This window comes from Paramormyrops kingsleyae, chromosome 23 (genome assembly GCF_048594095.1).
Source record: "Paramormyrops kingsleyae isolate MSU_618 chromosome 23, PKINGS_0.4, whole genome shotgun sequence".
In the NCBI taxonomy this organism is placed as follows: Eukaryota; Metazoa; Chordata; class Actinopteri; order Osteoglossiformes; family Mormyridae; genus Paramormyrops; species Paramormyrops kingsleyae.
This window is the reverse complement of record NC_132819.1, coordinates 23,407,558-23,522,043: the sequence shown is the minus strand read 5'-3', so window position 1 is coordinate 23,522,043 and position 114,486 is coordinate 23,407,558. Positions and strand designations below refer to the sequence as shown.

At 44.9% G+C, this 114,486-nt stretch overlaps 4 protein-coding genes and 1 long non-coding RNA gene across 19 annotated transcripts; 2 read left to right on the top strand and 3 right to left on the bottom strand.

The window, feature by feature from the left end:
- Positions 1-16,486: 16,486 nt before the first annotated feature.
- sgo1 (shugoshin 1) lies at positions 16,487-23,561 on the top strand. 7 transcript variants are annotated; one of them, XM_023809648.2, is made up of 11 exons: positions 16,487-16,678; positions 17,534-17,700; positions 17,993-18,147; positions 18,275-18,471; positions 18,763-18,818; positions 18,983-19,041; positions 19,703-20,611; positions 20,699-20,836; positions 21,331-21,498; positions 22,156-22,339; positions 22,693-23,561. In XM_023809648.2, exons 3-11 carry the CDS (start codon positions 18,003-18,005, stop codon positions 22,826-22,828), a joined length of 1,992 nt encoding a protein of 663 aa, XP_023665416.1. In that variant the 5' UTR covers positions 16,487-16,678; positions 17,534-17,700; positions 17,993-18,002; the 3' UTR covers positions 22,829-23,561. The 7 variants fall into 7 exon arrangements, with proteins under 7 accessions (XP_023665416.1, XP_072561978.1, XP_072561979.1 ...); XM_072705877.1 differs by lacking the exon at positions 16,487-16,678 and having other exon boundaries at positions 17,514-17,700; XM_072705878.1 differs by lacking the exons at positions 16,487-16,678; positions 17,534-17,700 and adding an exon at positions 17,711-17,780 and having other exon boundaries at positions 19,730-20,611.
- On the bottom strand, positions 23,562-37,815 carry kat2b (K(lysine) acetyltransferase 2B). The gene is made up of 18 exons (XM_023809647.2): positions 37,615-37,815; positions 35,841-35,967; positions 35,592-35,737; positions 34,642-34,731; positions 34,347-34,528; positions 33,168-33,359; positions 32,883-32,986; positions 30,984-31,103; positions 30,688-30,824; positions 30,151-30,359; positions 29,830-29,956; positions 28,452-28,562; positions 27,990-28,133; positions 27,595-27,709; positions 26,759-26,789; positions 26,306-26,369; positions 25,531-25,615; positions 23,562-24,743 (listed from the first exon to the last, which is right to left on the bottom strand). Exons 1-18 carry the CDS (start codon positions 37,813-37,815, stop codon positions 24,550-24,552), a joined length of 2,379 nt encoding a protein of 792 aa, XP_023665415.1. The 3' UTR covers positions 23,562-24,549.
- A 2,383-nt stretch (positions 37,816-40,198) lies between these two features.
- On the bottom strand, positions 40,199-46,683 carry rab5aa (RAB5A, member RAS oncogene family, a). Of its 3 annotated transcripts, none has more exons than XM_023809651.2 (6): positions 46,588-46,683; positions 44,224-44,455; positions 43,756-43,907; positions 43,174-43,296; positions 42,677-42,770; positions 40,199-42,132 (listed from the first exon to the last, which is right to left on the bottom strand). In XM_023809651.2, the coding sequence occupies exons 2-6, from the start codon at positions 44,387-44,389 to the stop codon at positions 42,017-42,019; spliced, it is 651 nt and encodes a 216-aa protein (XP_023665419.1). In that variant the 5' UTR covers positions 44,390-44,455; positions 46,588-46,683; the 3' UTR covers positions 40,199-42,016. The 3 variants fall into 3 exon arrangements, with proteins under 3 accessions (XP_023665419.1, XP_023665420.1, XP_072561984.1); XM_023809652.2 differs by having other exon boundaries at positions 46,486-46,637; XM_072705883.1 differs by lacking the exon at positions 46,588-46,683 and adding an exon at positions 46,481-46,582.
- A 4-nt stretch (positions 46,684-46,687) lies between these two features.
- On the top strand, positions 46,688-50,162 carry LOC111842740 (uncharacterized). 3 transcript variants are annotated; one of them, XR_011985002.1, is made up of 5 exons: positions 46,688-46,763; positions 48,126-48,194; positions 49,171-49,237; positions 49,340-49,451; positions 49,543-50,162. It is a non-coding gene; the product is annotated as an uncharacterized lncRNA (long non-coding RNA). The 3 variants fall into 3 exon arrangements; XR_011985003.1 differs by having other exon boundaries at positions 46,689-46,763; positions 49,386-49,451; XR_002837983.2 differs by lacking the exon at positions 49,340-49,451 and having other exon boundaries at positions 46,693-46,763.
- A 13,242-nt stretch (positions 50,163-63,404) lies between these two features.
- kcnh8 (potassium voltage-gated channel, subfamily H (eag-related), member 8) lies at positions 63,405-110,683 on the bottom strand. Of its 5 annotated transcripts, none has more exons than XM_023809676.2 (16): positions 110,637-110,683; positions 86,514-86,747; positions 83,749-83,880; positions 82,121-82,251; positions 81,098-81,332; positions 80,180-80,337; positions 78,047-78,251; positions 77,042-77,242; positions 75,962-76,161; positions 74,443-74,692; positions 73,441-73,655; positions 72,301-72,339; positions 68,563-68,813; positions 68,234-68,337; positions 67,976-68,067; positions 63,405-64,689 (listed from the first exon to the last, which is right to left on the bottom strand). In XM_023809676.2, the coding sequence occupies exons 2-16, from the start codon at positions 86,641-86,643 to the stop codon at positions 64,261-64,263; spliced, it is 2,772 nt and encodes a 923-aa protein (XP_023665444.1). In that variant the 5' UTR covers positions 86,644-86,747; positions 110,637-110,683; the 3' UTR covers positions 63,405-64,260. The 5 variants fall into 5 exon arrangements, with proteins under 5 accessions (XP_023665444.1, XP_023665443.1, XP_023665441.1 ...); XM_023809675.2 differs by lacking the exon at positions 110,637-110,683 and adding an exon at positions 103,519-103,876; XM_023809673.2 differs by lacking the exon at positions 110,637-110,683 and adding an exon at positions 102,200-102,342.
- Positions 110,684-114,486: the final 3,803 nt, after the last annotated feature.

Here is a 114,486-nt window from a genome sequence, read left to right as displayed (position 1 = left end):
TTCCAGGGTTCTAGGTTCAAATGCTTTCTCTGTGTTCCTGGCTGTTCCCAACCCAGAAACATTCAGCTAGGAAAACTGGTGACTCAGAATTGCCCATAGTGGAATTTCGTCCAGGGTGTCCCCTTCTCACTGGGACCTTGAGCTGGATCACTAGGTATGGAAGAGGGATAGATGCTGAGTTTGAGTTTCTTCTCACGAAAGATACAGGAATGATCCTTTGTGACTTGCCCTTGTGGGTTAATTCTTCTCAGAGCGTTGGGGTTATGCCGGACTAATGTCCCCCCCCAGCACAAGGTGACGAGCCTATCTGGCCTATCTGGCACGTCCTTGTGGCAGCTCCCAGTGGCATAGATTGGCTGATCGCGAAGATACTCATCTACTCTTTAAAGGTCACCTGTAATCACTTTCATCTGGGCCCAGCAGATAAGAGCCTGAAGCTACTGACCACATACCTGAAAGATGAAAGTGTATATTTAGCAGTGTTCAGGTTGGTGTCTAAGACCCTGTATCCAGAGACCCTGGTCTGCTGATTGTCAAGGGGAGAGCTTCTCTCCAATATGAAAATACAGTCTACTTTCAGAGGCCAAAACTATTGATGGTGCACATTCTTCCAGTCTTAAGCTAAGTAGGAGGGCTGTCATTTGTAAATACGCCGAACGCTAAACTTCTTCATCGTTCCTTTTTTTGGCCTTCCACTCAGCAGATGTCTTCCGTTGTCTCATCCCAAAAAAAACACGGCTTTCTCCAGTCATTTCTTACGCTTCCATCACGGCTGGTATGAACTACCCCTTAGAAAATCTATATATTTGTTTTGTACCAGGTTAGTCGCTGACCTGGGGGAAAATTCCGCCGCCTTCCAGAATAATGCAGCCCGGGCTGACATTTGCGAGACCCTTTTAACTGGAATTTATTGCGCTGACAGACGCCGCCATGGCGAGTGAGTCACATCTTATCCGGCCTTCTGTTTTGAGCTGAGCATGACGGCAGATACGCATCTTTTCGGATAAGGCTTATCTAGCTCTCCGGCACGTAAGCTTTCTGGTGAAGTTAACCTCTAGGGTTAGGGTAAATTATTCAGTGATAATAATAATAATAATTATTATTATTATAAGAAGAAGAAGAAAAGATGGTAGAGTAACCGTGGGAAGGCTTGTAGCCAAAAATAAATATTATGGGGTGTCCAGCATAGATCCACATTGGTAGATTTTGCCAACTGCGTGGGGGGTGCCAAACCCTTCATTTGGCTATGTACCGTGGGTAACTTGGATCCTACTCCTTTCACATTTCAGCCGTGGGTAAGACACCTTGGTGTTAGCTAACCTTCACATAAGAGTACGTTTGACATGTATCCCTTTGGAAGAGGGCCCTCTGCCCCCCCCCCCAGCCCTCCCTGTTCTTTGACCTGTCATTGACCCCCCCTTTGCCTGTTTCCGCTCGCTGCATCCGTCCTGGGGCGAATCCTGCTGAGCGGCTCCAAATCCTTACGACACATAAGCAGCTGGCCCAGCCGGGAAGACTTCATTCCCGACTTCGCCCCGGGTCCAAAACCAATAAAGCCAGTGGTCCACGCAGAAATGTGCGTCTCACTGAATGGCATCATCATGGCCATCATCTTGCTCTCATTAAGTTTCTGGAACGATAATCGCCAACATCTGTTCGAGGGATGCTGGATGTAATATTTAATATTCTGGCGTTCTGAGGTTCGGAATACACAGGTAAGCTCTCGGGTCGGGACGTATGTTCATAACCACTACACGTACCTGGGATTTCCCTCCAGAAGTTCTCAGGGCTATTTGGGTTTGTAAGGTTTTGCTGAAAAAGAATCCCAAGCCAATTAGGTGTTGTCAGATATTTGAAATAAGCCGCATGGAATTTCCTCTTGATCTCCACCTTATAGGTTCCTAAAAAAGATCCTCCAGACTTTAAAACCCAGGACTTACTTCCACACGAACGCCTGTGAGGAAGATGGTGCTGGAACGCCTGTGAGGAAGATGGTGCTGGAACGCCTGTGAGGAAGATGGTGCTGGAACGCCTGTGAGGAAGATGGTGCTGGAACGCCTGTGAGGAAGATGGTGCTCGAACGCCTGTGAGGAAGATGGTGCTCGAACGCCTGTGAGGAAGATGGTTCCATCCCCCACTTGAAAGAAGTCAGTTTGATGTCACGAGGTCACAAGTAAATCAAAATAAATTTCCAGTCTTTTATCTCCCCGAAGAGGTAAGAGGTAGATAAAATATATACAAATACAAGTGAGAAATGAAGCCTTCTCTAATTTCATGCTGGAGAATATGTTGGACTTCGCTTTTATGAGGCTTTTCAATGGATCGTATGCCTCTAAGGCAGTAAGCCTCTAAGGCAGTATGCCTCTAAGGCAGCAAGCCTCTAAGGCAGTCCCTGCAAGCTGACAGGATGGTTAAACTCCGCTGGAAACAGTTTTTGACTGACAGGCGAATCCCACCTCTGGCTTGCACACTGGGAAGAACCCTTAAGGTCGTCATTGGCCAGGCTTTCAGGAGTGGGCCTTGTAGGTATGAACATCTGGATGAGTGCATTACGACACCATCGCCAAAGTCGGGGTCAGACTATGAAGCAGGTGTGATATGAGGTGAGACAGAGAAGCAGCTGTCATTTCAGCTGTTGCCTAAACTTCTCCTTTGTCTGTTATGTTCTGTTCGCTGTGGAGTTATTGACTATCTCTCAGGAAAAGCTGGAACATTTGTTTTTCTTTATTGGAACTCTGTATACTTTTTTCCCATCTACATCTGTGTTGGTTTTTCTGTTTTTCTCCTGATGACTTATTTATCATGGTCAGTGTTGGGAAATCTCTCCCCAGAACAGCTGATGTTCCAGTAGCACCGGCAAAGAGTTCTGGGCCCAGTACAGCAACTAACAGGAAGTCGGTTGGAGCGATAAGTGATTGACGGTGTGTGATCCTGCCCATTGTGGGTTTACCCTAACCCAGACTTGGGGAGGGACAAGCTCCTGTGCCCCCTCCCCGTTTCACACCCCGCCCATACTGTGACCCTCACCCCCATCAGTGGGTCCTGAGGGAACAATATTTTGTGCCTGTATACCTGTATATAGATCGTTTGATAATAATGCCCACTGTGGCTGTGGGTCTTTGATGTGGATTGGGGACACCTACTGTAGGGAGAGGTGAGAGGTACTGCAGGCCTTCACCCTGAGAGAGGTGAGAGGTACTGCAGGCCTTCACCCCGAGAGAGGTTGGAGGTGCTGCAGGCCTTCATCCTGGGAGAGGTTGGAGGTATTGCAGGCCTTCATCCTGGGAGAGGTTGGAGGTATTGCAGGCCTTCACCCTGGGAGAGGTTGGAGGTACTGCAGGCCTTCATCCTGGGAGAGGTTGGAGGTATTGCAGGCCTTCATCCTGGGAGAGGTTGGAGGTGCTGCAGGCCTTCACCCTGAGAAAGGTTGGAGGTATTGCAGGCCTTCATCCTGGGAGAGGTTGGAGGTGCTGCAGGCCTTCATCCTGGGAGAGGTTGGAGGTGCTGCAGGCCTTCATCCTGGGAGAGGTTGGAGGTGCTGCAGGCCTTCACCCTGAGAAAGGTTGGAGGTGCTGCAGGCCTTCACCCTGAGAAAGGTTGGAGGTATTGCAGACCTTCACCCTGGGAGAGGTTGGAGGTGCTGCAAGGAGAAATAGCATCTGTCTGGGTGCATCGCTTTTCTCTTCCTCCTGTAAGTCACCGTGGCCCATAAGGTGGGGGGGGATGGACATGTGTATCTACAAAGGGCTGACATGGCCTTTCTGGTTGTCTGTGTGCTGGCATTAGGTGTAGTTGTCAATACTGTGTCCCTCAGTCAGTCACATGTGTAAACAGGCAGTCACATGTGTAAACAGGCAGTCACATGTGTAAACAGGCAGTCACATGTGTAAACAGGCAGTCATCTTCCAGAACCAGAATTTGGAATCCTAGTAGGACCATTAAGGTAATAGGTGTCAATTCAAACAAATGTGTCTCATAGTATTAACATTGCAATTGTTTAAATTCAATAAACCTCCATTTTTAATACATGTAAACCCTAATTATGAATAGACTGCTTTTACTAGTGTGTGGAAATACAATCATCTTGGACATCTTTCCCAGGGGGGGTTGCTGTACTTGCCCAGGGCATTTCCCTGCGGTTTGAAGCAGTGTCAGCCATCACCAGGGTTGAACCAGGCCGGGTCGCTGGGGCCTGTTGCTTATTGGTGGGTGAATCGGCGAGCCGTAAATTCGACAGCCCCTACTGTGAAGCGGGGTCTGCGGGACACGGTTGCCGACAGAAAGGGGGGAGATTGAAACATTGCTTGCTCTCTGCGGAGGCATGACGGGTGAGAGTGATGGAGCTATTTAGAGTATGGGGCAAGATGGGATGGCGAACAGCGAGGTCCTGATAGATCGCCCGCATCCCCTGTAGCCACGTCGTTTCGTCTCCGCACCAGCATGTGGTGTAAACATATCGGACAGATTTACGTGTTTCCAATACTGAGACTGAGGCTCAGAATGGACACCTATGACAAGCATTTTAGCTAATTTAGCTACCAGCTAACTTTTCTGCTATTAGATATATGTTCCAGTGACATATGATGCATTTTGTTTGTTTGTTTAGGAGGCTTGTCCACGAATGTTCTTAGGACAGCTGTGATTAGAGGTATATTTATTTTACATTTATTTTATTTAGACACCTTTATCCAAAGTGATGTGCATTTCTGAAAGAGCAGGGTGAGATAGCTCCCCGAGCACCTGGGGGTTAGGGACCTTGCTCGGGGGCTTGATGGTGACATCACTCTGTCTACTCTGGGATTTTAACCAGAGACCCTCTGACCTCAGGAACACGCTAAGCTGCACACCACTTCCCAAAAAGATGTCTGCAGGTATCTTCTCCTTCCAGTCAAGGACACCGATGGGCTGCAGCGATGCCACACAAGAGTCTACAGCCTCTTAATGGTTGCATTATACATCTCATCTAAATTCAGCCGTTCGCTGTTTTACCTGGTTCTTTTACAAGCTAAATACAATTTGTTGGTCGTTTTATTATAACGACCCAAGTGTTCCGCGTCTCCAAAGCCAGCATGTCTGAAAAACATTAATACTTGCAGTATCTCAGCCAACATTCAGTCCTGGCCCCACCCCCCCCACCCCCAGTCTCACTCATTACCCGCCGTCATCCAGCAGGACTCCAGTCTCTCTCGCACGCAATCCCGCCTGTTTTGGAAACACATGACTGATGGCCCTGGCAAAGATGGTGACAAGCGGTCTTGCGGACCTGATGAACGCTGATACGTGACCACACCGTCTCCTTCAGACAGCCGGTGGTCACCCCTCCAAAGATGTTGGGTTGGGCTGAGGACATTAGCAGCCTTCTTTGTTTGCCTGGTTCAGAACACTGCCGCTCTAGAACGTTGTAGAACTTTTTGAGTTTGGTTGCCGATCGTACGGAATGCTGTAGTGTGGTTGCCCCAGGCAGCTCAGCTGGCTTCTGTTGCTGAGACCTGATCCCAGATCAGCTGCCGTTTGGGCATTTCAATGTTCTTGTACAACACTGCAGATGCCAGCTCAGGAACCTTATAGGTGAGTCACAGCTATTATGCTCTGGAACAACACACAGTTGAACTATCACAGTGACTAGGATGTGAGTGCCTCAGCGGGTTAGGGGACTGCGCCTGTGATTGGACGGTCGTCGGGTTCAAAATCCCACGGTCAGCAGATTGATGTCACTGTCAGGCCCTTGGGTAAGGCCCTTAACCCCCAACCGTTCCAAGGATCGTCAGACCACGCTTTCTCAATTATGTCACTTTTTCGACAGAAGTGTCTGAAAAATGAATAAAATGCAAAATTTACTTTGCAAGATTCAAAAGCTCAACACCAAAAATCATCAGAGACATGTGTTTCCTTAAAAACTGAAGGAGGCTCTGTGGTTATGTTACAGAGCCTAAAAGTGTTTCCTATGCAAGAGAGACTTTGTGTAGCCAAAGTCATGTGACCCAGACATCCAATGAAAAGGAGGCAAGATGAAGTGACACGTGGATACAGGCTGAGATGTTGTGATTGAAGCACTAGCGATTCTAAGCCAGATAATCCCAACCCTCCATGCTTCCTGGTGGGAATGAGGAATCCCAATATAGGGTTTTTTTAAGGGAGTAGTTGCAGCCATTACGTCAATTTGTCCTGGTCACGGCAAAAGAAACAGTTTGCATGCTGTATGTGAACAGACGGTTACACCCGTGACGGCTGAAAACATGCGGTCGTCTGCCTTGGACCCAAATGGGGGCGGGGGGGGGAAACCACATAGCCTGTATTCAAAACCATCCTTTATTTAACGTTTGCTCTTGGGTGATTACACACTCGGGATTATTACTTTATCCTCGTAAAATTGGGCATTCAGTTCACGGTATTTTCCACATTAAAAACTGGCATTTTGCAGTTCCCGGCAGAAGGGGAGCGGAGATTAAATGCGGGAACATGGCGGGCAGTAGTCGGACGGCTAAACTCTGACCCGGGGTCCTGACTGCTCTTACCTACTGCCAGTACATGCTCTGTCCACTCTGTGACCTCAGTATAAAAACACAGAGATGAAAGGAAGCTTCATTGTTTTCAATAAACAATGCAGAGAGTGCGAGCAGCGAAAACAGTTTGGGATTTGTGGGACTTGTGAAATTCCTTATGTAATGTATAGGGCTATTTTAATTAGCGGCTCTGCACATTTTCAGTTTATAAATAAGCATAAAATTGTCTGTCCACCCAGCTTCTCACTGCTTATGCTGGTTGGGAACCCGGGGGACCCTGGAGCTGATCCCAGGTGACCAATGGCTGCAGACTCAGGGCGCAGCCTGGAACGGGTGACATTAAACTGCATTGTCATTTAAGCAACTTTTACATGAAATGTTTCCAATTTAGGAACCCAAGGAGAAAAGCTCCTGGTAATGAGCCATCACCTACCCACAAATACAGTTCATTGTGAAACAGAGTGTTTAGGTTTTTTTTTATAGAAACAAAGAGCTTTGGTCATGGTTGTGAATGAGCCAATCAAACACAGGTGGGTTCCTGTCTAAGTGATCTCAGGAGGTTTCAAGCCTTGATTTGATTCCGAATCGCTCCACTAATAACAACAGGGATTACAATTATTTCTTTGCCATGGAAATCTCCTCATTGACAGCATTAATCATTATAGTGTCACAGTATCATCATTGCTGTATTCTGCCTAATAATAACAAACAGCAGGTCAAGAAAACCCCTGTCCCACCCTGAGGGTTGTTGGGTCAAGGCCCAGAGGGGCCCTGCTTGGCAAAGCACTTGATCCGAATTGCTCCAGTAGAACGTCGAGCAGCGCAAACGTGCGATTAACTGCCTGGGGCTTTTCGGACAGAAGCAGCTAAATGGCTGCAGTTAATAGACGCAAGGTGACGTAGACGACTTCGCTGGGCCGCATCTCGAGGCCTCCTGGGATTAAGGTTATGGCAGTAAAGGGAGCGATTCTCTCCCTCTGGTGGAGTCCAAAGGGGGAGGTTCTCCTCGCTCTGTTGCACCGATCCCGGCTCGTGTCTCCTGACTGTCCTCGGCCCAGACAGCAACCTGCCAGCCTGCTGCCCATAATGACCGAATGTAAACATAATCCTTGGAGGCTAAAATTTTCCAATTTATTTTCCAAAACAACAGCAGCAGGGGCTCAGGAGAAGCTGCCAAAGGGACTGGGGTCATCTTGGCAGCTCCACAGCTCTACGGCCTACAGACCTCAACCGCGTCATTATTTGGTAGAACCGTACCATGCATACTGAGCCTAGAACACAGCTCTCGTCCTGCCCGCGAGCGTGAACACGGTCTCAGGCGAGAAATTCCTACAAACACCCACCTCTCCTGCCACACATCTGCATGTTATCACATCTTTTTAGTAACTGTAGTTTCTTTTTCAGTCTTCAGCATTTTTTTTTTTATTCTGCTGGAAATTATTCCAGGATGAATTGTTTCAGGGTGCGCGTGTGACTAAACGCCCCGCGCTCACACTCCGCGCCGTTTCCGCTCTGGACCGCGCGGTAATGAGGACTGCCGTGAATATAATGATCACACAATTATGTAAGTATTTTGGAAAGCTTTGCTTCCAGAAAATGGTGAGATGAATGGAGGCGGCGCTCTCCGAATCAGCAGGAGGGAAGAATATATAATGAAAGAGGGAATACAGGAGCTTGGTTTTGCGATGATTTGTAGGAATTCCAGGTCCTGTTTGGTCCAAGTCCACAAAGGTTGAGGAGAACAGGGTGTTGATTAGGTAGCATTTGGTTAGCTAGTGTTAATTAGTAAATACGCCATTTTAAAATGAACTGTTGTGACAAGATCAAACTCATAAGACGTTTAACTGGACATTTTTGAGGGTTTTACAGTTGATTAACAGAGATTAAGAACCATTTGTGTTTTGCCGTTTGAGATATCTCATAATATTGACATATTGAGATATTAAGTGAAAAACTGACAAACAGGTATTGGCTCTAAAAGGAAATAAATGTTAATTAATTGTTGACCAGCTTCTGGCTTTGACAGAACCTTTGCTTTCGTCTCATACATTTGAGTAAGCAAGTTGAGCAATAGACTGAACCATTTTTCCTGGAAAATTCACCCAAGCTGCCACCCAATCAGCTCTGCCATTGGTGTAGAAGGCCAGCCAATCAGCTCTGCCAACGACATAGAAGGTTGGCCAATCAGCTCTGTCATCGGCGTAGAAGGCTGGCCAATCAGCTCTGCCATTGGTGTAGAAGGCTGTGCAATCAGCTCTGAAGTTGGCGTGGAAGGCCGGCCTATCAGGTCTGCCATCAGCATAGAAGGCCGACCTATCAGCTGGCTGGGCAGCTATGCATCAGAGCAGAGGCGCATTTCATTAGGTTGGTGACTCCGCTATTCAATCATGGTCACAGAGATAGCATCTAAATCGAACTGTCAGGCCAATGTCATTTTGGGGGGGTGGTGGGTGAAATGGGTGATGCGGACGCCTCTGGCAGATGGGATCGGGGCATGGGAGAAAAGCTCCCCCACCCCCCTCGAGTTTGGCCAAGGGCTGACAGTGACTCTCACCTCTGCAGACGGCCCATCCTTGTCTTGTAGAGAAGCAGGTGCGCTCGCTAACAACCTTGGATGACAGCGAAGGAGGGCAACTCTCAGGACCTGATCATCTGCACCTTCTGAGGCACATGGGGAACATGGGTTCACCCCTGAGAGTCACACGTTAGCTAGTCGTGACATCAAAGGGCATGCGGGAGCGGAGAATGCATATGTTTCCGCTTGACCCTCAGGTAATGAGAGTCTCCGTGGTGACCTTAGGCAGTACCTAGGTGTGATTTGCAGCTTCGGCTCGCTTGGGCAGACCGCTCGAGGCGCTAGGGTGCAGCTGAGCCTTGGGGGGGGGGCCAGGGGAGTGGGGCCGCCGACCGCCATGGGAAGATGAACCATCTCCGTTGCCCCAGGGATAAACAGGTGTTCATGGCTCGTTTTGCTGCTGCTGTTTAACTCCTACACAACAGCAGTATCACAGCCAGGGGCATCGCTAGGATCTGACGACATCCGGGGCTTAGCCAGAGAATGCGGGGGGGGGGGGGTTTGGGGCGCCACAATAAAATTGCTAAGCAGAGGGAGCTCAATAATTTATGTTACTTGCATCAAACTATTTCACGTGATATATTTACAGTGTTTGACACTTGGTAACATTCAGGGCTTAGGCCTCACAACCCGACCCTAGCGACACAAATGACTGTGCCTGTATATTTTCTCCTAATGCCTGCTCAGGAAAATGGCCAGAATGAATGATTGTCTCTGTTTGTCTCGCAAGGTTGGCCCTTCATGCATACAAGGCATGTTCCTCAGAGCCATCGGAACCTCCTTCCTGTATGTATTCCTCCGTTTAAGAAGGAGGTGGTGATACACACTGCCTTAGACGTACAGGGTAGCTTTATGTACCTCTAGTAATGGTGTCTATTTACCCATCCATCCATCCATTTTACATCACTGTTTGTCCAGTTACAGTGAACTTGGAGGCTATTCCAGGAAACACAGGGCACAAGGTAGGGATGAGGAAACCAGAGTGCCCATGTTACCATGGGGAGAACCAGTGACACCAACACAGACCAATTTCTAACCCCAGATGTGTGAGGTTACAGCGCTCCCCCTTATCCAGCATGCCACCCACCCACACACCCGCCGCAGGACAACAGTCACCTTGAAACTCTCCCAAACCATAATGGCGTCCTAACGAGCGAGGAACCCTAGTGACAGAATAAGTGGGGCAAACCCAAGCAGCCAGCATGTTAAAAAAAATGCATAGCCCTGATGTGTAAAATCGCTCATTAGCCACAGTCCGCCATTAGTCTGAAGTGTGGCGTTTACTCATGCGTCATCTCTGAGGAGGTTAAATTGGCTGCCACAGAGATAACTGCATCCATAACGACATAATGGAGTCAGCATCCCTGCCATCTATCTTCATATCAGTCACACCGCAAAATTTGAGTTTGCCGATTAGCGCATTTGTATTTGTTTTCATCATTTTTATCGGTCGGAATCTCTCAGCCCCGACTTACCTGAAAAGGCTGCTTCTATCAAATATCTTCCAGCGTGACTCGGATTTAACTAAACAATAGAGTCATTCATCTTTTGTTTTCTAAACTGGGTGGAGGTTTTACTGCTTTTACTGCTCCGATTCTTTAAAAGGAGCAAACATGGGGAACGACGCTGAAGATTGGGCCCAGTGTTGCTGCGAAAGGTCACTGGTTTTTAGGCGTGGAACAAGTGAGGGTGCAAAATTCACAGTGGGAGGAGCTATTGTATAGCTTCCTTCCCATTGGTCGATGTGTTGGTTCTCATTAATTTAATTCAGAGAACACACACAACAACGCCACCCACTTCAGGAGCCTGCTACGCAACCGTTAATGCAGTAGATACTGCTGCATGTGTGCATGAGAAGAGTATGCATGTACTCACATACCTTGCAGTCGCCATCTTGCATATTGATTTGCATGTGTACCAGTGACGTAGCTTGACTCCTGGAAAGTTAAAAACTGCTAAAAACTATCAATGAAAAAATACACGTTCGAATCAACTTATGTACCTGAGTACCGTTTTCTAATGGAATTTGTGCAATGATGACACTTCCTCTGTCAACTTGACAAAAATATCTGAGCTAGCAACATTCTTTGTGGCTCTAGACTCCGAGGTACATGGCCAACGCCCTTAACTGCCAGATAACGAGTGTGTTTTGCACGCGTGTGCACACGCACACGCACACACACACACACACGTAGGCTGGACAGGAGACATGACCTTCGGCTGCTAGTGTGATGTCTTGCTCTTACGGCCAAGGCAAGTCTTGGAAAATAAGGTCCAGCAGGAAATTCCCAATTACACTTGTTTCTTTGTATCATCTCGAAAGGAGCGTGTGAAGCTGGTGTGACAGCATAGTGTTACTTATGAATATCAGTGATAATCATTATGAACATATCACAGGTTATACAGTCCAATGTAAATTTAAAACAGACTTTTAATAGAATTTAATCTCATCTTTGGGTTTAATTTAATCTTATATAAGTGATTTTCCAGACCTCTGCAGGGGAAAAAAAGAAATAAAATATAATAAATGTCAACTATGTTCTTTTAACCTTTAAAACTGTTGGTATGTGTTAAATCAATCTTTAAACCCCATAACCTCAAACTACTTAACTGAGACAGGTTCTGTGTGTTGGATGAATAGCGGGTGAACACAAGGCCCAGTTGGTTGGCATGCCCCCATTGTCGCCCACCCCCTCCCCCCTCCTCAGGGACATCTCCACCTGGTCCCAGTACCTTTCCTCGTTGCGCTGGGATGAGCTTCAGGGCACATCACAAGGGCACGATCCCGCTCTGTGCTCAGACCCAGCATGGAGATGTGGATATTGCACATTCACAGTCCACGCTCACACTAGCTGCACCCAAGCATTCCTCGTCGCTCTGCTCTGTGTTTAAACATGCCTGAGTGCGTTTCCCTTTTTTACATTATGATTTAATATTTAAAAATTGCAAACAATACTTTAAACATGCAGGACGACATTCTTGGTTGATTAGAGCGTTTCACTGTTTCCATTTTCTAGTCAGTCATCCATCACTGGAGGCCTAAAGCATTTCCAAGCCAGTGAGGGCTCGGGGCGGGGACATACTAGGGGACACATCATAGGCCATTTAGAGATATAGAGATGTTGGGTGAAAATACATTTATGGGAACCACTCGTTCATTTCTATGGGAAAAATGCTAACGTTAACTATGACAACCTTAACCCCTACCCACCCTTAACCATAACCATAAGTAACCAAACAAAATACAAGAGTTTTCGCATTTTTAGTTTTTTCATTGCAGTCACGGATTTTTATTAAATTGAGTTTTCCCTTATGGGGACCAGGAAACTGGGAAAAAAACGGGTATTCATCACGTTGTGGGGACATTGTGTCCCCATAAGGTAAGGTATACCCACGTACACACACACAGAGTGCGTGCAGAATTTAAGGTCTCAATCTGGCAGGTGTGAGGTGATGGTACTACTTATTGGAACAATTAGAACAAAAGACAAATGAGACAAAAAAAATCCTGTTATGAAAAATTTCCTGTGACTTCTATTTTTTTCCGATCAGAACGTGTTTTTTTCTGCATTCCTAGCTATTGTGCGCATTCAGCAGAACACTGTCTCCGCAATTAAACATCTCTCCCTCAGCTATTTGCTAACAAATTTTAAGAAAGGCCTGGCTTTAAACATATCAGGCCCTGAAAATAGTTTCCGCACTCTGTCACAGCGAAACAGAGTCTCCGAAGTGTAGGAGAAGGAACAGAATATTCCAGAACTAAGCCAGATGATCTACGGAGGTTCAGGTGATACGGTTGTGATGTGGAGCGAGGTTCCGGGGAAGCCGAGAACCGCAGTCAAAAACGCAGCAGAAGGCTCTCCAGAACTGGAAGAACCTTTTCTTCAAAGTGTAACCTTCAAGCATCATTAGTGAATGAAAAACAAAAACCAGAACATTTGTTATGAGGGTCAGGGTCTGGATTGATTCACGGAGTGACGCACTCAGGCAAACATAAGGCACATTGCACAGGAAAACAGACAAATATCTGTGAAAAACTCACGATTTTAATGCACAGCGGCAACAAAGTTACTCATTATTACTGGCATCATTATTGTTGTTCTTGTTGTGCATTTTTATTTCTGAGTCAGCCCTGTAGATCCCCTGAAAGCTTTCATCACCGCAGTCGTGGGGCCGCCTACCTCGCCGGTCCGGCGCCACCTTGTGGCAGGCAGGATCCCGGCTGGGTGTCTTGACCAAGCTTCTGCCACGGAGTTAGCTCAGCTTGAGAGGCTCCTGCACGCAGCTGGACCGAAACTAAAGCCAAAAAAAAAAAAAAGCTTTGAGAAAGCAGCGTGTGCAGAGGAGGCCGCAAGCCTGGCTGCTTCTAAGGGGTTTTCCACGAGAACCCAGCGATTCACAGAATTCCTCACTGTATTTTTTGGATAATGGACGTATCACCATCTCCGTTCCCGACCCCTCCTCCACTCCACGTTCCATCCTTGTCCATACAGGTGTCCTTTTCCCAACCTGACCATTCTTTTTTCTCTGTCTGGGCCTTAAATCATCCACAGACACTACGGCTATTTCATCACTCCTCAAAGGGAGCGGACGCTGGCCGTCTGCTCCCCACCACTGTGTTTTCCTGGGCAGAGATGGAGTTCTGCACAGCCCCTTGGGGGCCATTTGAATGCATTATTTTTACATGCTAACATAGGGACTAAACCCAAACAGCTTCAGCAAACATCCAGCGGATTGAATGTGAGGTGCATAATGTATGAGTCGCCAGAAATATGTGATTATAAACCAAATTTGAGAATAATGTCAGTCACGTTAAGACTGTAGTCTGACACCTTCCGTGCTGGGGGTTCGATTTCCACCTCTGACTGGATAGGCTCCAGGATCCATGGGACACTCAACTGGAGAAGCAGTTATGGATGAATGGGTTTTATTTTTGACCTTTTCCTTTGTTTCTGTATCTTTGTGAATAACTGCAGTGTAAATGTAATTAACCTCAGACCACAGGAAAAAAAATTGTCTAATGGCATGCAGGGAAATGTGCTGGAGTCTCTGGATACTGTAAAAATAGATATGATTAATATATAATGCGAGAGCAAATTTGAACAATTCCTGCTGGGCATTAATTGAAAATAAGTTAAAACTTTTGTTGTTTTAACTGGTCTTGGCTACATACCAGCTTGTAATGTGGTTGATTTGATACCGGCTGGACATAATCACAACCCAGCTGATGTCTTTAAACATCATGCCGGTAGAACCGTGTTTTTTTTTTCTCCCAGAAAACATTTCCTTAAAGAACAATCAGACTCAGCACAGCCCCCGCAGACGAACGCCGGGAGCGTCGGGATGCCTCGTTCATGTAACCCGTTTCAACCACTGCTTATCACATGCCCCAAATTTGCTGTGGGGGCACTTGAGTTTGGCACCGCTCTCTGATTTCTCTCTTTTTTTCCTTGCAGTTCCAGTCTGGACAATCCTCAGAGGTTTCATCGCCATTCTCCTTTAAATATGGAACGGTATAAATAGACGACTTTTGGCAAAGGACTTTGGAGGCATGCTGGGGACAGCGGGGGTCTCTGCTCCCGTCCAATTTCAGCACTCTGCGCCTCTGTAGGACATATGGCGTGGAGGTCACCTGAACGGGGCCACCTTCAACCATGCGACTGTGACCATGCGACCATGACCATGTGACTGTGACCGTGTAAACAGTCCCCCGTAAGCTTGTGCAATTCCCATTACTGATTCCACTCCACTTTTGACTTTGTTCATTCTAGAGACAATGTCAAAGCAAAGCCACTCCCCTGGCCTCAAACTTCCTGCGCAGGACAACCAGAAAAGCCACAGTTTTCATATATATATTTGGTCACACGTCATTGATGGGATAAATAGACAATACTGTTATTGTTACAGTGAGGGGTTGGGAACAATTTTGCAGTGAAAACCTCCAGAATGAGTGGTTCCCACAGTTCAACACCCTTTGCTAAATGTCAGTGGGTCACAGGCATCACTGAGCTCCAGTCATTATTGTAAAGACAAGTCACCATGTGTATCCACATAACTAACGATTTAATCAAAAGCAAATCTGTTTCGCACAACTTAGGTCAAATGCCTTGTTCAAGAGGAGTTACAAAAAGACTCCTGGGATTCAAACCAGCAACCTTCAAACTTCATCATGTACTATGCTAGCAACTTAGCGAGATGAATGCCTGTTTGCATCTAGGTCCAAATTACAGCCTGGATATGAAAATACATGCAAAACCCTTTCTATATTGGATTACAATGGGACACAGCATTTTATTCTTTAGTTTGGGATGGGTGGCAGCACAACCCCCAGACACGTTACATACATGAACATTCAACATGCTAACAAACTGCAACGAACTGAACAAGGTGGGAAAATGTCTCACACATTCCTGGCAGAAAATAAAATACTGACAAAAAAACAGAGCTTTTAATATAATTCGTCTGTCCTACTGGAATCCAAAGCCTGCTAGACCATAGGCTCCTTCATGTCTATTTTCTCCCACATCTCCTACAGAATGTGACCACCCCCTCCTACAATAAAAAAAGTCTAAGTGTTCTCTCAAAATCATGTTTAAACCACGAGTAAAAGTGTTATATAACTATGTATATAATACACAGCACCGGACAATGTCAAACAAGATGTGTATAGGCAGCAATTAAGAGAGATGTGTGTGTGTATGTGTGGTCCAGGTATACCCTACCTTGTTGGGACCGAATTTCCCCACAACTTGATGAATACCCGTTTTTTTTTTTTTTTTATACCTTATGGGGAGTTTCCTGGTCCCCATATGGGAAAACTCTATTTTATAAAAATCCCTGACTGCAATGAAAAAAACTAAAAATGCAACTCTCGTATTTTGCTTGGTTACTTATGGTTATGGTTAGGACTGGGTGGGGGTTAAGGTTGTCATAGTTAGTGTTAGCATTGTTCCCATAGAAAGGAATGAGTGGTCCCCATAAAGATATGATTACACGACTGTGTGTGTGTGTGTGTGTGTGTGTGAGAGAGAGAGAGAGTATGATGATTTAAAAAATTAAAATCTCTCGAACATGTCTCTTACAAAGGTCCTTTGAGGGGGTGGTCATTACACAGCGGCAAGGCAATCTGCTGCTTCCAGATACTGCTAATCTCGTTACGATCTGTTATTCAATAAGATTTAAAATTAGACTGTTTCAACTATTGCGGTTTTCTTAGACCATGTCCGGGAATACTTCCCATGAATTAAGATTTATATTTATCAAGATTAGTCCACATTAGGTTTAAATTAGCTTTTAATATAATTCGTTTAGATTTTCACGTTTTTCGAAGGTAGTGTTACATTATGTTCTCTCCCGCAGGCCCTGGCTCCGCTCCCGAAAAATCTCCCGTGCGTCTCCACTTCTGACATTTGCACCCTGCGCTATACGCCGCTACTTTAAAACCACATGCTCCCCGTCCCGAGCATGTCAGCTGGAAAAGTGTAATTTAAAACAATGATTGAGTTTTAACCTCTGTCTTAGGACACTTTTCCCATAATCTTGACACGTTTCCCTCTGCGATCATCGAATGTAGTTTTCTAAGGTGAAATATTTGGATAAGGTAGGTTTGGTGGTAGGTTTGGTGCCAGGTTGGTCTATTATTCTTACCTGAAACAAGAAAATGGGGCATAAATGTGGTGTATTTGTATTTGTATGTAAAACAGTTTGACGACATAAAAATCCTTAAACTCTGTACGTGAAGTCAATGGCAGTGGATTATTGTATTTGTTGTGGCGTTATACTTTGAAAATAAGTTAAACATTTTCCAGTATCTAGGATCCGGGACTAAATGGGTGGATAGATAGATGGATAAATGGATGGATGAAACACCACTTTTTCGTTCGATTATATATAAAATCTAGTTGGAGTGTATTAAAACTGTATATTTACTGCCCCCTACTGGCGTACGATCTTTACTACCAGCGTGGAACCACCATGGAGTGGTTTCATCACAAATTTCGATACATGAAAATGCCATTATTCCATAATTTGGAATAAATGGCTTTAAAGTTACCAATGTTTTATGCCTAACAAATGTCTTTAATTGAAATGCATAACATATTAACTAACATATAATGAAAGGCAATTTGGGACAGATTCCCTGATATTTCATGCTTGATTTTTGGTACTCTTAAAATATCTATTATTTTGACAAGCACGTTAGCATGACTGTTTTGTCACTTTAACTCCGCATAAAAGAATGAACATCATCTTCTTAAAGAAAACTTTCCATTTTATTAATACAGTAACCTTAAACTACAACATTCCACTAACATGTATTGAATATACATATAATTGAATGTTAACACGTATTTCACTACCCAGAAGTACAATGCATGAAATCTGAAGAAACTTGGTGGGACAGCAAACTAACAGACTAAAAATACTCTTTCCCCTCCTGCGCACCGGAATTTAGCGTCATGTAATCTACGGATGTGATGTCATCGTGGACACACGCCAGCCAATCAGCGCTTGCAGTGCAGAATTCGAAAATTAACGTGCGGAAGTGTTGTGTGTGGAGGGGTATGGTTGTCCATGGTTTCTTCACGATTAAACGTCTACGAGATTGCAGATAAACAAAAGGTAATGTAGTGTTTTGAGTGGTGTTTGGACTTGAGGCTGTGAGCTTGTCTTGGAAAATTAAAGTATTGATTTAAGTGAATGTAAGTGGCGTGGTAATAAAACGGAGAGTTCGCACTTTTCTACTTATTTGGATGCAACGTGAAAGATCGCTGTATTTATTGCTCGGTAGAGACAATTCAGAATGGTTCCTTAGGAAAATACTGTCTTTAGGTTTATGGTCGTTAGTTCAAGTTGTAATCTGGTGTGATGGTTTGGTGTTAAGCCCAGTGAAACTGACAGTCGCTGTCTTTAGGTACACCACCATGCCGAGGGAGCGGGTAAACAAGAAGTCCTACCAGGAAAGTCTGCAGAACATCAAGGGAAAGATGAAAGAAAAAAGGAACAAGCGACTGTCCCTCGCTTGTGCAGCCAGCAGGGGCGTGTCCAAAATGAAAAACAAAATCGCCAGTGAGAACAACATTTTAACACCTAAGTTCTGTTTAGATAGTTTTCATTTATATTGGTTTTTGTGTCTATGCTATGGGTTTTACTTAAATTTCATGGATGGGTTAATAGTTGTTCAATATTTTTTCAGGTAACAACCAAACTATACTAAAAAACGTCCAATCCAACAACAAGGCTCTGGCTTTGGCACTCCAGGCAGAGAAGGAGAAGGTGCGACAGGCCCACATCATCATTTTGCAGATGAAGAAGGAACAACAGGCATTAATGCTCCACATCCTGCTAATGAAGAAGAAGCTGAAAGACTATGAAGCTCTAACCAATGCGCGTGTGAGTTTTACCTAAGAGCCCTCATGTAAATTAACAAGCATCACATTTAGAATAGAATCTTCCTCAGGACTGAAATGACATTAAGTCCGATGTTAGCTCTTCATTCTGATTTACAATCAGTGGTGTTTTTATTATAACTTGCATGAGAAACATCATAGATTGTTTGTTTGGTTTAGTACTTCTTCGTTGGACCACAATGAGAATTAATCATGCCTCAGAATATAGTGATTCTGGGCAGGCAGTTCCCGTTTAAACACAAAATGCATTGACGTGCTTCTCTCTCCATTGTAGGGTTTAACCACAGAGGTCTCTCTGGGTCATCCTCTCTCTCTTCACTCCCTAGCCAGGTAAGATGCGCCAGACTATGGAGACCGTCTACACTGTCCCCTTCTCCCACTCGTTTGCAAGCTTTTTTTAAGTATTAGAACATTTTTGATTTCTAAAATAAAGCATGAATTTCCTGTGTCTGTTAGTACAAAGGTTGATAAAACACAATGTGTTTGTTTGTCAGGAGTATTCCGAATTGTGACAGCAAAGACCCAATAGACCCGCGGGAGCCTTTGAAGAAAGGTATGTCCCCCATGAAAATGTAGAAACAGAAGCCCGTTTACATTTATTTTATTTAGCAGATGCTTTTACCTGAAGTGACGTACGTTTTTGAGAATGGATGGTCTTGAGATTGGTGACCTTCTGTTTGTCCTAATCCGCTGAGCCATACACATGAGATCATGCATGCATATACAGCTCAGGTTAAAATTGAGACCACAGCAAAAATTTTCAGTTATATTTCTCAATTTATGCATATGCATCCGTGTAAATTCTATTTTTTTTTTTTTTGCAAACTCTGGCTATTCCTTCCTTCTAATTGATGAAGGGCTTCTTCCTTGCTTTATGGGACTTCAGTCCTGCTTCGAGGAGCCTGTTATGAACTGTCCTAGCAGTGCACTTCACACCACTTAATGTTTCCCATTCTTTTTGAAGGTCACATAAGGTCATCCTCCGATTTATGAGGCACTGCTGGATAAGTTGACGGTCATCTCTGGCATTAGAAAATTCTGTCACCCTCTATCTGGCTGGTTTTTGGTCATTGCCGGTGTCTCCTGCTTCACCTTTGTCTTGTATACTGCTGTCTTAGAAACCTTAAGCAGCATGCAGTGTAGCCTTCTGCCAGCAGAACCAGGATTTAAAAATGTGGATTAAGAAAAAAAGAGGGGTCTAATTTTTTCCCCAGAACTGTGTTTGTATTTTTTTCCTTTAGATGCATCTCCCAATCCAGGCAGTCTCATCAGTACTGCTTGCGGTGACCAGGCCATGTTGCCGAGGACGGTGACATCACGGCGACGGCGGCCCGAGATCAGAAGTTCCGTTCGAAGACAGTCGCTGCATGAGCAAAACATCCCGGTGTTGTCGGATTCTCCTGTGCTGAAAGAGAATGGGAATGCGGATTTGGACAAGAAGCCAGCAGAGGCTGCAGCCCCACAAGTGCCCGTGGAGGATCTGGATGCCTTCTCCATGGAGGTGAGGGCAGCTGAGCAATCTACACCCAAGGCCCCCACCCGGGCTTGCCAGGACCCACAGAAGAAGCAGCAGGCGGGGCCCAAAAGCAGGCCGGAGAGAGGGCGGAAACCAGACCGAGTGCCACTGAAGAAGCCCTGGGAGAGCAGCAAATCCAGGGCCCGGTCCAAGAGCCGGGATCGGTCCAACACGAGGCGGAAGCCAACCCCTGCCGAGAAGCTTAATGTGTCCCTGGGTGGAAACGACACTTTTGACTTTGACTGTGAGGAGAGCGTACACGTGACACCCTTCAGGGCTGCAGGCAAAGCTGCGGATGAGAACGGCCCGGAGACGCCCATCCGGCTGGGACCCACTGTGCCGGAGGAGGATGGGGTGCCTTCCAAGCTCACCAGCCCGGCTCCAGTCCGCCCAGCTTCTTGGGACGCCTCGGACCCGGAGTCTAGCTCATCTGAGGATCAGGACGACAGCTTGTACGTGCCACGCAAGAGGACCAGGCATCCTGCCGGGGCTGGGAGGGACAGAGCCCAGAGTCCGGCGCGGAGAGCCAGGTCCAAGAGGAGGTCTGCTGTGCTGCCGAGGGCACTGGGGAAGGAGAACGTCTCACCAAACCGGCTCCAGGCTCTGGGTAACTTTCCAAATAACGAGAAGGTGCATAAGGACACTTCTTCTCTTTCGAATCTTTCGCCTGACCCTTGCCTTGGTTGTTTTCCAGCTCGTAAAAGTGAAAAACAAAGGATTTTCCAAGCTGTGCCCTGTGATGTATTAGCTGTTCCTGCGTTTGACCCCTCGGAGGTGTCCTTCCAAACTGCAGGTCTTCAGCCTGCGGAGCAGGTGGAGGACAACCTCTCCGGTAAGTCCTGGTGGACGGAACGGCCGGCTCGATGTTCTCCCATGAATGCATCACAGTGTTGCCATACTTAACACAATGAATATTGGCCTGAGAAGATTCAGCGAGAAAGCGCTGTGTTCACAATGCATCCGGTGAGCACACCACAGACTGTCAGGATCTCTGAATAAGACCATTATTCAGGAAACAGTGATGCTGTTTAACAAAATGTCTGTGGAATTCACCTCAATGCAATCACATTGCTCTGATTTACGTACTTGGCTGTCCTGAATGACTTGGCTGTTATTTATTCTTGAGAAAGTGTGTGAGTTTATGCATGACCATGATGAACTCCTAATAGACAGTCTTCAAATCAACAGCCAAATCTCTGTGTTGGTCATTAGAGCTCTTATCTTGCTTCAGCAATTCACCTGAACCTCCCCCTATATAGTTCTGCTTTCCTTTACTAAATCCATATTAAAATTGGCTGTAGCACTGAGTGTTTTTTGGCCTATCAGCATGCAGAGGCGAGGAGAACACGGAGGCTCTGATCCCCGATGTGCCAGCCGTCGGGGAGGCTGTTCTTCATGAAGATGGTCCCCTCTGCGCGTTCACTGACCAGGCTACCGCCTCCCCGGGACTCGAGAACTGTATCCCAGAGACAATGCGGAAGAAGATCAGAAAAAGTAGGGTCACTTTGGGGCTGGATACCGCAGCAGGGGTGGGGAACCTGATCCATGGAGAGCCGGTGTGGGTTTCTGGGATGATCTTTCAATCAGCCAATAAGAAAGCAGTGGTTATCCACTCAAGTCTTGGGGATCCACTCTTACTGGCTGACTGAGCGGCCATCCCAAACACCACAGCGGCTCTTCATGGATCAGCTTCCCCACCCCTGCCTTGCACTCACAATACCCTATAACCAGTATAACTCATTTTTATTTTAGATTGTTGCACTCTTTGTTTGACATCTCTGTACCGAGTGTATTTTTAAATAATCGCATTCGTTTGCTGTGTAGTGCATTGTTATGAAATCATGTATCAGCAAAATGCAATTAGACCTTAACTGCTGTACAAAGACGAAACATGGTAACTGGGTATTTTATCAAGATTGAGATGACTGAACTCTGGTCTCATGCTCTTATCATATGAGAAAATATCGCAATATATGTGCATTTATGGCAAAAACATAACATTATTTACCTACCTGCTACACATACGGGTGGGCAGACTAAAAACTTTGAAGCCCTTTGTTTAGTTTGTGTCTGTGCAGTTACCCGTTTGGACAGTACAGAACATAAACCTTTCATTCCATAACCGTGAGCCCTTCGCCATATCCCACCCAGGCAGGCTGTGGGTCCGAGCCAGCTGCAGGATGAGCCCGTGTGACGTGACAAATCTCTCTTCTGCAGCCTTCCGAAAGACCTCAGCCGGTAGGCCACGCCCCTCCAGCACAGACTCCACCCCTGTGCTGGCCCGTAAGCGTCGCTGCACCATCACCGTGGACTACAAAGAGCCCACGCTCAGTGCGTGAGTACCCCCCCCCCATATATACAGCATTCATTGACTGTGGCTATAGGAATTCCAAGCAATTTCTATTCCAGTTACTCATTGATGGTGACCTCCTTTCATGTTCACAATGGATGGAATGTTTCAAGTTGGCAAATGTCTGCGCTTTATTAAAAATGTAATCATTCAGAATGCTAATCTCAAACACTTGACCCTAACACATAAATACTTCAGCAGTTTTTATACTTCAGCAGTTTTTTCTTGTCGTGCCAGACGTTCATATCTCCCTTTAAATGCCACGCGCCGGCTCGTCTTCCGGCATGATTTCTGCAGCGTCCTGCTCATCCACCCGTCTGCTTCCTGTTCCTTCGCAGGAAGCTTCGCCGAGGAGACCGGTTTACGGACACCAAATTCCTGCGCTCGCCCATATTCAAGCAGAAGTCCAGGAGGTCGCTGAAGAAACAACCGAAGCTGGAGAAGTACAACGAATCCTTTGTTGGTTGTCGCTGAAAGGAAAATGGACTTGGAGTTCTTAGAGTAATCCCACTCTGTGGCTACCATTCGATTCTTCAGTCCACCGTATTTGGCTTACAGTCAGCAGTGGACCTCCTCCTCTTTTCTTTTTAGAACCGTGACCTCAGAAACCCATTAAGATCCCTGTCTGGACTGGAGCAGGTTGAGTGAGAACCTTGTTACAATTACCATTCTTAAACACACCTTTCAGTGTATCTGTTATGCCTGCCGTTGTGATGCACAGTAATTTGTGTTTGGTAAAATCTAAATTCTGCAGTGCTGACTGGGTCATGTGGCGCCTTGCTGCATGAGATCTCGAGCCCTTTTTGGGTTCAGGAGAGCATGAGTGTTTGGTCTGTTCTGCACCAAACCAATGTAGAGCACATGCAGTCTCCTCTAAGTAGGCCAGCTTCTTATTTTCTGAAATCAAGTTACCTGTAACTAGGTAACAGATAAATTGATTCATAGCCATGTTTTACTTTGGTTCTTAAATGATCAGTGCTTTTTTAATTTCTGTTTTTAACAGAGTTATTTCGGAGCTTTTTAATTAAAGAAATTTTACGGTGCCATCTTTTATATAGTCTTCACACATAAATTCTATGTGTCTTTAAAAGACTATTTAGGCGTTCTGGGTGAAGTTTTAGCGTATACATTTAGAAAAGTATGTTATACTGTCAGCAATGTGTAAGCTGTATAATATTTTGACATGAATTAAAACCAGTACACAGTCTTTTCCAATGCATTTCACTATTTTAATCATTCTATAAAATATGCTATATCTTTTTAAAAGCAAATGTAGAAAGGTCTTAAAATATTTTTTTCTCACGTTACAAAAATCCAGATCTTTCTAAATATTTAAAAATACAAACATACAAAACAACGAAACTACTTGTTATTGCACAATCTTTCATAAACAAAGGTATCAATAGTCATCTGCGGTATAGACCTTAAGACAATAAATTAAGACCTTTTCTTCAACGTTGCACTGATAACCCTTGAAAATTACATCACATTGGACAGTAATCATACTCTACATAAATTAGCAGTAAGCGTGCATCATTATTCATTCTCATGGAGCATGGTTAAGAAACGCTCTTTCACATCTGTTGCATATTTGCTGTTGCGATAAATAAATGCTTTCTGCCTGACAGACTGGCGACGCTTTTAGTGAAAAACGGTTGTGAGTCTCAAAAAGCAATTTCCACCTGTTGGCTGAAAACAGAACCAAAAATCGAATTTGAACAGAACAGAGTTGACAATCCAACCAGGTGTAATGAAAAATATGTCTTTTCATTTTTGGCAGGTGGGACCCTCAGATACACATACTCGCACGCACGCACACCTGCGACCTTTGACCTGTACACACCGAGGGACAGCGAAACACAAACCCCATAAAGCCATGCACTCACATTACACTATAGAAACCTCAACTCCCATGTCTGGATTACTGTGGACAGTCTTATTTCTTGATAATTGTACCAAGGCTATTTATAGGTCCGCAAGAGTTGGGTCTAGAGACCTCATCCACATCAGTGATTTAATTTTTGTCATAAAATTTTCTGCTTATCGTGTTTTCCTGAGTTAACAGAGGGAAAATTATGCACCTTAAATCTCCTACCTTCCCAGTGGATCAGCGATCTTGATTCCCAGGATGCTACAAGAAAGCACTGGGGGGGTGGGGTGGGGTTACCGAGGGATTACCAGGGATCCCCGGTCCGTTACTTCTCAATCAGGCCTGCCTCTTTGATCTTGTTGTAGAAGAACTTCTCCAGAAGGTTGGCGCACTTGTAGTATTCGCTCTCTGGCGGGTTGTACTCGCGGCAGTTGGTGAAGATGCGCTGCATGTCTGCCATGAACAGCTTCTTCGTAGTGTAGTATCTGCTCTTCAGACGCTCACTCATGGTCTTCAGGTCTGGACAGAAAAAGGTGAGGTCATGGGTCTGGCTCACACTGGATCTGACCGAGTATTTTTCAGCCACTGGCACTGCACATAAACACTCCATGCTGGTCTCAGCTGCCATAGTTGAAGTGCAGTACAACACAAACAACCTAGCTAATTAAAAACAAGAAAACTGAGCCGTCACAAGAAAATGCAAGAGCGAACATCTGTTTTGCTGCTGCGGAGTGCAGAAGTTTCCTACAAGCCTGTCAAGCCTCAGTATTCAGTAGCTTAAGGACACACAGCTCATTATACTTTCAGATATGTACTTTTCAAACTTTTAGTTTTTTGTAGTAAGGGAAATATGTTTAGTTATGGCTCTTTAATAAGTTTTAGGGTAAATACTGGTGAAGTGGGACAAAGGGGACATGGATGTATATTTTTTACTCTACATCTTTACGCCTCTGTGATCTATTAACCTCAACTTTCAATAATACCATTTCTTCCTTGCATACTTTTGGTTTTGGTATGAAAGCTAAAATAATATTATTGGTGTGTTTCAACTGCGGTTTTACAGACGGATATGTTGCCAAACTCAAACTATGTCATGCTGACCTTTTGTCTAACAGCAGATTTTAAAAAAAATTGCTGCCATTTATTTATTTATGCCAAAGATTTTTTGTTTTTTATTTTAAAGTCACTTTCATCCTCCATAATTAGGAACATTTTAAAAGAGAAAGTAAAAATCCACAGGAAAAACTGATCATTAATTTGAGTACTCATAAAGTGACTGAGTAGTACTCGTTTGTTATGTACATACCCATGGGGAAGCGGATCACCTGGTAGTACCCTGGAGCCTCTGTTTTCTTGACTGGTTCCATGAAAGGCCAGGCATTCTGGTGGTTCTGTTCAAAACAAAGAGCCGTGTTGCAACAAGTCCATTTTTTGTTTGTCATATCCATCAGACACCTTTAAGCAGCCGTGTTAATCAAATTTAACCCGGTAATTCTCATAAAACCATGGCACTGCAGGGAAAAATGCAGAAATAATAAGCAATAAAAATGTATAATTATAATGACAGAACAAATAAAAAGGTTGAGTCGGTGTAATTATTCAGACAATAATGACTGGCTGCCTACTAATTTATGTACTTTATGGGCTGATAAGGTACATGACATAAGGGTACATGCATTACCCATAAGGTACATGACATAAGGGTACATGCATTACCCATAAGGTACATGACATAAGGGTACATGCATTACCCATAAGGTTTTCTGTCTAAGAGCATGTACCAATGCATCACATGTTGTGTATGCAAACGGCCCAGCAAAACATCACAGCTAAGAATGCCGATGGCCAATTAAAGTCTCTTACTGACAAATCCCACTAATGAGTGACAGCATTTTGTTTTATCATCATGATCCTTCATGAGCGACATGATTTATAATAGAAAATGGGCCAGTGTGTCCAGCTGCCTCATAGCTGTATATCTATGTCTGTCGGTCTGTCTGTTCCCCGTCTGTCTGTTGTGTGTTAGTACTGTGGCCCATCCTGCACGCCTGGCCTTCCGTCAGTGTCCGTCTTCTCCTAACCTTCACATGCTGCAGAATGTTCTTCAAAGTGCCGTACAGCTGATCTGGGTCCTTCACTTCCTTCCTGAATGAAGAAGCAGCATTAAAACATTAAAAATTGACATCAAAGTCCTACTGCGGCAAATGCGTCATTCATTTTAATAAAGAATTGAATATTAAAATAATACCAGAGGTGGGGATTTCAGGTCCAGAGAGTACAAAGATCTTGTTTCACCCAACCCGTTGAGTATAAAGAGTCACAGTCACAGAGGTTGGTTGAAACAAAATGTTAGTCTGGATTTGTACTCTCTGGACCTGAAATCCCCACCTCTGAATACTACATTGCGCTGTAATGATATGCTGCTCTTTTCATCTCGGCCTGTGTGGATCAGTGCTCCTGTGTGTGATCTGTGCGTGAGGCTTGATAACTGGACGGCCGCTGAATCCCAGCAGTCGCTCGAAGGACAGACTCACCCTTTTCCCGTGGGCTTCCAGCCGGTTTCACCTGCGAAGAGACCACACCGGGTCGGCACACCGTCACATGCCCGGCATTCCGCCAGATCCACCCCCCCTCCACCATAAATCCGCACCATATTGCCAGCGGAGTTCAGCTTGAGCCAGTGTGAATGTTCATGATACTAAATACAAGGCAAACCTTAATCTGGGGGGGGATTTTCATCCCACTGCAGTATTCTAAGTCTCTGCACTTCAATCATGGGTACCCAAACACCCAACACAAGTACGGGGTCATTTAAAACTAACTTTATTACATGACCCCAGAGCTGAAGTCATACCACCATGACTACTCTCAGAATAGCCAAAACTTATATGGAGATACGTTATATGCAAAGGTGGACATTTCAGGTCCAGAAAGTAAAAATCCAGACCAACAGAGTTTATAGTCAGTTACAGAGTACTAAGCTGGTTGGTTTAAACAAAATCTTGGTCTGGATTTTTACTTTCTGGACCTGAAATGACCACCTCCGATTTTATATATCACCAACCTCTACTGCACCCCTTCACTTTGTATTTCAAAATAAAAGTCTGCAAAATTGCAAAATCTAGTAGCCACATGCATTATGATTATGAACTGAAAAAGTCCACCACAATGTAACTGCATTTCCATTGGGCTGCACTAATATGCCAATATGCTAATAAGGCCCAGAGGCTGCATGTACTGCTCTGGTTCTGCTATGGCTGAAAAGGGCCACATGGCCAATTATGTGATGTGGTGTGATGTGATGTGATGTGACATGACGTGCTGATACTTGGATGCCAAGTGTGATGGAGTGTCACTGAAGAAGCCTTACGTATTCCAGGAATGCTCTCTATCGGAATCTGCCGGACGCCCTCCTTAAAACAGGAAAGCCCAGGGTACACCTTTCGGATCTGTGCCTGCTTGCGCTCAATCAGCTTCTTGATGATCTGCAGAAGATGGATTAAAAGGACTGGGAGAATGGCGAGTCTAGCGCAAGAGGCTAACAATTACAGTGCTACAGAAGTCACCCTTTGCCCTGCTATGATTTATCACCCCCCAAGGGCACCAACCAAAAGCTTCGATTCTGCAAGGTCTTATTTATGCACAGGGCATGTACAATAATTTGCCCTCTGGGAAAGTGCTTCCTTGGACAGTGGAATTTCATATTCAAAGAAACCCATGAGCTGGATCTCACTCTGGCCCAGAGGCACCCCCCCTTCACACTACCTCCTTCTGCTTCTTGATGATGACAGAGAACTCCGTGTAAGGGATGCTGGGGTTGAGCTCACACCCCATCAGAGTGGCCCCCTCGTAGTCCTTGATATAACCCACATACTTTGCTTTGGGCACTTTGATGTCTTTAGAGAAGCCCTGGGGGAGAGATAATTGCATGCAGGAAATGTACAATTTGAGCTTTTATTCATTCTACATATCATTTACACCATCACCTCTTTCATGTTTCATTAAATTACAACTCTGCCAATAACAGATTTTAATACATTTGCTTTCATGTCATGTATTTCATATATATTAGCATAAATCACTTGTCATAAATATTAATGTGCCAGGACCCTATAAATAATAAAATTCCAGTTACATATTTGCTGATAATATGTGCCCCACACTGTTCTATGAGACCTAATGTGTTTTCTGAGCTGCATTAAAGTATGAGGCTAGCCCAGCCCTGACCTGCTTCTTGAAGTAGCCGATAGCGTACTCGTCTGCGTAGGTGAGGAAATTGAGGATCTCGTGTTTGATGTGATATTCCTTCAGGTGGTTCATCAGATGAGTGCCGTAACCCTGCAGGAGACGGAGAAACAAACTCTCTGTAAATCATGCAACAATTTGTTTTTTAAAGCACATTCGACAAGTGAAGACAAGATTAGGGTACATTTTATTACAAATATTATAAATAAATGTTTTTATTTAGCCCACGTAACATTGTGGACGATTCTTAGCATCACCACTGCTGCTGATTGCAGGTGGACAGCCTGCTATTAAAATTATGTGTAAAATTCATGTGTACAGACTTGTGTATTGTCTTGAATTGTCTTGCGTGTGGTATGTTACACCAAGGCACACCCACCAAGACAAATTCCACATATGTTAAACATACTTGGCCAGTAAAAGATCTTTTTGATTGTGATTTACAGGCATGTACTTACAGCTATTTATTTAGTAGATGCTTTTGTCCAAAACAGCGTGCAAAGGAGACAGGTAATAAATCACTAAACACAAATATTATTGTAAGTGCACACTAGAGGTACAGAAAAGGGTTGAGAAGTCTCTGTAGACATGTTGGACATAAAGCTCTGACTTAAACGCAGGGAGAGTCCTGCTCTATTGTGCAACAGGCTTAATAATAGCAATGTAGCAAGAGAGTAAGCCACACCTATTGGCTGCTCACCTGCTGGTTTTAGATTCAAATTCAACCAAAGCTGCCATACCAGCTGCAGGTCAGACCAGGTAATCTGTCTGAAGCTAAGCAGGTCTGGGCCTGGCCAGCACTTGGATGGGAGACCAACTAGGAAAGGTGTTGGTGTGGCCAACATTGGGTATACTGTAGGTCTGGCTACAGAATACTGGTGACTGCTCACTGTGGCCCTTTCAAGTCTAGTTTCCTAATTATATCCTATACCTAACTGGTGATTTCTCTCCTGCCCATTCACCACCTTAGCTACTGTGTGGTGAGCGTACTGGGGCAGAATGTCTGTCGTTGCATCATCCAGGTGGGGGCTGTTAAAGTGGCTCCCCATTGGTTCTTTAAAACGCTTTGGGTTTCTTGAAAAGTGCTATATAATTGTAACATTCACTCATTGAAAGGTGGCAGGTAGAATGATAGCAGAGATGTTAAGATATAACCAGAAGACGGCTGGCTTACATCCCAGTGGTGCTATGCAAGACGGTTAACCTATTTGATTACTTGGGCAAGGGCAGGTCTTGCATCCGTCACTCCACATGAATCCCTGAAAAACGTGGTCCTCTGGACTACGAGCATGAGTGCTTTCAAGATGCTACGTCTGTGGGGACTGTAAATGTGCAAACGGGCCTTATGACATCCCCCTACCTTGACCTGTTCGTTGGAGGTGACCGCGCAGAAGACGATCTCAGTGAACCCCTGGGACGGAAACATCCGGAAGCAGATGCCCCCAATCACTCTGCCATCTTTGATGAGCGATAGCGTCTTGTGTTTCCTGTCAAGAGAGGAAATGTGGAAGCCTATCACTCGGTTTACATAACAATATCATATAAACAAAAGTCAATTTTCAGTCCTTAAGTAATTTCGCTAACCTACCCCCATTTTGCATGTCTACTATCCATAGCAAAACAGCTAGTTAGCATTGCTCTGGAACAACAGAAAATAGGTTTTTACAGACCAGAGACTCACGGGTCGAACACCAGCCTGGTGATGTACTCTTTGGGCATGCGGGGCAGCTGGTGGGAGAAGACGTTCTGTAAGCCCACCAGCCACATCATGACCTTCTTGTTGGGCTTCTGGTTGAGCGAGTTCCCAATGACGTGGAACTCGATCACACCGCGGCGCTCCTCGAGTCGGGCAGCCTCGTCTCGCGCCGAGTGGGCCGACAGCAAGCTGGTCTGTGGGGGCGGAAAGGAAGGGCTCACGTTAAACGTCAGACCACGAGCATGCATTGTTAGACACACAGATTAGGGCTAAGAAACAGGCAAGGAAAAGGCACACATACACAAAGATGAAACAAGGAGACACTCTGATAAATGCATGGCTTCTTCTTTTCTCATTGTAATCTCTGAGCTGGTTAATCATTGCTTCTTGCCTGCTATCTTTTAGTTTACCTACCTAATCCATTAAAGTTAATCACTAGGTCAGGCTTAATGACACACAGAGTAATTAAGCACACAGCACCATCTGCTATTTATTTATATTTGTAACATTTGTACCACCTACCTCCGGTCCAAGCATGGAGGAAGAGTCTGTGATGGTGGACATGACCTCATTAATCAGGTCAAGCGGAATGTCGCCCATCACTTTCGGCCTCTTGGCCTCGTCGTGCATGAGGGAATCTGTCGGCTTCCGTTTCTCTCCTGTTGCAGAGTGGCATGGCAACAGTGGAACACAAGATATTAGACCATAATAACCAATACAATTATAATACCATAATGTCCCGTTTGATTGGACAAAAACACTGGGAGTTCAAAACACAGCACGGTTCCTATGACAAGCTTGAAACAAATCTACAGTACCTCGGCTGGGCTCAAAAAATTGCACGGGTTTGCGGACTGGACTGACACTCCCGCAGTTCAGATGATCCACAGTCAGTGGGCTTGTGCTATAGGGGAGTGGTCTGGGAGGCGCGCTGATCACTAATAGAAATTGAGAAGGAACATGACTATACCATTTTTAAGAAGCTACTAATCAGAAAGCATGTAACAGTTATAGGGTCCTGTTTTATTCATCCGCCTTCATGAATTCAAACAGAAATACTGAAATATATATATAAATATATATAAGATGCTGTTTCTCATTGTCTTTCTGTTCAAAAGGTTCAGACACTCAGTCAGCTACAGTTTGACCTAAATCGGTTAAAACAAATGTATAACTGATGTACAAATCTGAGTCATTATCAACAAACAGTTAATTGTATAAATTTTTACAAATGTGCAAATAAATTAGGAACAGCATCTTGCAAATATTTAAATATAACCTGATTACAAAAGAGTTTGTATTAATAATTTACTTGAGATTATCTAGCCGGAACTGGCTTTAGATGTAAATCATGTTTTTCCTTTAAGGCAAAACAAATGTGTTCTTTGTTATTACAACGACAACGATTAAATATGCATGCTGTCGCCTCCGTTTTACAGGGTCTTAATTCTGTTTATTATGCTTCATTATACTTCATTAAAAATTCAGAATGAAAACATAATAACTGTTGCGGAAGTCATTCATTAACTATATGCAGGCAGCGCTTGTATGTAATGCTGTTAAAGGTAAATTACCCACTTATGTTAAAGATTCACACCCCATTCAGGTTGACATTAGCAGTTCACAGTTATGCTAAAAGGTCACTTTTTAATGCTTCCAGAGACTGTAAAGCACCAGAAAAACAGCAACTATGGTCGCATGGTCAGCTGTGGTTGTCATGTGAATGAGTGTAATTCCATTACATACAATACAGAAATTGACACGTGACTATTAAAAACATATGTCCTTGCTGTGCATTCTGTGCACTGTTCGGTTGTGTATCACTGATTTTATTTTCTTATTGGATCGAGTGTGCACAGACCTGCTGCTGTTTGCCACGTTGTTTAGATAATTCTAATCTCAAAAAGACCTTGCTGGTTAAATAAAGTGCAGGTCAATAGTCCTTGAGCAAGGTAATTGAGCTCAATTGCTTCCTTAAAACATTTAAGGTAAGACTATGCAATTCACGGTCCTCGAGGTCCGAGCACTGCTGGTTTTCCAGCCTTCCTTTACCTGTCAGTCAGGCCTCTGAAGCCTCTGACCAATCAGAATCAGTAATTATTAAACTCACTACCTGGGAGAACTGAAAACAAGGCCTGGATTTGGAATCGAGGTCCAGAATTGAACAGTCCTATAAAGCATAACATTTTCCCAGCAGCCATCAAATGCTACAGTAAGTATCCCACCTGACCGCTCTCTCCTCTCAGTCACCAGCCCTTTAGAATAGCATTGTATTTAAATGTTGCACACATTATTTTTGCACATTGCAATTTAGTATCGTATTGTGTCTTTTGTACACGTACGGTGATGTCACTTTTTGTGTGCGTCACTTTTGGAATTTCCTTCGGAATCAATCAAGTACTACTACTACTAAAATTCTAAGCGTACACATGACATTTATGAGTTTATGTAGGTTGCTCTGGATAAATCTGCTGTGCGGTTCCCACTATGTATAAGATCTATGAAGACAGCACAGTGGCTCAGTGGGAAACACTGTTGCCTCACACAGGGTTTGAGTGGAAGGGGGTCCCTAAACCAGTGCCCCTACTGGTGTCATATCATGGACTGGCATCCCATTCAAGAGGTCTTGTACCCCCGTGCTTCCTGAAATAAGTACAAGGTAGCAATGACTGACACTCTCCACCCATTATTAGGGGTCAGGTGGCTGGCCAGCTTACCTGTGTGCATGGGCATCTGACTACCTGATGTTCCCTCAAGAAACTCCTCGCTCCAGATGGGGGAGTTGTGGCTGTACACCTCTTCTTCTAGCATGGACAGGAACCTGCATACGTTCACATGTAAAGCAACCAGGCGGAAAATGTGATGCTGATTAATACGATCAAGCTCTAGAGGAGGTGTGACCTTCACAATAAAATGGATGAAGGGGTGGGGTCTGTGGTGGGTGGGGTCTTTATTGGGGCGGGGCTTTATTGAGGCAGAACACTTGAGGGGGCGGAGCCTACTTGGGGAAGTGCGTGAGGATGAGTGTGCGCTTCTCTGGGGGCAGCTTGTCCTTCTCCTGCCTTGCCTGCTCCAGCAGCTGCTTGCGCATGGCGGTGAACACCGAGCGCAGCAGCGTCCGGCCGAACACCTGCGTCGTCTCGTACCGCGGCAGGCTGTCGCAGAACTGCGGCACTTTGCAGTAGCACAGCCACCTGCGAGGTCGCCGAGGAGATGCAGGCAGACGCGTCATCAGCTCTGCTGCATGAACGGCCAACCCGGTATTATCAAAAACACAGGTAAAAATCTTGGGCGTGGGAACCTGCCCAGGGACGTGAGTCGGGGCACATCTCAACACGCCTGTTCATCCCTTAGTGCCACACAGCAATACTCAATGCCAGAAATGTGGCAGCAGGCATGGTCTGGGATATTTCCAGCATGGGATAACCTGGTGTCTGAGGAGGTCAACTTGGGGGACACAAATAAAGGGCATCACTTTTGACCCACTTGTTCTCACTCGATCCGCTACCATGTGCGGCTCACCCACTGTAGATTGTCAGAAACAGCCATTGCTGAGTGTTTTTTCCCTCATGTCATGACCTGCTGCCCATTACCTGGGACACCTCAGTTATATCTTACACTGAGAACCAGCAGCAGCGGGTTCTGGTTCTGTCAATTATGTCAAACTTGGATATATTCTGCCCTGCAAAGAACGCTGCCAATTTCATTCTAAAGTCTTAATTTCTGCTTTTAATCAATCTTTTTCTTTATTTCTGTATTTTTCCTTCTACTAGCAAGTAATATATTTTCAATAGTAATATTATCATTAAAGATCATTAAAAATATTATCGTTAAAAATAATGTGTGTGTGTATATATATATGTGTATATATACACATATTATATATATATATATATATATACACACACACACACACACACACACACATATTTATTTATTTTCTGTTACACCATAATAAAACATTGTTTCCCTCACTTGCTTTGGACAAAAAGTATCTAGTAAATAAATACATTTTAATGTACCTGCATAAATAACATTTTTAAAGATTTTTTTTTTACTTATCTTCATCCAAAAAAAACAAAAATGCTAATTTTCAGCAGTTTTAGTAAAATCTGAAGTAAAATCTGACAAATCTGACATTACATGAAGTATGCCTGTATCGTCACCTAGCAACCACTGACCTGGTGTAGTTGACCTTGTAACCGGCAGCGTCGTCGCCTGGCGGCCGCTGTCTCCTCTGCGACGGCGACTCTAGCGGTAAGTAGTTGATCTGGTTGAGGAACATCTTTGCCAGTTCTATGATGGTCTGCCTCTCCTTGCTGGGGAGGTGGCTGAACTTGTACTGGACAAAGTTATTTACCCCCTGTCAGCAAAAACGAAGATAACAAAACAGAGGGTTAGTAAAGCCACAGCACCATATCCTTCACATGACATATGCCCAGTGAAGAGGAGGAGCACTGATTTCAAAGCACTTGCCTGTTCAATGCTGGGTTTTTCGAAAGGGGGGCTCTCCAAGGCTCCTTTCATCACTGGCTTATCCATCTGCAAAATGCACTTTCTCAGGAGCTGTGGGAGGGAGAAACAAAACAGGCAAACTGCCAGGTCACTGCTTATTTCACTGCGAATGGTCAGAACACTGCAAAGCCCAGCATGAAAAACTATGATGTTCCCGGTACTAAATACCACCTGACAGGCAGGGGGCGCCGTTAAGGTTGAGAAAGTTAGGATGGAACATAACTGGATTGATCTGGGGTTGGGGACCAATATGATATGCCTCCATGGGGTCCCAGGGCCGTCCCTGCTGCCAGGTACACACACATATTTACAGATATTCCACAGGTTACAATGATTCGTGATACGATATCTCGACTTTATGACGTGTAAACGTTTTTCACTTTCAGTACATTATTCAATGAATTACATGAGATATTCAACACTTTATTTTAAAATAGGCTTTGTGTTAATGATTTTGCCCTAATGTAGTCTAATGTAAGCGTTCTAAGCATGTTTATAAGCTAGACTAGGCTATGATATTTGTTAGGTTAGTTGTACTGTATTAAAATACATTTTCGCCTTACGATAAGTTTATCGTAACCCCATCGTAAGCTGGAGAGCGGCTGTATTTACTATTCATTTTCACTATTCTGAAAATCCTAGCTCTTGACCTATGTGTATTACCATTTCTAAAGTCTAAAGTTAAATAACTGTTTAGGAACACCACGAAGGACAGTTCCTTTGGAATGTACTTTGGAATCTTCATCTGGTTATAAAAATAAGTTTTTCTTTCTTTCTCTATAGTAAGAAAAAGACTCTAGTTAAATTCCTATCTTGTCAGGATCCTCCATCACATATAGTGTCACATGGTGATGAGCGGCCATGAATACAAGCGCAGATAAACAAACCAGATGATGCCCAGCCCAACCTACTTTGAAGAGAGAGAAGTACACTTGTTTAGTGTGTGGGTCTTCCTCCCTGTGCACACAGTTGTAGAGGTACTCCACATCCAATACGATCCCCAGCAGCCGGTTCATCTCCTCCTCTGACACGTTCTCCAAGTGAGTCACATGGTCAGCTGTCAGGCAGGCGGGAGGGTCAGGAAGAGGACGAGATCTCAGTCAAAGACGGGTATTTAAAGTGTGTCTCCTGCCAGCCCCCTCTGCAGCCCCCCACCTCACCTAGTGCATGAGTACAGCTGCGGCAAGGCTCTGTCAGGTTCACGGCTGCAGACTGCTGCTCTGTGCTCGGGGGTGTAGGTGGGGGATTCTGGCTCTTCCAGCCATTGCACTTGCATGCTCCCTCAGCCTGGAAGACACATAATACACAATGGAGCCTGTGTGCAATCAGCTAGAGCCCTATATGAGCATCCCAAGATCACATGACCATTTCTTAAAGGGCTACACATCTACCTCAGCTGACCAAACAACCTATTATGACTGCAGGATGTGCAGTTAGCTTTTGGTGTCATTGTTGAGGGCAGACGGACACACATCCAATCCGGCCTACCACCCAGCTCAGAGAACCACCCCCGGTTGGTGAGATCTACAGAGGAGGACCATTCCCAGCACCCCAAAAAATTTATAGGGAGCATTCGACCTTGGCTTTGCGTCGCTAATTGAATGTGGACCTTAAGGAAAAATAATTGAGTACCTCAGGCAAAGGGGTTATGGACAACTTTTGCCTCCTTGAAATAATAACCAACACAGAAGGATCCAGCAAGCAGGAGATTCTCAAACTGACTTTGAGAAAGACCTAGAAAAAATCTTCAAAAGTATTTTTCAGAACATGGTATTTTCTATGACATGTCATAGATGTTGACTGGACAAATGACCAAACTGGACAAGACGACTGCTGATGCTTTTAACTTTGGCGCTGGCAAAGACTTAAGAATACCATGCGAAGGAGGACTGGGAAGACAAACAAGTCTGATAAATAATCTTCCATAACTTACCAAATCCAATCCTACACTGCAGTTTAATTCGACCGACAAAAATGTAGTTCTGTTACATGACATATTTGTCAGTTCTGTTATTTAAAAATTTAAATGTATATTTAAAATGTTTATAGATATTTTTTTGTCCACCTCATGTTGTCAACAATTTGTTTATAAATATGGTAGTTGGTGAATGCCAACCGTTCAAAACGCCAGCTGCGGCACAATAACTATGGATATATGTATGTTTCACGTAAGCGTGGGCACATAACTGAATGCGGGAATAAAACACGAAACTGTGGCAAAAGTTTGGTTTCGTTTCTGCCGACGAAGGCGGAGAAGATGGCCGTGCCTGGCAGCACGAGGGACCTCCGGCCTCTCGCGGGCGGCCCGCGCGCTGCTGGCGCGCTGCTTTCCGTCTCCAGCCGTAGGCAGAACGTGCGCTGAAGAACAAAAACAAACTCCGCCCCCTGAGCGCGCCCCCCCCTCCCGCGCGCCCCCGCCCCCCTCCCGCAGCTGTCACCCTGTCAAAACAAAGACGGCGCATTCGGACGGCGGAAAGACCGCGCCGCTATATACGCCTTTATGCCGCACGACGGGCCGCGCAAATGAAACATTACGCTGATGTGACATTTCATCCGGCGACACCAGCCGCGGCGGCGATCGCTAAACCCCGAGAGCTGCAATCATGCAAAGTCAAGCTCCACGCTTGACTCCCAGCCAAGTGTGTGTTTACGTCCACTCCTCCCCCTTGACACTATCAATTGCATAATGTATAAACCTTCTTTTATAACATTAGCTGCGTAGTTACACACTTTCTAGACCACTGCATTTTCGATAACTGCAAAAAGCGGACCAAGTGTGGCATCTTGTCATGAAATTATTTTATCTTGACACCTTGTAGATTATTTGATGAGCCTCCAAGCTAGTTATGTGTCAAACCCGGAGTATTCGCGGAGTATGGGGCTCGCTACTTACGCGGATCTTCACTTGAGCCGGGAAAATTGATTAGATCTTACCTTGCAGGAGGAGTACACGCCGAGTTTCTCTAGTTTCTTCGGACGCGGAGAGGAGCAGAGCTGCGCCTTTTTCACGGCAATACTATCAGATCCAGCAGTTGCACCGGAGCACTCCGTTCCTCCAGCTCCGGGAGCCGCAGGGGTCGAACCCGCCGCTCCTACCGCCGGAGAGCCCTGCTGCGTGCCGGTGCTCTCGGACATCCTGGAAAGCGACCCCCGAACAGGAATCCCGAGTCGCAAGCGCCAGATGCCCCTCTCTATTCCTCAACTGTGGGATCAGACATGGCGCTCATCCTTGTTTTTTATGTGTCATTGTAAGCCTATCGTTCCTCCACTAGGGGAAGACAAAATGGATATTGCGCTATGATTCAAAGGGGTCACAAAAATGCAACCATTTGTGGGAAGAATTTCAAGGTCAAATGCGATCCGTTAAACGGTGGCATCGTGCCGCACTAGCAAAATCTGAAAAGCCAAGCGGGTTTGTTTTTTAAGCAAATGCTGCCAACACGGAACAAACTCCACTTTGCCTGGTAATTAGTCAACTACACTCATAGTTTTAAGTATTATTAAACGCAACTAGGTTTTGCACCAGAATACTGTACGTAATGTACAGTGGGATTGTGGCATTTTATTTATAATCCCGCATGCTGTGAATGTTATATTTTAGGGAAAGTTCATGCCCCCCTCCGAAAGTTTTTTTTCCCACTACACGTAAAAGCCAGTTTGTTGTACCGAAAAAAAAGATTTACAACTAAAGTGGAAGATTGCCGTTTTCGTCCGCGGCCACAAAAAATCCGGGGTTGACATGTGATGGCGCTTACATTTCTCAACATTTTACTAAAGGGTGAAGGTATTTCCACGAATAATGTGTTACAGTGTTCGAGGTACACATTTACAGTATATTATATGCTTAAATTTCTAAATGTGTAGTGCTGTAACATATGAATTGCCTCTTTTTACTGTTTGGTCAATAATGCTAAACATGCAAAATAAAATGATTGACAGCCTTCATGTACATTATTGCCATAGCATCGTAATTAACTGCATACAACTTAAGCTTGCAAACTAAACAGATTAGAACTAATGACCAGTTTCAGTGGGCTCTGTCCAGATGCTCCTGCATTTCTCTCCTCAGTTTATAAACTCACAAACACTGTATACTAACAGATTAATGGAAACGCCAAGGTGAAAATGTAAGTGACCAGCATGGGCTGGGTCATTTCTCAAATATTTAATGCATTCACTTTTTTGTTTGGACCCCATCTCAGAGTTGTTCAGATGTGATATAATTGTATATTAAAAACATTATATAATAATAAGTGAAAAAAATCCCTGGAAATCTGCGCTGATCTGGCTTGGTACTATGCTTTCTCTTATCCATTTTGGGCTGGCCCCTTCCCACAGCTTCCGGGAGACACCGGTTTCCCATTTCTCCCACTTGGTCCACAATTGCAAACTTCCACACTTGGCGTGTATGTCAATGCACTTAGCACCAGTATTCAAGGGTGTCCCATTCCTCAGATAAACCAAGTGCAGCGCACTTGATGTGCACTTTATCCACACTCTGGCAAATACCGTATGGAAGTGGTCTTGGGCTATGTATATATTCACTGCATCGGTGACAACTCAAGTGTAAGTCTGTCGGCTTATTAGAGCACAACACCCCTCCAAAGCACTTTCAGTGTGTGTAAAGTTTTATAAGAAATGTTTACTTAGCCTAGGCTACAGCGAAGAAAAACCATCAACACAAATGACAGCATAATCATAGTGTCTCATTTACCTCTTCAGATATGAAGTGTGTCCAATTCAAGAAATCCCAGTGCTCTCTGGCTCTTTACACTTTGCATCGTATGTTAAAATCCATCACTGAAGTGTGTAGTATCTCAGCACATCTGGCCTTAAGTGCACTGAATGGGATATGAAGACAGCCAAAAATCCCATCACCTACAAGGGATGCAGGCCTGTTCTCACAATCACCAGGGGAGACTATGGTCACGGTGCCATCCCAGCTATCTCTGGACCACTTTGTCACCTGAACTCAAAGCATGAAAGACATTTACAGATATGAGCCACAACTTCATTTCTGCATCCCAATAAACACAAATTTCAGGCGAGCAGAGCGTGGGGCTGAATGGTACCAACAGAACTCAGATTGGAGATGGGAAAAGCTAGCAACACAGCAGGATGGGCTTGACGAGGACCATGCAACTGGGACTCGGTGACAGGAGGCAGTGTGGGAGCTGGTGTGGGCCCAGAAATGCATCCAGCAAAAAAAAAAAAATGAAAAAAATTCAGCCACCATTGGAGCACATTAAGGCTGCAAAACCCCTGGTGGCAGCAATCTGCAAGTACACCCCTGCAATATAAAAAGCTATTTAAAAAAAAAGGTAATAATCATAAACAGGACATTTCAACGACCCTGAAGGTGGATGATGGATGGAAGCCTTAATAGATCCTAAAATATCCCCTGTCACTTTCAAAATCCAAGGCTCCCATTTCATTTCATATGGGCATTAACCTGCATTTCGTATGAAAAAGGAAACACACTATAACCAGTATCAGCTTCATGCAAGTGGTCCACTGATCAAATAAATGGCCATTTATTGGTATGATTTTCCCAGGTAACGGACAGCTGTGTCAATTCTTTACTAACTGGGCTGCATGAAAGGTTCATAGAATGTACTTTAGGGTTAGACCCTGTTTATTAATTTACTCATTGACTAGCACCTCAACATAAGGACCCACTGGGTTGTCGTGGTTAAATTTGTTCTCTAAACATCATTACAATACAATTGTTAAAGAGACTGCTAGTTTTTTTTTTTTTTTTTTTAAACATTTTTGCTTTTGTCTTGTTTTACCAGTTATATGAACTAGTGCAGAGTTACAAATCCAGGCTAATATTGTGAAATGAGGGAGATGCTGTTTTATATACTAAAAGAATTAGTGCAATGTAAAATAAACATTAAAAATATAAATCATAATTTTCTTTTTTTGGGGGGGGGAGGGGGAAGGGGGGCTGAAGTACAAGACAGACCACTAAGGAAATGCAATTTCATTTGTTAATAACACTACATACATTTATAAAGATCACCATTGATTATATTTAACCATTTTGTGAAAAAACTCCAAACCCATAGTACAGCTGCTTCTGGTCACTGTACAGTTTTATATGATTATCCAGACAGCTCCCTAGCAAGCATTAGTCCTGTAAATTGTAAATTGAAAAGTAGACTACATTGCAACACCCTATTTACAGTATATTATTTATATATCACAGCGACTGTAATTATGACAAGGAATATTCATGAGCGTCGTTAGTGCAAGGCATAAGTAACAAAGACCTTTCTGTTTGAAGACATCATGTAAGTGTGTGTATGACATCATAAGTGTGTGTATGTGTGTGCGTTGTGTGTGCATGTGCATCTGGGTGTGCAGGGACAAAGCATCACGTCGGTCTACATGTGTTTGTTTGGTTTTATATATATATAAATGTATTTATGTATAATTTAATGTAACCAGACACTCCTTTATCCGACTGGGACCTTCGTATGCAGGCTTGGCTGAGAGAGTGTCACATGTCAAGATGACCCCATGTCAAAAGCAAGCAAACAAATGCAAAACTCCAAAAGGGGGGGGGGGGAATAATAATAAAACACAGCAGAAGATGGTTTTTCTGAGTCTGCTGCGAATGATAATCCAGGAAAGTGTGAGGCGGCAGCTCTGGGGACTGCACACACTGCACTGCATGGGAAGTCAGTGGGGGGGGGGGGGTCTGCATGGCCATTAGGAGGAATGATGTGCCTTTTGAAAGGGGTCTTTGCAGACAATAAGTCACTGCATCAATACTGTACACCATTGCACGATTCCACTAGGAAAGCTAGAAGCAGGCACAGCCCAGGGGGCCAGAAGACACGCGAGACTCGATTCTAGTGCTACTCGTAGATATTGTTGGGAAGCAATGAATACATCAAGGGAAAGGAGGAGAAAAAAAGAAACATCACCAATTCCAGGTCTAATACTACATGTTCACCCATGTCAATTTCCCTTGGATAACTAACTAGGAGCTCGAGGGGTCAGAGCTGAGGGCGCGTTCCCACTCTCAGCATTGCACTGGTCCTTCATCACCGCAAGACCCCCAACCCTCCTCCATTTTGCTGCTGGATCTTCCCCACCCTCGTTGGATAAAGTTAAAACTTTCAGGCTTTGTAGTGATACATGCGTTCATAATTCAGAAGTACATTTAAAAAAAAAAAAACAAAACAAAAAAAAAAAAATACATTTTTTGTATTAGAAATGGAGCCAGACAGTCCTTAGCTATTCTGGGGTGGGAGTTTGAAGAAGAGGGCCCCCCCTCCCCGCGGTCCGACTGTTATTCAGAGTTAGGAATTAAAGATGGATGGGGTTAGTTACTGCAGCAGGCCGCCTTGCTGGGCTGAGCCGTCTCAGTCAAGTCCACCCCCCGGTTCCGCCCGCTGTTTGCCCCCGCCGCCTGCGGTTCATTCTTGGGCAACCTCTTTGCTGCAGGACAAATGGGAAAAACAGAGGAAAAAAAACAAAACACATATTATATATATATATAAAAATCAATCATACCAACCTATAATTTGCAACCAAAAATTAAAGACTTTTTCTCTATTAAAAAACTTAACTGACGCTCATCTAAAATTCCTGAAACTACATACGTTTTTAAGGATTAAAAGCTTTTTCTGAAACATACAGACATCGAACGGGATCAGGGCACACAAAGCCGTGTGGAACTCTCCAGAAAATCCCGCAATCAGAACTCAGACGCTCTGACGGAGGCAGGAAGTGAAGGCCATGCAGTGACACACCCTTTCGTCTCTCGCACGGCAAACCTGTTGCACAGGCACCCACTTCGCACATCCCCATGTAACACCCGCCCAGTCAATGGACACACACAAAACACTAGCGGAAATTTAAAGGGCCAGTCCACCTTTAAAAAAAAAAAAAATTAAAAAAAATGAACGATTCAAACTACAGCCTCTTTCTGAGTGTCCCTTTGCTGTCCGTTTAGATAACTCACTACCGCCATACAACATACCGATTGCCATGAATATTTCATTCACGTTCATCGAGGTTTTCGCAGATGTTTCCATGAACAGCAAACTGTTGTCATCAGCATATGACTGTGCATCCTGAAAGAGGACATTTTATTTTCAGTTCTAATATTGACTTATTTCGATAGAGAGAGCAGGCCTGGCCAAAGAAAAGTTTTACACGATATATGGTATGTTATGCAGGCACACACCCATTTCATGGCTGGATCTAAGAGGCGGCTGAGGGGGCGGTGCCCTTTTTTCCCAATCATGATTGGCCAGTTTGTTAAACTATGACAATGCACTTCCCATAAATCAAATATGCTGATGTCCAATCAAAATCTAAATTTCTATCCCCCTGTCAAAGACCAGGCCTGATATTTTTTATTTCAATTTTTATTATGTATTCACACATACAAAAAAAAAACAACACACACACACACACCAGTTAAACTATACATGCAGCTGTACATCCAAAGAGAATCCAGCATAAAGAACAAACCTGAAAGTCCACGGCCCTCTTGTTCGCAAGGTCAGCCTTGTTGCCAGACAAAGCTATTACGATATTAGGGCTCGCTTGTCTCTGAAGCTCTTTCACCCAGTTTTTCGCTCTGGCAAAAGACTCCTGGAAATAAGGGAACAGCGCAGCTTTACAAACATCTGCAGTCACACAGAGGTCGAGTCGGAGATGAATGTTCCTGCCTACAGAGGGAACACCAGAGAGAGAATGCCCTCTGACTGCAGAATGTGTACCGGCTCACGCTGCATAACCAGCACTGAATAAAGACTCATATTTCTATACACAACATTTATTAACAAACACAAAGCTACCACTGTATGATTCTGGCAATGTCAGTCAGGGTTTATTCTGCTTTGGGTTTATCACCTGGATGGCCAATTGTCTTGCCTGCTAAAGTTGACTAGCTAAGGATGGTTCATGGGGACATGGATAACTGTGTAACTGAAACACCCCCCAAAAACACCACCATGATTTTATTTAAATGGCAACACAAAACAACTGGGTGACCTGTAGCTGTGTAACAACCTGGGGGGTATTAATGGTCTCCAGGCCTCTGAAACTCACCTCATTCGTTATGTCGTAGACCACGATGGCTGCCTGCGCGCCTCTGTAGTACATAGGGGCCAGGCTGTGGTAGCGCTCCTGTCCGGCTGTGTCCCAGATCTCAAACTTCACCGTTGTATCATCCAGGCACACCGTCTGGGTCAAGAAGGCCGCTGGAGTGGAGAAGAACAGCCATCAGGCTGCCCATTCTGGACACCGGCACGCAACCACAAGAAACTTAGAAAAGCTTCAAACGGGGCAAACCGTATAATGACCCGGAAGGTTGTGGGATCAAACACCGAGCCGATAATCTTTTGATAGACAAAATGATTAAACTGAAACGTTCTTGTAACAAAACTGGTTATGATGTCTGTGCTTCTCCACCTGCAAAACTATGAGTCAGATGTTAATGCTGGAGACAGATGTGCACTAGAGAAAGTGCTCTTCATCATCATCAACCACCAGCACCATAAGAGAAAGGTCCCTCACCTCCTATCGTGCTCTCCTGGAACTCATGGAACTGGCCCTTGACGAATCGCAACACGAGGCTCGACTTCCCCACTGCCGATTCGCCCAACAGCACGAGCTTGAACTGGCAGATCTTGTTGCCAGCGTTTGGTCCGTTGGGCCTGGTAGCTCCCCCACGACTTGCCATGACCTAAAGCCGCAGTCTCCCGCTTATGGACTCGGAAAGCGCTGTCCTCCTCGACGGGGTCACTCCCTGAGTGACGTTGGGGGAAATAATCACAGAGCTCATTGAAAACGGGGAAGTGAAATGAAGTCGTTTTACATACTGGTTAATCACAGCTTACAAGCTTCAGCCTTGGGGGGGAAGAAATCTGGGTTAGCACTGACAAGGAGATGTGCAAAATCCCTGCTTTGTACATAAGTTCAAGCCAGAATCAATGGAGCCAGGCTGACTGACAGCCCAAGAACAAATGTGTCCTTCACGGAGCCCAGGAACATTCCAACAAAATCATAATGCAGCAAGACAACATCGATCAATCTGAAACAAAAAAAACATGTCTATAAAAGAATAGCTGTGAGGACCACACAAATCTAAACGGGCATGTCTATCTGAATTTTAATTGTCATCTACTCAGTGACTATATATCCTACAATCTTACAGGGGGTCAGCAAAATCATCAACAGTAAACCTTCATCCTCTTAAGCTATATTGTCGATATATAAATCTAGTAAATCAGTTTTGTACGATTATCAAACTACAATACGGTTTCAAATTAAGTCAAGCCTATCCAAAATGTACTCAGCTGTTCGATTTGCGGAATGGGAAGCTGCGAGGTTTGCAAATGTTGTATCGAAAACACGGCATATTTTTTTCAATGTGCATTATTCAGTGTGCTTTTCAGATGGTGACATTGTGCAAAATACAAGGATCAAATAAATATTGCAATAAGTTATGGTGAAACCTCACATTTCACGAATCACTAGAAAGTCCGGCATATGTGCCTTGCTTCTCGATTTTAGGGAACGTTACCACCAGATCTGTAATTATGTACTTCTGCAAAAGCTACTAACAGCAGCTACCGAACGTCGCGCAGATGAAGTCCGACCCATATCAGCTGTCACAAGACATTATTCCGGGCGACACCGGTATGTTTAACGTCAAACAGAGCAAGGAAGAGCCTTTGTCAATATGCTACTTAATCTGAGATCCGGCCTTATAGTCACGCCGACAGTCTCTCCAGTAAAACCCGGCATTTCAGCTCGTCTTGAGGGATTTGGGGTACATTCCGTCCAGGGCATTCATACACAAATTAAGTCAACTAACGTCCATTTGCAACCATCTGTACAATGGCTACTTGAGCAGAACCTCTCCGTTCCCGTTTATTATATGTTGCATACAAATCATCAGTAGAGCACATATCACAAATACATCTTGATAAAGAAATATGACACACGTTACGGAAAACAAACACCAAAAAGGCCGAACAAATTAACGGCAGATTGTGAAAAAAAATACATTCGCATGGTAAAACAGCTTGACAACTTGGCTATCGATTGACTCGAAAAATAATTAGTATAATTCTGACATTTTCGCAATAGAAAACACCGTAACGCACTAAAAAGACAGCAATGTAATATTGCTTTAGGCACACAGCGCTCGCCTAAGCGGCGCTGCTAAAGCCGATGGCCAGGATAAGCCCGAGTTTACAGCCGACACAATGCCACACAGTGCGGCTAGCGGGCTAGCTGCGCATTTAGCCGAGCGGCCGCCTCGCCCCCTCATCCGCACCGCAAGCCTGGGGGAGCCGGCGAGCGCGGCAGCCGCCAGACAGACGCGACAGCCAGAGAGCCGTACAGTGCTCGCAAGATTGCCGTTTGGCTTAGCCGAAGGAAGGCGCCATTTTGGAAACACAAGCCAGTCTGGGGGATTTTTTTCTTTCCAAAATAAGTCGGCTAGTTCAGCTTCGCGGTTTATTCCATCGTTCACTCGCTAGCTAGACGCAGTTAGTTAGCTGCGCGAATAAGTCGTCTAGGCGGGCGTGGTATATAGGCAGAAGAAATGGCTTTAACCAGCATGGAATAATTACATTATTAACTACCCAAAACCCGAGCAGAGACTGAAATACTGATCTGTTTACAGCTCTGGAAAACGAGGGCTCTTCCCAAGCCTTCACCCGCTAGCTAGCTACGGCCTATGTGATGCTTCTCATTAGCGCGTTAGCTACATTGCGAGGTACAACGGACAAAGATGGGCTGTCAGCTCCATCAACTAACTTACTTTACCTGACGACAACGCGAAAACTGTATTCAAAGATTCCCAAGACAGTGGGGGAAATAATAGGACTGCGGCAGTTTATTATTGTCACACAGATTATTTCATCAGACCTGATCACGTCTCCTCCTTTTCTTTTTCTCGCAACTTCCCCCTTTAGAACCAAAACACTCTCCGACACTTCCGCCCCTCAGTTGCGCGTCACCGGCCACTTCCGCCCCCCATTTGACGTTCTCGAGCCATTTCCGCCCCGCAAAATACACATCGGAAAGGGATGCTTTACGTGAACGTACGTGATGTTAGATTTCAATTGCAGAAACGTGTCGCTCATGCCGTATTCCCGTGTCATTCAGCAAACTGTCAGATTACCATAAACGACCTCTACGGGGTGCGAGGGTTTACATCCATCATTTAAGCACTAATCTTGTTCAGAGTCGCTGGGGACGCCCGGACAGGACGCCAGTTTAATATAGGGAGCATATAGACGCTTTGGGCAATTTTGAGACCCACATTCTGACCTCGATTAACCATATGGGCATTTGGGCCCGTGCCCAGGGGCGGCACGTACTCGGGGGGCACCAAGCAGAGCAACTACCCAGCAGCCGCCATCTAATTCACGAGTGTCTTTTAACCAGTTAATGCGATTTTATATTATATATATTTAATATGATTGTATATGGTTCTCGTAATACGGCACTCACTATGTAACGTTTCCCGTAGAGCTCCACAAGGGATATTGGGGGGGAATCGACGGTTGGAAAAAAATTATAGACTTTTGCGAGATCTCCCAATAGATTTATGTCACTATTAATAATAACTGTATCCGCTTAAAGTACAAAAGATTTAATTGATGGATAAATAAGTATAAACCTAAATGATGTAGACATGAGAGTGTTTTAAGCATTACTAAGTGGGGGACAATGCACACCATATATAACTTATATATTTTGTGTCTTTTTACATACTAATAAATGCACAGTGTCCATTCACTGTCAGTGACTGTAAGCAGGACCGCTAGGCTAGGCTTACGCGAAGTGTGGAAATAGGGCTGCCTTGCAAGATGTGCCAGCAATGGCACTTAATACTCATAATGTCGTCCGACTCGTCCAGCACCAAGGGCGCAGGAGAAGATTTTTGAAGGGGGGGCCAAACAGAGAGCAAAAGGTCTCAGCTTGATGTAACTCTGCATGTGTGGCATTACAATTAGTGGTCACATTGGACCCTTGAGTTACGACCAGCCTGACATACGAACAACTTGGGTTACGACCAAAATTTTAGTTTTGACTTACGACCTTGAGTTACAACCCGAATGCCGGTCGAAGCCAAAACGTGTATCCACTTGTGTGGTTATAAACAAAGACCAAAGATGCTCGAGAGACGTTCTTGAGCGTCAGTCAGAGCCCAGATATGCATGTTTGTGGACGTAATTTCGGTCAGTGCAGTGCTTTATATAATTAATTTTGCTAATTGCTATCAAAATGACCACAAAAAGCTAAAAATGAAGCTAAGGAAGAGAAGGTAAAGAAAGCAATCACAATCGAAAAGAAGGAAACTGTGCAGAAATATGAGAGTGGCGTTCGTGTGACCGATCTCGCTAATACGTACAGCATGTCGAAATCCACCTTCTTGACAATCTCGACTCTCCTTCCAGACAATAACCACCTTCCATTTCATCCTCCCCCTCCTCTCTTCCTGCAAGCCAAAGATGTCAACTTGAATGGTGAGTAAAGTATGAAATTGTGGTTTCTGGAAGGCTGGGCACGTTTTGTATCTTTTTGGTGAGTACACTAGGAAAATTATTGGTATTTCTGGTAAATTACACACATTATCCAACCCTTTTTTATTATGAAAAGGTTATGTAAGGGGTGCTTTGGGAGGTTCTGAATGCATTATGGGTATTTCCATTATTTCTTATGGGAAAAATAGACTTGACTTACGACCAACTTTAGCTACGACCAGCCCTTGCGAATGAATCGAGTTTGTAAGTTCAAGGGTCCACTGTATTTCTGTTAATACTGTCAAATAATTCTTCTGAATCACTTACCTCAATGATGCTACGTACAACAATAATTTTGCACTCTTTATAAACATTTCAATTCTTCCAAAACTTGTCTTTTTACTGTATGTGCAGTTTAATATTGAGCATTTACGCATGCATTTTAGACAATTAGCATTTTAATAGAATGCCTCATAATGATGAAATATTTAATATTTTACTTCAATTAATACCATAATGATATACTGATAGAAAAAACAAACATGTTCAGGTGGAACAATGTCTGATCAGGTAACCTTAAAAAATTTAAAACTTAGGTCACAGCAAGACAAAGGTCACACTTAGTTTTCTGTGTATTCCATAACACCTGAATGTGACCAGAGGCCAGGTAGAGGGTCACTTTCATGCTGCAGTCAGGCATGTCACATGTCAAACTAGTTTATGCCATTTGTTTTGGCAGACAGGCAGGACAGAAGACCATCCAAAGTCTGGTCGCCCTCTAGTGACCAAACCATAGCAATACACCAACACATCAGACTGCCCACTGTCCTCTGATATGCCTGGCAGTTAACTGTGACTTTATACCTCTGACAGTGCAATTTACATGTTCTCCCTATTTTTTTTCCCACATTCCAAATACATGATTCCAGTCTATGACAGGGCAGGATGTCAAGTAACACTAGATAAATGTGTTTTTCAGAAACTCAAACTGTGGCTGAAATGCACTACCCTGGGGAGTCTAAGGTATTTTCCGGATGACGTTACAGGTACATTATCACTCACTTATTACTTCTGTACTGTTAAACTTTGGTCTAAGCCTGGGTTCTTCAAATCTGGACCTCGATTCCAAATCCAGGCCTTGTTTTCAGTTCTCCCAGGCAGCTAGTTTAATAATCACTGATTCTGATTGGTCAGAGGCTTCACACCTGACTGACAGGTAAAGGAAGGCTGGAAAACCAGCAGGGCTCGGACCTGAGGACCGTGAGTTGAATAACCCTGGTCTAAGCTTTTCTTTTTTGTTTTTTAACGACTGCTGAATTCCAGTTAATTTAGTGTCTTTATAACATGGCAGGTCCAAGCTATTTTGAGCGGAACAGAAGCAGCGATTCCCGGTGAGGCACAGCTAAGGAGACGGGAGTGTGGAGGTGGCAGAAAACGCTCTGCCTCTTTCCCAAAAACGTCCCGCGGAGATGTTTTCCACAGTAGCCGTCCTCTGCTTCGATGTCAGGTGGCTTCATCACAGCATCTGGGATCGATTTCTGGGAGGAGTCCCCGTGTGTGTGACAGGAAGTGGCAGGAAGTGTCCCAGACAGGAAGTGGCAGGAAGTCTCCCAGACAGGAAGTGGCAGGAAGTCTCCCAGCAGACAGGTTCCTCACCGTTATCTCCGGCTTCACCTCCTTTTCTTGTGTCACATCCCCGTCACCGTGAGAAGATGCCAGACAAGTTGTTCAGTAAATACCTCTGTCCACAAGAGAACCTCTATGCAAGCAGTCCACCAGAGAGGGACACAGCCTTCATGGGAATGGGAAGCCCTGAGCATAAAGCAGATGTCTGGGGTTCAATTAAAAACAAATGAACATTATCAGTCTATGATATGTATCTGTTCATGTTGATTGTATCACTGCTCTCAGTTCATGGACCTGCAGAAAACTGTGGAAATAAGCCATGATATAAATTGTTGTACATTAATGATAAATAAATGTGATCATCCTGCTTTCCAGTCCTATTATTGAAAATGCTATTATTTCTGACTGACAGAATTACTTTATAGGACTACTCACTTTTGGCTGGTGACTAGTCTTTAAAGATATTTTAAGCAATAATAATACAGTGAATGGTACCTCCTGCCAGGTGACCTCATCATGTATCAGCAGGGCCAGCCCTGGGTGTTCTGGCGCCCTCGGCGAGATTCTGCGCAACGCCCCATTTCGGGAGCACGGGGTATTTGGCTGGTAACTAGCTAGCTGGCATCTGTTTTACAAGTAAAGTAGTAAAATACTAAAACTAAGTGTAAATAACTGTAATGTCACGGAATACAACCAAAAATATTCCTTCTGTTTTTTTTTGTCACGTGCTCTTTTGCGCCCCCTAATCAAATGGCGCCCTACACGATCGCCGGCCGGCCCTGTATGTCAAATCTGTTTCTTAATCTTATCGTCATAAGAAAAGATTTCTTACAGGCAAACGTTTATTTGTTGTTCAAGCCGAGCTACCTGAGATAGGCTCCGCCCCCACGACTCTGACTAGAATAATTAATTGAAAGATTGATGAAAGGGTTGAAATTCAACCCGTTCATGCGTCCTGAGTACACTTTACACCGTATTCGATAGGGGGAGCGCTAACACTACTTTTTGCATTAATATAGTACGCTGTAAAACAGCATACATTGGATTAATGGGGAAATAATACATGAAATAGTAGTGCAATCCACGCTAGCTGTTCTGTTGAAACACAGCTTACTATTTAAAGTGTTTCTTTAATGTTTACACATGCCTGAATTGCAATTTTTACGTGCACTTTGTTTAACAGGGAAAAAAATGCTCTTACCCAGTGAAGTGAAAGAAAAAATGAGAATACATTATTTTGTACGGTTTAGAAGCGATTTTCTGAACGATTTGAAAGGCTAGAGAGCAAGAAATTGTACGCTTTTAGGCCTGTAAACTGTCTACTTGGAATAAACAGCTCTGCACATCTGTTCTTACGTAAGCAGCAGCTTTAAGGATAAGATGAGAGACTTTAGAAACCATCAGCAACATTATAAATTGAAAAAGCAGCTGCCAAACTTTCCAGAGAGCACGGTAAACACTGTTCTCCAGAAACTAGCGGTTGCATAACAAAGCATTGTTTTCCTTTCCGCAAAGGTGGTCATGAATGTTAATGCTGCGTGGCCACAATGTGTCACTTCATCGGTTACCTTTCGCTCCGTGACTTTGCATGCGCCTGCCTTTGTTTGATGTGGCACGGCACCGATCGGCCTGCTTTTCATTTTACATTTTGTTTGCTAGCCGATGATTGAGTCTGTACACATAATGCAGTCAGTTGCTCATCCCAAGCGTTGGGGCGGCACTGAAACCTTACCTGATTACAAATCCGCAAGCCACCAGAGTGCCAGTTGTCCCCTTGGCGCGTCTGACTGCTTTTGATTAGCGTCGCGGATGTAAATGAAAAAGGACAGAGCGAGATCCATAATTACGGAGCTTGAGAGTAATGATGACCAAGGGTTTCCTTAGCACCCGCTGCTGAGCTCAGGGGCTTGACAGACCTTTCCATCGTTATAGATATTAACTAGGATAATACAGCGAACCCGCTGGTGCATTTTATTACAATCGCGTGGGAGTAGAGAAGAGTAATTAATAAGATGAATTACAATTGCTTTAGCACTTTGGCTTTTTTTAATTGGAATCGTTTGTGTGCGAGGCAAAGAAATGTATAACGAGACGAAACGAGGAAACCTTTAATGAAGATTGAATCGGTGGCTTAGCTATAGAGCAGGCTTGTGTGGTGACAAAACTTATACACATAATTATTTTTTTTGACTGTAATTTGCCGCCCATGCCAAGCCTACGAAAGTTAGTAAATTTGTTTATAATGTATGTGGGTTTATAACATAAACATATAGATACATTGCCAGTTTATGAAAAACGATTCTTAGAGAGACTGGATCATACTGATGGTGGCCCGGAACTTCAAGCCTTCGAAACGTGTCAGCTTAATTGTCAAAGAGGCCTGACTGGCGCCAATGTCATATACTGTAGTGTTACTGGAGCTTTTTGGCTCTATTGTATTTCTGATATAGTGAGAGCTGAAAATTTTGGCGACCCAAAACACCAAAGCACAGAACCGGCCACAGGAAGAGATGATATTTCTATACAAATCGATATAAACCATGCATGTAGCCTATACTTATTTTCACAAATCCCATTGTCATATGCCTGAAATATTTAAAAATCGATTTCTCGTTTTCGCATCAGTCTCTTAATTCTACCAAATTTCTAACTAAGTCTCTCTGACTTCCTCCCCTTCTCCTGCAAGGAACCCCGTTCCTCGCATCCATTTTAAAATCCACAATCAACACCAAAAAATTACATTCTGTGTGTCTTCAGTGCCAGCCTCCTCTTCTAGAAGACTATAAACTGGGAATGCCGTGTGACATCAAAGCTTTGTCAGGACAGAAAGCACCACGGCAAAATATTCGATTTGCTCTTTCATCCAGTTAAATGCCTTTCGGGATTTAATATGATAAATAGCCGTTAAATGATTAGCGCGTTAGTGCTGCTCATTTTGAGGACCTGTACACTGAAAAAGCGGCACCTGCATGGTTTTGGCCTTGGAAACAGCGTAAAGTATTTATGAGACTGGGGCTAATGATGCTTTTGCAGCATAACAAGAGAACCAGCCAACTGTGTGTGTGTGTGTGTGTGTGTGTAAAGTCCTGGTGGTCATGGAGACCAAAGGAAATGTGACAGGCTGCCTGTTTAAACTGCAGCATCCGTAGGATGTTGTTCCCACGGTGGGGCATCTTGGCAACAATGGAATAAGTGGAATTAATGCAGTCGGGGGTGTTGGCCTGTCCGGCATCACCTCTGCCCGGACGCTCTGGCAGCGAGGGCCCAGCGTGCATCTGCTCTGTCCCTGTCTACCGAACCCCTGACTTGATGCAGATAGACAGTGGCGGCCCGTCGGCATGGGGTCTGCACTCCTGTCAAAGTGCCCAGGTGCATTATGGGTCAAGTCATAACTATGCCATTGTATGTTTCTGAATGCGGTGGTAATTTAGTCCATTTATGGGGTAGGTGAATGGATGGATGGATGGATGCAAGGATGGAAGTATAAAAACAAATAAAAAGTTTAAGAAATGCCTGGATAATAAATCCCAGCATGCACCTTTGTCCTCCAAGACGAAGTTAGAGAGCCGGACCCCCCCGGGGTCCATCATGTACTCAGTTGGATTATTATTAATGCAACCGGACCGACTTACATCTATATCAGAGACCACCTGCTTATCATAACACATTGCTGGGTCACGAAAGGCTGGAGCAGCTATTTAGCTGTGTAAACATGGCCAATTTAAGGGGAAAAGTGTCTACTGAGAAAATATGAGCGCGACCCAAAGGCTCCATTCAGGTCAATTAGACAAGGCAGCCCCCCCTCTTCCTGGCACCTCCGGCATTCCTGCTCCCCTCTCCTCCTCACAGCGGGAAGACCTCATCGTTAGGCCTACAGATCCTCGGCTCGTCGGCAGCGCTAACGAGGGAGCCGTGCGGATTGAGACGTCACGCACGAGGTGAATCGAGACCCGCGCCGCTTTAATATCCTCCGGGGCTTAATTACGCCGGCAGTTTCCATTTTCCGGCGGAGTGATTAGGAAGAAGCCACCCGCCTTTCCACACGCCTCGCTCTTCGCCGAGGAAGCAGCGCATACACACACCGCATTAAGTGGCGGGATCACGACAGAGTCACATGACCTGAACACGTCACATGAACACTTCATCATAGTCAGGGTAATTCCCCACTCCGGGTGGGAGCTGTGCCTTCCCCCCCCCCATCTCGGCCACTAAACAGCTCTCATCATATCACGTTTGAGGCCAAGATGTGATGCCATTGATCACCAGTGTCCTGAGGCTACAAAGATCAACATTTACACTCCCCCCCCCCCCCCCCTCCTGTACAGTCGGCACAACAGCAACCAATCAGAGAGCGGCTGTGGGTTTCATTATGTTGCCTGTGAAAGAGTCAGCTTGGTTTGAGAAACTGGGGGGTGGGATGAACTACGCAACACAGAACAATTATCCAGACAAACCAACAGGACACCAGTTTAGCTGGGAGGGGGGCAACTGAGGAGGGCATTTTGCAGCTTAGGCAGTGAGGGCTGAACGGCAGAAGAAGGTAGGAGAAAAACTGCAGAAGCCTGTGCAGCCACCTGCCTAACCCCCCCCCCCCCCACCCCCCATCAATGAAATAAAATATTAAACATGAAAAGCTGGACCCCATATGAAATCTTAAGCTTATTACACCATAAATCCACCATCTACTGGGTTCAAACATGCTTTTAAATGTGATCAACGCAGATGGAAATGGTCAGTTATCCATGAAATCCCTTGGCAATTTTTTTTACTTGTGTCCAACTGACTTTAAATGGATTTAAATCCAAATATCCATCTTCCAGCTGCTTACTGAGTATAGAGTCATGTGGCGGGGTGGGGTGGGGGGGGGCAGGAGTCCCCTGCCTCATGCCCTATACTGCCTGGGATAGGATTTCCAGAAATACCAAATCGAGAGTTCAATTCTGTTAAACACCTCAGTTTCCACGCCCCCGCCCCCCTCCCAGTGGACCCCTATCAGTCACATCGTTTTGTGCCGCTCTCCTGCTTCCTCCGTGCCCCCGTTTATCGACCGTTGTTGTTTTCCCTTCCTCGTCGTGTCAAGCAAGTCGATACAAAAACAGCTTTGGCTTCCCGCCGTAATAGATCACGCCGGCGTGTATCACAGGTACTCAGCCGTAATTACTGCCCGTACCGCGGCCCATTACCGCTTCAGGAGCTTCACGTGAGTGTAAACTGTGCGGCCGGTCAGGCGGCAGCGAATCCTATCGACTCGCCGACCCAGCAGTTAGCGGGTAATTACATTCGGCCCTTCCCACGTCTCCAGTCTGACATTTAGCGGAAATGAAGTACATTAAAATGTAGCAGGAGAGTTAGCTCAAAGCTGCAATTAGGGTCAGAGAAAAAGTGGTATTTAAATACATCCAACGCCTGAATGAGATTAGAAAGAAAAGCTGAATGCACCTTCTTAAATGTAGATTAATGCAGCATTTCAGGATCCTGAAATGCCACCTGAAATGCCACCTGAAATGTTGAAAGTAAACAATGTAACAAACCCAAAGTAATAATGTTTCTATTGACCCTCATTTATACTAGATGTATTGCTGCCTATCATTATAATGTCCAGACAGACTTCATCCACAGGCCTGTACCTCCACAAGTGTGTGCAACCCCTGGCAGCAATCTCAGATTTACTCAACATGCATGAACCACACATGACCCTGAACATGCCAGTCTCACTATGTTCACGTCGGGTGTGCCAGTCCTGAAAACGGGAACCACCTAAGACCGGCCCCAATTTCCAGTGAGACGCCGTCGTCGTTTAAATAAACTGCATAAGCTTTGGCGTAACCGCCGATGTTTCTATTTCCTTTCCCTGAAGATGGTCGAAAGGTGACAATAAAGAGTTTATTCAGACCACCAGTAAATAAATATTCAATAAAAGGTTAAAATAAAACAATCAGAAACTGACAGTTAAGCCCACTATGGACTGCAGGGCCCCCTATAGTGACAGGAGAAGATATTAGTGTCATAGTGGTGGTGCATGGCAAGGGTTTGCCCCCACGGTTGACAGCCGTTATCATCAGTCACCCCCCCGGTCAACTTTACCACCAGAACTCGGAGCGCCTCATACTTTCCGAGATGATACGAAGTGTAAAAAATTTGGGAGCCGCTGCTTAAGGTTATCTTCTCCCCTGTGGCATCTTATCCCACTTCTGCTACTGGGTAACAAGACTGCTGAGAGCAGCCCCCAGGGCAACCCCAAGCAGGGCATCTCTCACGAGGGCTGCAATGGCACCAGTCATGGTGGAAAACATTCAGCACAATGTTTGTGACATGCATATGTCTAGTTTTTTGTTTTTTGTCACGTATTACGTTTCTCGGTGATTCCGACATCGTTCACCTGCAATGCTGAGCATCGGAAAAGCTACGCAATTCCCAGCTTGGAGGTTCCCACACTCTCGAATCCCCACCCTCCACCACCTCTGCTGCACCACCCACAAGCTAATTTAGCTTCCCGCTGTCGCCGTGGCTCCAGTGATTGACGATCCTGGCCGAGAATCCGGCTCGTTTTAACAAGCGTGCGACACGCGCACAAAGCAATTTCGGCATCGTGAGATTTTATTTAGGGGCGAGTTATCTGCGAATCCCAGTGTGTCGTTACGTAAGATCGAGCTTTCGGGGAAGCATAAGGGAATCTTTTCTTATGTTCCAGACTTTTCATCTTCCTCCGTACACGCCACGTCTGCCGGGCCCGACTTCCTTTATTCATCAGAAAATTGTGAAAAATAAACATGTTCACTCAAGTCTTCCTTATCATTTTTTCCACCCCATTAGACGTGGCTCAGATTATTCCCGACTTTAAGGTTATATTCTCTCTGATTTAACTCTGTTTAAGAGCTACGGGACAGAAAAGCATTAAATGCCGCCATAATAAATCGCTGAGTCCACCAAGGTGGTCATCTTGTCTTGGTACCACTTAATATGACATGCTGTCAGCACATGGCATTAGGAACACTCTTGTTCTGCAGTGCCAGAGTAACCTGCCAGCCAAGCAAGCTGGCACACACCAATTTAGTATCCAATCTCTGCATCTGCGCTTAGACTTGACAGCTCTGTTTGCTAACTCTGGCATCGTATTGATGTATATCGCCACAGACACCATTACGGGACATGCTCATCTATCCATTACGAGTAGCCGCCGACCTGGGCAGGATCGCAGTGACCTGAAGCTTTTCCCAGGACCCAAATGGCGTAAGATGGAGTGTAGCCTCTCAGAGGGCCCACTCAGAAGCCAGCCACAATTTTGCCACACAACCCTGGGAAGTGCACACAAATATAGGCATAGATGGCAGAAGAGGGGAGGACTGAATTGGATGTGCAAGACTATGCTACACATCTGCCATGATAGATGATAGTAAGTGTAGCCCTAATGAACCAAGCAGGCTCACAGTTAGTCTGACCTCCACTGGATTCCCACTCAAATTTATTTATAAGTAAAGTCATCCTTGCTTTAGATTTCAAAATCCCCCACATCTACAGCATTTGTGGCTCACCTTTGTCCCATTCTGGTGTAAACTTCTATAAGACTTTCAGCTCATTTATTTATTAAATTAATCATTTGTTGAACTTTCCACAAATCGCAGTGTCGGCTAATCTGGGTGGTTGTTGAGCTGCTGTTCAGCTGGCCTTCTTTGGGAAGCATGGTCCCCACGATGGGAATCAGGTGGCTGGTTCAGGTGACACCCGCAATAAAACTGGAATGACTGACACTCGTCTCTTATTTCATGGTCAATGGTCTTCCAGTCCGGAATTCACACTTGATTGTTTTCAGTACTTCCTCCAAAACTGCTGCCCTTTTAATTTCGTGTCCCCGATTCATTTCGTTAACCCCTTTTCCACGCAGGCCCAGTAACCACATAAAGCACAAAGTGTCACCTCCACAGTCCTCAAGGACTGCATTACATCATCAACACTGAGCACTGTTACACAGCTGCAGGGAAACACGCATGCAGAATATGAATGCAGGGTATTTTAAGAATATTTAAGTGTTTCTTTAACTTTTTTTTTCTCTTATTCATGAATATTCATTAGAAACATGCCATTCAGTTTTTCCTTGTCTGCACTAAAGACCCTCTGTTGGATCTTAAAAATGTTTTTTATCCAAAAATACACCTTGCACAGTAACCTTTTAATGAATATTCACGAGGGTGCACTAATCCTGAGAGACATGATGGAGTTTAATTGGTGGGTTTAAGCGATCAGTGAAAAGTGTCAAACTACCACAAATTATATCACAATGATGAGCTACTGAATCAAGTACTTATTTTATCTTAGGCTGAGAATAAGGGGCGTTTATCAGTTAACGTCTATGTTTGAGGGGTGTTTTATGTGGGATTGTGTTTTTATTTAGGTACTTTGCTTCCACTGACCAACCACCTACTCGGAAGAAGTGAATATAGCACTCAAACACTTCCACAGAGGTTTCTCATACAGTTAGACGTTTTATACATACTGTCGCTGTCTGATGAAAGCGGCGTATGTCCACTTTTTGACTATTGTGGCTTTTAACCATAGATGAGATACGCCCAATTCTTCTCTGTCTACTGCTAGCATTTGAAATGATGTTTTACAAAATCATCTATTTAACTAGTATTTATGTTTGCATGCATGATGGTTGTTTGTATAGCTGCATAGCTATAGCTTCCATCATCGTTAATTGTGAATATAAAGCGAGATGAGTTATATTTGCCTCGCTGACAACAATCCGTTCATTTAAAAAAAGTCCATTTAAAACATTAAACTATATTCATTGGTGGCTGTCTAAAGATTTCTATTTGTAGTCTTTTTTTCATGCTCCTGAAATAATGAATTTTCGGAGCTACGTTGTTTTTTACGTTGGACAGCAATGGTATGTTTGTCGCGGTAAAAGTCTCAAGCCAGTAGCATGTTACAAGAGCAAAGCAATTTTGGGGAAGAAAGGAGATAAAACAGGACCGATGTATAACAGGGCTGCTGACAAACACCACAGAACCTAAACAGAAAGGAGGACAGAATAATACACAATAATAACTCACCCACAATCTCTCTCAGATGCTACTATAGTACACAGTGGATGGGAGATCGAGGATTTACAGCTGTGTGTACATGGGCAAAAATGTTGTGAACAAAATATACTCATCAAATTTGTTGTATCACAGTCCAAATGGACACCATCATTCACCCATCCATCCATTCTCCAGCTGTCTATCCATGTAAGGGTCAAAAGGACAGTTATTGGTTGTGCCTGACAGGGACCAAGTTGCAGCGGGGAGGGGGTTGGTGTGACTGGTGGACAGGAACATCAGGTCCAGGTGCTACCAGTCAGATGAACTGCTGGAACAATGAGAAGGTGACAGAAAACCTTCACAGCTTTGAGAGGGATGATGGAAAATATCAGGCTTGGTGGGGTAAACACATTTTCAGCCCTGTGTGTTTGTTTTAATGCGCGACGTCACCAACTTTTCGTTTATATTTTTTGCTACAACCGCTGGCAGTGTGGATGTAGAAGTTATTGTGTGGACAATTAGCATGACACCCACTGGCAGACACCCCCAGGGTCTGTAAATACGCTGCAGGTGACAGAGCAGGTTCATCATGTCAGGCCTAAGCACCGTCTGAGGGAGTCTAGGGGAAACGGGACAGAAAACAAGGCAGTTTGTGAACGAGGAGCCCCAACTTCCTGCTGGGATGAGTCAGTGATAACTCTGCTATGCTAATGAAGATGATGTAGATGTTTCCAAAAGAGACATCGAATGGGTGAAAAGTCAATGGCTGATTGTTATCTTGTATTCTATGGTAACACCGTCTATGAATGCCGTATCTATAGCCATGAACACATTCATAACACATTATAATGCATTCATAAAGCATTATAAACATGGCTATAATTATTTATAAAAAAGAGGCATAACACATTATAGCCATGTTTATTATGCATTATGAATGCTTTATGAAGCTCTCCTCTATAATGCACTATAGATCCCTTTATAATGCAGTATAAAGCATCCTTAATTCTTATAGAAATGATAATACGTATCGTATCACCCAGGAATGATCCTTGAGAGTGAAACTGAAATGTCTTAGGTGCTGTTCTGCCAAATAGCCAAACACAGTTTGACCTTGTAGATTATTTAATGTGGTACAAGGACAATTAAGGACCTGAGTTTGGAGAAAAAGGAGGTAGGAAGTACAGTTTTATTATACTGGTGATAGTATTCTGTGCTTGTAATGGCCATTGCGACCCAACATGGGGTCAAACCCCAGTAAATAATTTTGCATTTGCATACAAGGGAAATTTGGTTTGGGATGCTTGTAAAATCCGTACCCAAATACCACATAACATGAGCAACACCTGGAAGGTCTCCAAACAAAAACAATGACAATGCACAAATACACACATGGATTCAACTAATAAACACAAGTGAAAGGATTCTCTCATGGCGGCAGCATGTCATCAGACAGCATACATACTGTAAATGTACAGTAATATGGGTCATCAGACAGCATACATACTGTAAATGTACAGTAATATGGGTCATCAGGCAGCATACATACTGTAAATGTACAGTAATATTGGTCATCAGGCAGAATGCATACTGTAAATGTACAGTAATATGGGTCATCAGGCAGAATGCATACTGTAAATGTACAGTAATATGGGTCATCAGGCAGCATGCATACTGTAAATGTACAGTAATATGGGTCATCAGGCAGCATGCATACTGCTTTGAGATTATGAGAGGGCCTGACATAATGAGAGCCAAAGCACACACTCACTCAGAGTGTGTGTGTGTGTGGGGGGGGCACTGCGGTCCATTAGAGCTCAGTTATGTGTACCTAGGTTCTCTGTGCTCAAATCTAATCCCGTCTCATCTTGTTCAAGCTTATTGCTGCTGTAATGTGTGGTGTCCTATTGGTAGAAGTCCAGTCTGTACAACAGGTAGCACTGGACTAGGGTCACCACCTAATCCATGTCGGGGGGGGGCACTATGAGCTAGAACAGAGTTTGTAAACTGCCATTTCAATTAAAAAGACCTGAATTTCACTTTAGCACTGAGTTCTTGCTGTGTGCTGATTGGTCAGTCTCCTATAATCGTGCATGTGTCACTAATGTTAATGCAAAACAGCTGGATGAGTCTTTCAATCAAGGAAACAAACCAGTCAAAGCACAAGACGAACTGAACTATTTATACAAGCACAGGAGCCTTTCAATTTTAAAGTAGTGTGTGAAACCTGAAGTAGCTCATAGTGTCCCCTGACATGGATTAGGTGGTCACCCTACTTTGAATCAATACAGTTTGGAAAACACAGGCTGAGATGAAGAAGGGTTTGGTTGTGTCATTATGTCACGAACTGCATTTCTAAAGGCCAAAGGTCTGACAGAGGTTCACACCTTCAGGTGTGACAGGTAGCCACACCTTTTGGGAATTTTCATCTCCAACTGATCCGTGTCCAAGGACCCATATAGGAGTCCTGTCATGTTCCCTGGAACCAATTCCTTTCCATCCGCTTTTAACTGGGAAACAACATTTTCTAAATGATTTTTTTTTTCTGGACTTACATTAAATGAAACACATTTGAAAAACTATTTAGTAAAGTAGGACATCTTGTTCCACTGTACACTGCAAAGAGAAGGATAAACGCGCAGCATAATAAAGAAGCCCGGCCGTACAATTACTCAGCAATCCGGGGGAAACTGAATTGCAGAAATGTTGCCCATTTGAATGGGAATGGGTCACATGGCCCCCAATGGCAAGTTCGTGGTTAGAGATAAAAGGCAGAGGAAAGCTGAAGGCCGCCTCGATACGGTCCGCGCTCGTTACAAAGAGAGACTGCACGTTTTATTAAAATCCATTTTCCCTGAACCAAGATCACGGTGTTAGAAGGAGTGTTTGGGGAAGGAGCGGATACAGCAAATACGTCTCAGCCTGTTTCCCTTCAGAAACTATAAATGCACTTCATGACATGAATATATAAAAATATAAATCAGGATTTATATATCGAAGTAATAGGTGTCTATCCATCTTCCATCTTCTGGAGTGAAAATCTCTAATTTATGACCCCAGGTTACTGATAAGTAACCATCTCTGTCTTATATATTACCAAGTGATATATATCCTACATAAAGATATTGTAAGAATCCTAACAGCCTCACTAAGCAGCTTGTGTCAATCACTGTAGTATTACACATGGCACAGTTTAGAGTATGATTTCTGACTCATTAGTGGCCCTGTAATTTACCCTTGCTGAGCAATATTCCCAGCTAATTTAATACCCTCTTCATCTTTTACTATTAGTTGCTATGGCATCTCATCCACTTCCTGTCATGTGACTTTTCACAAGCCAATCAGGCTGCTGCTGATGGAGACACAATCCCTTCTTAAATCCCCCTTCAGACTTGCACCACCTGGATGGTCACACAACAGAACTGTCACAAGGATGGACGGAGATTTAACTTAATCTGAAGACACCGAAACATTTGCACAATGGCTGCGGGCAAACTGCTTGGGTGAGTGAGAATACAACCCCCCCCCCCCCCCTCCATGTCCTGAAATCCGACATAAACACTCCACAATGTATTTCCAGTTGGTTTCTGTATCGTTAAAAAAGTATTGTGAGCTGAATTCAGATGCCCTTCCATCCCGGCAGACAGCAAGGTGAACAGGACATAAGCGACAGTGGTGCAGCCTAATTAAAATTAAAATGTTTTGTAGCGGTACCATAAACAGGGCCTTAAATATACTGGCAGATGGCACACAATAGCACACACTGAGCAAAGTTACAGGCACCTGACACCTTGACAGCCCCAACCCTCTGCATCCGACTCCGCTCTAATTTAATGAGGGGACACGAAAGTAGAAACCATGAAATGAAACGTGAGTTAAATCGTACGCAAAGTGCAGCGCTGCTGAGCAGACCGGAGGAACTGGAGGAATGAAAAATGGATGAAGCGCTGAAGCCAAACAGCATGTTCCTTACAGGCACCTGGGGCCGGTAGAGCGCGGTTTCAGATAAAGCGGGAAACAAGAAGCCGGCGGCCGGCGGTCATTTGGAGAGCGGGGCCCATTGTCCGCGTTCAGAGCGCCCTAGATTGGACCGGCAGGTGGGCCTGGCCGCCAAGCAGCTGTCCACGCTCTTCTCGCGTGGCAGGAAGGGGCTCGCCTCCCCCCGTATCCCCTTGGATTAGGTGACGCTCTGTCCGTTGGCAGCTGTTGAGCCAGCTGTGCTCGGAGCAGGTGTTTGCGGCGAGACGAGAGGCGGACGGCCGTGAGAGAGAGAGACGGTAAACAGTGCGGAGTGACGGCAGCATTGCCTCCCCGAAAGCCCCGTCACTCATCAACCAGCACTAATAACCTCAGACATATAACAAACTCCACTATGACACTCTGCAATATTTAAAAGAAAAGATTCTGGCTGCAGGAAATGCAAATTTTTCCCCGTCTTCAGTATTTTCAAACCTTTTCTTCGTAGAGATGGTAAATCTCCAACCCAGAGCTGATATTTCTGACAAGGCAGGGTTTAAAACATCAACAGCCAAATAAATGAGCTGATCCGGAAGAGCGGTGGAGTTTCATATTTATTAGAATAATGCCATTTTGTCGCGGAATCTTAAAAATAAGAGAGAAGAATAGTTTTAGGGTGAGAGTGGCAGACACGGACCATGGCTCCGGTTTGGTCCATACTTTCCAGGAAAGTCATCCTGTGCGAAACAGGCTCAGAATCTGAAAAATCCGTCATCTAGGAGATGAGAAAATAAAGAGACCTTCTGCTTCGATGAATTCATTGCATATGAAGTATAAAAACGCTACCCCAGTAAGGAGTCATAGCTGCCCCCCATTTTGATCGTGGACATGTTACCCCCCCTCCCATACTAAAGGGGGGGGGGGGGGTAATTCCGGGAGGTCAGGACTGATGTACAGTCAATCTACAGAAGGTGGAATAAATCCTTTTGCTACGTTGTATGATTCAGAATCTACATCTAAATAAATGCCTGTTGTCCTTATAAAAATAGTAACTTCATTCCCAGCTTTTCTTGGCTATTAGATGCTTTCGCGAGGAGACACATGCTTCAGTTTTGTGTATCTACTGGCTGGATATTTTAGATGCTGGCATGCAGGGTGACGGCCCCATCATTGCAAAACAGCATGACCAACTACGGCAGGACCCCATCCGAATCCCCATCGCCATCCCAGAGAGCAGGCAATAAATCCCCCTCTGTTTCACCTCCAGGCAGTTTGCATGCGTCTGCCTGTGGTCGAGTGTCTCTACCATTTATAGCTACGTTGATGTTCCTCGGTCACATGCTTCCGCGGACATGCCTCTTTCCCGCAGACCGTGGATCTGTTCGGTTCAGGCCCACAGTGCAGTGTGATGACAGTAACAGGGCTCGAACCCGGAGCTAGGCCCTCACGTGGGAGGACTTCTACTAGGAGTCTGAAGCTGGGTCCTGGCTTGTGGACGCAGGCGCTCCGGGAGGTAAACGCCGTGGACTCTGACAGTGATCCGATGGAGGTCCCTCCGGGTTCCAGGAAACGGGAACACCAAGCAGGGTCCGGGAGGAAGGGCACGCAGGGGGAAGGTCGTAAGGGGAACGGAAAGGATCACCTGGCTGAGAGCGGGGGGGCGAGCGTGAGGCCGACGAGGGGCACAGGAGATGCCGGAAAGTTCCCTGTGTCGTCCCGTGGCCCGACTGGGTGCACTGTGCGCAGGACGGGGAATGCTGGACCCGGGCTGGGAGGCCGCCTGTGCAGTGACCGGGCCAGAACTGCAGAGCCTGGGGGGTGGAGATTGCCCTTTCCATCAGCAGTCTGAGGCCCCGTCCCAGCTCCGCCACCTCCTGTCCCAGGGTGCTGACCTGAACGAGAACACACAGAGGCACGACCTCAGGGCACGCCCTCAGGGCACGCCCTCAGGGCACGACCTCAGGGCACGACCTCAGGGCACCTTCAGGACCCTTCTGAGATACCACCAGGGGAAGTATGGAGAGTATCGTTATGGGGAGTCAGGTAGCTAGAAAGTGTGCTGATTCTCCCAGAAAATGTCACTGACAACAAATACAGTGGCACCTCGGTTCTCGAACTTAATCCATTCCAGACTCTGGATCGAATCCTAAAAAGTTCGAGTTCTGATCGAATTTTTCCCATAAGAAATAATGGAAAACCAATTAATTGGTTCCTGGCCCCCCAAAATTACACCTAAATATGTTTTTTTTTTTTAGCATTTAAACACAAAATGAACAAGATAAAACAAGAAGAGCATTTTTTTCTTGATGGCTTCCAAAACGATAAAGATCTTATCCCAACATTACCCCTGTCCTGCCCCGATTCCCCATGTGATCAGCTGTTTCTGGTTGTCATTAGTCCTCTGTATTAAGTCCGCGTTTCAGTTTGTTTCCCCAGTCCGGTCATTGGGTGCATTCGACTTGCTTACAGCGCTGGCTTATAGCAACGCATTCTGATCCTGACGCAATGCATTACGGTTAGATGCATTGCGACCTCTCACCTGGCTGCACAAACTGGAACCGCCTCCATGACGGCACACCTTTGCCCTTATTGGCTGAAGAATTTAGTTACACGCATGACGTTTGTATCCCATCCGATGCGTAATCTGCTATTTCTCCCGAATATCACGTAAAGCAGTGAGAACTGGTTTTCAGTTAATTTACCTGGTAAAATAAAGTTTAAATAAATTACATAAATGCTCTAATAGTACACGTAAGTTAGTGGTTTATTTATTGTTAGTTACTGTAATGTTGAGCTGCTTTATTTGGTTAATCGTCCAGTCTGTGAAGAAGGCATTCAAGTAAGAATTGCATTGTAGTATGACTCATTTCCTGGCGCGTACAATTTATATTAGGTCAGCGTTCACGGTTCGACTTCTGATATTCAGTTCGAGTTCTAGGTCAAACTGGTTTGTTCGACTTTCAAGAAATTCGAGTTCTAGTGAGTTCGAGAACCGAGGTACCACTGTACACGTTAAAACTGTGGTTAGTGATTGTTTCCTAAAACTTAAATTACTGCCCATCTCCGATTTGACTGAACTGTTTTTAAGCTCCTCCCAAGGTCTCTTTCCAAAAACAATCTGCCTTTGGCGGTCGCCGATCGGGTCACAGAACCGGAGATGTGCCAGCTAACGTTCCGGTCGGCGTGGATCATCGGGCCTATTCGGGACGCCGCGCGCACTACGGGACCTTGGCCAGCCCACCGTGATCGATGTCCGCCCCGGCGCTGGGAGCACCTGGAGGGCACAGGGTGGAGGCGTGTCGCAGGGGTGCCAGCTGGCTCCGTCGCCGAGAGGGCTCACGGCCATCCGTCACGTCACAGAAGAGGGAGCTTCCGCAGCCGCAAAGGGGCGACGCAGGACGGGAACACACGGCTCCGTCAGACCAGACTGGGCGTGGTTACCCTCCCCCCAACCTCCTCATTTTAGGGCTGCCACACATGCTGCCATATCTGCAAAATCAAAGGCTGTCCCTCCGGGCTGCTGCTCACGATCCCCATGTCTTCCGAGATTTTCACTCTGGTCCCTCTTAAATTATTCACGCAAACATAATTTCACCTCCCCCCCCTTCCCCTTATCCCTCCGCCACCGTTAAATGGTTAAAGGATGAAAGGGACGATAATCCGTCTTGTTTCCGAATCGCTGAGTGAATAAATAATGCAAAGGCCAAGAGATGAAAAAGAGCGGGTAGCTTTACAACCTGCCCGCGATGGCGGAGGACGGCCAGCAGGGGTCGCCAGAGAGCGGGCATGAACCCCCCGCATCATAATCACTTAACGAGGCACCTGGACGCCGCCCTCTAACAGGAAGCTCCCGGAGTGCGGGGGCGGCAGGCGGCCGTGATGCTGAAGGCCCAGACGGTACACCAGCGCCATGCCGAGAAAGGAAATGACATCATTATGTTTGCCCTGGAGCCGCCACGGGAGGCACGGCAGGGAACCTTCCCGTTCATTCACCTGAATCCAAGTGGTGCAGAAGCAGATGGACAGTTTCACAGATTTAGCTCATAATCACCTGCTTTGTAAACGTCACATAAGTGATATTTGTTTTATCGACAAACTTCACTGCGGCCCTGTATTGGATAAGCAGTTATGGAAAACTGACCTGAACCAGTGCACCACTGCATAACACATTTAATTTTAATTACATTTGCGAAACAGAGACACACTATAGGTTGGGTTGAGGTCAGGTGACCCGGGTTCTTATTCAGGTCGCATGTTTCTTATTTCAAAATAAAGGCCCCCAGACCCTGACACCCTGTAGAAGCCCTTCTGTAACACCCTCTTGTTTTCTCATGCGCGTTGTCCCTGTTAGGTGACAAAACGGCTGCTGCTTTTCACCCCCCACCCACCCACCCCAATTCTGTTACACTCGTCCCCAAATACAATCCCCAAGCTTTCCTCCCGTCCCGTGGCTCCGCTTGCCGCCCCACTTGGAGTGGAGTATCTGCCTTGAAAGATTTCTCTCTGGTCAGGGGAAAAACAGTAGCGACTAAAGTCCCAGGGTGACCCCGCTGACCTGCCGAGCGACAGGCCGCGCAGGTTCCAGCCAAATGGACGAGGACGAACGAGTGGACCGACGCTCCATCAGGGTAAAGACAGCCCCACGCAGATAATTCATGCTTTATGAAGGACTCCCCCCCCCCCCACTCCTTCACCCTCACAACCTCCACACCTGAGAGGAGGATTCTCCTGCATCCCCATGCTGGGAGCCAGCCGGTCCTCTCAGCGGTGTCCGCGCGCACAGACCAGAAGGCCGCCAGTACGGTTCGGGTGAAAAGGCGAGCCCCCGCGGGTGACTCATCTGATAACACGAGAAAAAAGATTCCCCCCGCCCCGTCACCTGCAGACTGTCAAATCCACTTCCTAAAAAACTGGACAAAAATCCCAGAGTTTCTGCCAGGCTCCTGGGGTGGGGAGGCTTTTTCCATTATGATTATTTTTTTAACACATACAACCCCCACCCCCACCCCCACCAAAGGGGGGTGTCAAAAGGTATTCTCGTTAGCCGTGATTTCGCTTTCAAAACGAAACGAATCTGGAATTCATTCCCTGCCCGGCTCCTTCTCCTCGGCTTGCCGCGGCCCCGAACCCCCGCGGTTTGTGGTGTCGCCCACAGCCCGCCGCGGCTGCCTTGCCTACCTCCCGGCTCAGCTGACGTAACTCTCCTTTCGTTTCCTCGACTTTCGCTGCCAGGTCCTCCGTGCTAACCATGCTAACCGTGCCAAAAATATCTGCAGTAAGAAAAAAAAACAAAACAAAACAAAAAAAACAGATCTTTTATGTGTAACATGTTACTTCGGAAACACATTAATGGATACTAGACACCTCTCAAATTCACAGGAATGGAGACAGAGCAAAAAAACAAAAGATCAAGTCTAACCAACGTGGTAAAATCACCTGTGGTTTGTGAAGGATTGGTAGTCGGGTGCTGTCGGCTTGGGGAGACCCTGAAGGCCGAGGAATCATCATCTCCATTGTTATCTTCTGTACCATCCACAATCCTGCACAGCAACACGGACAGACAGCGTGAACAACACTCCCTACCTGCTTCTAAATTCGGCTACGTGCTTCGTAGGCTGTTTCATGGTCCTCGAACTTCATTCTGAGCCTCCAATTAAATTTTTCTTATAGCACCCCCTAATGGCCACTGGTTGATAATACTCTGTGGACAAACTAGGCAGACAGTGACAGGAAGGACCACGTAGGGTAAGACGAAGGAACGTCACCTGGGGCTGAGATCTGAGGGGTCGAGGCCGTTGACATTGGAGTGGGGACCATTGGGATTCTTGGATGAGTTCCGGTTGTTCCTGTCCCAAGTCGGCTCCTGCCTATTGGAGGACATCCCCACACACGTATCCCTGTTCCTCTCTGTGTCCGGAGAGAGCGGAGTGGACTCGTCTTCCTCCTCATCCTCCTCCTGGTCCTCTATAATGGACGCGTAGCGCTTGATGATTCTCCCGTTGCCTTTCCCATCCATCTGGAGATGGAAATCAATGGCAGCTGTTCACAAACGGGATAAATGACCAACCAAGAAAGCTACATTCTGACACATAATTAAAAGTTTCTAAATAATAATGATAATGTAACCGACTATTTGTAAAGTTCTGCATCATGAAACATCCATTTTTAATAATTTCATCATTTCCAAATGGACATTCATTTATGATGCTTATGTCATATATCCATTCATCCGCCCATTGTCTATAACCGGTTATCCAGTACAGGGTCATGGTGAGCCAATCCCAGTCAGCATAGTAGCATCCTTGACAGGATTTCAGCTCATGACGAGGTACACGCTCACAGCAAGCAAGACACCGATCTGCCTGAAGCACGTGTCATATATGTACCTTAAGATGATTTCAGATTTTGAATGAAGCTGAATAAGGCAGTGGACCTGATTGAAAGCAGACTGTTAATGACACGGGGATCTGCGGCATAACTGTCAGTAATACTATGGGGGCGCTGTGTGGTTTCCCCCCCCTAACCCCAGATTGCTCCAGAGACTGACTGACCTGCTTTCTCAATTGTACATCATTTTGACTGAAAGTATAAATAAATGAAATGTAAATGTACTACGCATAATATCACCTATGAATACACAAAGGACTGAAATACCATCCATCTTCCGTAATGGCTTGTCTAATACAAGGTCAGCATAGAGTGTATCTTAGAATGCACAGGGCGGCAATACGATTCCTCTGATTTACATCAGTGGGTAATTATAACTGGCATGTGCTGTGATTAAATGTAAAATCAAGGACCCACATCTGCCTACAGAGGAGAACTTTCCAGAAATGCTGAGCTGAGGCATCATAGGGTCCCTCTGACCAGCCAGAGTCGCGAGGCAGCAGTGACACGGGCATTTAACGGGCTGGATCGTGTTCCACTGCAGTGACCTTTAGGATTGCTGGACAGTCAGGAAGGCAAACATAACCAGGGGAGACAGGGTGTGGGCTTGGCCAGGACCACGTCAACCGCCGGGCAAGAACGAAAGCTGCATTAACGAGCGATGAAAAGGTTCTTGGAAAAAAATGTGCGAAAATACTAATTTTTTTAGAAGCTGAGAAGCCCTGGCGGTTAACTGGTAGGATTTGGAAATTTGGAAGTTTGTGGAATAACAAAATGTTTTGCAATTTATAGGATGTATGGAGTGATATTGCAGCTTATTGGGTAACACTCCGGCAGGGTTGTGGGTGCGATTCCTGGTTATTTCCTTTTCTGTGTGGATTTTTATGCCCATTTTCTCCTGCAGTTACAAAATATGCACTTTGATCAACTGGTGTCTCTAAACTGACCTTCCTGTGTGAGCCTGTGCCTTGCGAGGGGCGGGCGTCCTGCCTGGGTGTGCCCTGTCTGGGTGTGTCCTGTCTGGGTGTGCCCTGCGTGGGGCGGGCGTCCTGTCTGGGTGTGCCCTGTCTGGGTGTGCCCTGCGTGGGGCGGGCGTCCTGTCTGGGTGTGCCCTGCGTGGGGCGGGCGTCCTGCCTGGGTGTGCCCTGTCTGGGTGTGCCCTGTCTGGGTGTGCCCTGCGTGGGGCGGGCGTCCTGCCTGGGTGTGCCCTGTCTGGGTGTGCCCTGCGTGGGGCGGGCGTCCTGTCTGGGTGTGCCCTGCGTGGGGCGGGCGTCCTGCCTGGGTGTGCCCTGCCTGGGTGTGCCCTGTCTGGGTGTCCCTGTCTGGGTGTGCCCTGCGTGGGGCGGGCGTCCTGTCTGGGTGTGCCCTGTCTGGGTGTGCCCTGTCTGGATGTCCCTGTCTGGGTGTGCCCTGTCTGGGTGTGCCCTGCCTGGGTGTCCCTGTTTTAGGTAAGTTATTCATCTTGTAGTAAAAGGCCTTGAGGCAATGAAGTAATACGCATCAAATATTGCAACAATGAGGAGAAGTTTTCAACATCTCAAAATGTTCTCATATTTCAGACCCTTCAAAATAGCCCCCTTTGGCTTAGATGACAGCATTGCAGACTCTTGGCATTCTTTCAGCAGCTTCCTGATGTAGCCACCTGGAATGCCTCTCCAACAGTCCTGAAGAAGGTTCCACAAGTTATGGCCACAAGTTGGCTACCGTGTCCTTATGCTTCAATCCAACTCATCCCAAAGCAGCTCTATAGGGTTTAGGTTGGGGGGGGAGGGTTGTGGGGGCCAGATCATCTGTCACAGCACTCCCTCTCTTTCCTGTTCACCAGATAATATAGTAATTAGATAACCTCGTGATGTGCTTAGGGTCATTGAAAAACAAATGATTTTCAGTGGGCGTATCAGGACTTTTCCCTGGTACTGTTTGTACATAACATACATTTCCATGAAAATACATTAAATTGTATTAGTTTTTGACGTTTCTTCAGAACTGAGCTCTGATCTGTACTAGCTGATTAAGAACATGCGGAAACAGTTGCTTTATATATCGCTCCATAATTTCAGCATAAAATGGTTTTCATTTTTTCCCTTTTGAATAATGGATGATCCCTTTAGAGCAGAGGATAATTCAGCGCAAAAATTATAATGGCGTTTACGCTCACTTTAAATATTCTCTCCACTTCATCTCTCTCCTGTTTCAATTTCCACAATTAAGTCTTTAACAGGGAACATCCTTGTCTGTTAGGGCTGCTTTTGGCTCTGATCTTATTGGTCTTCGAGTAGGCAATGATGTAATCACTACTGTAAATATACTATATGGTGTTTTTAATGAATGGACATATTTCATGCAAAAATACATTAATTTATGCTGCATGTTTCGATTACCCATAACTGCTTATCCAGCCACAATGACATTTCCCATTATGCTTTTATGCAAAGTGATTTAAAGTAGGAGAAAAGGTTCCAATTTTTGTATGTTCCCTGAGATTCGAACCCACAACCTTTGCATTGTCAGGATAAGGACCTGCTTGTTGAGACACAGGAGCAATGAGCCTAAACCCAACCCCAGGAAGCACATGAGCCTAAACCCTACCCCAGGAAGCACATGAGCCTAAACCCAACCCCAGGAAGCACATGAGCCTAAACCCTACCCCAGGAAGTACATGAGCCTAAACCCAACCCCAGGAAGCACATGAGCCTAAACCCTACCCCAGGAAGCACATGAGCCTAAACCCAACCCCAGGAAGCACATGAGCCTAAACCCAACCCCAGGAAGCACATGAGCCTAAACCCTACCCCAGGAAGCACATGAGCCTAAACCCTACCCCAGGATGCACATGAGCCTAAACCCTACCCCAGGAAGCACAGGGCATCAGGTAGGGACAGGCCTCCGGTCAGTTCCAAGGTATACCCATACGCAAAATCAAACAATTTGGGTGATTTAGGGAGACAGAGTCACCTGACCGCATGTTTTTGGGTTGGGGGGGCAGAAACTGAAGCAGCCACAGTCTGACCCCCAGCCCCAGGGGTGTGAGGTGACACCGCCCCTCACAGAGCCGCCCTTATATGGAAGCATGATGATGAAAACCCAGCTGGACCCAGCCGCTTTGTTGTCCGTACCTGGGGCAGTGAGGCTTTGCTTGACCATCTCGACATCACCTGCAGCAAAATCGACATTTCATCATAAATCAGAACTGCAGCCTCTTTAACCGGCGCTGACATCTTACTGGGCGGCGTGTTTATCGTGACACTCACATCACGTAAAAGACATGCGTGGGACGAAAAATACTTTTACCGTGCAGATTTTAAAATGACTATATATACTTAAAGCGCCTATTCACAGGTGGAAAAAGATGGCTGTATTTCCGAAGGGATTAATTTGACAAGGATGTGTCAAGTCTCTTCCTGGCTGCCGATTCACTTTGCACATTTCAGGCTGCTTAGGAATTATATGAAAGCACTTCATTCCAAACAAGGTCAAAAAGCTGGACCACTTTGGGGGAAAAACATAAGCAGCAGCTCCACAGCAGAGGAGGACATGGTGGACAGTTAGGGGGGGTCCCCAGTCTCAATTGGCTGTCATTTCCCAGAAACCAAAATGAATTTATACATATGTTTGTGGAGCCCTAGGCAAGCGTCACCACCAGCGCCGCCCCCCCCAAGACAAAACAAAATCAGTTTGCTAAGTCGGCACCCAACCAGAAGATACCAATCAGAAGATGGCCACTGCCTATGTCACCTGATGGGTTAACCAGCACTGCCATACAAAGACAAAATGCAGAAACCACATATTTTTATCAAAACTAAATTAAATAGAAATTGGGTCTATTTTATCTTGTGACAAAAAATCTTGATATTGAATAAGTACAACAGCATTTGCTTACTTACTACACCAGCCATGTAGTAAAATAATCGTTGAATGCCCCCCCATACCCCCCTTTCCCCTCCGAGAGGTGGGTAATTCGGGTCCAGAGAGTAAAAATCCAGACTAAGATTTTGTTTCAACCAACCAGTGGCGTACTCTGTACCTGTGACTCTATATGCTGAACTGGCGGGTTGAAACAAAATCTTGGTCTGGTTTTACTCTCTGGATCTGAACTACCCACCACTGTGGGACCTGTATTACCCAAACGGATGGACAGTCAAAAACTCTGAAGCCGTTTTTTCTCATTTTCAGGGTCAGTGTGGTTACGGCGCTTTGACTTTGCGGAGCAGCCAACATCTACACAACTGCAGACAATGGGGGGAAATGATACTTGCGTGGCTCTCGTGCCCCTCCCGCAGATTGTAGGTAAGGTCCCGTTGGATGTCCTGCACGAAGCGGTGTGAGTACTCAGGGTACAGGTCCAGCACCTCATAGAGGCCCTTCAGGCTGATGCACTGCAGGTCACAGTAGGTCAGGGCCTTGACATCCGCGTTGGTCTTGATAACCCGGTCATCGACGGCCATGTTTGCTCCAATCAGGTCACCTTTTCCTGGAAAGGAGATTTTATTTTTTAAGAATGTTCAGCCGGAGATACAGAAATACCCAGTCTGGGTTCTTCAGAGTCACCTGTTCTTCACCGCGGGCACCCTCTTACAAAACGACGCTATTTGCTAAGCCGGTAGCAGTGACCCCTCGTGGTGCTACGTTCGCGCCCTTCCATAGGCCGCCTGCTGTGGATGCTCTTTGACAAGCCCGGAGGCGACGGCGCTTTTAGGCTGCAGAGGATCTCCGGCAGAATCGACCAGAGTCAGGATGACCTTCTCGCGCAGCTCTCTGTGGAGCTCCAGCACACTGGGAGGCACCGTTAGCCATCATGATTCGCGGCACCCTCCTGGAAAAACCACGGCCATATGCCAGTGCACAATTTCTCGGTTCTGGCTTGTATGAAACACTTTACAGAATCTGTAAGATTAAGGTGAAATTCACAGGACCGCAATCATTTAATATATCTAAGAAATAATTTTAGAAAAAAAGAAAAAACACAAATACATCCAATCCATCCAACTCTACACAGTCATGGTGAGTCTGGAGCCTATCCCAGAATGCACAGGGAAGGAGCACCCTGGACAGGTTTCCCATCCATCGCAGCCATATGGACAAATAACATAATAAAAACCAGACCGCTACAGCACGCCCAGGAAAACAGACCTACTTGAACAGATTGTATAGTCTGTAATTACATTTTTAGACAAGCTTACAATCACATCAATGAACCCCTCCCCGTTCCCCAAACTGCCCCCCCTACCCCAGGCCAAGGTGCAGCGCCCCCTCCCTACCCAAGATGGCCAGCACCATGCCGCCCTTCAGCACCTCCATGGAGCCCGAGCAGACGAAGAAGATGGCCTGCAGGGCATCGCCCTGCCGTAGGAGGTACTCGCCCGGGGCACAGAAGGACGTCTTGATGTGGAGCGAGAGGGAGCGCAGACACCCCCTGCTGGCCGAGGCGAACAGCGACAACTGGAGGATCTCCTTGTTCAGGTGCATGGTGATGTCGGAGCGCAGCTCGTCGGGGAAGTCTTTCAGTAGCTGAGTATATCGATAAAAAATGCACCAGTGAGGACACCCCCCCCCAACTCCGTCCATATGACACGTCTCACACTCACGCCTGTTTCGGTTGTATTTTACGTAGCAGACACTTCTGTTTTCAGAAAGCAGGATCAACCAATGGGAGAGCAAATTTCCAAAACTTACTTAGTCTATATTTTGTTGCTACAGTATCAGGAACCAAAACTCACTCAGTGCTCATGTGACGCAACGAAGATCGTAGATTTCCAAAGCTCCAAAAAAAGTCCACAAAAGTGTGAGGGAGCTCAGCGCCTTTGCTCGATGGCCCCACAGTGACATCACTCTACAAACCCAGGGATTTGAACTGGTAACAGCATCCTAACCCACTGAGCCACACACAGCTACCCAGCAAACTCCGCCTGGGCCAGAATGGAACCAGTTGCCTAAGATGGCCTGGCTTTACACCTCTACAGTCCTTCCAGCTTAGCCATCATCGGAGGAGAGCTTATGAAAAAGGAAGAAAACTTGTGAAATCTGCAACAACGGCAAACTTCAGTAATATCACTGTGGGAGTCACAGGAACAGCACCACAACACAGGAACAGCACCACAACACAGGAACAGCACCACAAACATGCTGGCCTGCTTCTTAATAACTGATATGAACTGATATTAACTGATGTCCCTAATCCAGTCCATCGGGGGTTGATACACGACATGTCCTTGGAGTCAAGGTCGTCCTTGCTGAGTGCCTCTGCGGAGAGGGCTCTCGCTGCCTCAGGAGAAGGCTATTGATCTGTCGCCAGGACTCGTGCTTTCTTCATAAAGGAACTTGTGGAGAGGAACGATCCCTAATAGGCTTCACACTGTAAACAGAGCCACTGATAAATGAACTCCGCCTGTGTTTTAATGTTCTCTTCCACCGGGGATCAATAATTCAGCTTGAAACTCGCTTCGACGTGCCAGCAGGTCCTCGAGTCGGGAGGCAGACGCTTACGGTTACATGCGGAGATTCGGGGCTACGCCGCCAAACACGTTATCAGACGGGGATCTTATATCGCTTATATCTTATATCAAAAATAGATATACTTTAATCTAGAAAGCACCAAATCTGTCAAATTATATGATCAATGATTCAAATAACCCAGCTTGGCCGTAATCAAGATTCATATTCATAATTCATCATACGTTTGAATGATATTCAACTTTAAACTCTTTCAACCCCGATGTGATCAGCACTGGCGGCGCTGAAGGTGAAATGGGGCAAGGTCGGAGGAACGGCGGGGGGCACCTCGTTGGAGTCGATGCCATGGTTGACGGACCAGGTGGTCTGGAAGTACTCCAGCATGCGCTGCTTGAGCTGCTGGGGCAGGTGGTGCACCCTGATGAAGTCCTTCAGGTCCTTGGTGCGCGTGTGGTAGAGAGACCAGCGAGAGTACATGCGCTGGATGATGGCCGTCACGTTGCCGAACACCAGGGCGTGCATCAGCGCTGCGGGTGGGGGGGGCGGGAGGGAGGGGTAGGGGGGCTGTTAGTCTCATGAGAGGACTTCCCCCAAACACCCTCTAGCTCCTCTGCTGGCCAACGGTAAATCCTACTGGGTTGGTTTCAATCACATATTTCAGATCTGCCAAATTCATGAGGAATCATAAACAAACTCAGTGCCGATCAGCCCATCAGGCTAAGAAAGGGGGCCGCTTAGGGCACCATATTCTAAGGGGACCCTTCGTAAGTCTCGGACAGGGGGTGGCAGCAGAGAAGCCTGCCTGGGACAATTCAACCGGTACTGGGTGTGAGAGCAAGTACAGCAGAATTCATGGATAATTCATGGATAATTCATGTACCCTGTGCTTTCATAAACATTTCACAACAAGCGCTCCACCAGGAAAAAGCTGGCACGCGCCTACTCGTGTCCTTAAACACCTATTCACGGCTGTATTCATGCATGTTTCACGGCGGCGAAAAGTCACTAAACATTAAACATTGTGAATGCCTTATGAAGCTCTCATCTGTAGTGCACTGTAGTTGCCTTTATAATGCAGTACAAAGCATCTTTAATGCTTATACTGACCATCATAATGCATTATAAAGGTATCTATAGTGCATTACAGATGAGAGCTACTTAATGCATTCATAATGCACAATACACATGGCTATAATGTGTTATGCCTTTTGATAAATGTTTATAGCCATGGTTATAATGCTTTATGAATGCATTATTATTTGTTATGAATGTATTTCTAAATTACTAAAAACATGGCCTTAAGTGAAGTTTAACCTTTAGGTCTAAAAATACAGGTAGGAGTGATAGATGGATATTTTCATGGTGGTGATATTGAAGTGTGTTATTCCTGACAGATGTTCTCCTGACCTCCGATCAGCATGGTGCAGATGGAGAAGATCTTCTCAGCGTCAGTGTTGGCCGACACGTTGCCGAAGCCCACGCTGGTGAGGCTGCTGAGCGTGAAGTAGAGCGAGGCGATGTAGACGCTGCGCAGAGAGGGCCCCGCCGTGCCGTTGGCCCCGCCCTCATACGGCGCCTCCAGCCGCTTCCCTAGCTCGTGCAGCCAGCCTGCCAGTCAATCAGCAACGGGGACAAGGTGGGCTGGGGAAAGAGGAGCACTCCCGTACTCTGCCTCCAGGTGGCGCTAAAAGGCGAAAGGTTTGGCGGCCTTGCTTTTGCGCCCCAAAACAGAATCGATACACAGCACAAAGGGGGAGAGCCAGGGAGCTGGGCAGCGAGAGAGGGAACATTCCCCAATAGCCAGCAAAACCTCGTTCCACTCAAGCTACTTTTAATCCTAGATGATGAGTTTCCTTTATGCAAATGAGGCTGCCAATTTCAGACTAAGCAACAGAGGGTTTGTCCTCCTGCACGGGTTCAGCTGAAACCACGGTGGGGAATCTACAGGGTCAAGAAAGTATTCATGAATCTACAGGCCAAGAAAGTATTCATGAATCTACAGGCCAAGAAAGTATTCATGAATCTACAGGCCAAGAAAGTATTCATGAATCTACAGGGCCAAGAAAATATTCATGAATCTACAGGCCAAGAAAGTATTCCTTTTTATGCGCCTGCCTCGTCTGAGAAACAGGACAAGTGACACGTGCAGGTACAAAACAAGCGACAGGACAGGTATGGTCTGGGACCTTGGGGGAGGAATAGCCCTGTCTCCATCCAATTACAAAATAAACAACTGCTTCAATTGTATTTTAAATATTAAAGCATGGAAAAGTATAGGCTAACCTAATACAAGCTTTGTGCAGAGATCTAGCATGCAGTTAGGAGTGCAACTGTAGCCAAGAGTCATATAAAGAATGACATCTGCCAGGATGGGATACGACAGGCCACCACGGACGGTCGACGGACCCTCACCGATGTCCCAGGCGAAGCCGTTAGCCTCCATCTCCTTCTTGCCAATGACGTACCAGATGCAGGCCATCCAGTGGGCCAGCAGAGCGAACATGGACATGAGGAGAGTCAGCACCACCGTGCTGTGCTGAGAGTAGCGGTCCATCTTCTGGAGCAGGCGCAGAAGCCGGAGGAGCCTGACCGTCTTCAGCAGGTGAACCACAGACACCTGCAAGGGCACAGAGGATGGGGGCTGAGACCGAGGCCTGGGCAGAATTAACACAGTGCCAGGCCAGCACACATGGGAGTATACAGGGGCGGGGCCACAAGGGCCCTCCCCCAAGCTGAAATCTGATTGGCCCCCTAAGTGCCCCTCCCCTGTCACTCACTAATTAAAAACATATGATTGTTTTGAACATTAATAATACGGTTGGCCCCTCTGCATAAAGTATGACCGCCCCCCCCCCCCCCCCCATGCCATCCACCATAAATAATCCTAGAATCACCCCTGCCATCACAGTCCTCCAACTAAGGGGGACATGACTTTGCGACGACTCTAATGCCTTCCCTGGGTCTCAAATTAGTTCTGCATTAAAAAGGACATTAACCCACTTCACCTTCAATCCATAACCTCCTATAAACAGAGTTCCGAAGTGCTGATGCTGCCTGGACCTTAAAAAAGCAGATAATACGTCAAGCCAGCTAAAGAGCTGCGGTCCGTCTGAATCACCCGTAAATCAGGCGCGGCCCAAAACAGCCATTTGTCCACGCAGAGTCTTTTAGGGGGCGGTCTGGCCACTTGCACATGAGATGCTGGAAGCAATGAGGAGAGAGGGAGTTTATTACAGACTCCTGGATTCAGTAGTTAGAGGGCCAGTGCACCTGAACCAGTGCCCCGTCTGGATGATCTGGGCAGCTTGCACTGGGGCACTGGGGAATTCGCTCGTCTTTCTTTCACATCTAGCCCCCCCCCCCAAGGGGTCTCCCTCTCCCGCAGTCCGGAGAAGCTGATTTCAGGCTGCATGACAGGAAATGCCAAGCGCCCCCAGAGGTTGGGCAGCAATACCGGGGGACCTCTGGCTCAGCCCATAATTGCCAACCCCAAGATTCAGCGAGACGTCCCGGAGCAGGCCGACGGCCATATTTCATCACACCAGACACCGGAGACCAGCACCGGCCCCCCGTAATTAGGCTCGGTGGAGCAGGCCCGCATTTGATTTCCTGTTCTTCTTGGGGTGGGGAAGGGGGCATTGATCAGGGGACATGTCTGATGTGGAGAGCAAAGAGTTGGAAACCTGAAAACGGCATTCCCCTTCCGGGGAAATGGTACGGCCCGCTCTCTAGCAGCATGACAACGGAATTCTGGGAAAAAAGAAAGCTGGACTCTCTGTTCTGGGCTCAGCTTGAAACAGCTTGCTGCTGATACACATAGATTTACCGGCGTTCCACTAAAATTAGCCAATATTAGTCATCAGTTATAAGCAGTTCTCATAAATATAAACATACTGTAGTGGGGAGATGTGTGTGTGTGTGCGTGTGTGTGTGTGTGTCTGCGTGTGTGTGTGTGCGTGTGTGTGTGTGTGTGAGTGTGTGTGTGTGTGCGTGTGTGTGTGTGTGTATAATAGTCCAATGTTTCAGGGCTCATTTATCAGCAGAGCTGCCTTCCACACTTCCTGGCATCCCAGAGATCTCCGCTGACAGGCTGAAGTGCTACCAAATTAGAAACTGGAGCTTTTTATTCCTTTGCCCCTAAACACACCACGAAGGTAACAGGCACTAGGGATGGTGATGCCGCTTTTCAATCTGATTCAATCCAATACCAAGGTTGCTATAGCCTTTACCAATCACAATGCCAATATTCTGTGCCAGCCCAACCCTGAGGAGAAAATTTGCCGAGCTGGCGGCAGTGTGTGCCAGAGGACTGATCTTTCCATTTCCCAAGTATCTGACCCTGTTCCCCTCTCCCCCCCCCCCCACCCCACCCCACCCCACCCAGTAGTAGCTCATGACCTTCTCCCTATAATGATATAAACATTTAAATTACCAGGTCAAAAAAAAACAATATTTTTATGTTAAAACTGATTCTCAAAATGAAACATTCAGATTGAAAGAATTGATACTGCGGTATTGATCCACACAGGCGTAGTGGGAACCCACCACGCTGACTTTGAAGGCGTAGAGCAGGTCGAACGGAAGAGCCGCCACCAGGTCGATGACGAACCACGTGGTGACATAATGCACGCAGATCAGCCGCGCCTCGAAGATCACCTGGCCGGACTTGCTCACGTAGGTGGTGCGGAAACTGAAGACTATGTCTGTTTGTGGAGAACGGTGGAAAAGGTTTAATGGTTTTATTGGGGTGGGGGGTGTCCATGACTGGCTTAGTTAACAAATATGACAAATAGACATATAACCTAGAACAACCATAATTGAGAGTCTTTCTTTATGTATTCATTTTCCACAAGACCTAATTCTCAATCTATGGGTCCACAAAACAGGCCCTGGAACAGAGGACATTCAATCCCTCCCCCTTTTCACACAGCGAATCAGCTCGCACGAGGTAGGAGGGCTAAGTGCTGATTGGAAGAGCAGTGCGACTGTTATCACCAGCAACCAGGGACTCATTGACTGCTGAGGGCACTTCAGGTATAAATCCTTCTCTATTCGATTTCTTTGGCATGGTGAGGCTGATTTATTTATTTAGCAAACAGATGCTTAGGGTCGGAGAGCAGAGTCAGCCAGCATCCAGTATCCCTGGAGCAATTGGGATCAAAGGGCTTGGTCAAGGGCCCAAAAAAGATTTGATTACTTTGCTGACAGTGGGATTTGAACTCATGACCTTCCAGATACAGATCCTAAAACCCAGTAAGTTATCATTGTTTGTTCCCTGTCTGAAACAGTGAAGACAATCCAAAATGGACACCAAGGGACTGCCATACTCAGAAATTTATTGACTTTTTATACTATTGATTTTTGCCTGTAAGAGGCAAGGAATCAGTCAGCAGTCAATTATATAGAAGCATTTTATGGGGGATAGAATTACATTTTACAAATGATGTATAACATATATCTGACCTATTATGAAGAGTATCTCCACAGCGATGTCGCTGACGGTGGTGCTGCGCGTCAGGTCATCGTCCCCGATGAAGCAGACGTTGTATGGGACAGTGACAGCCACGTAAAAGGTGGCGAGCAGGATCAGCCAATCCCAGCCCGCCTTGAAGGTGCTGTAGTGCAGCAGGATGAACTTGGATTTCTTAGCGTCGGCTACCTTATATTCCGGAAGCGCCGGCGCGTCGCCAAACACGTTCTGGCGGGTTAAAAAGCGGGAAAACAAAGGCAAACTGCTGTTTTACCACTCTCTGAATATCGGCAAGAAAAAAAATGCATTAAAGCGTTTCACTTTCTATTTTTAATAATTCCATTATTACTTTTATTTTTCTTTAAAAAAAACAACGAAACTGCAGCACTGTGTGATTTAATTTAATTTAATCGAAGGTACAGTACTCTTGCTGCTGTCGGGTTGATTTGTTTGTGAGCTTTTCGTGTTATGTGATGGCGACGGGTGATTATATTATTTTGCGTGACACATTTGGCCCTTGCGTGACTGACGGACAGGGTTTTGTTAGACTGACTGACAGAGAGAGAGAGAGAGAGAGCTAGTGCGGGGGGGGGCTCGGTCACGCGCACTGCTCATTAACAGCAAGCCGGTCCGCCATGCGGGGGTTTGATTGGTGCCCTGACCTTGGGACTCATTTGGGGGAGAGAGTACAATTTTAGCGAAACAGTAATTTTGAAAACTAGTTGTCTTACCAGGTAATGATGTTTGTGACGGCAATTGCGATTTTAAGCGCCAATGTGTTTATTTTGAGCTCTGCATTTAAAAGGTTCACTTTGTTTAAATAATGTTTTGGCTTCTTCTTTACTTGTTAGCCATCTTCCCCTATCAACAACATGCACTCTCAGTCTTAGTCACACACAGTGGTTGTCATCTTATATAAAACCATTTTCGTGGAGCGTTCTTTGCGTGAGATTCCCCCGGCAAACTGCGCCCATGTCGAACTCGGGCAGTCGGAATATTACCACACAGGCACGCACTTTATTCAGCTTGATCTTGCCCTTCTTCTCGCGGTTGTGTAGGTGCCCGGAGATGTGGTACAGCACGGTGCTGCTGCGGATCCTGGCTGAGCCGAACGGGGACCCAGTTTTCACTCTCCCCCTGTGTTTCTCTGGGGGGGGGGGGGGAGATCGTAAAACTAAAACGTAAAGCCTGAGGACACTGTAGGCTGCTGTCCTTCATGCAGACTGCCGCTCTGAAACGAATTATACAACACGATGGATCATTGCTAGCCAAGAAATAACTGAATCCCATATCTTATGAATCCAGAAAAGGTCATGTAAGATTAATTTCCCTATGATATTAAAATCATTCAGTCTCTTTCAGATGTAAAAATCACATATTCATTACATTTGTCATATTTTATCTCACACATACATACACAAACACCCACCCACCCACCCACACACACACACACACACACACACACACACACACATACATATATAAATTTTAAGCAAGTACATTTTTGATATAAATGATAGAATACATCACCAGCAATAATTAAAAAATTAAAATTAAATGCTAACACAGATTGGCATCAAGACCAGCTTATCCTGTCTCGTGCCATAAAGCATCATTCAATCCGCAAGGCTTTGCACTGGAAAAATGGATGGATGGATGGATGAATTTTAACAGGTCTTCAGACCATTTGTTTTGTTATTTTTGTAATGTGATGATGATCTTGACGACACAGGAATGTCAGAAGACTGGACACTGATAGCAGGAGACATGGATTCCAGCAGGTTGCAGCACTGCACACATGGAGATGGATAATGAGGGAATTCCAGATTTCCGAGAAGCGGAAGCTACAGGATTAAATATGGTTACAGAGGGTTTCTGCTGAGGCTGGCTAGTGTTTAGCATCTGATCAGCATCTGATGCAATGCTGCGAATGCAACCCAGTGGCCCCGGAAAGTTCCGCCTTTGCGAGCATTATTGCAATCATCTGCAACTCTTAGTAGGTGAACGGAGTCAGTCAGAAGCTGCACAGGAGCCAAAAATCATCTTAAATCCTGCGAGCAGCCAGTGAAGCACGAGAACCTGAGCTGGTAATGAATTTCTCCATTTCTTTATAACCACCAAGGCTGACTGGAGTAACTGGGGGTGCCCCCCCGTTCATTCTCAGAATGAAAGCAGGGCAGATGAATGGTGTCCTGCAGACTGAGCTTATCTAGGTCAGCCTGACTGCTGCAGGATTTCCCTTCACCTGAAGTGCATTTGGTGACCCCAGAAAAAAAAAAGATCATATTTGGACTCAGGCCAACCTCATCGTGGTATTCACGTCTTTACACCTCCGCAGTAATTCCCCTGGAGACCCAATTTCCGAGGCAGCCATGGAACAACGTGAGGATGCCGCCTGTTTTTACCGCGGAAGCTTCTAGAATAAGGACGAATGATGAAATAGACATGGATTTCCTCTTTCGTCTAATTGGCTGCCGGCGATCGTAGGTCAACTTGGGAGAGCAAAATGGATGATAAATCCTCAGTATTCAGTTTCATTTGTAAGCCATTGCTCTGCTGCATTATCGGCGTGCTGTGTGCATAACACCAGCACAAAACACATGAAAGGAACAAGAAAACCATTATTAATGATGCAAATACAAACCCTCCCTCTTGTCTTCTGGAACAATCTTAGCCTTCGTGTCAGTGATGTCCTTGAAGGACGCCAGGAAGAGGACCACCTCTCCCTTCTCGTTCTTGATAGGGACGATGTCCAACAGGCACCAGAACAGCGCACCTGCGGTCGCACGCACACACAAACACACAGAATCACGGCTCACAACATTCTTATTAGAGTTCTAGATGCTGAATGCGGATAGAGTAACAATGGTGCCACCTGGAAAAGTTCAAAGGTCAGCGGGTCCTGCGTGCAGGTGGCCCCAGAGGGGGGGGGGGCATTCCCCAGGGGGGTTATCCTTTAAATACATCAGTAGCCTTTTTATCCTGCTCTCAGAGAGCTACAGTCTTCCCCGTCGATCAATAATTCTCGGCTGCTATCAACGCCGACCTTTATCAGCGGCCCTGGCAGTGTCCTGACGGTCATCGCAGGACTTCCTGTGGCCGGGCGCGTTTACGTTTGCCGGCAGGGCACTTGAGGAGGACTCTGACACCGACGCTCAAAGCGGCGGCGCGCCAGAAGGACACCATCCTCATATCCTGCCGGGGACCAAGATCCACAGCCAGAGGGGTCTCTTACCAGACCTACTACAAGTACATGAAGATGTGTTTGATGGCAGGGAGGGGGACCAGAAAGCAGGGAACCAAACATCCATGTTTACGGCATTATTCCATCGAGCCTTTTTCCTCCCTGGTGAAGAATATAAAAGACCTTCCCAGACCTCCCTCGATTCCCCGCTTTAATAACAAGCCATTAAATTTCAGGCCCATTACATCCGTGGGCTGCGACTAGTCCATTTTCTGCCTCTCCATCTGTGCGTTTTTTTTTTATTATTATTATTCGTACAGTGGGGTGCGGCTCCATCCAGGAGAGAACAGGCAGGCATTAGAGCCGGAGACGCTGGGGGAAAGACCGACGCATTAACAGAAAGCGGTCTTACAATTTACTGTAATTCGGAGGGAGCGAATCTGGGCAGTGCAATGTGACACAGGCTTTGTATGCTTTGCTGTAAGTTTGGATGTGAGACGTGCCTGGTTCAGTATTCCTGTTAGAAGCTCAGTAGATGGTCCAGCAGTATATTTCTGTCCCCTAAACTCCGTCGAGTCCCTAGAGTATTTTTTCCCCACAATTGCAGTTTAAGGGATTCTTCTTCCTACCCACCACTCTCTCCATATGAATATATATATATATATTCATATGTAAAGTGCTCTGGGGCATCTATGCTGGGAAGAATGCTCTACAGAAAAAACTGGAATAAATTGAAATTGAATCGTTCTTCACAGGTGGAAACTGGCACATTCACCAGGTCCTTCAGCTGAGAGACTTCATTTAGAGATTTAAAATCAGTCATGTTGCGCAGGCAGGAACGAAAACGGAGACTGACTGTTACGCTCGCGTCAGCCAGCGACGTGAAACTTTAAATGCTTTGAGGGGAAAGAATGCTACCCAATGCTCACTGGCAGTCTTTCAGAATAATATGTTTTGAAATAAAGTGGCAATAATTACAGTAGGACAGACAGACACCTTTTTAATCTTGAAGGAAATTACAGATATAAAATCTGCACTTTTGAGCTGGATTTGAACCAGCGACCGAACGGTTCCCATCGTTTCCCACCTACAGTCCCCGCTCTACCAGCTGAGTTATCAAAGGGTGACCGCAAGGCGAGACTAGTTTGTTGTAGCAGCTTTTTGACTCCTAGACAGATCTGACAGTAAATCGTTACATCCAATTAAGGGGAGGTCCTAAGTAATCGATAGACCGCCAGCTGTGAGTAGCCAAATAGCATGGTCTGTGTGGAGAGTGGTAAGAAACTTCCCGAGCGTCTCACAATGCATTATGGTGTTTCCCCGCGCCGAGGCCACCGTCTGGGCTGGCTTCCCGCAGCATACGCGCCACCTTCGCATGCTAGGCTACGCTACACCACCGTGTGCAAAAACCCATGTTTTTACGTCAGCTATTATTAAGTTAGAATCTCCACTTAGCCGCCCACCATCTACAAACGGCGGCTTCTGCTGAAAGACTCAAAGGCAGCGACGTTCTGCCAAGCCGAGTTTCGGCTTAACTTCCTGCCATATGGCTAACGAGTCACCCACAGGAAACAGAGACGCCATCATTAGCAAACATAAGTCTTCTGAGGAGAAAGTGGCTGCTTTTTTCCTCAGCTCTGTCTTATTATGAATGCCTCATGTATTAAAGAGGGAGGCCAGGTTTCCAGAAACATATCAGACGCTCCATGTCTGCTGATGCATTGAGTACGAAGCTGTGTTTCAGTGTCTGGAGAGGAGGGGCAGCGATTAAACACACGCAGCGGCCATATTTAAATGATAAATGGCCAAATGACATTTTTCCCATCCTCTGTATTCTTCTTACTCTGTGGCCTCGAACCTTGCAGCATCGCCGTAACCAGCGCAGAGATACGTCTACTTGGCTGAGCAGACTTGTTGAGACCATTCAGGCAAAGTCTTCGCCCTCATGAAGACCCCCAAACGTAGCAGCAAATAGAAGACCCAGAGCTGGGGGCTTTAAGAAAAGTTATAGGAAGCCTTCAGAGAAAATCTCACACTGCTTTCTGGCATTCGCCCACACTGTGACCCAGCCTTCCAGCTTGGTGTGTAACATCACATCTTACCTGTCTGCAGAGCATCAGAGTAACCAGGTGTTTATCTTAGTGTCTGTGAACATACTTTTGGGAGTCAATTTGAAACCCTCACAAAGACAGAAATCTAACCGTGTGAAGTCTCCGCCCACTCACCAGTCTTCTTGTAGAACATGATCTCGCCCTTGAACTCCTTCTTCTCCTCCAGGGCGTGGCTGATGCACAGGATGAGGGACTCGCCGGTCTCGGGTCCGTACAGGAACCTGCAGGTGCAGCTCTTCTGCATGACCTCAGTGCGCACAAAGCCAGTGAGCTCGCAGAAGCCGTCCGAGCAGTACACGATGGGGAAGCCCTGTGCCACTCGCGCATTCGCCAGGATGAAGTTACTGTCTGCGCAGGAGAAAGGAAGCCGGCCACGCCAAGATGAGCTGCAGTACCCAACGACAGCCAGCATGAGGCGACATATTGAGGCAGAAACCCATAATCATTACTGCAACTCACAAATCAAAGCTTTTTTTTATGTAATCCTAGGTCTCCTGGTTGGGTATTTGCATTATCTACATTTTATTTGTTTAGAGATTTTTATCCAAAGAAAGCAGAGTCAGATGAACCCCGGAGCAATAGAACAGCAAATCTGCAAAAACTCACTCAGTCAACAAGATATGGTTTTAAGTGACTTTTGGAAATTTAATGAAACTACTTTGTTGGATTACATGAGGACTGAGATTTGGTTCCCGACACTGTAACATATGATAAGGCAGCCTGAATTTACGTCATTGGTGGTCCCTTCTCAAACACATTTAGAAAAAGTACACAGTGAGTTTTGGAAATTTGATCTTCAATATGGAGCCAAGGGCTTTACTCAAGAGCCCAAAGCTGTTAAAACCAGGATGTGAACCTGAAACATTCCAATCACAACCACAGCAACATAAACTACAGAACCGCATACCACCCTCAACCTCAAACCAGAACAACTGTTGAGTGCTTTATATGAGGATAAAGCACTCAAACTGCATCAATAAAATCATTCAGTCTGTATGAAAAACTGTGGCAAAGTTTAACACTGTGTTTGAATATTCATAAGACAGACATTTACAATTCCCTCAGTACGGTGAAAAAAAAAGTAATAATTCTGATTGTGGAGATGGCTGTTACCAGACAGTCCTGAAATAGACACAGTAGATACTACAAACATTAATATATATATATATATATATATATATATATATATATATATATATATATATATATATATATATATATATATATATATAAATAAGTTGGCTATTCAGGGCAATCACTGAGTTAAAAAAACAATGGACATTGAAGATGTTTGGCAGCAAAGCCTCCATATATGTTTTTGTTTTCATAATTACAAAACAAACGATGAATGGCTCTCCAGCAGTAGATGAAAGCCCCGTCTATAATGTGACGTTGTTAAGGTCGTTAAGACTGATGTGTCATAAGAGGGCAGAATCACTATCAACTGACTTGTATGGCTTATTACTTGCAGTTGAGGTCTTAATGTTCAGTGGGACCTTCAGATGCCACCTTACAGTGTAATGGTGCCATTATCCGGACTGAAGTCCTGAGGAACATTGTAACAGATCCTCAGCTTCCGTTGGACATGTGATGGTCGGGCTTAGAAGTGGGCGGGCAGCTGGAGAGACAGACCCGCCAAGCAGAAAAGCAGTGGTGGTGGGGGGGGGGGGTTCACCTGAGTCTTTGATGACTCCAACTGTCATCCTTGTAGATACGCGATGATTTATATTAACGAGAAATTGAATCTCGACCGGATGCCAGCTTGGGCACCGTCAATGACAGCCCAACATCCGCGGGATTCCTCTGCATGACGGCAGACTGATTGACAGGGCACAGAGATTGGCAGACGTAACAGGATATGCTTATTATCACCCTCTGGATACTTCAGGCACGTGAGCGACTTCGAAAACAATCATATTGTTCTCTAAATGAAACTAGCAAAACTGTAAAACCACAATAAGCTAGTCGCTCCCTTTTGAACACACACAGCAAACCCTCAAGACGGTCAGTTACAGGTGAGTAGAGGTAAGGGCAGATATCCCTCCTTTCCCAAAAGTTCTGTGAGTTTCCCACACCCTGACATCTGGGAAGTACGCGGCCCTGAAATCTGTTCACAGGGAATCAAAAACGATCTCACATCATCAGTAGAGCCTAAAAAGACCTTAGGAATTTTTACAGCCAGCACCCCCCGTCCTGGTTTTCCCTAATTCCTGAATTCACCATGAACTCGCCTAAGGTGGGATTTGCATAAGTGTACTAGTGATCTTCTCTGTTGGGAAAGTGCAGTCCAGCAAAACCAAATCCCTAATATGAGCCCAGCATGACAGCATTGTAGATGTTCTGCACCGATGTAACAACTCATTATGCAACAATACCACATTACGTAATAACTCAACCAAAAATAACAAATTTTCATTTCATTAGGTAACATCACTGGCATTTTGTAATAATCTGTCGCATTTTACAATAGACAGCTTGAACGCAACAATAAATTTCCCTGCATTTTGTAATAAATTATTACACATTATGGTGGTAATTACAAAATGCGGGAGTCAGTTTTTATGATGGAAAAAATAATACTGTGCATTATGTAACAAACAACCATTGTCATTTTGTTGAGTTATTACATAATTTAGTGTTATTAAATGATGCATTATTACAACCCACAATACTAAAACAACCCTTTAGTCCAAAGCACTGGCCCTTTCATCCATTTCCCAAGTACAACATCCACAAAATCCAAGAAGTGATTTGTTTTAAGAAATGAAGTCATTTACCTGTAAAATATATAGAGAATACTTTGATCTTTTGTTTTTTGCAAATGCTGCTTCTCCTGACCTGTTACCACTGGGGAAAATGTGATATTTGAGGAAACACTTTTGAAATATGACCTTCAAATCAGCACAAAAAAGGGATGGGAGGGTTTGATTTTTTTTTTCTCTCTCCCCAGACATACAAACAGGACCTGATCTCCAGAAGCGAAAGCTGAAACGCTCCATCTTGAAGCCTGTCTCTACGCTGGAGCTGCCTCTTAACCAGATCTCCTGTACTGGTTTGTTGGGTCCAGACTGTCCCTACTGCCTCAGTGCCTGGATTTCAACAATTTAAACTCTTCAATTCTCCTACAGATGCAAAAATAGTAACAATATTTCGTAATTTCCACCATTACGCGACTGGATTGGTACATCAAAAAAGCACAAAGAAGCCAACATGAACAATCTTCGATTCTACAGAAGTGTTCATTCTTAAATAATCAGGAAGGAACTGGAAATCTCAGACATTAGTTTTGAGCTGCAAACATAACCCATGTGGTCAACCGACCAAGACACGCCTGGAGATTCACGGTCCGGTCACATTGTCACATCGCGTTTGTCTCACAGACGCTCTGCTTGGGCTCCTCGGTGCGCGACGCTTCCACCTTCGAGACGGAAAGAAACTCCACTGCCTTCCCTGGCTCTTTCTAACACACGCGCTGTCATGAAGGTCTCAGGATTTTAATAAAATCTCAGCGGCAAAGACTCCGTGTCCTAGATTTCAAGCCGCAGTTAATTTTAAGCCCATGGAACTTTACGGTTAAACTCTTGACTTATAACAACTTGTAGTTTTTTAAAATCAATACAGAGGCCAAAGATTTTCTTTAGCACAGGGTTCTGTGTGTCACTGCTTTGCTCTAATCAAACGGCGTCCCAGCACCCCTGGCTTTTACCTAGAAATACATATTGTTCTCCGCTTAAATTTTCATTTCTTTGGAGCGGCCTTGGACTTTAGCATCAATAATGTTTTCAAAGTGAGGAGCTTTTCCATTTACTGACTTATTTCTTTTGTTTTGCTTCCCAGATTTACTCTCCTCCTCTCTTTCATTCCATCAACACTCAATCCCCTCTCCGCCACGCATTCAAGTTCCACATTTGTCAGACAAATTGGACAATGATCACAAGGGGAGGCAGCTTTAATTAGATGAAATGCAAATTATTTTTGTATTAACGTCTCCCTGGACCAAGACAATAATGCTGCGATTGCATTCCGGGTAAAAAATACATGCAATTGTAGGAGCAAGGAAGCGTCTTGCAGCATCATAACCTTTATGTATTCTTAGTGGGATTGGCTGACGTCTGTCCTTCTGCAGATTATGTAGATCAGATGTTCAACATGCATCCTGGGATGCCATGAGGTACATCAAACTGCATCCCGCGAGTGTGAGGAAATGTGCGGTAGATTAACCGTGTGGGTGTTAGGGCAGGGGTCCAGGGGCAGCATGTCCTCAGGGTCACCAAGCAGAGCACCCCCCCACCCCACCCCCAACAAAGCTCCTCTCCCATCCCATTTACAAGTGTTTTTTAACAAGTGAATGTGATTTAACACGTGATACATTTAGTATCATTCTATAATACTCATTGAAAGCCCTATGGTGCTCACAGAAAGCCTTGCTTTACTCTATAAAAATGTTACAGAATTATTGGTTTCATAACATAAGTCCATTGACAAGCAAAGTTTAATACACCTGCACACTGACTCATTGTGTTCCAGCCATTTTGCTATTAACTGCAATTGTACTGTAGGCATTGGCTCCCAAAGGGAGTTTTATATTTGGTGTTACTAATTAAAAAGCACCTGATGACAATGGCGGTTGTTTCTAATGTGATAATTGTAATGTGATAAAGTGTAAACAAATGAATAAACTAATGGTTTTTGTTATGAAACCAATACGTTGGCAATATTTTTACTAAAATAAATAAGCATCCCAAAACTTTCTATGAGCTCTGTATGCAACATTTTCTGTTTTAGATGCAATTCTGAATTCTCCGAACCACCAATCAGCTCCAGTTCTTTCTGATGTGACGTCATGTGTGCTGTTGCTCCGTGGCACTTTTAATACTCTTAATACTCTAATCCGGCACTGAGCGTGCAAGTTTGCAGGAAAAAAAAAATCCAAGGCATTTTACAAAGAAAATTCTTTAATGTGACTCTTTAAAGGTTCAGGTTCGATTGTCTAATGTGGTTTAGATGAACAATGAAATTCTTGTGCCATGGATGGACGGCAGGAGACAGATGCATTGGGGAGAGGTAGGACAAAAGCAGGGCAGGACTGAGAATGAGTATAACTGTCAGTTACTGTAGTAATAAACACAGTGCTCACAGAAAGCGGTGGGTCGCTTGCTTCATTCAGTAAAAATACTGCAAATTTATTGGTTTTATAACAGGAATCATTCATTTATTCATTTGTTTACAATATATCATAACAGCATCATAACCTGTATGTATTCTTTCTAATGTATTTTTATATTAGGAACAACCAGTAATTTTAAGTAAAATGTTCTTTTCAAGTAGTAATAAATTGTAACCCAAATTATAGTTCTAAAAGAGCTGTTCTGAGTTCAAGTAGTCTCACTGGGTACTTTTTAATTAGTAACACCTTTGAAATAACATAAATCACCAAACATTTCTGTTTAGTATCCCTTTGGGAGCCAATGACTAAAAAAAGTCAAAACAATTATGGCACTTACCAAAAAGAAAATGTCTGTGTGCAAACTATGTGCTCATATGTTAAACATTGTTAGTCAACAGACTTTTGCTATGAAACAAATACCTTTACAACATTTTTGTAGAATTGAGAAAGCACTCGGTGAGCACTGCATATGCAGTGGGGATAAGGATGAAAATGGACCACTGTATAGTAAAGTAAATATTGACAAAGAACAGAGGTGGAATATTAACAATGTGCTATAGAATCTAATTGGGGGACAAATGCTGGTCACAGGTTATTTAGCAACCTGAGAGACTAGAGAACGAACCTGATCCTGACGCGGGGGGGTTGATGCTTTCTCCCACCCATCAGAATCTGCAGGTGAAAAATGCATGAAATTTAAAGGACACATGGGGTTTGCCAAAAACCCCTGGTGTTTTATGTTTGTCCAGCAAATCCAAAGAACTATCACGCAGATCCGGGATGGCCAGCCAAGGACAGACACGGCGGCCGCACGTGTTTCTGGGTTACCTTTGTGTTAGCAGACGATTCACACCCAGAGCGACGGGTAAATTTAGATCCTATCCTAACAATAACTCAACTAAAGTAATTAAGCGCTGAGATGGGAGCAGAAAGCAGCACAGCCTGCATTCCTCAACAGACCAGGGCTTCCCGCTGCCGGGATAGACGGACTCACCTCCCCGCTAACAGTCCATCATTCTTACGGCGAGTGTCTCCCTAAGCACGTCAGCGATGAAAGAACAGGCGGCTGCGGCTTTTCGTCTCCTTGCCCCCCCCCCGAGCCTCACTCCCCCATGGCAGCTCTGGCTAATTACCTCGTAGTTTTGTCTCTCTGCAGCTGAAACAGCCTTCATCTGTGAATCGTGCACCCCCGTCCCCCCCGTCCCCCCGCATCCCCATCTCTTGCTGCTTTTTCCTTCTCCTCAGCTTCTCCTCAGCGGGGGTGAATAGCCTGCAGCCCAGCTACTATATTCACCACCGCTGACAGGACCTGTGTCCAGTATGAACAAAGAAAATCCGGAAGCAGAGTCTCATTGCTCCGGAGAAGGCTGGACTGTCCGGACAGTTCACTTCAGCCACAGAGCAAAGTGGCATGTCTCTGTGAGGCCCCGGGCCCCGAATGCTAATGAAACCACAACCCACTTTCCCCAACGAGCCTCTATATAAATCTGAAACCTCCTCGAAATACAATAATGTCACCTGATTTTCCCCTGGTGTGGTGTAAGTTTAGAATGAATTTAACATGTTATGTTTCCATAAGGACAGAATCAGGTTGTTTTACCTCACCGTAAAATGTGGAAAATACATCTTATGAATATTTATATATATCATGAACAATATATGGTTTACAGATTTGTATAGGGTAGCTCAGATCCAGTGCTACTACAGTAAATGATGTTCAGGCCTGTAGACGATCAGCAACCTTGGCAGAATTTTCTGTTATAGTGATCGTTTCTCTCTGTGTGTAAGGTGTCTTAGTTACTCAAGAGCTTGGCAGGTCTTCAAAATGATTAGTCTTTTGAGTTGATTCGATGTGCAAGGAGCGATGAAGGTGAAAAAAACGATTGGCTGAGCCTTTTGAGCAGTGCCCCCAGCTGAAGGATCTCAGGAAGTAGACAGTTAGTAGGCAGTTAGTAGACAGTTAGTAGGCAGTTAGTAGACAGTTAGTAGGCAGTTAGAAGAGAGTTAGGTTCATTTATGTGTTCATGAGCCTGTGGCCGCTGATTACCTCTGGTACAGATAAAGATACCAGTCTATCCATTCTGTCTTCTGTACCTGCTCCTCCTATTCCGGCCCATGAGTGTCTGGAGCCTCAAGATAGGGAACAACCCAGGATGGGGCACCAAAGCACTGCAGGGCAAACTCACACCTATAGGCAATTAGGCGAAACCGATTGACCTTAAAATGCACTCGGGCTGCGTGGGACAGCAGAGCACCCAGAGGAAAGCCCACAATGACATGGGCAGAACACGCAAACTGCACACACATAGAGACATGGCAGAACACGGGCAGAACACGGGCAGAACATGCAAACTGCACACACATAGAGACATGGCAGAACACGGGCAGAACACGGGAAGAACACGAGCAGAACACGCAAACTGCACACACATAGAGATATGGCAGAACACGGACAGAACACGCAAACTGCACACACATAGAGACATGGCAGAACACGGGCAGAACACGCAAACTGCACACACATAGAGACATGGCAGAACACGCAAACTACACACACATAGAGACATGGCAAAACATGCAAACTGCACACACATAGAGACATGACAAAACACGCAAACTGCACACACATAGAGACATGGCAGAAAACAGGCAGAACACGCAAACTGCACACACATAGAGACATGGCAGAACACGCAAACTGCACACACATAGAGATATGGCAGAACACGGGAAGAACACGCAAACTGCACACACATAGAGACATGGCAGAACACGCAAACTGCACACACATAGAGACATGGCAGAACACGCAAACTGCACACACATAGAGACATGGCAGAGACTAACCACCCACACCACACCTAAGGTTCCAATAGTCTGTGGAAAAAAAACTGTTGGATACTCCCTAAAAATCTGATTGACCTGCAACTCTGTATCAAACAATAGGACACAATTTGGGCCAGTGTTACAGTGTTCATCTCCAGGGACTATTTCATCACAGAAAAGAGGTGTAGTATTGTGTCCACATTCACTTATATGTCCTGAATTGAGGATAATACAAATTTTATATTATTCCAGCTTAGGGGACTTGTAGTATCTACAGGCTAATGACTTTGGAACTCAGTACATGCTGGTTCTCACTATAGCAAGGTGTTAATTCTTTATAGCCCAGGGCTTGATGTATTAGCACAGTGCATGCTGCTACTGTTGAGCTATGAAGCATGGGGTTCCGTGGAGATCTTCATTTCCTGCCCAGGAATGAGATATCGACCGTGGGCGACTGGCCCCTTCAGAAAGCCCCTTTGCGGGGCAAACCAATCTACATGGAAAACTGGCACCTTTCCGCTCCAGCGGATGAATGGCCAAATCTGCAGCGATAAGTCAGGAGGAGGAATGTAAGGGGAACTCAAAGAGGCCTGCTTGATTCATTTAGGCACCTGACTGGGAAATGTCCCACGAAATGCCGTTTCAAGTGCATTCCTTTCTCTTTAGACAGCGACGTCTATAGTGGGTGACATTGTGATGTTCTTGGCCAAAGTAAGTTCAAAAACGGTGAAAATTCAAAACGTTTCACTGACAGTCTCTGCATAATCATAAGTGATCTTACATGTATGAAAGATCTGGAATTTTTGTGAGCTGAATTCCTCCCATGTCTTAATGTGAATACCCCTGTGAACCTTCTTCAGTAGCTCTCTCACCAAAAGCAGGCCTTTTAAAAACACCAAAAGCAGGCCTCTTAAAAACACCAAAAGCAGGCCTCTTATAAACACCAAAAGCAGGCCTCTTAAAAACACCAAAAGCAGGCCTCTTATAAACACCAAAAGCAGGCCTCTTATAAACACCAAAAGCAGGCCTCTTATAAACACCAAAAGCAGGCCTCTTATAAACACCAAAAGCAGGCCTCTTAAAAACACCAAAAGCAGGCCTCTTATAAACACCAAAAGCAGGCCTCTTATAAACACCAAAAGCAGGCCTCTTAAAAACACCAAAAGCAGGCCTCTTATAAACACCAAAAGCAGGCCTCTTAAAAACACCAAAAGCAGGCCTCTTAAAAACACCAAAAGCAGGCCTTTTAAAAACACCAAAAGCAGGTCTTCTAAAATCCCTATAAAGCAGACCTTTGACGTGATTTTGCCATATTTTGATTACACTTCAAAATGCAATACAGGCATCACTCAAGATATGAACGTTTCATATACAGAATTATTTAGTACCCTTTAGCAAGTTATGACCAGATACAAAGCTGATTTGTTTAGCACTCATGAGTACCAAGAGCCGAGCGTGAGCGGTTCCCATCAGCAGCCCTGCCCAGCTCACCTTTCTGTTCCTTTCTGTTATTACTACCTCTGCACAAGCTTACTTGAATTCCCATTGAAATTACGGCAAATCCATCTCTGTCTTAGGTGGTTTCACTTACGAGCTGATTTCCAGGAACACACCAGGCTCATGAGTAGGCGGAAACCTGTATCAACCGATCAGCTAGGTGTCCTGTGAATCCCACTGCTTGTCTGGCATGAAAAAAAAATCAATTAAACGACAAACTGATGACTTAAATTTTCACGTAGCTGAATTTGAAAAAATTCTTATTCAGCAGCTCTTGTGGAACATTTCGATGCACCACGTAATTAAAGTTTTCAGGTGGAGAAATGTCCGCCTACATAATTGAGATGGTTTTGTGCATACACAACCCAGACAGCTCCTTCCCCAGGTCAAATCTAAGGTCATACAACATGTCAAATTTCCGCTTGAAATTTTCTATGATGAGTATTTTCTACAAAATTTTCCCCAGCACTGGTGAAGGCTGCTGGTCTTCCTTCCACCTCAGCTCCTAATTGCTTTAGCTATAGTTAGGAATGGGATCTGCTGGGTCCCCTGGTGTCTCAGGTGTAAGTCAGCAGCTAACAAGGATAAGCTGCCCTCTGTGAGACGTTCCCCATTGCTATTCCAGAACAACATACGGTCTGTAAAACTCCGCATGGTTCTGCAAGCTATCTACGCATTCAGGAAGTAGTGCCAGTCAACCCATTAGGCAACATATGCGACCGCCTACCGTTCCATCTTAAGAGGGGGCACTGAACTGGCAAGCCAATTTCACTTTGTCTCAAACAGGGGGGCGCCGGCAGTAAAGCTCGCCTAGGGCACCGCATGGGATTCAGCTGGGTACTGCCAGGAAGCATATCTTAATAGCCACTGATGTTCCACAGCGTCCAGGTCTAGAACTGCATGGAAACTGAACAGAAATATGTAAGACGTACACTGGTGGTTCTAGACCATTTCAACTTGGGGGGGGAGGGGGCAGACTCGGACCAGTTGTTCCATTAAGGGGGCCAGATACATTTGACCTTAATATCCGCCAAGTATTACTGACACTGGATTGCCAGAATTAAGAAGCAAAATTTTAAAAACGGTAAATTAATTCTGCAATGCTTTGCAGTTACAGTTTTTACAAATACGTAACTCACTCTGGTTTCTTCTTTAGACTTCCATAAGCCTGGTTATTCTTTTCTGTCTTAAACTTGTAGTTTTGCTGGTTCCCAGCGCACAAATGTTTATCCCACCTATATAAATGCAAATAATAATAGTGATAATAATAGGCCTACATTTATTTCAGACCCAAGTAGCATACGTATTTAGGGGGGGCACGGGGGGTGGAGCATGCATTTTGTTACTGGGGCACTGCCCCCCCAGGCCCCCTCTACAACTGCACCCGAAGACGCAGGAATATTCAGCAGTACACTTGCGCATAGCTATTTCAATAATACTTAAGGCTCGTTAGCCGCACGGAGCAGCTTGGTTAACAGACTGTGACTTAATCTGGCTCATTCTTTCATCACATCTCGTTCACGCCGCGTACCTAACAGCAGTTCTGCTTAATCGGAAGACAGAGGAGCCGCGGTTCATATTTCCCGGGAAGCCGCCGCTTTGTGTCTTAGAAACGCTGTATACTGTAAAGCAGTATTCTGCAAGTTACGTCATTCACGAAATGTTTACAGCGTAATTTGGTTAAAATAACTAATCGTGTGCATTTCCTGCGGGCAATCCGATTTCCACATGCAATCCACAAATGTGCGGTTGTGTTTTATTTGTGTTTGCCCTGCTATGGACTGGCGTCCCATCCAGGGTGTCCTAGGTTCACCGTGGAAGATAAATTGACGGGTGGATGTTTGACAAAGCAATTTTACCTGGCCATGAGGTTAAATAATTAACAGTGGAAATTAACTTTAAATAACCATATGGCTTTTCCATTCTTGTTAAGATAAATGATATTCTGTTCAAGGAATGCACATCTTACATGTTTGCACAATGCATTTGTGTATTTAACTCGTGTTGGGTACTGTTTTCTAAGGCTTACAGTAATACTGATACATTTAGTGCCTCAACAGCAAGCAAAATAACATCTATGCTTACAAATGAAGTATGTAGGCTTCCTTTACGCGTCATCAATACTCATATATCATGAAGTCCTTTTCATAGAACAGATATGGCAGCAAAACAAACCATTTATCGTACTTTATGAAGCTGCATAAAATATGTGTGTGTGTGAGTGTGTGAGGATTGGGTTGTAAAATGGTTCCGTGAACCATGACACTGAAGGCTTAGCTTTGGGTTTTAGCGCACATTTGCTGTATAATTCCATTAGTCAGCTCCTTAGCGTAAACCTTTAAAAGCTTAATTAAAGCTGCGGCTTTTGAGAAACTAATCACATTACACTTGCGACTCACACTGCGCCGGTCCCCCCTTCACAGGCCGCCGTCCCCATGTCGCCGTAATTACCCGCCATATGCCACCGTCGCACACAGATAAACGACAATGTGCAATAATCCGCGGCAAGAAAGCGCCGGTGTTAATGCGCCAAATAATCAGTTCATTTCACGATCTGCGACCTGTCATATCTTTACATCTCACGGACTGGGGGACTTGGGTTAAGACTGACATATCTTATAGCCTAATATAGTAAAATATAAAGAATAATGACCTATTTTTCTTTTGGAGTAGCGTTTGTTACATTCTAATAAGTCATAATTGCTTATTCTTGTACGGCATTTCGGTTATTAAGGCCTGGTAATATTCCTATCAAATCTTTCTGTATCATATGCTTCACGGTAGCCTATTTTCCACTCATTTACACTGTCCGTCAAGAATGCAGACAAACAAATATGTGAAATATAATATAAAGGATCCCCGGAAACTGGCTTTACGTAGCATATTTGACAGGCATAAGAGCTGACGCCTTAGACCTATTTTATAATATTTTTAGACTATTTTAGTAGTAGCCTATATTTTCGCGCTTGTTAATATTACCATGCATTTGCCGATATAGATAGGTTAGAATAATAACCTGGAGCTGATCATTTCTTGGACAATGATTGGTTTGAAAAACTTTTTATTATTATTATTATTATTATTATTATTATTTTGGAGCAGAAAATGCACCCCGTAGGAGAGACCACCTGAAACGACTCTCTGACAATCTGGAATGTGACATTAATCCGTGGACATTCATACCATATTATACCGAACCGAACCATACCACCCGTGGATGCGCTTTACCAGGCCAACTGAGCCTGCTCACCAGCAGAAACCTAGCCAGATTTCCCGCTATTTGCTATTCAGTAGCAAACCACATTATCGTTTTAGATACGCTGGATCATATTTAATAATGTTTCGATGTGGAAAAAAAGATAGAGACCGTAAAAGGGCACATTAAACTAGCACACTCAGAAAACTGTAGGAAGCAGTGAATGAAAGACGGGGGCAAACATCCTGGTGGGGGCTGTACGTTGGCTAGGTAATGAATTTGCGGATTTAAGGCAAACTTTACCTGATACCACAGCAAACCCTGGAACCTCAGAACATCCTTCCAAGCCTATTCTGTGCCAAGGTATCTGATCACTTTTAAAGACATACATTTATAAGGCCCCTCAAGATCTGTGAAGTGATCGACCATACGGGGAACCAGCTTGCCGCTGGTCAAAGAACTCCTCCTTCAGTTGTAATTTCAATGAATGGCTTTTTTGCCTGAATAATAGATTTTTGTCTAGGATCCATGTGTCATAATCTATTGGCAGTGACCATTTATTAAATGTCACACACCAATGTGTATTTCTTGGGTTGACTGTAATTTTCCCCCCTTCAGCATTAAGATCTCAGCAACTGATGGGATTGCCTCCATAGCACCCGGCATTCGGTCCGTGGGGGGGGGGGGGTGCAAAATTAAATGGGAGACAAGTGACAGAGGGAGGAAGAAGAGAAAAAGAGCAGAGGGGGCGTGGCAAGAAAAAAGGGGGAGAGGAGATTAAACAACAGAAGGAGAGGTGACTGAGGGGGATAAAGGGTGGTGGGGGGCTGTGATGGGCAGAATAACATCAGATATGCCGGAGAATGTCACAGCCCCCCCCCCCCTTGTTTCCAACTGTTTAAAGAGTAACTGTCAGAACAGAAAGGTCAAGCACCGTCCAATTCATAAGCCGGAGTCAGGGACATCCAGCTGTAACGCCTTTCAAGCAGCAGCTACTCGTACCATCAGCCTCTTCTCGGCTAGCGCGGTGTCCGATTCTGAGCTACTTCAAAACAGAAACCCATCCCCTAAACCCATTTGTCCTGTGCAGAGTCGCTGGGGTCCACAGTCTGTCCCGGAAGCTACAGAGACAAAGCAGGGAATGACCCAGGATGGGGTGCCAAAGCATCACAGAGTAAAATAAAAACACAAAAAAATAGAAATTAAAACTGTATGCATTGAACTGTAACTATAACTTTACCCAGTGCTTGAAGTGGAGAAAAACATGCATTGGCACTCCCTTTATTCAGTACCAAGTGCTGATACTCCCCTTGTTATTCAGTACCAAGTGCTGATACTCCCCTTGTTATTCAGTACTGGGTGTGGGTACTCCCCTTGTTATTCAGTACTGGGTGTGGGTACTCCCCTTTTTATTCAGTACTGGGTGCCAGTACTCCTCTTGTTATTCAGTTCCAGGTGCCTGTACTCCCCTTGTTATTCAGTACTGGGTGCCGGTACTCCCCTTGTTATTCAGTTCCAGGTGCCGGTACTCCCCTTGTTATTCATACTGGGTGCCAGTGCTCCCCTTGTTATCCAGTTCTGGGTGCCAGTACTCCCCTTGTTATTCAGTACTGGGTGCCGGTACTCCCCTTGTTATTCATACTGGGTGCCAGTGCTCCCCTTGTTATCCAGTTCTGGGTGCCAGTACTCCCCTTGTCATTCAGTACCGAGTGCTGGTACTCCACTTGTTATTCAATACTGGGAGCTGGTACTCCACTTGTTATTCAGTACCAAGTGCTGATACTTCCCTTGTTATTCAGTACCAGGTGCTGGTACTCCCCTTGTTATTCAGTACCAGGTGCTGGTACTCCACTTGTTATTCAGTACTGGGTGGTGGTACTCCCCTTATTATTCACTACCAAATGCCAAAACTCTACTTGTTATTCAGTACTAGGTACTGGTACTTCCCTTGTTATTCAGTACCAGGTGCCGGTACAGTACTTCCCTTATTATTCAGTACCAGGTGCTGGTACTCCCCTTGATATTCAGTACCAGGTGCCGAAACTTCCCTTGTTATTCAGTACCAGCAGATACAGAGAGGTGCCGGTGTTCTGAAGAGAAAAATAAAGAGTTGCTGATACTGTGTACTGGTGAGTATCAGCCCACTTCAAGCTAATTTAGTTACTTATTGCAATTTTACTTCTGACTGAGTGATCCTCATAGCTAAATCCAGTTCAGTGACAATGCTGGGTGGGTAGCTATATAAAAACAAGTTGAAGAACATACTATCATGGATCAAGCTGAGAGCCGCATTGATTGAAAATAAAGTCTGGCATTGCAGTGTGTGATGGGATCAATGAAAAAAGTCTGGTTGCAAAGTGATCAATGGATTAAGGGATTTTCATGGATTTTAAATGCCGAATGCTGGTTTACAGGTGTTTTTAACGACCTGTCCTCTTTGTCACTTTTCCGCCTCGACTTATCACCTGCTGATGGACTTTTTTTGGTCAACAACTTCAGAAGCCACTATGAAAGGATGCCACCATGTCGGGCGGCTCCCCCATTGGAGGACCAGCTCTTCCAATTGATCTGTAAGAGCCAATTACACACCTCAGCAGCTCCAAATATTTTTTTCAATGCTGACACACAATCTGCACGCTATTCAAACCCAGCCCAACAGAATGCACTTCACTGCAGTGCTGGCTGTTTCATGCTATCAGCAATGGAACTACATACAAATCCAGGGGTTGTGGATAACAATCCAACCCAGAGGACTATTTTTTAATTTATTTACGAGGTTAAGATGTTAATGTGGAAACGATACAAGACAGATACAAAGAACACACTGACAAGCCAATCTAGCATCCTGCCTTTCTGGAAAAGAAACCTAAAATGGATGAGAACATTTGTCAGCAGACAGTTGCATGGACACCGATTACTCGGCTATAATCATTTTCACAGGAAACAGTTCCCCTTTGATCGAGGCAGATTCTGCTGTTTCCAATTTTATCGAGCTCTGTGCTCTTAAACAGCTGGTCTCGGTGGAGAAAAACAGCTGGTTTGTGAGCCTCTCTCAGAAGCAGCAGTTATCAGAGTGCTACAGCATGATCAAGAGGTTGCTGGTTCAAATCCCACCTTGAGTCTTATCTGAGTTCCACGTGAGTGATGATGTTTCCAAAGACTTCTGTACACCAGACCACACGATGTCTTCAGAGGAATGCCTCCCTCTACAGCCTACAAATGCTGCACTGTCCACCATCTCCAGTCCCTGGCCCATAAGCCAAGCTAATGGGCATCGTGCACATTTTAGCATAATCTCCACACACATTGCCTAAACAGCACACATGAACTAAACTGCGTGATCTGAAATTAACAAATCAAGAATGATGCCCCTCCCAACCACAATGATAATTTAAATCACTATTAACGAGGAAACCTGCTCTTATCCATGTCCGATACAAACGTAAGAAAAAAAACCAACCTAATGAATCATAATCTATTATCACCTGCCTAGGATTTATGGTCCAGTAAGGCGGTGGAGGGTGGAGGGGGGGGGGGTAACATTACACTTTTGTTTGTTAAATTAATCTTAATTAATGAGTAGGGGAAGTCGTTCAGATGCGTAAGCGATATATGCCATGTTTTCCAGAGAAAAATACAATGACTGCACGCGGAATGCTGAGCGTAAAGATAAAGCCCGGTGGCCTCGTTTGGTCACATTAACGCTTTCGTGACGGATTTTTTTATCCCCTACTTTGATATAAAAACACACCTGCAGCGTTGGTATATCCAGACAATTAATTTAGATATAACTGTTCTCGTTATAACAGCGGGGGGCATCCTTGAGAATTACAGATGGTGCCGGCAAGCTCTGAAGCTTTTAGGTTTTTTTCTATAATGAGTCACAAAATGAATCTCTGGGGTGCTGTCATTAAAAGACGACGGATGGATCTCCTTTTAGTGCTATGATAGTCCGCTCTGTTATGAAAATGGGTTGGAAAAAACTGTCAAAAATAATTGCAGCCCTTTAGCTTACTTTACCTTCCATACATAAAAAAACACGAGGAAAGCCCAGTTCTAAAGCTACGGAGCCACGCGCTCTGTCCATGGTCCTGACAACGGAAACTTCCGCAAAATAAGGAATATAAATTCCAGTACGAGAAACAATAACAATTAATTCGCAGATTATGAATTAACATATCCTCACGGCATAGCCTACTAAAGAAGAATAACGAGGACGACATGTTTCGAACACTTTTTGAATTTAACTTTTTGCTAGACTGCTTCACGTCATCAAATAAAAAATGCGTTTTCGTTATACAATAGCTGCAGGCCTGTTTATGTAAATTTAAAACGATTTCAGTGTTTACAGTCAACAGATTGTCCGGGCGCCTACGCATGACACGATCAGCACTCACACATAGGACTGGAAAGTCAAAAAGGACCAAACTTACGTGTGCCGTCAAACCGTGTAGCGATGGTGTCCAGAAATGTGTTCTGCGGGGCTAGCAATCCCTTCATAACAGGCATTTTCTATCAGAGGTGTGTAATTCCCCATAAAAAGTTGAAACAGAAAGGACGAGAGTAGGTGCCAATTGCGGAGACGCTCCTCTGCTGCGTTACGAGCGTCGCGAATCCCCCCCTTTTCCCCCACCCACGGCAGGCTGCTCTCCCGAACCAGCGCAGAAAGTGAGAAACGCTCACATCTGGAGCGACTCCTCTGATAGGCCGAGAAAACCGACAAAAAGTCCCAGACACGGTGACGGCCGCAGGTGCGAATCAGGTAGCTAGAGACTCCGGGGGCAGCAATATTATAACATTATAACAGGGTATCATGCTACACACCACACCGGTTTAATAAGATGACTGTTCCATCTTGTTTGAATCAAAACAAACACAATAAAAAATACTCATTTGCAATGTTTTTTTTTGTCAATCAGTTGTTTTAATTTTTTTGTTTGTTCGGATTTAATCTGTGAGGCAAAGAAAGGAAAATTGTAAACTTGACTAAACGAGTAAAACTAGTTAATTACACTGTAGGCTTTATTGTAAACCTTATATTTGCATATGTTTCCATGTATCCGGAATTTTATTACAATTGTTTTTTTATATCAACAATATGTTGCGGTTATCTCGCCCAGGTCACGCTATGTTTGTCTTCGCACTGTTTGGCGCAGATAGGTAATTGCCGCTAACAGGATAGCATCTTTCTGACAATGTGATGATGTCTGTGGAAGGCCCACGTGACCTGTCTGGGCATGGTGGAGGTTGCATCTATTGCGACAACGCAATGAAACGTCAGAAGATCTTTCCTATGTTAGTCTGTGGGTGCAATATCTGAACCATAGCAGAACAGTAGCAGAAACGTTCCTGTAGCTTTATTGACCTGTCTAATGTCTTCTTTATGAGCTACAAAATCCAGCCAACTTATGGCCCAGCCATATGGCCATCTTCACTTCTAGACACACACAAAGTTGATGACAACACAGACTATAGGCCAGTGTAAGTTTAACTGGTTTGCACATAAGGAACTTGAAACATCTAGTGTAGTATACTAGCAATCGTGTTTTTAGGGTAACGTGAGGTTAACTGCCGGTTCTTCATTACAGTACTGGGGTCAGATCCTCTGGCTAGTATCTACTCCATCAGATTAAATTAGCGTATGTAGGTTTTAGATACCAAACAATTCAGCTCCAACAGTTTCATCATTCTTACACTTGTAATTTGTAAAATGTGTAACTACTTTTGATGATTGTGACTTTGGCCCTACGTCAGTACAAAATGCTGTGCATTTTTGGGAAAAGCACTGAAAGTCAAGGAAATGATTTGGATCGAAGCCCACCAGTCACAGTTCTCGCCCAGAGTTCAGTCTACGATCAGTGTATAATAACGGCCCTCGTCCCTGCAGTAAGCCGAGAAATGAGAGCGCCACCTGCAGGTATTCAACGGGAGCACAAACATTCCATTCCAAGCCAGAAACAGGTAACCTCATTTTGAACTACTGAATATCACTTGAGAGTGCGGCTACAAAACGTCTTCGATATCAGAACAATGCCTCTACCCCCATCAGCACAACAATTTTACGGCTGACTCGTCACCATATTAGCTATTCTAAATAACATGTCACACGCATAAAAGGGTGTGTGCTTTTGATTGCGTTTATCGAAATGTTTTAGCGGTCGGCTATACTGTATGTAAATCGAGCGAGCCTGGTGACAATTAACTGAGTAGTAGAGATAACAAGTAATCCGTTACAGCCTGTAAACTTCAAGTCATGAGCGCGTCAGTCGCGAGGCACGGAAATTGAATTCCAGCACTAATTAAATTATCCGCACACTTTCAGAAGAATAAGTCCAAATTGAAAGCAGCGTGACCAATCCAAATGAGCGGCTTTCCCGGATGGCACTGACCGCGATTTGTGAAGAGTGCAGTGCCATATTGCCTCACATTCGCTAATGGGCGAAGATAACACTCCCTGTGGGATTCGGCCCCCTGTAGCTTGTTGTAGGCACTGCAGGTCGTAATGAGCTAGGAAGCCACCTAATGTTAATTAAAACACAGGTCATGGAAAAGGGCAGCCTCAGACCAGCTGATTCGCCGAGTCTCCGCTCTGACCCGAGGCGAGCCTGACGCCGGACAGCTGGTGCTGCTGGTCCAGGCTAGAATGATAAATGAGTATGTAACATGCCCTGAGTCAAAGACACGCAGCGAGCACCGCGCCAGGCGCTTGTGGTGCAGGGGACGCCAGTTCAGAAAAAAAGCATCTGGCGTGTTTTTACTAAACCGCATCATTACGCTATCGTCCCTCAAAAGACGCAGCATTTAACTCCATAGCATTGCAATCCCACAACACTGCGCTGCATAGACAAGTATTTTACAAGTGCCATCAATGAAGAAAGTCGAGTTAATGCGCAAAGGGCACTACGATAGAATTAATTGGATTAGAAGGTCAAGGAGCCTCATTACTAGAGCAAAGTCTCTAGAGTGACTCTTGATCTTCTGTGCTAGTTTCATTCTTCCATTTCCACTAACCTTGTAGTGTGTACTTAACATTGAATATCAATATAGGACTGAAAGCATGCAGTGAAAGGGATGCTACAATGTGACACAAGGCAGAAATGCAAGCAGTTTCGTCTTTAGATCAAATCACATCTCGTGGGAAAAGCGGGGTAACCTACTTACGTAGGATTTTGCTGCCCCCTACTCCCGAAATTTTGGTATTACACTCTTGTACTTTTAAACACGATTTTGATCATTTAAAACTGACTCTATAAATATGTCGAATATACATTTATCACCTGTATCTTTAAGACGAATAAAGGAACAAACGTAGGCCTATGTAATATGTACGATTATTTTGTAAAAGCAAATAAACACAAACTAAATTTATAAATAAGAAATACAAATCAGTAAACAACAGATCTTCACTCCCTAACAGTCTCAAAAGGCAGGTCACTTCCTATTAACTAACTTTCATTTAATGTAAGCTACACGTATAAGACATTCACATCCTCCGTCCGAGTTTTAGCGCACTGTCCGCGATACGATATCACGCAGGCGGTTTTCAATAACAGCTTCCGGCATATTTGACACAATTGTGCCCCTACGTGGTGAAAACAGGTTTGCGCTTCATAACGATGACGCGTAAAATTCACTAAAACCATGCATGTTGTAATTACTCCCTGCAGTTCGTTAAACCCGAGAAACATATCCAAATTCGGAGGCACGAAAATATAGAAAAGTAACAATTCAAATGCTCAGTAATTCATGTTTTAAGACGTCTTGATATATTACGATGAAAATTATGCTAACGCATAAACACAGCCAGGCGACAGACAGGCCTTTGTAATCTTTCAAGGCAAAACATAAAGCGACACTAAACAATTTTAACACTAAACAATTTAAACACACTACAGCAAAAACTGGCCATAAAAATGGCAATTAGACATTTGATTTAAAAATCCATCCTTGTAAATTTATAACCACTGTATTCTATAGGGAATTCTTGTGCAGGTTTAATAGTTATTTTCCAGTAATTGATTAGGTTCAAGTTTAAATATCCATTAAGATAATCTATTGAAAGTATTGTCACTCGACAATGACCTGAAAGTGGAGGTGAAGAGTAATATTGTGCATGAAAACCACTGTCATTAGAATCATAGCATGAAAATACATTTTAATATATGAATATTCAATATCCCGGTATTTATTGGAATTATACATTATCCACATAATAAGGAACACTGATCAATGAACACAAATGTGCATCAAAAATATACATAAATTATTTAGTCAAAGCATTTTCACAACCCGAACCCCCCAAGTGAATTCATAATTACCGAATTAAACTCAATAGCTGGTACTGTCATCAGCAGCAGCAGAGACTACATCCAGACACTAAACAGTGCCCATGTTTGTTTGACGGTGTCTCAGCGCCACGAACCTGTTTCAGCTCTATCACATCTGCAGCTTTACAAGTGCGTACGGTTCACTTAGGGGTCAGCAGGACTTTAACATGAGCTCGGATGAGAGAAGCCAAAGAGTGGAATGTTTTTGTCTTTAAAGCAGCCAGACTTGCCAATGCATATTGCGATCGTAGTCTCCTGTCGTATGGGTCATATCGTCAACCCACTGACAGACAATCGGGCGTTCTGAAGAATTCTCATATTTACGTTTATCTCGTTTATATTTCTTGCTTGGGTGAAGCCCTGCGGTGTGTTGGCGACTGCCCAGGGTTGCTTCCTGTCTGTGCCCATTGTTCTCGGGATAGGCTCCGGTCCCCCCCCGTGACCCCGGTTGAGATTAAGCGGTTACAGCGATGGATGGATGGATGCTTGGGTGGACACCAGATCAAACCGTGAAGCAGCAACCACTCAGCTGTTGGTGTCAGGTTATTACCTTGGAATGTGTCATTTGGTTTACATTCAATATCACAAGGCTTTCTGGATCTGATGAAATCATGCTTGTCGTTTTTGGCAAACCAGCGTTCACGTTCTTCAAATAGAGAATCTCCTTTATGTCTGATTCGTTTCTTATTCGCCCCTGGTCAAGATCAAAGTAAACTTTTATTGTCATCTCAGCCATATTCAAAATTGCGGAGCTCAGGGTCCACAGTGTAACAAAATATTGTGTGTACAAAAAATGAGGGTAAAAATTAAATTGAAAAAAAAGTAATAAAAAAAAATTTAAATAAACAACCCAAGACATTGTGCAAAGCATTATAGGTCAGTGCAAAAGTCAAGAAGTGGTCAGCAATACAGTATGTACATTGATGCAATGTATGGTATTTTTGCAGTATGTGTACATAAATATATTCAACAAATATATATATATAGCACAGTATGATGTAGTAGAGATGATTCTCAGTATTTGAACAGTGTATGACAATGGTTGTTCAGTATAAGACATCCCATTTGTCCTGTCCTTCTTCAACTGCCCTGTGTGCCTTTAATTGCCCCTTGGGGGACAAATAAAGTTATTTGAATTTGAATTTGAATTTGGTCTCAGCTATTGTGGGAGGCCTGAAGATGTCTGGATGTTGTTTTAAGTTTTTAGTAACTTTTATGGCTCTTTTATGTTCCCAAAGAATGATGTGCAGGAGGTCATGCTTTAGAAGACAGTACTGGCCCTAATTATGCCTGATTGTTTATGAAAATATTCAAGAAGCCGATGCTTTTACTTGTATTTATTTCAGTTGACTGGAGAAAGTGGGCGGTAATAACTGGTTTAAAACTGAATCTAGTATGTTTTGTGTGCAAAAAAAGTGAATGCTGTCCGGCATTTTTCTCTCAGGTATATTACAAGAAGTCACAAAAAATACCTCATTTAATCTGATGCGCAAACCGCAGAAAATCGGACGGGCAAATTCGTTTTTTTTTATTACTTTAGAACTTTGGCGTGATTGAGTGATATAAATTAGTCTGGGGCAAAATTCATAGTCTAGTACAAATTTATGGTGTTAAGTTAGGAAAAAATCCCACATTGGGAGGATTTCTGCTCAGCAATATAAAGATCTGTAAGATTCCTTCACGGACCCAAACTGACACAAGAGAAAGTAAAATTTATTTTAATTAGTTTGGTACATACGACTTACGCGTGTCCTCTTGGATCTTTGTACATGATCTTTTGGTTTCTTTTAAGACAACTGCTTGCAATTCATTTTTAATCGATGTTCATAATTAGTAGAGCTACGTGTGTCTGAGCAAATCTTTATGCATAACGCAAATTAACTGGATTAATTACTTTTTGTGGGATTTTTTCTTGCCTCCGTTACAAATTGGCGCACTTTAGATGTCTCCCAACGCAAGGAAAACCAGTCACGGCCATTGCACACAGGTGCAAGATAATAGTTTCAAAAGGCGGTGTTTGATCAGTGGACCGAGACGCTCCGGGATTCGTGCTGTTAGTAGTGATCACAGATCTTGTTATGTATGATAAACTTAACGTGGTGATGGGAATCGTTCATTCCGCTTTCAGACACGCTCTCCGTGCTTAACAAACCGAGAACCGGCACACCTGCGTTTGTTCTCAGTTTGGTGGCTGTAATTGTATTGATACGTAAACACCTCCTGCGCCTCACTGAAATTGCGCTTCGATATGAAACCTTTCTAAGATATATTATAGTTATTATCTCTGTCGATCCAGAATTATTTCACAAGCAATTTCACAGAGACTACAAGTGAATTCGTTTTTATCTCTGAAAAAAAAAATTTCCTCGGATGCTTTAGAAGGTTTCATGTGATCATCTTCATTGACTATTTGCAGTTGATGATGCACAGAGACACTCCCACTGTAAACGACGATTCCCTTTCTGAGTCTTATCCACAAATATTCTTCCAAAAAATCTCCCACATTCTCACATTACTCTACAGGGGGCGCTGGTGACCACACAATTTCCTACAAAGTGTTCATCGGACTGGAGGAAACCCTTAGAATCGGTGACTAACCTTTAAATACCCCGAACACTATTATTAGTTTGATGGATATTAATTTAGGAAAAATAATGGTTGAATTTGGTATATAGATCCAATCATTTTGGCATAATTTTAAGCAAAAATCTGCATTAATTTCCATCAATTCGCACGTTGAAAAAGTAACTAATTTTTGCTGTCTTTAAAATCCTGGACTAGTCCGTACAGATGAGCGCTTTGCAATCTAGGACACTGTGTGCTCGCCTTTCGCGGTCACAAAGCCGCGTTTTCACTTTCCTTAGTCACCTGGCTTTTTGTAGGTTACAGGAGAACTAGGCTACTGAACTATTTTCAACGGTTCGCCGGCAGCGAACTTGCACTTTTTAACATCTTGTTGCGGAGTGACGTACTCAGCGACAACTTTGTAGTGTTGGCCTACCTAACGTGCGAATAATAAATGTAACTAGGGGCGTCGTTAGGTCCGATCAGTCGCGGCTACGTCCCCGAGTATTATAGTCCCGATGCTAATCTTCCTTAAAAAAAACAATAAATCAATCCCCAGGTAAACTTGACTTAGCCCCGGGTCTTTTCAATTGCATTGTACTGAATATCTGTTTCATATTAGTGCTTCAAGTGTGAAATCAACAGGTTCTTCTACTCACCTTGTTAATCAGTACCGGTAGACTACGCCAGTATGCAAGAAACGTTCCTGGTACTCTGAACAAAAAAACAAAGAGGCGCTGGTACTGCATACCGCTGAGTACAGGCCCACCCCAAACACTCTTTATTAGGTTTCATAATCACTGCGCCAAGCCGACGCCAACAAATAATATATGATTGGGCTAATAAATCTGCTTGTTTAAGGACATTCACCTAAACTTAAACAGTAGGTGATGCAGGCCAGCACTTTAAGTAATACTTTCCAGTTTTTCAGCAGTTTATTTTTCTGCTTTTTTATTTATGCATGCATTAAAAATCTGCTGAAATGTATTATTCATCTGTGATGTAATTAATATGCAAACATATGCAAATTAAGACACAATTAGGCTCCGATTCTCTAGTGGAATTTTCCATTATAATTTAATACAAAGTAAGAGAGTAATTGGTGTCACGTGTAATTACCGTTACTCAAGTGTACATTCAGACACGCAAATAACGTGCTATATGTTGGTTATTCTATGCAAATGCCCAGTGTGCAGCATTAGGTTTTTGGGATGTCTAAAAATATTTGAGGAGGAGCAGCAATATTTTTCTGCTTTGAAAAAGCATAAACATCAGTACATGGTAGCTGTCATAAAATATATTTCTGTATTGATGAAGATTTGTATGATGTATGGTTGCATATGGTTTGTTCATATTTGGTTTAGAAGAAAATGAGATAATAGTATATTTTCTAACAGAAATTTATTAGTGCTGTTTGGGAATGACTCCATTTTGTGTTAAACTCCTGATCTGGTGGTAAATAGTTTTTGAGTTATCACACAGCCAGTTAACAAAGGCTTCTGGGTCAGCAAGGACCTCTCTCCTTGTCTCAGCCTGCCTTTGCATTTGTTCATGCCTGAGGATCCTGACCATAGCGACCCCCCCCCCCCCCTGCTTCCCTCCTTCTTTCAGCCCCACATCCCACCTCCACTGCCGTGGCACCAACTCAAACGACATAATCCTGTGACAGACCCCCCTGTTCACAAACGAAGACCCAGAGAGCAGTCCTTTAAGGGGTGGCCAGTTAGGCAATGCCATCTCCCTGCCTGCTGGCTGTGATGCCTGTTGAAAGGCTACATGCCCCATGGCAGAAAATGGGCTGCTATTACCCCACTTCCTGCTAATTAGCGCCTCCCAGGGGCCCTCTAGCACCCCCACCTGGCCTGCCAATGCAAGCCATTCAGGGTCAGGACTGAAATGCAAATTCGTATTTTTCTGTTGAACGACTTATTAGTGTGTTCACATGTATAATCGGGGGAAGGTGCCTGAGACGAATCCTGAGCTCGATTGGCTGAATTATTCCGAAGGAGCAAAAACTGAAAGTAGTCTTAAGGCCGAGAGCCTAATCTACCAGCACGATAATAAGTTTATTTTCTGCGATGTTATTTATTCACTGTCTCTCTGTCTAGAAAAGAACAGAGTTAAATCCAGCCCCCCCCCCCCCCCCCCCCCCCCCCGTGGCTGCCCATTTGGACACAATCAAAGAAGGCTGCTTCTTCCAGAAAATAAAACAATAGCAGTATGGAGGGATGAAGCGGCAGAGGGGATGGGAGCATTAAAGGATGGCAGGATGTGGGACTGTGGAATAGAAGCATGCATGCCTTATAGCGCATTTAAATAAAAATGATTATCGATACGGGCGCGAAGCCTCGCTCTACGTCTGTAATAATAGTAAGAGATTAGCATCCATGAAAACAACAACAGTGACATTCTTTTTCTGGAAGGGAAACGTCTTCATTATTCTAGTGTTTGAAGAGCTGATAACTCAATTATGGCACATCATGTGAGATATATATAAGTATATATATATAATAAATAGGTACCTTGTGGACACATGTAGTGGAAGAGCTGTGAGGCACAGGGCAGCGGAATGGGGTTAGGGTTAGGGCTGCTGGCTGCGCAGGCGACAGGCAGGTTAGGGTTAGGGCTGCTGGCTGCGCAGGTGACAGGCAGGTTAGGGTTAGGGCTGCTGGCTGCGCAGACGACAGGCAGGTTAGGGTTAGGGCTGCTGGCTGTGCAGGCGACAGGCAGGTTAGGGTTAGGGCTGCTGGCTGCGCAGGCGACAGGCAGGTTAGGGTTAGGGCTGCTGGCTGCGCAGACGACAGGCAGGTTAGGGTTAGGGCTGCTGACTGCGCAGGCGACAGGCAGGTTAGGGTTAGGGCTGCTGGCTGCGCAGATGACAGGCAGGTTAGGGTTAGGGCTGCTGGCTGCGCAGACGACAGGCAGGTTAGGGCTGCTGGCTGCGCAGGCGACAGGCAGGTTAGGGTTAGGGCTGCTGGCTGCGCAGATGACAGGCAGGTTAGGGATAGGGCTGCTGGCTGCGCAGGCGACAGGCAGGTTAAACAGGTCAAAGCCGAGTTTGTGTTGGTGTGGTCTGTGGCCAGGGCCTCGGCGTGTCACCGTGCAGCCGACGTCTTCTGTGCCGCACTTCTGTCGCCGTGCCATCAGTTTCGCAAGTGTCACCTGCTCAGGGGGCACACAGCTCCGCAGCGATTTTGTGGGGGCTGAGTCGATGCCGCCCCCCCCCCCCACACACTGCAAGAGGGAGAGAGCGAGTGTATGCCACGTCCGTCCGTATACGTGCCACCCAAACCCGCCCCCGAAATTTCACAGGAGATGGGAGGCTTCACAGAATGGGGTATATGTGTTTGAACGGGGTATATGTGTATGAATGGGGTATATGTGTTTGAACGGGGTATATGTTTTTCACCTTCAGTATATTATTCAGTACATTACATAAGATATTCAACATTTTATTATAAAATAGGCTTTGTTTGAATGATTTTACCCAACTGCAGGCTAATGTAAGCATGTTTACAAGATAGGCTAGGCTTTGTTAGCTTAGGTGTACTGTATTAAAATGCATTTTCACCTTACGATATTTTCACCTCACAATAGGTTTATCGGAACGTGACCCCATCGTAACCTGGGAGAGGCTGTAATGTGGAACCTTACACATTACGCATTTAAGGGTGCACTTAAACAAACCAATGATAATAAAGTTATTATTATTACTATATATAGGGTGACATGGTGCTTCGCACTATTGCCTTGTTCTCTACTTTCTCCCAACAGTCCAAAGACATGCCGTTAGACTAATCGGTTTCAGACTTGTCTCTAGTGTGCATACCTGCGCTGTGATAGACTAGCATCCCACCCAATGTGTTCCCCACTTTGTGCCCTGTGCTGTCAGGAATATGCTCTAGGCCTCCCCCTGCTGGCCGTGACCCAGACATGCATGAGCGGTGAGAAGATGGTTATATAACCAATCACCATAGTAATACTACTAATAATACTCTCTTAGCAGATTGGCTAATCTTACTGTCTACACTTGTAAATGAAATCAATGAGATGAATTCTCATAGAACTGGAAAGTTAGAGGTATAAGTTTCTGGGCCAATCACATTCCTGTGAGGGCGTACTTCTTAGCTTAGCATGGCTGCTTCTGCAATTCAGCCTCTTAGAGGGTGTTTCATTTAGATTTTTGGTCTGGGGTCTCGGGACATTGCAATAAAAGGAAACAGGTGTTTAGACGTCGAATCCAAATCTTGGTCTCCAAAAAGAACTTACATAGCTCTGTCCTTTCATCATTCAGTTTTTTTAAGCAGTCATTTGACATTGGTGCAACTGTGGCCAGTCTGTAACACCATAAAACAGTTGCACTCCTGGTTACCGAAGTGTGGAAAATCACCAGAACTTTTTGATATTTGTGACATGACACAAAAGGAAAAAAAAAACACACAAAAGCTCTCAGAACCATATGTTCCGCAGTATCGTTCCCGGAATTACAAATAAAGTTGTCGGTCAAGT

What these genes read in the sequence shown, in the direction of transcription:
- kcnh8 (XM_023809673.2), bottom strand. Translation starts at nt 102,341, where the DNA reads ATGGGCCAGGGACTGGAGATGGTGGACAGTGCAGCATTTGTAGGCTGT. An exon ending in GGGAGGGGCACGAGAGCCAC is followed by an intron (nt 72,340 to 73,440) that starts GCAAGTATCATT and finishes ATTTTGCTGCAG; the next exon opens with GTGATGTCGAGATGGTCAAG. An exon ending in GCAAAGCCTCACTGCCCCAG is followed by an intron (nt 68,814 to 72,300) that starts GTACGGACAACA and finishes TTCCATCTCCAG; the next exon opens with ATGGATGGGAAAGGCAACGG.
- sgo1 (XM_072705876.1), top strand. An exon ending in TCTCTTCACTCCCTAGCCAG is followed by an intron (nt 18,819 to 18,982) that starts GTAAGATGCGCC and finishes TTTGTTTGTCAG; the next exon opens with GAGTATTCCGAATTGTGACA. An exon ending in AAAGAGCCCACGCTCAGTGC is followed by an intron (nt 22,340 to 22,692) that starts GTGAGTACCCCC and finishes GTTCCTTCGCAG; the next exon opens with GAAGCTTCGCCGAGGAGACC.
- kat2b (XM_023809647.2), bottom strand. Translation starts at nt 37,815, where the DNA reads ATGTCCGAGAGCACCGGCACGCAGCAGGGCTCTCCGGCGGTAGGAGCG. An exon ending in CAGCTGTACTCATGCACTAG is followed by an intron (nt 35,738 to 35,840) that starts GTGAGGTGGGGG and finishes CCTGCCTGACAG; the next exon opens with CTGACCATGTGACTCACTTG. An exon ending in AAAAACCCAGCATTGAACAG is followed by an intron (nt 34,529 to 34,641) that starts GCAAGTGCTTTG and finishes TTTTGCTGACAG; the next exon opens with GGGGTAAATAACTTTGTCCA.
- rab5aa (XM_023809651.2), bottom strand. Translation starts at nt 44,389, where the DNA reads ATGGCAAGTCGTGGGGGAGCTACCAGGCCCAACGGACCAAACGCTGGC. An exon ending in CCAGGAGAGCACGATAGGAG is followed by an intron (nt 43,908 to 44,223) that starts GTGAGGGACCTT and finishes TCTCCACTCCAG; the next exon opens with CGGCCTTCTTGACCCAGACG. An exon ending in TCTACGACATAACGAATGAG is followed by an intron (nt 43,297 to 43,755) that starts GTGAGTTTCAGA and finishes CCTTATTTCCAG; the next exon opens with GAGTCTTTTGCCAGAGCGAA.